Source organism: Benincasa hispida, chromosome 4 (assembly GCF_027475165.1).
Source record: "Benincasa hispida cultivar pf3 chromosome 4, pf3_genome.v1.1, whole genome shotgun sequence".
NCBI lineage: Eukaryota > Viridiplantae > Streptophyta > Magnoliopsida > Cucurbitales > Cucurbitaceae > Benincasa > Benincasa hispida.
In genome coordinates, this window is record NC_143481.1 from 69,594,668 (window position 1) to 69,738,846 (window position 144,179).

The 144,179-nt window shown below is 39.5% G+C and overlaps 1 protein-coding gene and 1 pseudogene across 4 annotated transcripts; both read left to right on the plus strand.

The window, feature by feature from the left end:
• Nucleotides 1-17,454: 17,454 nt before the first annotated feature.
• Nucleotides 17,455-101,941, plus strand: ATSAC1 (Phosphoinositide phosphatase family protein). 3 transcript variants are annotated; one of them, XR_016529042.1, is made up of 16 exons: nucleotides 17,455-17,771; nucleotides 18,106-18,310; nucleotides 18,397-18,562; nucleotides 27,992-28,214; nucleotides 37,399-37,475; nucleotides 38,441-38,628; nucleotides 47,491-47,588; nucleotides 69,344-69,477; nucleotides 69,575-69,709; nucleotides 76,116-76,500; nucleotides 76,604-76,725; nucleotides 76,895-77,005; nucleotides 90,919-91,245; nucleotides 91,374-91,562; nucleotides 100,186-100,297; nucleotides 101,428-101,941. XR_016529042.1 is itself a non-coding variant. In XM_090312699.1 (16 exons), the coding sequence occupies exons 1-16, from the start codon at nucleotides 17,646-17,648 to the stop codon at nucleotides 101,674-101,676; spliced, it is 2,751 nt and encodes a 916-aa protein (XP_090168825.1). In that variant the 5' UTR covers nucleotides 17,455-17,645; the 3' UTR covers nucleotides 101,677-101,941. The 3 variants fall into 3 exon arrangements, 2 of the variants coding, with proteins under 2 accessions (XP_090168825.1, XP_090168826.1); XM_090312699.1 differs by having other exon boundaries at nucleotides 90,919-91,131; nucleotides 100,168-100,297; XM_090312700.1 differs by having other exon boundaries at nucleotides 90,919-91,131.
• LOC150036920 (uncharacterized) lies at nucleotides 56,515-59,799 on the plus strand (annotated as a pseudogene). The gene has a single exon (XR_016529041.1). The product of XR_016529041.1 is annotated as an uncharacterized LOC150036920 (transcript).
• Nucleotides 101,942-144,179: the final 42,238 nt, after the last annotated feature.

The following is a 144,179-nucleotide window of genomic DNA, read 5'->3' on the forward strand; positions in this document are numbered from 1 at the left end:
ATCTTGTATCATCTAGTTTAGGTTTACTGTCTTTCTATGTTTTTATCGCATCTTTACTGCTTTCCTTTATTTTATTGCAATTTTTATACTTGTACAAACACACTTTTAAAGATTGAAAACCTGGTCACATGTATCATGAATGTACCGCAATAACCTAAACCAGTCCCCGTGTTCGACTTCGGATCACATCGAGAAACTTACGGTCGAATTACACTTGGTTCCATTGTAAGGAAACTTGTGACAACGCATGGCATACTACATGAACATCCATAATTAACGCATAATTAAACGTAGTATCACATCATTGTAAGCAATTTATATCATCCATCCAAACACGTTACACACCATGAGCGATTATGTGTGTCTGTAGAAAAATGAAAACAATTTTCATTTTATTCTTCAGTTACTAGGACTTAATTAAACTTCCCACTTACGCACGAATTCGGGATAAGGTTTCCCTCCTATATCTATATACTACAGACCATTTTGATTATCACTTAAGACATGATCCACTTGTATGTCACCACATACATGTTTAAGTTACATAAAGAAAACCAGGGATTTTAGTTTATTGGTTTGTGGTAAAGCAAATAAAACATCCAGATGAGCAAAAACAAGAAGTGAAGTAAATATCATATATTATACATCACAAGCATTCGTACAGACTATTTACAAACTACAGGACACGATACTTTAGGGCATCAACCCTAAAAATCTCCCACTTCTCCTAAAGCGAAGTGGGGTGTACAAAAACAAGTACAAAAAAATAAACTAGGTCATAAAAGCCCAGTACAAGAAAATCTCCCACTTGCCCTAGTCCAACCGCGAGCGGTCCCGTAGACCCATGATCTGAAGGTGACCTCAAACACTATAGTCATGAGAGCCTTCGTAAATGGGTCAATAACATTGTGCTTCGAAGCGATCTTCGTGACGATCATGTCCCCTCAATGCACTATCTCGCGGATTAGGTGATACTTCCGCTCTATGTATTTGTTGCGCCTGTAAATCCTAGGCTCCTTGGAGTTCGCAACAGCACCACTATTATCACAATAGAGAGTGATTGGCCTAGACATATCTGGAACAACTTCCAGCTCTGTCAAGAACTTCCAGAGCCAGACGGCTTCCTTAGTAGCTTCGCAAGCCGCTACATACTTCACCTCCTTAGTGGAGTCGGCGATACACCCCTGCTTAGTGCTTCGCCACACTACAGCTTCTCCGTTAAGAATAAAGATCTACATCATTCCCAATGAGTAGTATATCGTATACATAAAGCACTAAGAAAACTACTAAAGCGTTGACGATCTTCTTGTAGACACAAGGTTCATCAATGTTCTGGTCAAAGCCATATCGTTTGATCATAGTATCAAACCGAATATTCCAAGATCGACATGCCTGTTTCAGCCCATAAATGGATCAATTCAATTTGCAAACTTTTTGCTCTTGACCTTGGGCAATGAATCCCTCGGGTTGCACCATGTAAATGTTCGGTTTTATGTCCTAAAACTCGTAGTATGTAAACAATGAAGCTTATTTTGAAAATTCAATGAAGGTGTTATTAAATAGATCTATTGCTTGAATAGAAATCCAATAAACCTAAAAGTCCCTTAACTATTGGATGAGTACTTGAACTTTATGTGGAGACATAAAGGTGGATCAGGTTCGAGTAAATAGTCAAAATGATCTATAGTACATGGATAAGGTTGGGTACCTTATTCTGGTAACACTATTGGATAAAGCCTACTCTGTAGTTGTTACAAGGAGTTGTAAAGTGCTACAAATGATGTGATCCTAATTCATTCATATTGGACATAAGAAGTGGGGGTGTCCTTGTGCAAAAGATTTTGTACAAGATCGGACCACGGAATGAGTCACTCTTACTTTATAACATTGTTTACTATTTAAGACTAACTATATCAAAGCGATGACCTAGGTAACTTGATCTTAATCCTGAGCTAACTATGAACTCCTGTTTATCTAGGACTGTCCTTAGATTTGCATAGGTGAGGGTTGGCTCAACAGCGCCGACTCAATATGACTGCCATTTCAGGGGTAAGACTGGATAGATAGTTGGGGACATAGGGTGCAAGAGGGAATTCACTCCTACCCACTTTAGGGATAATAGAGAGGTTGTTCCGTTAAGTGTTGATTCTGAGGTATCCCACCCTCTCATTTGGCATAAGAGGGACTCAGTTTTGTGATTGGATCACAAAACAATTGTTCATTAAGGGATCAATGGGGACTTAAGGAACAAGAGGTAATTTCAGGGGTAAAACAGAGATTTGACCTAACCGTTATTAAGAACAACCAATGAAGAGTTAACTTACTAATCATGGTTATATCGAGTGGACATAATATATCTACAGTGAAGGGAGTTCAACTATGGGCTTTAGTGGAGTGACCCATTAATTAACGAATGAGGGTTAGATTAGTCTAATGAGCTTAGCCGATTAATCTCGGATCGTTGGAGCCCATGATCTGTAGGTCCATGAGGTCCCCCTACTAGCTCGGAAATGGATTAGCTCTAGAGTAGTGGGATAAGTTAATTTGAAATGTTCAAATTAGAATCAAACGGAATTGGTAAAAATATATTTAAATATGATTTAAGTATATGAAGATGAATTTGTGTAAAAATTAATTTAATATTGGATATTAAATTAATTAGAATTATTTAAATTGTTTAAATAATTATTTATTAATTTTATTAGAAAATTAATTTATGAAATTAATTTGTAAAATTAATAAAGTTTGATTTTAGAAATAAAATATGATTTTAAAATCAAAATGGATTTTTGAAAAATTAAAAAATTACACAAACTTTAAAAATGGGTTTTTCAATCATCTTCAACTTGCTTACAAAGAACCCACCTTCTCCTTTGGTTTACTCCAAGCATGAGCTGCATCTCATGCAGTACATCTCTTTGCATGATAGTCTGCAATATATTGAAGAGATTTGAGTGAAGAAAGCATGAGGAACCGACTGAATTTTTGCTGAAAAATTCGGATGAAGAAGGTGTTCTTTAATGGGTTCTGTTCAGTGAGCTTTCTGCATATTCCCTTTAATTTCAGCTTATTTTGAGTCCCACAACTCAATCCAGAGCACTAAGAGGATAGTAGGGAAGATCTTGTGGTGGTCTACACAAGGATTCGGAGGATTTTGCAGCTGGAAATGGAGATTTCGTTGGTTCGGCCAAGGTATGTTCATGAAACCCATTATACTTTGTTTTAGCATGTTTCTTTTCAACCAAAATTAATGAACTAGAATACTTATGGATCTTGTTTCCTTCTGCTGCGTGCTAGTGTAGATCCAACAATTGGTATCAGAGCATCTTATAAGCATTCAATTCGGATTAATTCTTGTTTGGTGAGTGTTTTGTATGAAAATATGAAACTTCTGTAATAATATGGTTTTATGAGTTTTGGCCTTTAATTTCTCTTTGATTTCCCGTTTAATGAGCTTTAATGTGTTCTTAAGAGTTTGTAATTTATTTGGAGTCATTTGAGTTGAAATTAGTTTGTAATTCGAAGAAACAAACGAAGGGGGTGAGTTGTAGATTTCAAACGATCAGCCTCTATTCATATCATCATTAAGCTTCAGTAGCTAAACGATTGTTTCGCTTCATAAGTTAGACGATATGAAGGAAAAAGCTAAACGATCATCTAGCTTTGAGCATTAATTGTTTAGGTGTTGTGCGCTAGACGATCGTCTACCTCTGGAGCTAAACGATACGTTGTTTTGCTATGCGATGGCACTACACGATCATGTAGCTTTGGGTGGGAGCTAAGCGATGAAGCGAAGAGCTATGCGACGGCACTGAGTGGTCACTTACACGATCGTTTACCTTTGTTTAGGAGCTAAGCAATGCGGCGAAGAGCTATATGATGGCATTGAGCGAATGATTACACGATCATTTACCTATGAGTGGCAGCTGAGCGATGCGTCGATTGCTATGCAATAGCACTAGGCGATCGCTTACCTCAAGCGTGCGCTAAACGATCAAGATGCGGTGTTAAACAATGGAGCTATGCGACAATGTTTGACACTAAACGATCGTGTAGCATCATCCGGCACTAGACGATGACACTATACAATAGAAAGTGAACACTATACGATCATGTAGCTTTGTTAAACGATAGGCGTTGGTTGCTAAATGATCAAGCAAACACTAAATGATCAAGCCAATTGCATGACAATGGTCGTCATTACTAAACAATCTGACTTAACAAGAGCAAGAGAAGTCGATTCGACGGGTTCTCTTGAGGTTTGGTCCAATTCAGCTTCAAATGGCTTGTGGTTGGTCCAGTTCAGTCTCTGCTGGTCCGGTTAAACGGTTCGGGTCCGGTTCAAGCGGTTTTGGAGCGGTTCGAGTGGTGTTGAAGATATCTTTTTTGTAACAGTTAGGCTATTGTTTGCTTGTTTTTGCCAAAACTAAAACCATATCTGTACATGTTTAATTATTTATGCATTGGATGTATGTTATAATTAAATAAATCTTGTATGTGCATATAGTATACCATTTAGATTTAAAATCTCACTATAGAAAGCATGCAACATGCATTGAAAGTATGTTATAATTTGTTATAATATATAGTATGCATGTTACGGTTTCTTGTATTTAATATAAGTGTTATACTAGATATTAAATGAATGTATGTTGTGGATGTTTAGCATGTCTAAAGTTTTATAAGCTGTTATAAAATTGGGTTAGACATTAAAATCCATAATGAAGAACAGCTGCATGTTCACGTAGGTTAACTACTTGTTTTAATTAGTTAAAATAGGTTGTTAAACTTGTAAATCTAGGGTTATAAACTCAACCGGTATATAATCCTGTCGAAGGTTGGGGGTATTTAAGTTGATGGTCTACAGAACACCTCATATCTGGGGATTATGGTCGAATAATTGAGCGTTGGTAACCAGTTTTATGAGTATCCGTGAGTGATGTGAAGTAATAAAAGGGTTTATCACCAAGACATCGTAGGTTTAAGTCCATTTATAAGAGTTATACATGGATAAACCACATAGACTTAGGGTTATTTTTAATTAGCCAGAAAAGAACCTAAGTATGTAGTTACCCAAACGTTAGAACACTTCAGTGATAGTGAATACCTTCTATATGATAGAGTTATTAGAAAACTTCAATAGGAGAATAATAACCTACACGGTATGTTATTCTTAACTCTCGCATCCCTAAGAGTTCACAGTTTGCATTTAAGCGATACTTCGTGTCACCCTAGAAATGACCTCCCTTCGAAAAGTATTTTTTAGCTTAAATTTAGATTCGGGTGAATAAGGGGAAGTTGTTCGATCAGAGATCAAGGGTATGATTTCAACTGCCACGTCTCCATATAGTTCACACCGTGAGATTCATATGATGCTTTGTGTCACCCTGGAAGTAACCTCCATTCGAAAAGTGTTTTGTATGAGTTAATACCAATGTGAATGGAAGAAGTAGTTCATAGTAAGTGGATGAAGGAAATGTGTCGACATATCCTGCGGTCTCCTCCATTAGTTTGGACCGTGAGATTCCTATGTTGCGCCTGCTGGTTAGCTTTAAACAACTCTTTGCTAGTCGTTTAACAACGGCTATCCCCTCGGAGGATTGTAACGTAGGATTCGGAACAACTCAAGCTCCAGAAATGGATAGGATTTCTTTGGTCATTAGTGGCCACTGACGTCTGGAAATGGCGGGTCTACACTTACAGAATTATTAATTGTTAATAATGTATGACCAAAAGCAGTACCTAAATGACTATCGAAATATGAGTTATTCTGGAGGTAGTATTTAGTCAAGAATGTCTTGATGTAGTATTGTTGCAAAAGAATAATCTTGGGTAAATTATTAAAATTGCTAAAACTTGATTGGATATTTAATTTCAAAATGACAAGTTCATTAATGCAAGTGTTGGCGTCAGATAAATTTATTGGGGATAATTATGTTAATTAGAAATCAAATTTGAACATGATACTTGTGATAGACAATTTATGGTTTTTCTTAATTGAGGACTGTCCTCCCATTCCTAGCTCTATCACAAACCGAAATGTTCAGGATGTATATGACAGATGGGTCAAGGCTAATGATATAGCCTGTGCATATATCCTTGCCAGCTTATCTGATGTGTGGACAAAAAAAGCATGAGGATATGAGTACTGCCAAAGAGATTATGGAATCTCTACAAGGGATGCCATTAAGCACGTTTACAACAGTCGCATCAAAGTGGGGACCAATGTTTGTGAACATGTCCTAGACATGATGGTCCACTTTAATATGGCAAAAGTAAACGATGGTGTCATGAACGAGAGAAGTCAAGTTGATTTTATTTTAGAATCTCTTTCGAAGAGTTTTCTACAAATTTTGAATGCATTAATGAATAAAATTTGACTACTCTACTCAATGAGCTACAGGCTTACCAGATAAGTTGAGAACAAAGGGTCTGATGCCAGAAGTAAATGTTACTACTGCCAAGAAATGAGGAATGTCCTCCAAGCCTAAAGTTACTTCCTCTTCAAAGAATAAGAGTATTCTTGTGAAGAAAGGAAAAGGGAAAGGGAAGAAGAAGCCTACTGGGTTGAAAGGCAAGAATAACGCAGCAAAGGGAAATGTTTCCATCGCAACATTGAAGGGCACTGGAGGAGACACTGCCCCAATTTCTTGTCGAGAAGAGAGCAGAGAAAAGGTAACCAGGCTAACTTGACCCTGGGACCATTTGCTCAACTCATCCAGTGGGAGAAGTTGCTACTTGTTTTTAATTGTTAAAACTTGTAAAGAACAAATTGTATATATTTTTATGATAAATGAAATATTTATTTTCAAAAATTATGTTTGTTCTAGCAACCTCTGTTGAGAATCAAATTGTTAAAAGTCATTTGTAGATATTCAGATATCTAAATGGCTAGATCAAAGTATAAAAAGTTTAAAGATTTCTAGATCTGATTGTTAACAAAGAGTTGTTGAGACAGGTCAGATGCATCTTGCTCAAAGAGTTGAGAGTACCTCAATGTAGTGGGAGGAAAGTGTGCTTCCTGGCCATTATTGAGATTAAGATGCAATCCCCTTATAGTTTTATCTAAAGCATATTGTATACTAAAATGTTTAAAATAATTTTCTCGGCTAAAGTGTTTGAGAATTACCTAGTAGGACTAGGAATACTAGATAACCTAGGGCAAGTGGGAGAAATATCGGGTAAAGAGATACCAAATGGTAAAAGATGGGTATGTGATACCCTAGTTTATTGTATTTCTCTATAAAACTCAGAAACTCAGTCTTATATATCAAATATATAAGTTACCACTAGAGTTTTAGTCCAAGTGTGAGTTTGTTGGGTTTTATGTCCTAAAACTCGTGGTATGTAAACAATGGAGCTTATTCTGAAAATTCAATAAAGGTGTTATTAAATAGATCTATTGCTTGAATAGAAATCCAATAAACCTAAAAGTCCCTTGACTATTGGATGAGTACTTGAACTTTATGTAGAGACATAAAGGTGGATCAGGTTCGAGTAAATAGTCAAAATGATCTATAGTACATGGATAAGGTTGGGTACCTTATTCTGGTAACACTATTGGATACGGCCTACTCTGTAGTTGTTACAAGGAGTTGTAAAGTGCTACAAATGATGTGATCTTACTTCGTTCATGTTGGACATGAGAAGTGGGGGTGTCCTTGTGCAAAAGAGTTTGTACAAGATCAGACCACGGAATGAGTCACTCTTACTTTATAACGTTGTTTACTGTTAAAGACTGACTATTTCAAAGCGATGACCTAGGTAACTTGACCTTAATCCTGAGCTAACTATGAACTCCTGTTTATCTGGGATTGCCCTTAGATTTGCATAGGTGAGGGTTGGCTCAACAGCGCCGGCTCAATATGATTGCCATTTCAGGGGTAAGACTGGATAGATAGCTGGGGACATAGGGTGCAAGAGGGAATTCACTCCTACCCACTTTAGAGATACTAGAGAGGTTGTTCCCTTAAGTGTTGATTCTAGGGCTTGAACAAGAGATCCCGCCCTCTCATTTGGAATGAGAGGGACTCGGTTTTGTGATTGGATCACAAAACAATTATTCATTGGGGGAGCAGTGGAGACTTAAAGAACAAGAGGTAATTTCGTGGGTAAAATAGAGATTTGACCCAACCGTAATTACGAACAACCTGTGAAGGACTGATCATGATTATATCGTGTGGACATAATATATCTACAATGAAGGGAGTTCAACTATGGGCTTTAGTGGAGTGATCCATTAATTAACGAATGGGTGTTAGATCGGTCTAATGAGTTTAGCCGATTAATCTCGGATCGTTGGAGCCCATGATCTGTAGGTCCATGAGGTCCCCCTACTAGCTCGGAAATGGATTAACTCTAGAGTAGTGTGATAAGTTAATTTGAAATGTTCAAATTAGAATCAAATGGAATTGGTAAAAATATATTTAAATATGATTTAAATATATGAAGATGAATTTGTGTAAAAATTAATTTAATATTGAATATTAAATTAATTAGAATTATTTAAATTGTTTGAATAATTATTTATTAATTTTATTAGAAAATTAATTTATGAAATTAATTTGTAAAATTAATAAAGTTTGATTTTAGAAATAAAATATGATTTTAAAATCAAAATGGATTTTTGAAAAATTAAAAAATTACACAAAACTTGAAAAATGGATTTTTCAATCATCTTCAACTTGCGTACAAAGAACCCACCTTTTTCTTTTGTTTACTCCAAGCATGAATTGCATCTCATGCAGTACATCTCTTTGCATGAGAGTCTACAATATATTGAAGAGATTAGAGTGAAGAAAGCATGAGGAACCGACTGAATTTTTGCTGAAGAATTCATATGAAGAAGGTGTTCTTCAATGGGTTCTGTTTAATCAGCTTTCTCCATATTCCCTTTGATTCCAGCTTATTTTGAGTCCCACAACTCAATCCAGAGCCCCAAGAGGATAGTAGGGAAGATCTTATGGTGGTCTACACAAGGATTCAGAGGATTTTGCAGCTGGAAATGGAGATTTCGTTGGTTCGGCCAAGGTATGTTCATGAAACCCATTATACTATATTTTAGCATGTTTTTTTTCAACAAAAATTAATGAACTAGAATGCTTATGGATCCTGTTCTCTTCCGCTGCGTGCTGGTGTAGATTCAACAAAAAATGGTTTCGTTAAGATTGCCATTTAGAAAGGTCGTCTTGATGTCCATTTGCCAGATCTCATAATTATAATAAGTTGCAATGAGCAAGAGGATGCAGATCAACTTTAACATGGCAACGGGCGATTCCCTCAACCTGGGTATAACCCTTTGCCACGAGTCAAGCCTTGAAGGTTTGCACCTTCTCATCAGCACCCCATTTGCACTTTTTGATCAATTTAATAACTATAGGTCTGACCCCATTAGGTGGATCTACAAGACCCCATACTGAGTTGAAGTACATCGACTCCATCTCGAGTCCATGGCCTTGACCCATTCATCCCTATCTAAATCCTCCATTTCCTTCTGATAAGACAACGGATCATCAACGTCGCTATCTGCTACCATAGCAAGGATTTCTTTGAAACCCAGATAGCGAACGGGCGAGTTCGCAACCCTCCCATTGTGTTGAGGTTCCCACAACTTTTAAGGTGGAACCGACCTACTAGATGAACTATCATCAACAACTCTTGCTGATGAAGAAGGCCCTTCAACAACTCTTGTTGAAGTTTCAATAGTTTCATTGAAAAGCTCACATAACACAACTTTACTACGTGGACTATGCTCCCTAATATGATCCTCCTCCAGGAAAGTAGCATTCGTGGAAATAAACACCTTATTTTCCAACGAATCATAAAAATAACCCCTCGTGTACCTTTGAGGTATCCTACAAAGAGGCATAACATCGACCGTGGTTCTAACTTCTTGGAATTTGCCTCAAGCACAGGTGTCGGGCAACCTTAAATGCAGAAGTGACGTAAACTAGCTTTACACCCGTTCCACAACTCTAGAGGTGTTCTTGCAACACTCTTGGAAGGAATACAGTTGAGTATGTATACCGCAGTCTCCACTGTGAAACCCCAAAACGAGTCCGATAAAGAAGCATAATTCATCATCCAACGAACCATGTTCAACAAGGTTCTGTTTCTCCTCTCCGCTATACCATTCTGCTGAGGCGTACCCAATGCTGAGAGTTGGGAAATGATTCCATGTTCTATAAAATAGAACTGGAACCCAAAATCCAAAAACTCTCCACCTCGATCCAATCGAAGTGTTTTAATCCGTCTATCCAATACATTTTCAACTTCAGCCTTAAACTCTTTGAACTTTTCAAAGGATTCAAACTTCCATTTCATCAAATAAACATACCCATATCTAGAGTAATCATCAGTAAAACTGATATAATACTCATAGCCACCTCAGGCTCGCACATTCAAAGGACCACAAAAGTCAGAATGTACTAACTCAAGAAGCTCTTTGGCTAGATAACCTTTTCCAGTAAAAGGTATTTTAGTCATCTTACCCTCAAAGCAAGATTCGCACACCGGTAAAGAATTCTCTTCTAACTCACTTAGAAGGCCATTCTTCACCAATCTCTAAATCCTATTGAGATTGATGCGCCCTAATCGAAGGTTCCAAAGTTGGGCATTTTCTTTTGAGAGAAATTCGTTGACGTTTAGATTAAGTTACGGCAGGTTTAAACAACTTTGTGTATTGAGGGAACTTAAGGCTAACGGTCTTAGCACTTGTAAGTTACTGTTTAGATTAGCTGTACAAAGTTCAACACCATCTTTATGAATAAACACTTTATCTACATTAAAAGAAAGTGTATATTTACATTATAATAGACACTTTACAGAAATGAGGTTCCTTTTAAGTTCAGGAACTACAATACACATTTTTTAAAACTAGAAACCTATTCTATAAAGATAATGGATGTCTCCCACTGCCACAGCTGAGATGACGTGCTCGATGCCTACTCACATCGTCATCTCACCAACCTCCAGCTACCGCCAAGATCTAATACCCTGAAAAAAAGAACAAACATGATTAGTGGCGCCCGAATCAATTATCCAGGTAGAATCATCATTCTCCACTAAACATGTTTCTAGTACAAGTAAATCATATTTACCTTTGTTTGCCTTGGCCTTAGCTTCGACGGCTTTCCTTTCCTTCAGCCATCGAGGAAAATTCCTCTTCCAGTGTCCGTCCCCATTGCAGTGGAAACATTTTCCCTTTTCAACCGTCGTGGATGCCTCCTTGGGGCGACAAGTGGCGGGTTAGCAGGCGCTTTCCCTTTCCCTTTACCACCCTTCTTCTTCTTCCCCTTTGCACAGTTAAAAGTAGAAGGTGCAAACTTTGTTCCTGAGGTCGAACCTTAATGAAACGTCTTAGAGGATGAAGCAACATTTGCCTCACCCCTTTGCCTCTCCTTACTTTTCAGTAAAGATTGGTATGTCTGCAACTCCTTGAGGAGAGTTGTAAGGGTATATTTCACTTTGTTAAAAATCACATTGCTAACAAAGTGCAGGAAGCTCTCCGGCTAAGAATGCAGGATTATGCTCACCTAACTGCCCTCACTGATACTAGACCCATTCATCTCCGCCACATTGAAGTGGATCATTTAAGCACATGTTCACAAACAGAGGTGCCTTCCTCCATTTTGGAGTTTAAGATGTATTTAAGAGCCTCGTGCTTGAATTGTTCAGACGGTTGTCCAAACATCCCCCGCAGGGACTCCATGATCTCACGTGTTGAGACCATGGGCTCATGCTTCTTAGCCAACACGTCATTAAGACTAACCAAGATATAGGCTTGGGCCTTCTTGTTTGCCCGTGTCCATCGCTCATACGCCTCCCGAACATTTCGAGCGTCGTTGGGAGCTAGAATAGGAGGACAGACCTCCGTAAGGGTAAACATGATGTCATTGATGATTAGTATCGTAGTGATTATATGTTTCCAAGTAGAATAAGTTGTCGCCAGTAAGTTTGTCGGTGCTAAGCAAAGCTATAGTGGTTGTAGCCATTTTAAAACTTGTTGCTGAAAAACGAACAAACATTTATAAGATTTTGCTAAACCACATTTTAACCAATTAATTTTAGCAAAAAAGTTTCCAAGTACCCTAAGTGTTTAAGACTTCTATTTTGCAATGATGCCCCAAAGAGGCAGGACATACGTCACCTGTAGAGTGATCAGAAGCCCCTTCACTAGGATAAGACATTCTCAACCATTTGAAAGAACCAACTCTTGGAACTGAACCTAACAGCCACCATTTATTTGGTCCAGAACTGTTAACCCTTAACAATTTCGCGTAAGCGTGACCCCTTGCTTTTGGCGTCAGAGTCTCGCCATAATGAGCCCACTGTAAATAAAGAAATGCACAAAACTGCTATCCTATAGGGGGACACTCCCAGGGTGCCTCGAGGCGATGCACAGAAACTTTATTCAATCCAACGAGGGAGACTGTGGGATATGCTGTTGCACTTCCTGCTCCCACTTACTATGAACATTCTCTCCATCCACCTTGATATTGACCTACCCAAACACCATCCTTTAGGGGGAACACTCCCAGGGTGCCACAAGGCCGAGGGTAGATCTCACAGTGTGGACTATAAGGGAGAAATGTGGAAGGTTTAAATGAAGCATCATATGCCCCAAATACCTCCTACTGAATGTTCTACCTAGAGGTTCATTAACCTAGAAAATCCAACTACTGGTTTTAGTCTAAGTCATCTTTTAAATCTACTCATAAACAACTTTTGTCTATGAAATAAACAAGTTCAAGTAGTCACATTTAAATAATTCCTGAACTTTCATGCATGCATCAAATCTATCTAATTCACCTTTCCAGGTAGGTTCCCAGGTAGGGGTGGTACATTTCCGTCAACTTAAATGCCCTAGCCTAGATAGAACCCGCCTTAGACAAAAGGTCCCTTATAGATAGATTTGCTACACTTTAACCTTTTATTAGTCAATTTAATCCTATTAAACTGATTAAAAGATTAAAGCCTAAGGGTTGCTAATCATATTAGAATCGTGATCTTAGATCTATGTCATCCAAGTTTTAAACATTTTAAAACCATGAATTAAACCTAAGTGAGCATGCATGTCTTTCTTATTACTTTTAGTTTTAATTTCTCTTTAACCTTTAGAAAGAAAAAAACAAAAACACATTGCCACATAACAAGGTATTTATAATGCTTATAAAGTAACCTACATGTTATGCTTCATGCAATGTCCGGTCATTATTATACATAACTTTTATATACATGTAATAACCAAGCAAAAATGCTTTCCATACACCTTTATACTATAATAATTATAATATAAAGATGATGCATGTCAAAGGTTTTTATGCATGCATAAATATAACTCTTATATTATATGATGCATGAGCATGCTCTTACATAATATAAATCATGCTTCTCTAAATTATAACATTTATAATAAAGAGATGATGCATGACCAATGCATAACCTAATGTGAGATTTTTCTTTATGTTCATACCATATGCCAAATAATAAACATACATCTCATGTATTAAAACCATAGATTAATGGATCGGGATGAACCAATATAAAATCAGAATGAAAAGTTCTATCTATTACATTTTTCCATCGACCAAACCAGTTCACAGGAGAACCGGGTCTTAAATCGTCAGGCAAAGCTCCATCGTTTAGTAAACGCCTCCAAGTAAATGATCGTGTAGTGCACACTAGACGATAGCGCGAAAAGCTGAACAATGGCTTAGACGACAATGAGGTTGCAAAGTCTGATCGTCTAGACGATCGCTTAACACGTGAAAAGGTAAACGATTTACCACGCCTTTACTCCGCAATCATATAGTCAGTAACTAAGTGATGAGGCTTATTGAGCTATACGATCGTCTAGTGCGTGTGCACTTTAAACGACACCCGAGCATCCGATACTCAGCGATCGTCTACCCCATCGTCTACACGAACCAACCAACGCTTGGTCGTCTTCTTCCTCGAAGAACAGCAACCCTTGCTTCGAACTTTTTCACGAATGACTCAAAATTTAAACTACCTTTGAAATTACAGACTCAATAGCAATTAATTATGCCCAAAAACGTGGGGGCCTATATAATTAATTGGAAATGTAAAGAATTTAAGAAACCAAGGTTTCATCCCAGAAAACTCCATTAATCCACACATTCACAAACGAATTAACAATTAAAAATAGAGAGTAGACATGTTGCACCCACCAAGAATGTATATGCAATTCTTTGCAGCAATGAAATTGGAATATCAGAAACCTGGCTCTGATACCAATTGAAGGAACTCTTATACAAGAATACCTATGAGCGGAAGCAAATATTTCAAATTCATTGTGATAGAATTTCCACATATACATTCAAACATACAGATATGCATTGATAACACTAAATTATTGTCATGCTTAAAAGATAAAAACAAAAGATCGAGAGAACATACCAATTGAAGACTTTTCTTCACAAAACTCATTATCTCCGTGAACGAATTCTCCCCCTCTTACTAGTCCAACAAGTAATCGCCCAGCAACACCACGATCATCTACACGAACAACAACAAACAGGGACACCACCACCACTCGGAGCCCTCAGTATTCTCAGAGTGAGAATCCAAAGGGTGGGCTTTGATGGAATTGGTAGAGGGGAGGAGGAAAGGCTATCATGTACTACGATCTAGCAAGTGGGAGAATAGCAAGACTATCGTATAATCGGGTGCTTGATAGTTTAGTGCGGGGTACACGATCGTGTAGTAAAAGCTAAGCGATCGTCTATACGATCGTTTAGTTACGCTCAAGAGCTAAGCGATCGTCTATGAAAAGTAAGCAATTGTTTAGGAAAGTACAGGCGCGAGTGTGCGATTGTTTAGTAAGTGGGCGCTATCGTATAGGCTCTCAAACACTAAGCGATAGAAGGCTTACACACCATGAGCGTTTATACATGTCTCTAGGAAAATGAAAACAATTTTCATTTTATTCTTCAATTACTAGGATTGAATTAAACCTCCCACTAACGTACAAATTCGGAGAAAACGTCGGCCAATTATCTCATAACCATCCAATTAATAAAATGATAAATATAATCATATTATATTCAACTATAGTTTTGATATCATATATCAACTATAGTGTTTTCTCTTCTACTTGATATAATATTTATATCCAATTTCCTCCAAGATAATGTATCTCATACATTTAGTCAATCATATCATATATAATTAACAAGTCCAATTATATCTTATATAATCAAACTCCCTCTTGTCAATTTGAACATTTCAAACTGACCCAAAAACTTATTCAACTTGTATCCAAGCTACCAAGGGGACCTTATGAACCTATGGCTCGAAGCTCCAAGGGTACGTGAATAGCTGACTAAACTCTTTAGCCACAAGATTCACCATCTGTTAACTATTAGGCATTCCACTAAAGACCGACAATTAAACTCATCTTACCATAGATATATTTCTGTGTCCAACGGATATAACCAATCATGAGTATGATAACCCTTCACAGATGCTACTAAGTACAATTGGGCCAATTTACCGTTTTGCCCCTATAGTTACATCTCACTCCTTAAGTACCACTGATCCCTCTAATGAATAATACAACAAAGTCAAACTATGTGTGAACACCTCTTGGGCCATAAGAAGATGTGTGGCGCCACATCGCTCAAACCCTGGAATCAGCCCTTAAGGGAGCTATCTATCTACTTACCCCTGCTTCAGGGAAGGAGTGAATTCCATCTTATGTAGCTAAGTTTCCAGCTCCTAAATTAGAAAAAATCCCCAAAAGTGGTAGGTTTGAGTCAACGGCCTGGCCACTCGCACCCATGGAAATCAAAGGGCCGCCCTCAATGGCAGGAGTTCCCAACTCACTCAAGTTTGAGGTCATGTTAAATATGGTCATCCTAGTGAAGTGAAGTCTCTGTCATGAACGGTGTTATATAACGAGGTGTAAACACTTCGTGGTCAGGTCTTATACAAACTCTTTATATAGGATGCCCCCGCTCACACCTCCCTACATGAATGATCAGGATCAAACCATCTATGACAAGTCAGTACACTTGAAACTATTCTACAAAGCAAGTTGCATCCTTAGCATTACCAAGATAAGGTTTCCCTCCTATATCCATATACTACAGACCATTTTGGTTATCACTTAAGACATGATCCACTTGTATGTCACCACATACATGCTTAAGTTACATAAAGACAACCAGGGATTTTAGTTTATTGGTTTGTGGTAAAGCAAATAAACATCAAAATGAGCAAAAACAAGAAGTGAATTAAATATCATATATTATACATCACAAGCATTCGTACAAACTGTTTGCAAACTACAAGACACGAGACTTTAGGGCATCAACCCCAACACATGCAACGAGTATTATATACTCAGCGATTGTTTATCCCCATCGTTTACATGATTGAGTAGCCAATGCAAACCAATCGAGTAAACTCTTTACTCGTTCGTTTAGCATCAACCATGCGATCGTTTAGTAAATGCTACACGATCGAGTTAGAACTTTTCTACTCGATCATTTAGCCAAATCTAAACGATTGTTTAGCCTGGGTTACACGACACGACCAACACGATCAATTCTTACAATTGATGAGGCTAGTTGAGAATGTATATGACTAAGATCAATAACTCAGTACATTCGTGGAACATGTGGTTTGTCTTCTAGTAGAAGTTTTCTAACGATATTATACAGAAACAACACAACATGCATATTCCAAATCAAAGGAGGATATATTAAAGGAGTTAGAACAAAACAAATATCACCAAAGCTTTTCTACACTTATGATCTTGAAGAAAATGGTGACATCACTGTACAACAAATTTGTTCAAAGGATAACCTGACAGACTTATTTATAAAATTATTACCGACCGTAACCTTCGAGAAATTGGTGCATAACATTGGATGCAGCGACTCAGAGGTCTCAAATGATGTTTCCATGAGAGGAAGTAAATATACTTTATTCTTTTTAGGAGTATTAGATTATATGAAATATGTAATTTTTTTCCTTCACTAGGTTTTTTTTTTCTCAATGGGTTTTTTTTCCTAGTAAGGTTTTAAGAGACATATTTCACACACACACACATATATATAATGAGTATCTAAGGAGGAGTATTATAAATATTACAAATTATGTGTAAAATAGATACCCATTCTTAGTGGCAAACGCCAAATGTCACTCACTCTACACCCCATGTATGTTACCATGTGTCTTGTAAATACTCATTTAGTATCCAAATAAACCACCTCGTACTTGTCATTTTGCCTATAAATAGAGACGTTTGATGGAACTTGTAAGATACACATCAGTGAAAATTCAAAGAAAGTGGAGAAATTTCTTGTTTTATTATATATTATTATTATATTATATTTTTTCCATATCTACGTATTGGTTGTGGGTCGTTCTATTCATCAAATTCACACCATTATATTATAAATTTATATTCGGTAAGATTTTTATAAGGTTTGAAAAGTATTTTATTTTATTCTAGGGAAAAATTGGAAAACGAAGCTCAATATTGTACAGGTACACCGAACACGAAGCATCGGCACAAACATGGTCTATGAATCCTCGAAGAAGAAGAACCAACGGTGATCAGCACCAATTCCCGAACAAATCCACTGCCATCATCCCCGCCAACCTCGAGAAATATGGGTAAGTCAGAAGGTCCCAATCCGCCTCCGCCACCCTATGCCAAAGTTCACCCCTCAAATGATCCCGACGTTGATCACAATTCATATTCTCTCGAGAAATTCAGACTTTATGAAACCAGAGCGGTAACCTCTGCACTTCCACTCTGTCTTTTTATTTAGTATTTTCTATCATTAGAAAGCACAAATGCAATTCCTTTACGGGTCTTTTTGACACAACTATGTCCCTCTTTCTCCATTTCCCAGGTCGCCTTGAGGAAATTAGTCCAAAATATAATTGATTGCCTGAGTAGTGTGTCAAAACAATAGTTTAATTTTTTTAGGTTGTTCTTCTGTATTTCTCATAACCCTGACCTTTAATTTCAGTAGAACGAGTTAAGCCATTAATTCTAACCAGCATGAAAAGCCGATTGTTCCCCGGTTTTAATTTTATTTTATTGCATCATGTTTTCCTAAGCAGAGGTATTATCTAATTGGGAGCGATCGCTACAAGAAATTCTTCCGAGTGTTGAAGATAGATCGGTCGGAACCATCAGAACTCAATATCAGTGAAGACCCGGTAGTGTATTCCCTGCAAGAAATCAGGAACCTCCGTCAGCGAATTGCTGAAGGGAATCGTGCTACAGGGGGTTTAAACCCGGTTACAAAGGCTTTCGGTATTGCAGGTTGATGTTGGTTCTGCTTTTATGTGCCAATTCAGCCTCGAATCTCTTCGCACTTTCCTAAAATTTTGTGTATTTAATGCTTGTAGGTTGTATTAAATGTTTGGAGTCATATTATTTGATTTTGGTTACCAAGCGTCGGCAAATTGGATGTATATGCGGTCATGCAATATATGGTATAGATGAAACCCAATTGATTACAGTTCCACACGTCTCAGTTCAGACTGATGTAGCACATTCTAAAACTGAGCTGAGGTAAGTCGTTGTACTTGTCTCATACTGTCTCAAGCATGTAACCTTTTCTGAATCACTTGCCTTGTCTGTTTGTTGTTTGATGTAAGAAGAATGGGGCTAGTTGGGTAATTGGGTAAAAATATAGGTTAATTCCTTTTTTACCCTACTTGTATTCAAACTCTAATAGGAGTCTTTCCCCTTATCCACAATCAAGAAAACCTTAAAAAAGAAAGGGCAGATTCTTCAAGAACGTCAAAGATGTTAGAGGTTGGTATCGCCATAGCCATACTTCGTTGAACAAGTTTATTTTATTTCTTAATTGTTTCACTTTTCTTTTTCTTTTTCTTCTTTAAAAAAACTCGATGACGAGTTTTCTTTTTGAAGAGGTAGAATGATGTAAGAAGAAGAATGAGGCTATTTGGGTAATTGTGTAAAAGTCTATGTTAATTCTCTTTTTATCCCTACTTGTATTTAAACTCTATAAATATGAGTTTCTCCCCTCATGTGTGGATAATAATGAATAATATTTCTACTCCAAGAATTTTCTGAGATTCTTAGTCTACGAATCTACATCATTGTTTCTTCAATTTGATTCAAGTTTGGTTTTCGGAAAGTTATGTCTTAGTTCTCTCAATGGAAGTCAGGAGTTGCTGCATTCATGATACTTATTTTTGTAGTTGACATGAAGAGGATGGGTTTTTTTAGAAGACATGAACTAGAAACAGATTATTTGCCTTTCTATCTCCCTTCTTCGTTGGTTTGAAGATGGTTTGGTTGAGCTTTTTCATTCTTCAGTTCAGTCCTTTTAGAAGAAAGATAGAGATAATTTTGGTCATTTAGTTTTATTAGGTTATTGGAATTTCACACTTTGTTTGGATGGTTCTTTGAATATGTTGTGTGGCCTAGCACTGGAGGAAGGTAGTTGATTCACGTTCCTCCTGGTTTTGATAAAAAAAGGTTGGCTGGTATTTTGAGAAATGATAAGAGAGTTTCTCAATAAGTTTGAAGAGATGAAGTAGTTAAAGTTCAATCCTCACTCTTGTTTGATGGAAAATGAATGGTCCTCTGAGATTTTGCATAAACGTAATTAAAAAATGAGAAGCTTTGCAGATATGGTTTGCCAACATCTTAAGCCAGGGTAGATTAGCGATCTTTTTTTTTTTTGAAAAGGAAACAAACTTTTTATTAATTCATAAAAAGAAAGTACAAGAGATGTGTACTTGAATAGGATCGATACAAGATACGGGATCAGGAGATGCACCCGGGCATCTCAACTAGGTTGACACCCCCTTAGCGTCCTCATCATATCCATAGAACTTAGACAAAGACGGAAAATATAAAGCTTACAGAACAATGAGAAAACAGAGAAAATGCCCTCTTTTTGATGGCCAAAATACAAACTAAGAGAGAAACAAGAGAATCATAAAATAAATCTAGCTACTTGAGTCTTCAAAATTGGGAAGTGTTGATCCTTCTCCTTAAACCATGTTCAAACTGGGAAGATGAATGTTTGCCAATTCAAACTTATGTCTTGAAGTGAGTAGGCTTCAAAGTGCTTTGAAAGAGAACACCATTGAGAAGCATTAAGTTTGGCGGCCTCATAGCGGAAGAACCAAGTGTGTTCTTTATCTTGAAAGATTCTTTGATTTCTTTCGAACCAAATTTCAACTAATATTGCTTTTACTGCATTGCACCAAATCAGATTTGGGGCTTTTTTGAGGATAGGACCAGTGAGCAACTGCTGAACATTCTGTTTACAAGTAAAGTCGAACACCCAACTGATGTTGAATGATTTAAAAAGGACTAACCAACAATTTCTTGCAAAGGAACAATCAAAGAACAAGTGTTGTAAGTCTTCCCCTGCTGATTTACATAAAACACATTGGTTCGGAGAAATAAAATGGGAGGGCAGCTTGTGTTGCAGAACTGATGCACTGTTTAAGGATCCAAACAGCAAGATCCAAATTGTAATGTTCACTCTTCGAGGGCTATTGGTCTTCCACAAAGCTTTTAAAAGGTGGGTGTCAATAGGTGAGGCCAAGGCAAGATGGTTAGACAATGATTTTACCGTGAATGAACCACCTGTTTCTAAAGACCAAGATCGAGAGTTAGGTCTGGAAGAAGGCTTTATGCTGGAAATCAAGGAAAGTAATGTCTGAAATTCATGTATTTCTTCTTCTTTCAAAAGTCTTCTGAAGGGTAGAGACCAAGAGAGTGATTGTGAATCCCAATGGTCCATAATAGAACCATTTTGGTTGGAAGCAACTCTAAATAAAGAGGGAAAACTGAGTTTAAGGGGTGAATTACCAGCCCAAGAGTCGTGCCAAAAAGCAAATCTACTACCATTTCCCAGTTTTAGGACAGCCAAGGCTTCTACTTTCAACCGTTGATGAGTCTGTCCGTGTTCCTATTTTTAAGAAGTCATTTTTCTAGGTTTGAAAAGAGAGTGGGGTTTTGGATTTGAAACTTGATTCCATTCTTATTGATTCTATGACAAAATTTCGGTGGACAAAATTTCAAATTCATGATTGATGAAGAATTTTCGGTGGAAATTGTTGATTCTATGCTAGCTGTTAATGGAATGTCTGAAAAATTTGAAATTCTAGAGGAAATTCCGCACGTTCTTATGTTGCATGATTAGGGAGGAATAAAGAGGTCTTTGGAGATATCAAAATAAAAAGACAGAAAATCCTTAATAGAATAGAGGAGATTGATTTGAAGGAGGTGGAGGGTCTCATGATTTCTTTCTGATAGATCAAGAATAGATTGAAATAGGAAATTTCTCCTTATTATTGATGGATCCCCTCCCTCTCGAGATATTTTGACTATTTCAGATTAGTTCTGCTATGGAGCTACGTGTTCTGTTTACGCGCTACAAGACAAGTCGAGACTCTCTTTTGAAAGTGAGATCACCACTGGATTGAAAGAGGAGAGGGACTGCCTCCGAGGGGAGTTTGCTGATGTGGTTAGGAAGGAGAACATTAGCTAGAGCCAGATGATAAAAGTGAAATGGACTAAGGAGGGGGATTGTAGCTCTGCCTTCTTCCAGGTCCTTTAATCAAGGGCAATGGGGATAGTACGCATAGTGATAAGGAGGTGGAGGAGGAGATCTTGTCAGTGTTTGCTGACTTGTATAGCCTTCTCGTCTTGCCAAAACCGTTTGTTCAAGGTATTGATGGAAAGACCAACTGAAGCCTTCAACTAGTTTTGCGGATATAGTAAGAGGTAAAAAACCCAAGGCATATCCATCATCACCACCCTTGTCTTAACATACTAGTCTGATAAATAGTTCAAAACAGAGCACCCTTCATGTTCTGGCTCTCAAAAAACAGAGCAAGGCAAAGTTTTGGACCAAAAAAAATCAAGAAGTACTTAAAGAAGATTTCAGCAACTTATGGGTAGTCTTAAGGCTATTCGAATCCAATCAATGGCCGGAAGTTTCTAAGGTAATTAAGACTTGGTCCAATTCTAATGTTATCATTAACCCTTTATCAGCAGAATATGCTCTACTTAAATTGGAAAAAGGAAATCTGGAAGTCTTAATAGAACAACCGGGAAGATGGCAAAGAGTAGGGCATTTACACCTGAAATTCGAAAGATGGAACAAATCTCTCCACAACCGACCAAGATCAATAAAAGGATATGGAGGGTGGATATCCATTAAAAACCTGCCTTTGGATTATTAGTGGAAGCAAACATTTGAAGCAATAGGTGCTTATTTTGGAGGACTAGAAGCCATTGCAATTGAAACATTAAATCTACTCAATGTGGCTGAAGCAAAGATTAAAGTCAAGAAGAATATTTGTAGTTTTCTGCCAGCAACCATAAAAATATCAGAGGAAAACAGAGGTAATATATTTCTACACTTTGGGGATATAGAGTTCTTGGATCCTCCAAGAAAAGCTAAGAGAATTCTGAATGAAAATGACTTCCACAACCCGGTTGACTTAGCTCGTTTAAACCAGGTTAAGATCGATGAAGGCTTAAACCATTCAAGTGCGGGTGAAGATTGGTCCTTTCTTGATACAGCAGTAGATCACACGAATTTTGCAAGGAATCCCCTGTTTTCAAAAGTATTGATGAATCCTCTAGATGCAAACAATGTCAGATCGTCGGAAAAGATAGGCCAGGGGACATACTTTTCGGAAAAAGGTGGAGGCAGCTTGCCGGAAAAAATGGTTGGCCAATCAGAAGTCACTCTGTCCGAAGTCCATAACCGGTTAGGTGTGAACAAGTGGAGAGAGAAGGAAGAGAATTCATTAAGAAGAGAGAAGGAAGAGAATTTAATGAGCAGTGAGGCAATAGAAACCCAAATCTCTCCTATGGGAAGCCCAACAGCCATTCCCTCGATTATGCCATCAGTCACCCATTTATTTATTACCAAAACACCTCATCTATAAGCCCTCCTAAAGTAATTATTCCGGAAAAAAGCCAAAGACCTGAGTTAGGCTGGCGGTTCAAATTCCTTGGAAGGACAGGAAATTAATTTGACTGTCTTAAACCTCTCACCTTCAGATCTACCTGGCCCCACAGTGAAAAAACTACTAGCATTTCGGGAGAAAGACCAACCACTCTGCGTGAAAACATATCCCAGCTCGACAGTAAACAAAATTTCATTTGGAAAGTCGAGGAAGTTGAAGCATCACCCTCGATTAAAAGTAAATGGCTGCTCAGATGATACCAAAGAGACACCTACATTAAAATCAGAAGAGGAAGAGCCTTCCCCTGTTCAGTTTACCTCCCCGGAAGTTGCTAATTCCTTGAAGATTTTGGAAGGAGATTCAGAGGCCCTCTATAGCCGAAGCTCTCACCTTCTCAAACCATTTCCCAAATACTTCGAAAGAAGAAGAAGCTCCACTGTTAAAACATGGTCTTTAATTGCAAATTCTGATTTGTTGGAAGATTGTTGCGCTCGGGTGCAAATCCCTCTTGACAAGTTAGAAAGGTCAGTAAATCCTCCCCTTTTTCCTTTTTCAGTCACTCCTCAGTTGGGTAAAAACTTAGATCCTTCTTTCCTTTATGTGCAAGGATCTCCTATCTTTGATTCTAGAAAGCTACCACAAGACTTTGATGAAGTCTCAATCGCTAGTGTCAGCAGTGAAGACCTAGACTTTGAGGATCATAATTTGAAATTCAAGGGCTTAGAAGATCAAGAAGATGCCATATTAAACCTGAATCTGCTTTTCCATAATGAGGAGGTACAAGATTCAGAAACTTTAATCCCTCCAACCCTTGCCGAATTACCCCAAGAGCTCAACTCTTTCTTAAATATTTGTGACATTGTCTTGGTATAATCAGATTGTCTATTGCCCTTTTGATATTGTTCTGATATAAAATTAGTAAATGAAGATCATCTCATGGAATATTAGGGGCCTTGGAGATAAAACTAAAAGATTAGTTATAAAAAAACTACTGAGGAAAATAAATTCGGATGTTGTTCTACTCCAAGAATAAAAAAAGGACAGCTTCGACCTCCCTTTCATAAAAAGCATTTGGAGTTCTAAGGAGGTGGGCTGGGCATTTTTAGATTCACAAGGAAGATCAGGGGGCATTCTTTCTTTGTGGGATGAAAGCAAGATTGTAGTTTTGGAGGTCTTCAAGGCAGAATTCTCATTAACATTAAAGTGCAGCACCATTTGTAAGAAATTATGCTGGATTTCCAATGTATATGGACCAAACAGTCCTAGTGAAAGAAGAAATTATGCTGGATGCCTAAAAAGTGATTTCAGCCATTGAAAGAATCATCAGAAACTTTTTTTGGGAAGGCTTTAAAGGGGGAAAGATAAATCATTTAACAAAGTGGGAGCTAGTCTCTAAGAAACAAGCAGATGGGGGACTCGGAATTGGAGGTTTAAAAGCTAAAAGCGTGGCCTTACTAGCCAAATGGGGTTGGAGGTTTCTAAAAGAGCAACCCTCCCTTTGGAGTCAAGTTATTTTGAGTATCCATGGTAGCAGTCAATTTGGTTGGCACACTTCTGGCAAGGTCCATTGCAGTCTTCGAAGCCCTTGGATAAATATCTCAAGATCTTGGTTGAATATTGAGAAGCTGACAGACTTTAAAATAGGGAATGGAACCAGAATTACATTTTGGCAAGACCCTTTGGCTGGATTTTTTTCAGTTAAAAGACAGATTTCCTTCCCTTTTTGGCTTAACATCACTTCCCAACAGTTCAGTATCACACTTTTGGGATTATCACACCTCCTCATGGACTCTAAACTTCAGAAGAGACCTAAAAGATGAGATTTTAGAGTTCCAATGGTTAAGCAAAAATTATCCAATAGGGAAGACACTCGCATTTGGTCCCTTGAAAAAAATGGCTCTTTCTCAGTTAAATCACTGGTTAATCACCTTTCTGAGACCACCCCAATTTCAGCCAGCCTTCACAAGATCCTTTGGAAGTCCAACAGCCATCGGAGAGTTAATATAACAGTTTGGAACCCTAAATTGTTCCTCGGTGCTGCAAAAAAAACTGCTTTGCTATTCTATCTCCCCCAATTGGTGTGTCCTTTGTAAGTCAGCTGAAGAAGACCTTCAACACTTATTCTTTGGTTGCTGTTTTGCCTTCAACTGCTGGAAAGAATTCCTTAATTGCTTCAACACTTCTTGGGTCTTTGATATTTCTTTTAGAAGCAATGTACAACAATTACTTTCAGGTCCTATCCTGAAGAAATACTCCCAATTTACTATGGATTAATGGGGTAAAAGCAGTGCTGGTTGAAATCTGGTTTGAAAGAAATCAAAGAGTGTTCAATGGGAAGGAAACTCCTTGGTTTGCTCGCTTTGAGGCGGCAAAACTCAATGCCTCTCTTTGGTGCTCCCTTTCTAATTGCTTTGAAGCCTATTCTTTGCAAGACAAGCTTAAATTGGCAGCCTTTCTTTCAAATGGAAGACTAGCCGAAGCACCGGTGATAGAGACAACAGCTCTCTTTCATTAGTATTCTTAACTATCTTAACTTCTTTGATGTAATTTAGATCTTTGTAGCTTAGTTCTTTACATCGTTCGTTTGCAAAGATTTTCCTTGTATTGTCTCATTAGACTGCTCTTCTATTAGCCTTTGATGGCTTTATCTCTATGTTGGATAGATGAGGATGCTATGGGGGTGTCAACCTAGTTGAGATGCCCGGGTGCACCTACTGATCCTTTGGTTTCTTGTTTGGTTCTTTGTATTCGCCTTTATTATCAAAGTACTTATCTCCTGTACTATTTTTATTGATTAATAAAGGCTGTTTCCTTTTCAAAAAAAAAAAGTGCTCCTGCTTCAAGGAGAATTGAGAAGTGGTCTGAACATAACCTTGCCATTCTTAATACTCTAGTATTTGCAAAAAGATCATCCCAATTATTGGTGATCAAGAATCTGTCTAGGAGTGAACAAGAAGCTGTGGGACCTTCTCTTGACCATGTAAACTGGACATTACTAAGGGGGATTTCCATTAGCTTTGCTGAATCAATGAATTTAAACTTTTTCATCCCTTTTTTTGGTCTCCCTGTTGAAAACCTTTCTTGAATCCTTCTTGTGATGTTGAAATCTCCTCCTATACACCAAGATTCGCAGCAATATCCTGAAAGTGAGTATAATTCTGACCATATATGCTTTCTTTCTTTGTAGTCAGTGGGACCATAAACATTCGAAACCCAGCTTGTTTTCTTAATTCCGACCATATATACTTTGAATTCCTTCTTGGTTTCTTGGATTAGGACCAAATATGGATTGGTTTTCTTGATGAGTCTTCTTACTGCCAATCTTTTTTAGGCATCGCCCAAGCCTCTTGTATTCCATGAAATAATTTTCATGAAGAACTCTTGGAATTAACCCAAGATCACAGGTCACAATATTCCACTATTGAAGTCAAGTTGCTGGGAATAACTTCTTTGTCCATGGGCTTAATGGAAGGGAGGATGTTACTAACCAATTTGAGATCCTCTTCTGATTGAAAGAGGTAGGGCAGATCATGTTGTTGGTCCTTACCGAAATAATCCTCTTCTTGGAGGAGTTCAGGAGCAGTGCTATCATCCTCATCACTGCTTATGCTAAGCAAAGAATCTTCATTAATTTTTGATAGCGGCTTGAAAGGGTTCAGATATAACTCGAGAAAAAGCCACACTTGAGACTCCGACTTTGAAATCATGAAAAGAGAATGAGTAAGTTTCGAGGGGAGGAGGAACTGACTTGTTGATTGGGCTGGAGGGTATTTGCACCTTAATACAACAATTTTCCAAAAGGTCTGTGTTTATCATGGAAGTCCAATCATTTCGAAAAGAGGTTTTCTTCCTTGTGAAATGTTTTTTGAAAGGTTTCAGAAGTGAATGCTTGCTTACGTTGTTTGGAAGATGACCAGAGGAAGGAGAGATTTTGGCGTCGATAGAGTCTTTTGGTAATAATAAATCATTAACTTGGAGAGGGGGAGCCGAAAAAGACTCTTGGACTTCCTTGTTGATTGATATTGAAATTACCGCGGTGGGATCCAAAGTTTCAGGGCACGAGGGGGCTGCTTCAGTCGAAAGATCTTTCTGCCTGTCCATGGCTAATGAAACGCCACTATTAGATTTTTTAGACTGTTGGAATTCCTCTGAAAAAGTGCTGTTATTCTGGCTTTTATTTGAAATAAAATGAGTTGCGGCTGGTGGAGTAACCGTAAGCATATCTGTTGGACTTCCCCTGAAAAAAGTTAAAGCATCTATTGGCTCCTCCTCGTTAATTGTACTTCCTTCTCTCTTCTTAAAGACAACTCTTCCTTCTCTCTTTTCGATTCTGATTGAAACTCAGCAGCCCTTTCTTCCGGTGGACTGACTGCTTTTTCTTCCATCTGAAAAGTCCCCTGAAACGACTTTTTTGGCAAAGAAGACCCCTGAACCTCCTTATCCGAAGTACTGTTAATTTTATCCTTCACCTGCATCATCAAAGACTTTGAAAACAGGGGATTTCTAGAGAAATTCAAATGATTGGCTGCTGTTTTTAGGAAGGACCATTCTTCAGACTCATTTGAATTCAATAACCCTTCATCGAACATAACTTGATTCATACGAGCCATATCTACTGGATTTGAGAGGTCCTTCTCATTAAAAAACTTCTTAACCTTGTCCGGAGGATCCAGAAACTCAATATCACCAAAGTGTAAAATTATACTTCCCCTGTTTTCCTTTGAAATTTCAAGGGTTGCTGGCAAAAATCCAAATAGATTCTTCTTTACTTGAATTCTAGCTTCAGCCACATTGAGAAGATATGTTTCATTAATTCGATGGTAAGTTATGTTTCCTCATCAAATTTTTTTCTCCATCTACACTGTTTTTACACACGATGACACAACTGTGTATATATGCAAACTGAAAGAGGTGGAATGTCAATTCCCCCCACCCCCTTTTTGTGCTACTGTTCTATTCCAGCTCATTGATTTAATATTGGGACCCATATAGTCAAATGAATAGTATTTGTTACTGTGTTTATTTGCAGGTATAAAAAACTTTTATCCAGTGTGGATTTGACAAAAGATTTTTTCTATAGCTATACCTATCCAATAATGCAAAGTTTGCAAAAGAATGCTATGTCAACTGCTGCAGAAGGAATGCCATATGACAACATTTTTGTCTGGAATGCTTATTTGACTCGAGCAATTCGATTGCGATGCAATAATACTGCATGGACCATAGCATTAGTTCATGGGCATTTCAAGCAGGTATGAAAATGCAACTCCTTGCTCTTAACCTCTTTTGTGTGTTGTGCAATTTCATTATCTTTAATGTAGTTAGTTTGAAGACCTATTTTTATATCGTCCCTCTCCCTCACAATTTTCTGTTATTTGTTGTATTATTTTCTTTTTTTTTTGATAACAAATTACATTGACGTAGGAAATTTGCCCAGGAGTTACAAAAAATTTCTCCAATTGATCAAAAGGTATGAAAGAGAATAAGAGCTATAGAAAGTTGTACACCTGCACCGTGTCATAGCAAGGAAAGTAATGTGTAAAAAAGTCTATAAATAGTGTTTCCCTTATCATTGGGCAGATGTTGATCGAGTTGTATGTTTGGTTGAATTTAGATCGTACTCCTTTAGTTTTATTGGATATGATGAGGGTGCTAAGGAGGTGTCAACCTAGTTGAGATGCTTGGGTGCATCTCCTGATCCTTAGGTTCCTTTGTTTCAGTATATTGTAATTTGAGCATTAGTCTCATTTCATTATCTTAATGAAGAGGCTTGTTTCCTGTTTAAAAAAAAACTGTTACTGTATTAAGAGCCCTGTGAATAATCTCCCAGAGGAAAAATTTAACCTTCTTTTGGTAAGAGTCCTTTTAAATCTCCCTGTGTAAAGGGATGGTATCGTCGGTCATGCAAATGCTCAACTCATGGGCCAGATTTTTGACGGAAAAAATACCCTTTGAATCCGTTTTCCAAAACCAACAGTCTTTGTGTGATGTAAGATGAACTCTGTTAATGCTGTCCATTAGAGTAATCCAATCTTCGACCTCTTCATCATTAAAGTTCCCCCTATATTGTAGAATCCAACCCCGTTATTCAGTCCAAGCAAGAAATTTTTATGAGTAGATAGTGCATAGAGACGAGGGAATTGGACAATGAGTATAGTTTCCCCGGTCCATTGATCAAGCCAGAATAAAGTATTAGCACCGTTCCCCACTTTAATGGAAACCCTATCATGTATAAGGTTCAGATGTAGCATAATGTCTCTCCATGGTCCTTTAAGATGGTGGGGAAGCTGTTTGGCCATGCTTTCAGTGGGGAGAACCCATATCAAGCATCGATAATCTGTCCCTAAAGGGAGTCATCTTCATGGAAGTATCTCCAAATCCATTTGGCCTAGGGGTGTTTTTGTAATTTATCATGCACCTAAGCTTTCTACTTGTCTATTTATTTGAGCAGTTTTCTTGTAATCAGTGTATCGGAATAATAATAAAAAATCAGTCATCTATCGTGGTTTGTTCTCCCTGTTCTAGGGTTTTCCACATAAAGAATCTGTGTCCCTTTTTTCTCTTTTTCATCATGGTATCAATGGTGACGAAACCCTAACCATCACTGACGAGAATCAGCCACAGTCTTCTTCAGCAACCTTTGTCGGAATCAATGGAGCTGCGAATGTCGACATTAATGCAGAGATACAGGCAGCCGTCAAAAGGTATCTCCAAACCGTGCTGCCATAGCTCCTTCAGCTGACGGCTCCAGCCGTCCAGCCGATCGAGACCAGCGTCGATCTAGACCAATCGATCGCCGCGGCACTTCTGTCAACCGACCTCGTTCCAGCCGAGTCCTCTCGCCGCTCGCAGCCAATCAATCTCGCCCAGCAGCCGACGCTCCTCTTGCTTGCAGTCGAGTCCTCCTGCTCGAACCCGATCGGTTTCGTCCAGCAGTCGATGCTCCCCCGCTTGCAACCGAGTCCTCCCACTCGAGCCAACCGGTTTTGCCCAACAGTTGCCGGCCTTGAGCCAGTTGATCGGTGTTGGTTCTCTGCAATGGCGTCGAGATGCCTCCTTCGATCAACATACTCCAGTCGCGCCAAGCAACAGTGGCGCAACTTATGACCCAAATGAGGTCCAACGTCAATTTGACCATCTTCAGGAGAAGATTGCAGATTTTGAAACAGTTCTTGGCACAAACCTGCAAACAGTCCAACTAGAGTTCTCCACTAACCTACCATTGTATTCTGAGAATCCGGTAAATTCTTTCCCTTTTTTATCCACAACAAATTTTCTGTCTGGAAACTCTGCAGGATTTATTATTGGAGAAAAGTTGAATGGCTAAAACTATTTTTCCTAGTCGCAATCAATCAGAATGGTTTTGGAAGGATGTCATAAATTCGGGTACTTGACGGGAGAGATATCGAAACTAGGGCCAGGTGACCCTCAAGAACGTATCTGGAAAGGAGAGTCTTCTTTGTTGCGATCAGTTCTGGTTAACAGCATGAAACCCTATATTGGTAAGCCGTTACTCCATGTTGCAACCGTCAGAGACATTTGGGATGTTGTACAGAAGTTATATTAAAAAAGACAGAATGCATCTCAATTATTACGCAAGAAGGCCCATGAGTGTAAACAAGGATCGATGGATGTGACATCCTATTTTAACAAATTATCCCTACTGTGGCAGGAAATGGACTTGTAACTAATAGAGTGTATGACTTCCTAGCTGGGTTGAATTCAAAGTTCGATGCTGTTCGGAGTCAGATATTGGGCCAACGTCCTATACCTTCCCTCATGAAAGTATGTTAAGAGATACGTTTAGAAAAGAACAAATTGAGTGCCATGAACAATCTAGTAATCACATCAACAGATGCTGTTGCATTTGCTACGAAGTCTTCTGGGTTTGACAGTGATAAGCAGAGTAATAGACTCCCTCCTGTCTGTTAGCACTGCAAGAAGCCTTGGCATATGAAAGATCAGTGTTGGAAGCCGCATGGGAGACCTCCAAATAGCAAATGACATCAGTCACATGACAAATCAAACCTTGGATGTGCTCTTGTGAGTGACTTGACAAGTGGAAACCTTCAGACTTAATCTCCAGCAGATGGCCAAGATAATTCGAGTGCTGTTCGAGTCAGTGCTATTGCGCAATCAGGTACGGTTTAGCCCTTTGGCTTGCTTAGTGTTCATGGTAAAAAACCCTGGATTGTTGACTCAGGAGCTACAAATCATTTAATTGGCTCATCTGACCAGTTTACTTCATACTGTCCGAGTGCTGGTAATGAAAGGATTAGGATCGCAGATGGGTCATTTGCTCCTATTGAAGGAAAATGCCATCTTTCTCCGTTTGAGGGTTTAGTGTTGCGTGATGTGTTACATGTTCCCAAGATTTCATATAATTTATTATCTGTCAGCAAAATTACAAGAGATCCGAGTTGTCAGGCTGTTTTCTCACTCGACTCTGTTTTATTTCAGGATATGAGCTCGGGGACGATGATTGGCACTGCCCAGCATGATAGGGGACTCTACTTCCTGACTGAAGATATTTCCTCTAGAGATTGTTATAGGACTAGTTTCATTTCTTTGAATTTTTCTACTTCTGAGAGTGATTTTATGTTATGACATTTCCGCCTTGGGCATCCCAATTTTTGTACATGAAATATTTGTTCCTGCATTTGTTTCGTGATATTAATATCTCTTCCTTAAACTGTGATGTGTGTATCTGGACCAAACAGAGTCGTGTCTCTTTTTACTCTCAGCCTTACAAACCATCTATTTCATTCTTATCCACAATGATGTTTGGGGTCCCTCACCAATCACCACTTCTATAGGTAAACGTTGGTTTGTCATCTTTATCGACGGCCACACTCGGCTTACTTCGGTTTTCCTTCTTACTGAGAAGTCCGAGGTATTATCTGTGTTCCAGCAATTCTATGCCATTGTGGAAATCCAGTTTAACACGAAAATCGTAATTCTATGAAGTGACAATGGGCATGAGTTTTTTAACAACTCTTTTCGGGATTTCCTTGCTTCCAAGAGAATTGTCCACCAAAGCTCTTTTGCCTACACTCCTCAGCAGAATGGGGTGGCCGAACGGAGAAATCGACATTTGGTGGAAGTCACTCATTCTCTCATGCTGTCCACCTCCCTTCTGTCCTTCTTATGGGGGGATGCTATTCTTACTGCTGCACATTTAATTAATCGCATGCGCGTGTTCTAAACTTCCACAATCCCCTTGATCGTTTTAAAGAGTCGTATCCAACCACCCGCCTTATCTCTGATGTGCCTCTCCGGGTTTTTGGTTGCGTTGTCTTTGTTCATACCCACGGGCCAAATCGCACGAAGTTTACCCCTCGTGCTTAGAAATGTGTATTTATTGGGTATCCTCCCCACCAACGTGGATATAAATGTTACCACCCACCTTCTCGAAAATATTTCGTTTCCATGGATGTTACCTTTCTTGAGGATCAGCCGTTCTTCCCTATTAGTCATCTTCAGGGGGAGAATTCTAGTGAAGAGACTAATTGGTCCACTTATTCGGTGCCCTTAGAGTTGTCTTCTGAACCTGAACCTGTCCTGTCTGTCCTTCCCACCAATCAAGTCCCGTGGATAACATACTATAGGAAGAATCTCAAGAAGGAAACAGTGCCACCTGTCGCTTCTCCGGCTCCGGTCCATGAGTTTGACCCAGCATCAGCTCCAGGTATTTGTATTCCTGCCACTAATGATATTGGTACTTGTGCTGAGACTAATACTTGCAGAGAGGGTAAAGATGAAAAAAGTGTTGACGGGGCTGCCAAGGACACCATGGGAGATGTAGAGACAGCTGAAAATAACAGTGCTGAGGAAACGACTCCAGAGAATGAAAGTGGTATGAGTAAAGATGAATGTGTGAAAGGTCCTTTAGAAGATGAACCCCAAGAGCAGACAACCAAATATGGTGAAAAACTAGACAATGTGGAGAGTAATGACGTTTCTTTTGATCTTCCCATTGCCTTGAGGAAAGGCACTAGATCATGTACAAAGTATCCTATGCACAGTTACATGATGTATAGTAACCTGTTACCCGAGTTCAAGGCTCTTACTACCAGTCTAGATACAATGATGATACCAAGTAGCATACATGTAGCAATGGAGACTCCTGAATGGAAGGCTGCAGTTATGGAAGAAATGAGGGCTTTTGAGAAAAATGAGACGTGGGATCAGGTTGTTCTCTCCGAGGGACACAAGACGGTTGGATGCAAATCGGTCTTTACCATAAAATACAAGTCTGATGGGACGATTAATACCAGGCTAGACTGGTTGCCAAAGGGTTTACTCAGACCTTTGGAATAGACTACTCTGAAACCTTCTCTCCTGTGGCCAAGCTTAATACTGTCCGGGTGTTGTTATTAGTAGCAGTGAACAAAGATTGGCCTTTTCATCAACTAGATGTAAAAAATGCGTTTCTTAATGGGGATTGGAAGAGGAAGTCTACATGAGTCCTCCTCCGAGATTCGAGAGTCAGTTTAAGCACTGGGCCTGCAGAATGAGAAAGTCGCTTTATGGGTTAAAATAGTCCTCGTGGGCTTGGTTTGACAAATTCACTACTTCTGTAAAATCCCAAGGGTATAATCAAGGGCACTCAGACCACACGTTGTTTACAAAGAAGTCAGTTTTAGGGAGAATTGCGGTCCTCATTGTTTATGTTAATGACATAGTTTTATCTGGTGATACTACTGAGATTATGAGACTAAAAAAGAAATGGCCGAGGAGTTCGAGATTAAAGACCTTGGAAAGCTGAGGTACTTTCTCGGGATGGAAGTTGCTTGATCAAAAGAGGGTATTTCAGTGTCTCAACGGACTCTTGACTTACTTAAAGAGACAGGTATGACCGGGTGTAAACCTATTGACATCCTTGTGGAATATAATGCAAAACTTATTAATATGGATGATAGAGTTCCCGTCAACAAAGAGAGATATTAGCGACTAGTTGGGAAATTAATTTACTTATCCCATACTAGACCTGATATATCTTATGTGGTGAGTGTTGTCAATCAATTTATGCAAGCTCCCTACGAGGAACATATGACGGCTGTTGAGCGTATTTTAAGATATCTGAAGACAACTCCTGGTAAGGGCTTGATGTTCAGGAAGTTTGATAAACGCTGCATTGAAGCTTACACTGATTCTGACTAGGCAGGTTTTGTTGTTGACAGAAAATCAATGTCAACGAGGGTGTGCAACTTACGATGGGGCGTGCGCATGCATGCGCCGTTCGCCAGGCGATGGCGTATGCGATGGACGCCTACCCTATGCGACCAGATGACCTTTCTACCTTCCAATACGAATTTCTTACTCCGCACTTCTCCAAATGAAATGGCAGCATATCTTTTAACTGTGTAAGAAGAATGGGGAAGACCAACAACACCTATTTTTTAACTGCTTTTATGCACAAAGTTGCTGGTTTTCGCTCTTCAATATCTTCAATTTGAGCTGGTCCTTTGGAGCAGATTTTAGCCTAAATGTGCAGCAGTTGTTGATAGGGCCGGCTGTCAAGAAATCGCACCAGATTCTGTGGGTCAATGTTGTCAAGGTTGTGTTAATTGAATTATGGTTTGAACGGAACCAAAGAGTCTTCCAAGACAAGGAAACCCCGTGGTTCTCAAGATTTGAAGCTGCCAAGTTGAAAGCCTCTCTTTGGTGCTCCCTCTCAAAATCCTTTGCAGCATACTCTAGCCGGGAAATCAGTCTAAATTGGCATTCATTCCTTTCTCCAGCTTTCTGAAGTTCTCATTGCTTTGTTTTTAGTTGTCTTTTGTTGTCTCTTGTTACGATTTTCCAGTTTCTCTCTTTATCATTTCAAGTATTGTTTCCCATTATATCGCTTAATTCAAAGGCTTTTCTAGAGTTAGGATGTGATGAGGGGTGCTAAGGGGGTGTCAACCTAGTTGAGATGCCCGGGTGCACTTGCTGATCCTTATGAATTCCTTGTAAATTGAGCATTAGTCTCACTTCATTTTCTTAATGAATAAAGAGACTTGTTTCCTTTCAAAAAAAAAAAAAGAAGAAATGGCAGCATAGGATGACCTAGTACACTCACCTATCAACACTTCTACACTGGTTTTGCTTGATTTGCACGAGTGGTTTGTGAGAGCTAAGGTCCCCCAGACGTCCTATTTATAGCTGTCCCAAAACCATCAATGCTCGACACATCTCCATCCTTGCATGTCTAGTTGCCTTCAGCATGCATGTACCAGCGCATCAACTTTGACACCTCCTTGCATGCTAGCTTAGGTGTCTTCTTCTTGACTAGGCCACCGCATAGCCTTCTTTTGAAGTGTCATTCCCACCTTTGCATGCTCTACCAAGTGCCCACCTCATCCTTGGTTTAGCCAAGGATTCACTTGGTTCAGCCACATGCCCCAATTTGCTGTCAACTCGAACTTGCTCCCTAAGCTTACCTACTCAACACATGCCACCCCTTCTTTGGCCACATAGCCTTACTTAGACGCATCCCCCACTCGGCCAACGCCTTACTTCAATGCTTCCGTTGCGACCAATGCCTAAGGTTGACGCCTAGCCCTACTTTGCACCTACCTTGTCTAGCTAACACATATCAACGCATGCTCAAGCCTCCTTGCCTAAGGTCACCTCGCTCTTTGCCGTGCGCGTCCACTTGCCCTTCTAACCTCCACATGGACTTGACTAACGCATTGCTTCAACGTAAGGGCCAACCCTTAGCGATGCCCTCACCTTCCTGCCCAACTTGCACTCATTGACCTCAAAATACTCAGGTCACCACCCATCTCATCAAAACCCTCAACACATGGCTCCCATCTTTGACCATACTTATCCACATTTTTTTTAGCATCCAAAAGTTCCATTCCCAATACTTGGAAGTGTTTTCCTCCTCCTCTAATGATCCTCAAGCTTTCTCCTTGGAATATTAGCTTATACTTGGTCTTCTTTAATATCTAAGTTTGGAAGTTTGAATACTCATGAAAAGCTTAAGTGGAAGTTCCCTAATTGGTCTCTCTCTCCTTCCATGTGCCTTCTTTGTCTTAAGGGGATGGAGACCGCACTGTGATTTTGTGTCTAGAGGTTGGAATAGTCTTCTTACCATGTTTGGGGTGGTTAGTCGTCTCCTTTAGAAGATTGACGGCTGGTTTATGGATGGCCTGAATGGTGGAAACTTTTGTGGTAAAGGAAGAATTCTATGACGATGTGCGACTCGTGCACTTCTGTGGCATTTGTGGAATGAACGGAATAGTAGGTTGTTTGATTCTTTTTGGGCTCAGGTTCAGAATACCACCTCTTGGTGGTGTACAAATTATACTAAATTATTTTGTAATCATAGCCTTCTTATGATTTTAAACAATTGGAGGACTCTTCTTGTTTGATTTTTTTTTTGCGCCGCCCCCCCTCTTGATTTAATTCAATTCTCTGTTTCTTACATACATACATACATACATACATATATATATAAAATTTGTGTGGATACACAACCGCGAATCCATTTCCTCCAAGTGTTGCCGAAACCTTTGCTTTTCAAGACAAGATCAAGAAAGTCCCAATCGACCTTATCATAGGCCTTTCCAATATCAAGTTTAACCACAAACCCCTGTTTCTTTCTGTTGGAACAGTCATTCACCACTTCATTTGCAATCAATGATGAATTGAGAATTTGTCTACCCTCCACAAAAGCAGATTGGTAATGCGTGATGGTGGGGAGGACTTTTTCGAGATTTTTGGATAAGACTCTAGCAATAACCTTGTAAAGACATGTGGTGAGACTAATTGGTAATGCGGTGAGCACAGAGCGAACTATTCTTTCGCCTTTTGTTGTAGTATCAGTATATTATTATGTTAATTCCTTTAAAAAATTTAGATGAATGGTTTATTGTTTGCTAGTTGTTAACTTGTGGTTATATTTGTTGCTGATCTATCATATTAGCTACGCCTACACTAACATTCATTTATCATATCAACTGCTTTAATTTTCATTGCTATTTTGGTACTAGTTGCTGTGTCAGATTGATTATCTCCATCAAATTTAGAATTCAAGGATACTGTTGTACAACCTATAGAACAAATCTTGTTCAAGTAAGATTTTTAGAAAAATATTTGAGGAGGTTTGGAAGTTTAGCCTCAACTAGCCACACTTCTGAAAACTTTAATCCTTTCCTTATGTTATTCCTTGCAAGGGGAGGAGCTCAATTCCATTGGTGAGCTTTGGCTTATTTTTTTTTAGAAGTTTGGTTCTTTAGTTGGGAAGGAAGAAAACTTATGGTTTTTTGTGGGTTCATTTTTTGTCATATGCTTTGGGATTTATTATTATGTTTATTTTTAAGTTTAATGTCTTTTTTATTTGTCTTGTAATTCTGATTATGCTATGTCTTTTTTTGTGTTAGAGTCCTGTTCAGTTATTAGTATGCGCATATGTCCTAATATGAATCTTAATATGTGCAGGTTAGACTATCGATCTTTGGAAGAGACTTCACTATCACTCTGATTTCTCGGCGTTCTCGACACTTTGCAGGGACACGGTATAGTTTTGCTTGAAAGTGTCATATATGTAGTTATATATTGGGATAAGAAACAAAGAGAGAACATTAGAAAACAATAGCATGACCCCAGCCAACAACCTAAAGGACTAAGGAACAGGAGTCCCTTATACACAAAAGGTAAAAGGAGCATTAAACAAAAGCATTCCAAATGGACCATGTCAAGGGTGCCTTCTTTGAATTCCTTGAATCTCCTCTGATTGACAGCTTTCTGGTTATAGGAAGAAGTCATCTCCAAATGCTCAGCTAGTTCTCTATGTAGCCGTGCCTACACACTTGGCCATTACTTCGGTCTCTTGACTGAATATAAGGAAGATTAGCCAAATCCATCGTAAGTCTAAGGCATTTAGTATACAGCCTCAAATAGTGACTTTACTTTGGTCTGGTTCCTCATGTGGTTGTAAGCAGACTCAACTTGAGGCAAAATTAAGTCCCACTACTTTGGCTTATCACCTTCCAAGCACCAAATTAAATTGCCCTAAACTCTATAGGTCACTTCCATTTGTCCGTTAGTCTGAGGGTGGCTAGTAGTGCTAAATGCAAGTTGGTATGTAACTTTTTCCACAATGTTTTTTTGGAAGTAGCTTAGGAACTTAACATCCCAATCAGACTATTGATTTTGGAATCACACGCAATTGAACAACTTCTTTATAAAGAGATTAGCAACAAAAATGGCATCTGAGGTCTTTTTGTACAAGGTTTACAACAAGTACTGTGTCATACCCACATTGAGTTTTAGGAAGACCAAGGATGAAATCCATGGACAAATTCTCCCAATGGCCTTCAGGAATTGGACGTGGAGTGTAAAAAATATGTTGACTTTAAGAGCGTAAAAAATCCCATGAAACAATTGAGGACAATATTCTTCTTGTTGGATATCTCTTATTTTGGTTGGCAGTATTAGAAATAAGTACCTTTAATGTTCGTGATTTTTTCTAAAATTACAGTTACTTAAAAAGAGGAGTGAATGATCGGGGACGAGTTGCAAATGATGTTGAAACAGAGCAGATCATTCTTGATGAAAAAGCTGGTTCATGCAGGGGAAAAATGAGTTCTGTTGTGCAGATGCGGGGTTCAATTCCTCTCTTTTGGTCTCAAGAAGCTTCTAAATTTAGCCCAAAGCCAGATATTATCTGTAAGAATATCATTATCATGATTTTTCTCATATGTATTTGGTTAAATTAAATGGCTAAACTGGGCTTGCAGTTGTTTTTCCTTTTTCTTTCGAAGAAACAAATTTCATTTGTAAGCATGTTCCACAGTCCCGACTAAGAACCTATCAAATAAAAATGATTGGTAGATACCCAAAAAATATGAAAATTTTATATACGATGAAAATGATGTTTAAACATATATATATTTTTGAAACAGACGAACTTTTCAACGAAAAGAGGTTAATGCTCGAATTAGTTTAAACATATTATCAAGAGGTTTTTAAAACTTGCATGAAGAAGAAACAAAATCTAGTTGGTGCCGAAAAACTTCAAAGTCCTACTTTATCCCAAAATTTATTCTCTTCCTCTCGAGCCAAAGAATCCAACGAAAAGCTTTCATAAATCCTTAACCTACTTTCTCTGCAAGGCCCCCTGAATTGATCCTCTACTTTATGAAGCTCCTTGGAAATCAAAAAGTCCAAGGAAAATAAACATAGTCCTTTGGATAATGGTTTTTGGATCCCTAAACTGCTCAAGTTGTTGCAAAAGAAGCTTGCCTCCCACTACCTCTCCCCCAATATGTGTGCTTTGTGTAAAAAGAACAGGAAAGACCTACAGCACCTATTTATCGACTGCTTTTATGCACAAAGCTGCTGGTTTTCGCTCTTCAATATCTTCAATTTGTGCTGGTCCTTTGGACCCAATTTTAGCCTAAATGTGCAGCAGTTGTTGATAGGGCCGGTTCTCAAGAAATCACACCAGATTTTGTGGGTCAATGCTCTGTTAAGGCTGTGTTAGCTGAATTATGGTTTGAACGGAACCAAAGAGTCTTCCAAGACAAGGAAACCCCCTGGTTCTCAAGATTTGAAGCTGCCAAGTTGAAAGCCTCTCTTTGGTGCTCCCTCTCAAGCCCCTTTGCAGCATACTCTAGTCAGGAAATCAGTCTAAATTGGCATTCATTCCTTTCTCCAGCTTTCTGAAGATCTCATTGCTTCATTTTTAGTTGTCTTTTTGTTATGATTTTCCAGTCTCTCTCTTTACATTTCAAGTTTGTATGGCTTAATTTAAAGGCTTTTCTAGAGTTAGGATGTGATGAGGGGTGCTAAGGGGGTGTCAACCTAGTTGAGATGCTTGGGTGCACCTGCTGATCCTTGTGAATTCCTTGTAAATTGAGCATTAGTCTCTCTTCATTTTCTTAATGAATAAAGAGACTTGTTTCCTTTTCAAAAAAAAAAAAAAAAGCCCAGAAGGTCTTAGATTCTTTTCTAAAAGAATGGCTAACAAGCATAAAAGATGACAGCAACTTGAATGATCTTGGAAATGATGTTTGGGACCCAAAAGAAATTAGCACAGTTTGCCAAAACCGTTAGTTTAGGAGTAGGCAATGAAATGGTAATCTTAAATTTCTTCTTCAGTTATGCTCATTAAGTACTATTTCAGTGGAAATAACAGTTTGAATATCTACTTTTGTTCCTATGTTTGGTGTTAATAGTCATAGAATTAATTCATCGTTTTTCTTTTTAAAATTTTTGATAGGAGACAATTTCATTGATGAATTGTTGTATGAAGTTACAAAAGAAGGGGGAAGAGAGATCCCTAATCCAAAGTAGTCGCAATAAACTTCTCCAATTGGACAAAATAGAGGAAAGAATAAACTTTTTTTTCTTGAAGAAAAAACTTCTCACTACAAAACGAATAAAAGTTTAGGAGAGAAACTATTAAAAAGCGAAAAAAAGAAAAGATATGGACAAGTACAACCAAATATAGATAAACTCTCAGACAACTTCGACCGACGAGCCTTCTTCAGCTACTGAAAAACAGAGGCTACTACAAAACTACCAAAGAAACCCAAAAAATGACCACCAACCAACAAAAGACCAACAAAGAGCAAACAAAAACTCATCAACAATGCACAAACTTAAAATCCGATGAAAGAAACTTTTGATGAACCAACACCAAGGAACTTGAAAAGAAATTCTCCTTACAATCTAAAACCTTCCAACATGGGAATGAAACAAAGCCCAACAAGTAATATTAAGCAGCCACCATTTCAAACTTCCAAAAACAGAGAACCAACTACCCTTTATAAAGCAACACCAAAAAAAGTACTCCCATGACCTCTAATGTAGTACCCCAATGATGCCCACCTTACAACTCACAAAAGAAGGAGAATTGCTAAAAGATCTTGAAAGATATGAGGTTAGTGGGAAAACTTACTAGATATAGCCTATTTATTGAGTATTGTGAGCCTGTATATGTCTTGTCCTACAATTGACCATTGGGCTGCATTGGAACACTCGCTGCCCTTTGTCTTTCTTCACCGATTGTTTTGTTGGAGAGCCATGGATTTCGGCGATGTGGCCTATGTAATAATCAGTAATAAAGAAGGGGTCAATCCAGACAGAAATGCCAATGGAAGAAGATGGAACTCTTGCTGGAAGGAAACCTGTTTAATTGCATTTGACCTTCAGACAAATCTCTATAAAATCCATTCTATGGAGTGTTTTCTTGGCCACTTCTATAAGACCCCTACAAGCTTCCCCAATAATGTGAAAATTCTCCATGCTCCACTTGTTGAAAGGGAGGCCTCGTACTTTGATCCATCCTCCATAAGATGGAACTACTTGATCATTGTGGAAAAAATCATGGCTCCAAGGTGAGAAAAGATGGAAAGCTCCAAGCTCCATTCTTGTTCAGAATTCTCGCAGCACAAGATAGCTTTATCTGGTTGAAAAGGTGCAGGAGACCCATATATTGTGATGTCCACTTGTATGGCTTTGGGGATTTTGTGGCATTCGTCATGGAAGTTTTTTTATTTTTTATTTTTAAATCACAATGATGTTATTTGTATAAAAGGGGCCCAATGAGGGTGAAGGTGCCAAAAAAGGTTGTGGCTGTTTAATGGTGGGTGGTTGGGTAATAAAAGCACAGTTGTTGGTATTGATGCAAGGATCCATCTCCCTTTTTTCCATGGTAGTTCTTCTTAAAGAGAGCTTCCTTGTAGGCTGGTTGTTGGTTATCATTAATGGAGCAGCTAACTTTAGAGCTTAAAAAGGTAGTGAGGTCAATGAAAGATTTCCATTCACATCTTTGTTCTCCAGCTGGAATAATGAGGCAATTATTTCCTCCATTGTAGTCGAGCTTAACAAGTTCCGTTGGAAAACCTCTTCTGCTCAATGTTTTTCAAGCCATACAATATGTTCATCAACTCTCTTTTCTTTGAACAATTTTTGGTTCAGGGGGAAAGGAGAAGGCCATTGAGTGATTCAGTTAGCTAGCGGAGGGTGCTCCAAAGGAACGAAATGGAGAAAGATTCATCTTTAGAAGTCTTTGTTAGACGAATCTGTGTGTCACGAGAAACAAGATCTATATCAATCGAGAATTTTTTTCTCTCAACAGAGATCTGCTTCAGCTGATGAGAACAATCCATGGTGAGAGAAGAAGAAAGGGTTAAGTTGATAAGGCATGGTGGGATCTGACGGGTTGGTCGGAGGGAGAGGTGAGGGGTTGGCATGAGAGGGAGAGCAAGAGAGAGGTTTTTTTGTTTTATCCCAACATATTATGAATACACAAATGTGAATGAAAATTAAATGTTCTTTTTCCTAGATTCGTGATTCAAAGACCACTAGAAATAGAATGAATAGGCAATTTAACTGTACTTTAGTTGGCTACGTGATATGTTGTCCTTCTCTAGGCAAAGAGGGAAAGAGGAACGGCCAGCAGTATGAGGCATTCTGAAAGTGCAAATCATAGGGAGATTGAGTAAGACTGCTTGGATTAGGATTGTAATTTGTTGACGGTAAAAAAAACGGTAATGGTACAAGAAGAAAAAAGGAAAAAAAGAAAAAGAAGAGGCTGGAAATTTGTGATTCTTCCTCACATTTAGTTTTTTGGTTTTAAAGAGAGACAACTTTTTTGGAAAGAAGTTGCAGATCTCTTTCAAACTCCACCACTTAAAAAGTCACCCTAGCTGCCCTCATGTAAGGTTTCCTTAATTGGGTCTCATCAAATTCCTTCTAAGTCGCCTCCCTTATTGAAGCTTGTGGTTTGGAACTCGGTAGGGCCATTCATCACCAATCAATATAATTTTGTTGGAGAATAGGAAATGCTGAAATTTATCTAATGCTCCAGAGAGGTCTTGAGGTTTTTTCATCTAAAGTTGGTGGTCTTGGTCAGGGTGGTTTTTTTTTTTTTTTTTTTGGGTAAAAGAAACAATTCATTGATAAGTATAAGGGGAGAACCCCGAGCAAATTACAATAAAGATCGCTAGTTGCTGACTAAGATAGATAAATTGAAATGAGTGAAAGGATGCTTTAATTTGGAAAAAAAATAACGGACAAATGATGCCAACTTCATGTATAGGATTTGGAAAAAAAAAAGTAGATAAAACAAGTTAAAAAAATCGAGTAGTAAAAGAATAGGTATCGTTAAAAACCCTTCCATTTCTTTCTCCCCATAAGCACCAGAGGAACGCACGAATGAAGGCCAACCAAAGCACATGCTTAGATTCACCAAAAGGATGACCCATTAATACGGAGACTAAAGCATCAGAAATATTATTAGGACAAGTGAAAGACCAACCAAAAGCTGGCAAGAGAAGATCCCAAAAGCTAGTAGCAAAAGAACAGTGGAAAAAAAGATGAATCGGCGATTCCGCATGCTTATGACACATATGACTCCAAGAGGGAAAAAGAGAAATATATGACATGCAACAATGCAAATGATCAGCTGTATTGATGGCACCCCAACTAAACTCCCAAAGAAAAATTTTAATCCTCTTGGGATATCTATCCTTCCAAATCCCTGAATAAAAATCAGTCAAAATCGAATCCATATCACCTACCAAATCAGTCATAAGAGATTTAACAGTAAAGGCCATAGAAGGATTGAGAGGTCATAACCAAGTATCAGGGGAGGAACGGAAGCAGACAGATGCCAGATTAAGGGATAATGAAACCCATTCATCAATCTCCAATTCAGTAAGATTACGATGTAAATTTAAATTCCACGTAGATGAAGAAGAAATCCAAGTATTAGCAACAGTAACCTCAGGGTATTGCACCAAACGAAAAATCCTTGGATAAGTGTTGGCAAGGACACCACAATTGAGCCAAGAGTCTTGCCAGAAAGACGTAGAGGAACCATCACAAATACGACGTCTAATCCAATTGGCAATCAGATCAGTAAAAGCACAAATGCACCTCCAAGGAGCTCTGGAAGAACTACCAAAAATAGGTAAGGGCCAAACACAATCAGTGGAACAATACTTAGCAACAATAAGTTTCCTCCATAAAGCATCATGTTCAGATAAGAATCTCCAAGTCCATTTGGCAAGAAGAGCAGAGTTTCGATGTTTAAAATTTCCAATGCCAAGACCACCCAATAAATGAGGACGTTGAGAAACCACCCAATTCACATTATGTAAGCCACCATCACCACGAGAACCTTCCTAAAAGAAATCTCTAACCAACTTATCAAGACAACCAATAACAGATGAGGGAGCCTGCAACAAAGACAAATAATAAGTTGGAAGGCTAGAGAGAGTGGCTTGAATGAGAGTGTGGCGACCCCCTTTCGATATATAAGTATACTTCCAATTGTGGAGCTTATGCTTAATTCTTTCAACCATAGGCTACCAAAACAAATAAGACTTAGAATTACCACCCAAAGGAAGCCCCAGATAAGATGTAGGCCTTGCAACCAAAAGAGCGTAACAACCAATCAAATTCAATGTTTGAAACATGAATCTCAAGAAGCTCACTCTTAGCGAGATTAATTTTGAGCCCCGATGCACATTAAAAAATGTGGACAATGTCAAACAAGTTTTGTAAAGCAGATCTATCCACGGTAGAGAACAATAAAGTGTCATCAACAAACTGTAATTGATTCATAGAAAAAGCCGAGTAACCAATAGGATGAGCAATTGTAAGACCCAACACGGAGCTGTGATCAAGGAGACAACTCAAACAGTTAGCAACAAGTATAAATAAGAAGGGAGAGAGAGGGTCGTCGTGCCTTATTCCGCGAGAGGGAATAATCTTCCCATAGGGACGACCATTAATAATGATGGAATAATTCACATTAGTTATGCAACCTCTAATCCAAGTGCACCAATGACAACCAAATCCTTGTATCTGTAGACTAGAATCAAGAAAATCCCAATCAACGGTATCAAAGGCTTTCTCAAGGTCCAGTTTTAAAATAACCCTTGCTTTATTCCTCTTGGTCCAATCATCAGTTAGCTCATTATCCATCAAAGAAGCATCAAGGATCTGTCTGTTAGTCACAAAAGCAAGTTGATTGGCAGCAATGGTGAAAGGAAGAACCCTTTTCAGACGATTTGATAAAACATGAGCAATAATCTTATGAGCACATGGAATAAGACTAATAGGTTTATAATCAGAAACAGATCTCGACAACCTTCTTAGGGATCAGACAAATATAAGTCTCATTCAGCTTCACATTAATAACCCTAGATGTACAAAAATCATTAATAACTAACATCATATCAAATTTAAGAGTAGTCCAAAAAAACTTAAAAAACTCAGCTGTAAAACCATCCGGCCCAAGAGATTTACCGACACCAAGAGAAGAAATAGCAGCAAAAACCTCATCTTCAGTAAAAGGACGCTCAAGGTCCATGGCTTGAGAAGATGAAATAGGATTCCATTCAAAAAATTAGTTGGAAGAAAGCGCTGATCCATAACTTTTGTGAAGAGGGATGAATGAAATGACAGAAATTCAGTCTCAATATCATGAGCAGTCAAAAGATTATGACCATCCCTAGAGAGAATCTCAGTAATAGAAGACTTACGATGATGGACAGCAACAATTCTGTGGAGAAATCGGGTATTTTCATCACCCTCAAGAAGCCATTTCATCTTACAACATTGCTGCCAATGAATATGGTCTTGAATGGTCAGGTTTTCAATCTGTTCACGATGTAGGCGACGCTACATAAGTTGATCAGAGCTTTATTTCTGAAACCTTTGAGAAATATCCGAACTATAAACGTGCAGTAGAGCTTTATCACCAGAAATGAGATTAATAGTGCAATGAGATGATAGATAAGATTGTAGTGAGTCTCGGATAGCCAGCCATGAATCACCAAATGTAAACCGTTAAACAACCACCATAGATTGCCAATCAGACTGCGGTAGCAAAGGAGTCGGATTTGATATTATTGTTGATCATGGAGAGTGGAGTGCTTCTCGATTGAACAATTGCTTTATAGGGTTGTGAGGTTATATTGATTGTTGTCTGGTTTAATGTTTTAGGTTTCCCAGGATAATTCGAAACCAAGGAAAAGAAAGAAAACCACCCTCTTTTGTCTTCCATTGCAGGGACAAGGATTATGGAGTGGCGGCCAGATTTCTCCAACAGGTTAAACTCAGCAAAGAAGCCATACTTGTTGCTGTGTTTCTCAAGCCAAAGAGTATCACCATCACCAATCAACTTTCTAAAGAATTTGTTGTTGCACGGATCCTTGAACAAAGAATGTAAAGAAGAGGCTAACCAGTCGAGTGATTTCCACGTGATAAAGACAGAGTGGATATTGGATTGACTTTCAACTGAAAGCTTGAAATGTTTTCCATTAACCAGGACTATCGGAGTTAGGGAGAAGAGTTTCCGATCATTATGAATAGATCGGATGATGGTAGAAGAAGGGGTATTCGATGATGAAAATTCTATGCTGCGGAGGAGAGAGGAGAGAGCATGACTTGGTGCAACAAATTCCAATAGCTGATTGCGTGTTTCATCTTATTTTTATTCTTTTTACTTAAAGTAGCTGATTCTGTCTCTGCTTGTTTATTGCGGTTAGAGATTAATTCGTGTCCCAAATTCTAGTTGGAGGAAAATGATTCAAAGCTTACATAGAGAAGTTCTTTTCTTATCTACGTCGGTTGGTTAGAATGGTTTGAGTCTTAGGGATCGGTTGCTTATCTTTGGGTTGGAGGATCAATGGCATGGGCTAGTTATTTTGGAAGGCTAAAGTTGTAGATTTGTGGCTTTTCAGCAGCTGTTTCTTGTTCATTCAAGTTCAAAGCTGGGGTTATTTATCCCCACCCTTTCTTCATTTGGCAGCAGCTGATTTTATGGAAAAAGAAGTTTTCAAAGGCCTTTGGAAGTTATTTTGTCCCAAAAGTTTCTCTCTCCTTCCATCAGGCCATTATTCTATTATTTTGTTTGAAGCTTCAGTCTATTTTCTATCTGCATTTGGTTTTCGGTGTTCCTTTGGCTTGTTCGTTTTGAAGATTCAAGATTCTTCCGTTCTTATTTATGTTCTCGTTCTATGATTTAAGTGTATTTTATATCCAAATTTCTGTTTAATTGGAAGGCTTTTATTGTTTCCGTCTTTTCTTCGTTGTAATGCATGGTTCTCTTGGGCTTATTCTTTTCAAGTTTTTTTGGCTCTTCGTTTTGTTTACTTGTCATTTGAACATTTATCTTTTTCATTTTATCAATGAAAGTCTTGTTTCCTTAAAAAAAAAAAAAAAAAAAAAAAACAAGAAACAACTTTTCATATTATCAATGAAAAGGAAATGTTCTGGCAACTAACTCCCAAGGGAGTGAGATGGACCAGGAAAGAGGCAACAAGGAGATTAAAGGGTTTTTTTTTTTTTTTTTTTTTTTTTGTCTTTTGGTTCTTTGTTTCATTTTTTCTATCTTGTTTTCTTTTTCTCCTTTTGGAGATTATCTTTTAACAATAGTCTTTTTTCAACTTCTAATTGAAAAACATCGTATCTTTTCCTAAGAGAGAGAGAGAAAAAAACTAGGAGCATTACAATTTTACAACCATAAAAGGATATTTTTCCTTATGTTTATTGTTTTTTACTTCTCAGTACAACGATATGATCCTACATATCAAGCTACAAAATTGCATTTTGAAGACCTTGCAGAGAGATATGGCAACCCAATTATTGTTCTCAATTTGATTAAGGTACATACTATGATCTTTAAGTTTTATCAAAAAGCACCAATCGTGATATATTTTGTAATTAGAAGGGAGGTTATTTTCAATTCATAAAAAAATGCTATTAGAAACAAAGTCGCCCCCCCTCAAACTAATTAAACTTTTTTCTAACGTGGGCCAATAAAATAAATTAATATACTTTTTGCTAACAAGTAATTTAAACAAAAGTTTTATTTTTGGTGATGCTACCTTTTGTTCTTTGTACTATTGTTTCTCAGGTTGTAATTTGAGCATTAATCTTATTTCATTAATTCAATGAAGAGGCTTGTTTTCTTTTCAAAAAAAGAAAAAACAACAAAAGTTTCATACCTATGCAATCACTTCAAAATGACCAATAAAGTGACAAAACAAATTAAAACATGTAATTTATTTTTCATAACAAGATTGGTAGTATAAATATGCAAAGATAAATTTAACCAACCGAAATACACAAATGTGAGCCATTAATTTCAAGAATAAATTATAGCAGTTACTTTCAGGCAAATAAAATAAAATAATAAATTAGTTGATTGGAGAAGGATAGAGAAAATGACATAAAAAATTTATAGTGGTTTGGCACAACCGGCCTACTCCACTTCCTAAGCTTCTCTTGGGTATGTCGCTCAAACTTGGTCACTTTCTATGGTTTAGGGTCAAACCACTACAACATTTTTTTTCTTCGGAAGCACGGATAGATTTGATCTTGTCTGTGGTTGAGGATCAAACCGTTACAACAACTCTTTTCCAAGATCAAGAGCAACATTTACAATTGGAGATGAAGAACAAGATGTAAAAACTCTCTCAAAGAGTGGATGAACAATTTTAAGCTCAAGACTTTGTACGAACTAGATTCTTACAAGTAAAACCATCTAATGGCTATGTAAAATACAAAATTTAAAGCTCAAAATTGCTAAAAAAATTGAAATAGCTCTCAAGAGATTGTAGCATTTTTAGGAATTTTGCATGAGAGGATTCCTCTTGCTATCTCTTATATTCTTCATGTTGGAGTTTTCAATTGAGATCATGCTTCTTTTCCTTTTGCCAACGACATTTCTTTTATGCATGTTCAAATGACTCGACAACTCGAACAACGACCACCCAACCCAAATTGTAAGGGTTAGGTTGAGTTGAATTTTTTAGGGAAAAATATTTTTGTCCCTGAGCTTTCAAGAATAGATGCGATTGGTCCTTGAGTTCAAAATTAGTCAATTTAGTTCCTGAGTTTTCAAGAATAAGTTTAAAAGGTCCTTTAACTAATAAATCAATTAAAAATAAACATAAATAGATGATATGGCAAGATGACTAGGAAAAAAAATATATTTTTAATATTTGTCACCTCTTTCTCTCTTCTTTCTCTCCTCTTTACTCTCTCTCTACTCTTGTTCTCTCTCATTCCCCTCCATCTTCTATTCTCTTCTTTAGAATTTGAGTTTGTCTGTTCAACCAACTTAGTAGCAGTATCAAGAGCATTGCACATTTGAAAATGCCCCCAAATATCAAGCGGTTCTTCAAATCAAAGGACGGAGGGCAACATGGAACTAGTTTCCTGATTAAAAGTATGAATATGTATAGTGGTTCATAAAATTAATATCTAGGTTAATTTTTCCACTAAACAAGTAAATCATATTTACTTTATCATGTTTTCTGAGTTTTCTTTTTTATGACAGTTTTGTTTACTTCCAGCATATCTAGAACATGTTTTCTAATTCTGTCGTTTATGCTGTAACAAACATTTATCGAGAATAGTGTTAGGTTCTTCTTTCCTGCAACAAATAACCTAACAAATATACAAGAGAGAAAACAAGTAGAAAACAGGGGAATGAGAGTAAGATCATTTTATTTATGAACGTTCTCCATGAAGCTTCCAACAGTCATTGAAAATAGAGAAATACACTCCCAAAATGTAGCAACACTTCCTCTTAAAAGAAACAAGATGATAGAGCAAAAATGGAAACAAAGTAACCCAGCACATTAGAGAGAGCTGGGTGGTCCTCTCCTGTAAAAGCCACTCTCAGCTTCTACCCAAAATATTCCCTGAAATTCCTTCTCTCTCCTACTGTCCTTATATAATGGTTTTGTGGTCCCTAACTGATTGTCTCACCGTCTGCCACCCTGGCTGGCCATTTCCTTTACTACCCTTGCATTTATAGGTGTAAATAATTTGAGGCTTTACAATACCTCCCCTCTCGAAATGGACCTTGTCCTCAAGGTGAAAATGAGGAAATTGTTGGTTCATGATATGGACAGCCTCCCACGTAGCTTCACTCTCAGCCAACCCCTTCCATTTTACAAGCCATTCGTTGGTTGCTAGTTTCCCATTCCATCTCACTCCTAAGACTGTCTCTGGCATGGTTTGCAGCTCGAATTCTTCTGTCAGGATTGGGGGATTTTGCTGAATTTGGTGGCCTTGTCCTAGCTTCTTTTTCAGTTGAGATATGTGAAACACATTGTGGATCGCAGCTTCGGGAGGCAAAGCCAATTTGTAAGCCACCTCTCCAATCCGTTCGAGGATTTGATATGGTCCATAGAACCGTGGTGCCAATTTCTCACTTCTTTTCCTTGCTAACGATCTATGTCTATAGGGCCATAATTCAAATAAACCTCATCCCCAATTTCAAAGTTCAATTCTCTTCAATGTTTACCCGCTTGTTTCTTCATACAATTTTGAGCTATTATCAGGTTTTCCTTTAAGGCATTAAGTGCCAAATCTCTTTCTTGTAGCTGCTGTTCTACTGAGTTATTGGTGGATTTTCTATCTCCATATGAGACTAGAGGAGGAGGAGGTCTTCCATAAACTGCTTGGTATGGGGTGGTCTTTATAGAGATGTGAAAAGTGGTGCTATACCAAAGTTCAGCCCAGGTGATCCATTTGTTCCATTTCGTAGGCTGTTCATTGCAGAAGCATCTGAGGTAGGTTTCTAGGCATCGATTTACCCTCTCTGTTTGTCCATCTGTCTGGGGATGGAAAGAGGTGCTTCTCTTTAGTTGTGTCCCCATGGTTACAAACATTTCTTTCCAGAAATTGCTTAACAATATTTTGCCCCTCAATCATCACTTTCTTCAAGCCCTCAAAAGCGGCTTGACATTCAGGAGTCCAGCTCCATTGGCTATCTTTCTTCAGCAGTTCGGTTAATGGCCCTGCTCTTCTTGAGAATCCTTCTACGAACCGCTATAGTAGTTGGCTAGTTCGAGGAAGGATCGTAGTTCGGTCACGGATGATGGTACCCTCCAGTCTCTGATCGCGGCCACCTTGCTCTCTTCCATACCAATTCGACCACACTCAATCACGTGGTCGAGGAAATTTATGCGCTCTTGGGCAAAGGAGCACTTCTCTCTCTTTACATACAACTGATTTTTTCTCAGTTTTTCGAAGACTAGTTGGAGGTGATGTCGATGGTCCTCCAGTGAGGCACTATAGACCACAATGTCATCGAGATACACTACGACGAATTTGTTGAGGTATTCGTGAAACACTTGGTTCATAAGGTACAGAAAGTTGCTAGAGCATTGGTGAGGCCAAAGGGCATCACGAGGAATTCGAAGGCTCCATATCTCGTGACACAGGTCGTCTTAGGTTCGTCTCCTTCTGCAATTCGGACCTGATAATATCCCGACCGCAGGTCCAGCTTTGAGAAATACTTAGCACCGTGAAGCCGATCAAATAAGTCGGTAATGATAGGAAGGGGATATTTGTTGCGGACTGTGAGCTTGTTCAAGGCCCGATAGTCGATGCATAACCGGAGGCTCCCATCCTTCTTCTTTTGAAACAGTACTGGGGCTCCGTAAGGGGCCTTTGCCGGTCTGATAAATCCCGCATCTAACAATTCGTCCAACTGTTTTCGGAGTTCGGCCAATTCTGGCGGGGCCATCCGATATGCATTCTTGGTGGGCGGCTTTGACCCTGGTAAGAACTCGATCTCATGGTCAATCCCCCTTCGTGGGGGTAAGGACTTGGGCAAGCTTTTAGGCATGACATCTCGATACTCTTTCAAGACAAATAGAACGTCTCGGGGGATCTCCTCTTCTGTGGTTTCAACTGACTCTATCGGGATGGCCATGAACGTGAGTTCGTTGTGGGCCAGGCCTCTTTTCAATTGGAGGACTGAGATCATTCTCACCCCATTTGGTTGCTTGATACTGGCTTGAACTACGGTGGGTGTAGATCCGATAATGACTAGACATTTGGCGAGGGGCATTGGTATAACTTTATGTTCAAGTAGGAATTCCATCCCCAATACCACGTAGAAATCATCCATCTTGACAATCACGAAGTCAATGAGGCCCTTCCAGTCTCCTAACTTCACCGGAGTTCTCTTCGCTATCCCCGTAATCGGTAGGGCTACAGAATTCACAGTTTTCATCTTCCTTGCATCTCTTTCCCAGGTTAAGTTCAGGCGGCGGGCTTCCGTTTCAGTCATGAAGTTACGGGTGGCCCTAGAGTCGACCATAGTGCTCTTGGCCGATCTTTGGTTGACCCAAGCGTCCACATACATGAGTCCCCTCTCTAGTGGCTCCGTCGCCTTTCCCATTTTCTTTTGGAGCGTAGATAAGAATTTCAATGCCCCCATCCTGAGATTCTCACTCTCTGCAGCTGGCTTGATTACTGTCTCCCCCAGTTCAACCTTGTCTTTTGAGCTAGAGGCTAATGTGGCTTAAAAAGTATTGAACGCGGTCCGATTCGGACATTCGCCCGCCCTGTGTGGCCCTCTACATATGAAACAAGATAGGGGGCGATTGTAATTGTTATGCTGTTGCGGCGACCCCCGCCAGTTGTTTTCTGATCTCGGTTAGGATGGTTTACGGTTCCCCCTGTGTTCTTGTCTCCTCCCCTAGGCCTGGGAGGACTGGAACGACTGTTTCTGTTTCCCCCATTTGAGGAAGTTGACTGTTTCCTCACATCTTGCGAGTCAGTGTTAAGGTCGTATAGCCGTTCAGCTGCTGCATAGGCAAAGGGGAGATCCTGTACTCTCTGTTCATATAATTTTGATTTTGCCCACGGTTTCAGCCCTTCGACAAAACAAAAGACCTTGTCTTTCTCGGACATATCGCGTATGTCCAACATGAGTCCTGCAAACTGTTTTACGTAGTCCCTGATGTTACCTATTTGCTTCAGCTCTCGGAGTTTTCGTTGAGCCAAGATCTCGACATTTTCAGGGAAGAACTGTGAGCGAAGTTCTTGTTTCAATCTATCCCAAGTATCAATTGTGCATCGTCCTTCCTGTATGTCTGTAAATCACGATCTCCACCACAGTTTTGCATCTTCAGCCAGATGCATCGTTGCTAGTGTGACTTTCGACTCTTTAGTCACTGTGTTCGTCGCCTTGATGTATTGCTCAAGGTCGAAGATAAAGTTTTTCAGGGCTTTTGCTTCCCGCACCTCATAGAAGGGTTTCGGTCCTGGGATTTTTATTCTGCTTACTGCCATTGCTCCCCCAGATGGGGCTTGGTTCCCTACCGGTCGGATGGTGAGATTCACCCTTGCGCTTACATCCGCTATCTCGGCTCTGACGACGTCAAGGACCGACCGAAAGTCTTCAGACAAATCGGTTACCATTTGAATTATTGCTTTTTGGGAGCCGTCCAACTCTTCGACGCGCTCCTCTATGTTGGCAACAGAACCCGATGAGCTATCGCCACGTTCAAAGTTGCCGGACCGTGCTGTTTTGGTCTCAAGGGTCTCTACCCCCATCATCAGTTCTTAGACAGGTAATCCGTCTAGGCGGCCCACTACCGCATCAATTCCATCGGCTTTCTTAGCAACTTCTTGTAGCCGAGTCTCTAGGAAACGGATACTATCCGGGACCTCTCTCAGGTAGAGCATTTGCTCTTCCATCTCTACCAGCCTGTCCACATGGGACTTGTTCAGGTTCTTCGTCGCCGACATGATCACTGATCTTTCCCTCTATGAGCCAACCTGGCTCTAATACCAACCGTCACAATCGCTCTTTCGGGAGCTTCTCTTAGCGATTGTGTGGCACTTGTTCCCGCTCACGAACAAGTCAGCCAACTCGAATACGGATTGCCGGTGGCACATCGAGTGCATCTCGCAACCTCCACCCCCGTTTTAGGGAAAACGGTTTTAGAAAACGGGTTTGGAGAAAAGGTTTTCGTAAGCAGTTTTTGTGAGTGCGAATAAAGAAAGAAAGATTGTAGTAGGCTAGAAAGCAATAAGCAACAACAACAACTTTATAGAGTACTACTCCGGGTATGGGGAAGTGATGATTAGTCTTATCTCCATATAGTGCATTCTGAACAAAAAGCCAACTGGCACCCTTGCATATGCAAAAGGGCGAGTGGTCACTTACAATGAAAATGTAAAGAAAACAAGCTAACTAAGCTAATACAATACATGATATGAAAGTATGCTAGAAGGGGGTTGGATCGGGCATGCGGCCATGGGCAACAGACCCTGGACAAGCATGATCGTGACACAATGCTCTTATAACCCTGCATGAACCTTTTATAATAACCAATGAGCCCCAAGAAACCCCTTAGCTCGGTCACGCTCTTCGATTGGGGCCATTCTCTCATTACTTTGATCTTACCATCATCGACTTCCACTCCTTATGTTGAAGTCTAGTGGCCTAAATGTTGAATCCTGGTTTGACAAAATGTGCATTTGTTCTTGTTGGCAAACAATTTATGGTCGCGAAGGATGTTGAACACTACCCCCAAATGAGTTTCATGTGTCGAGATGTTGGGGCTGTCCATCAAAATATGGTCAAAGAAGACTAAAACAAATCTATGAAGGAATGGCCGAAATACCTAGTTTATGAGAGATTGGAAGGTAGCTGGTGCGTTTTTCAGCCCAAAAGGCATCATTAAGAACTCATAATATCCTTTGTGAGTTCTGAACGCCGTCTTCTTGATATCCCCCTCACTCATTCAGATCTGATGATAGCCATACCTCAGATCGAGTTTCGAATATACAGTTGCGTCGTGTAACTTATCTAATAGCTCTTCTATTATTGGAATGGGGAATTTATCAGACACCGTGGCCCGATTCAGCTTCCGGTAGTCGACACAAAACCTCCATCCTCTGTCTTTCTTCTTAACTAACAATACAGGGCTGGAGTAGGGGCTATGGCTCGGCCGTATGATCCCTGCCTTCAACATCTCCTCAACTAGTTTCTCAATCTCTTCTTTCTGGCTATGACCATACTTGTAGGGCCTCACTTTGATGGGTTTTTGGCTTGCACAAGTCAGTATGCGGTGATCTACAGCTCTTCTTGGGGGTAGGGTTGTAGGTGCTTCAAACACGTCCTCGTTTTGTTCTAATAGAGCTTTGATCATAACTCGTAACTCTCCCTCCGTACTCTGTTTGGTCTCCTCTTCTTCCCCCTCATTTTCGAACTCAAAATTCTGGAATTGAATTAAAAATCCTTGGTCCTCCGTTTGCCATGTTTTTGTTAAGGCTTCGAATGATACTTCTTACTTGGTCAGTGATGGATCGCCGCGTAATATGACCTGTGAATTACCTGCCAAGAAAGACATGGTTGGTGAAGGCCAGTGTACTCTCATAAACCCTATTGTACACAACCATGGCATCCCCAACACCAGTTCCATTTGCCCGAGATCAATGGCAAGGAAGTCAGCCTTATGGTAAGAGCAGGAAGATTCAACTCCACGGCTTTGCATAGTCTTTCCTCTTGTATGGCCGTACCATTCCCGATCACCACATTGAAGTTCTTCTTGTCGACTCGGAGGTGCAACTCTTTTACCATTATCTGATGAACAAAGTTGTAGGTTCCTCCACAATCTATTATCTTGAGGACTTCTTTTCCCTTCAACTCCCCTTTTAGCTTCATCGTTCCTTGGGCGGACAGTCCAAACATGGACCTCAAAGCAATCTCTGCCTCGTCCTCTATGGCTTTCATTTCTTTCAACTCTTCTCCTTCCTCTTTGTCCCCGATCATTTCCTCTTCTTCGTTGGTAATGAACAGCATCAACTCATGGTTTTCCTTGACTTTGCATCTATGGCCAGGTGCGTACTTCTCATTACATCTAAAACAAAGTCCCTTGTCCAGCCGATCACGAAACTCACTATCAGATAGGCACTTCATGGGAGGATCTCTTTTCATGATGTTACCTTTCACTGGTAATGTGACAGATCTCTTTTCATGATGTTACCTTTCACTGGTAATGTGATGCGTTTTGTCGCTTGAACATCCATTATTCTCTTGCTCTTTCTTTCAGAGGTTCCCCCTTCTTTTATTTGGGCTTCTTTCTTGCCCGGCCCAACTACTCCCAGGTCTGCTAGTGCTAGTTTCAGGGCCATGTTTCTATCACTCCATGTTTCTATCACTCACCAACTGGGCTTCGCGCATACATTCTTCCAGGGTGGTTGGTTTTCGACTAATAACCTCTGCCCTGAGCGTAGGTTCCAACCCATTTATGAAGGTATCTTTGAGAACATCTTCTGCCAAGTCTGGAAGGGGGGCTGAATATGTTACAAACTTCTTTACGTAGTCTGTGTATGAGCCTTCTTGCTTTATCCTCAGCAGCCGTGTGTCACGATCATGCTTATCTAGGGCCTGTTGCCCATGGCCGCATGCCCGCTCCAACCCCTTTTTATCATGCTTTCATGTCATGTATTGTATCAGTTTAGTTAGCTTACTTTCTTTGTATTTTTGTTGTAAGTGATCGCTCGCCCTTTTTGCATATGCAAGGGTGTTAGTTGGCTTTTTGTTAAGAATGCACTATATGGGGATAAGACTAATCATCACTTCCCCATACCCGGAGTAGTACTCTATAAAGCCGTTGTTGCTCATTGCTTTCTAGTCTACTACAATCTTTCTTTCTTTACTCACATTCTCAAAAATGCTTACAAAAACTTTTTTCTCCAAACCCATTTTCTAAAACCGTTTTTCCTAAAACGGGGGTGGAGGTTGCGAGAGGCACTCAGTATGCCATTGGCGGTTCGTATTCGGGTTGGCTGACTTGTTCGTGAGCGAGAACAAGTGCCGCACAATCGCTAAGAGAAGCTTCCGAAAGGGCGATTGTGACAGTTGGTATCAGAGCCAAGTCGGCTCATAAAGGAAAAGATCAACAATCATGTCGGCGACAAAGAACTTGAATAAGTCCCATGTGGACAGACTGGTAGAGATGGAAGAGCAAATGCTCTACTTGAGAGAAGTCCTGGACAGTATCCGTTTCTTGGAGACTCGGTTGCAAGAAGTTGCCGAGAAAGCCGACGGAATTGACGCGGTAGTTGGCCACCTAGACGGGTTACCCATCAGAGAACTGATGATGAGGGTAGAGACCCTCGAGACAAAAGCTGCACGATCCGGTAGTTTTGAACGCGGTGATAGCTCATCGGGCTCTGTTGGCCACATAGAGGAGCGCGTCGAAGAGTTGGACGGCTCCCAGAAAGCAATAATTCAGATGGTAATTGATTTGTCTGAAGATTTTCGATCGACTCTTGACGTCGTTAGAGCCGAGATTGCAGATGTGAGTGCAAGTGTGAATCTCACCATCCGAGTGGTAGGGAACCAGGCCCCATCTGAGGGAGCAATGCCAGTGAGTAGAATAAAAATCCCGGAACCGAAACCCTTCTGCGCGGTGCGGGAAGCGAAGGCTCTAGAGAACTTCATCTTCGACCTTGAGCAATACTTCAAGGCGACAAACACTATAACAGAAGAATCGAAAGTCACATTAGCGACAATACATCTAGCTGAAGATGTGAAGCTGTGGTGGAGATCGCAATTTGTGGACATACGAGAGGGACGATGCACAATAGATACCTGGGATAAGTTGAAACAAGAACTTCGTTCACAGTTCTTCCTTGAGAATGTCGAGATCTTGGCTCGACGAAAACTCCGAGAGCTGAGACAAACAGGTAACATCAGGGACTACGTAAAGCAATTCGCAGGACTCATGTTGGACATCCGTGACATGTCAGAGAAAGGCAAAGTCTTCTGGTTAGTCGAAGGACTGAAACCGTGGACAAAGTCAAAGTTATATGAACAGAGAATACAAGATCTCCCCTTTGCCTATGCGGCAGCGGAACGATTATATGACCTTAGCACTGTCGTTCAAGACGTGAGGAAACAGCCAACTTCCTCAAATGGTGGGAATAGAAACAGTCGTTCCAGTCCTCCCAAACCTGGGGGAGGAGACAAGAACATCGGGGGAGACCGTAAGCCCTCCCAGCCGAAATCAGGGAACAACTGGCGGGGGCTGCCACAACAGCATAACAACTACAATTGCCCCTATCTTGTTTCATATGTAGAGGACCACACAGAACAGGCGAGTGTCCAAATCGGACTTCTTTCAATGCCTTTCAAGCCACATTGGCCTCTAGCTCAGAAGACAAGGCTGAAAAGGGCAAACCGGAAATTGAGCTGGCTGCAGAGAGTGAAAATCCCAAGATGGGGGCGTTGAAATAATTATCTGTGCTCCAAAAGAAAATGGGAAAGACGACGGAGCCATTAGAAAGGGGGCTCATGTATGTGGACGCTTGGGTCAACCAGAGATCGGCCAAGAGCACTATGGTCGACTCTGGGGCAACCCATAACTTCATCACTGAAACAGAAGCCCATCGCCTGAACTTAACCTGGAAAAGAGACGCGGGGAAGATGAAAGCTGTGAATTCTGCAGCCCTGCCGATTACGGGGATAGCAAAGAGAACACCGGTGAAGTTAGGGGACTGGAAAGGCCTTGCTAACTTCGTAATTGTCAAGATGGACGACTTTGATGTGATGTTGGGGATGGAATTCCTACTTGAACACAAAGTTATACCGATGCCCCTCGCCAAATGCTTAGTAATTGTCGGATCTACACCCACTGTGGTTCAAGCCAGTATCAAACAGCCGAACGGGATGAGAATGATCTCAGCCCTCCAACTGAAAAGAGGCCTTGCCCAAAATGAACCCACGTTTATGGCTATTTCGATTGAGTCAGTCGAGGCCGCAGAAGAGGAAATTCCCCGAGACATTCTATTTGTCTTGGAAGAGTATCGAGATGTCATGCCTGAGAGCTTGCCCAAGTCCTTGCCTCCACAAAGGGGGATTGATCATGAGATCGAGCTGCTACCGGGGGCGAAGCCACCCGCCAAGAATGCATATCGTATGGCCCTGCCAGAGTTGGCCGAACTCCGGAAGCAGTTAGATGAACTGTTAGATGCAGGGTTTATTAGACCTGCAAAGGCCCCTTACAGAGCCCCAGTATTGTTTAAAAAGAAGAAAGACGGAAGCCTTCGGTTATGCATCGACTACCGGACTTTGAACAAGCTCACAGTTCGTAATAAGTACCCCTTTCCTATCATCACAAACTTATTTGATTGGCTCCACAGTGCCAGATACTTCTCAAAACTGGACGTGCGGTCGGGGTATTATCAGGTTCGGATTGTTGAAGGAGATGAGCCCAAGAGGACCTATGTCATAAGGTATGGAGCCTTCGAATTCCTTGTGATGCCCTTTGGCCTCACCAATGCTCCGACAACCTTCTGTACTCTGATGAACCAGGTGTTTCATGAATACCTCGACAAATTTTTCGTAGTATATCTAGACGACATCGTGGTCTATAGTGTCTCGATGGAAGACCACCAATATCACCTCCAACTAGTCTTCGAAAAATTGAGAAAAAACCAGCTATATGTAAAGAGAGAGAAGTGCTCCTTTGCTCAAGAGCGCATAAACTTCCTTGGCCACGTGATTGAATGTGGTCGGATTGGCATGGAAGAGGGTAAGGTGGCCGCGATCAGGGACTGGAAGGTGTTGACATCCGTGACTGAATTACGATCCTTCCTCGGACTAGCCAACTACTATAGGCGGTTCGTAGAAGGATTCTCGAGAAAAGCAGGGCCATTGACCGAGCTATTGAAGAAAGATAACCAATGGAGTTGGATTCCCGAATGTCAAGCCGCCTTCGAGGTCTTGAAGAAAGTGATGATTGAAGGGCCGGTCCTCAGAATTGCCGACATGACCAAACCGTTTGAAGTCGAAACTGATGCTTCTGACTTTGCGTTGGGTGGTGTTCTCCTTTAAGATGGACACCCCATCGCATACGAGAGTAGGAAATTGAATGATGCAGAACGGAGGTATGCGGCTTCTGAGAAGGAGATGTTGGCAGTAGTTCATTGTTTGAGGGCCTGGAGACAGTATCTCTTAGGGGCCAAATTCTTAGTCAAGACCGACAACAGTTCCATTTGCCACTTTCAACCAGCCGAAGTTATCGTCAAAGCAGGCAAGGTGGCAGGAGTGTTTAGCAGAGTTTGATTTCCAATTTGAATCCCGCGAATTGCTTAACGTAGTCCCTGATGTTGCCTGTTTGTCTCAGCTCTCGGAGTTTTCGTCGAGCCAAGATCTCAACATTCTCAGGGAAGAACTGCGAACGAAGTTCTTGTTTCAACTTATCCTAGGTATCTATTGTGCATCGTCCCTCTTGTATGTCCGCAAATCGCGATCTCCACCACAGCTTTGCATCTTCAGCTAGATGCATTGTCGCTAATGTAACTTTCGATTCTTTTGTCACAGTGTTTGTCGCCTTGAAATATTGCTCAAGGTCGAAGATGAAGTTTTCTAGAGCCTTCTGTTACGCCCCACAAAATAGTTCTCAAAATTTCGAAAATGAGCTCATTGTCATCCGCCAAGAAGAGGCTGACAAGCTCGTGACACCCCAGGAGATTAGGGTAGGACGCCCACGCACGTCGCCTTAGGCGCACATATGCGTGCGCGCCCGCCAGAAATGGCGTGCGCAAGGCCCGCACGCTCGACTACTCGAAATCGCCTTGCCAAATCTATCTGCGCATCCGACGCCGAAGCACAAGCGCACGAACATCCCAGTGCACACGCCCTTAGGACAGGAAGGCACGCGGCAAGCCCCTCTGGGCGTGCTCACAACCTATACGCATCGGGACAAACTTGGAAGCCACGGGAAGCCTCTAGGCATGTCCGAAAACATCGGCTAGACATTTCCACACAGAAAGCTCATGGAATATCTAGAACGACCCAACATCAACACACTTGTACATACTCTAGAATACTCCGAATTGTCTAGATGAGTCTAGAATGATCTTCTATATACTTGGAAAGATGTAAAAGGGTCTAGAATAACCTAAGACATGTCTAGGACTCCTTGGAGTACCTAGAAACCTCCATGGCCGACCTTGAAAGAGCCTAGGTCGGTGGAGACAAGTATAAATAGTCCAAAGGGGCGTCTCATTTGTACACAAGCAATATAGCAGCATTCTCAAACTCCTTCACGTCCACCTACTTACGATTCCTTTCCCTTCGTTCCTTAGCCATTTTTGAACCTCTAAAAGCTTACTTGGAGTGTTATTGAAGCTCGATAATACCCAAGTGCCGCACACTTAGCCACTGAAAACAGTCAGAGCGTGACAGGTGGTATCAGAGCAACGATCTCGAACCTAGGTACCCCTTAACAACATTGCTACGCATATGGAAACAGAGGAGGTACATGTATCCCCTGCTGAACAGGTCATTGAGGGACTAGTCACCCGGGGACGAAAGGAACATCATTCCCCAACCAAGCGCTCGAAATCTAAAGGACGGCCGTGCGAGCATGGACACTCGCATTGCCGTCCTTGAGCAGTGCGAGCACACAAGGACAGGCTGCGATGGCCATGCTGGATACTGGCACCATACACAACTTCATGGATGAAAGGGAAGCCAAGAGGCTCGGCCATAGCCTCGTAAAGGAACAGGGTACCATAGAAACAGTCAACTCAGGCGCAAGGCCCATACGAGGAATAGCCAAGAACGTTACAGTAAAACTTAGAGATTGGACAGGTACGATGGACTTTACCTTGTATCCATAGATGACTTCAAGGTAGTCTTCGGATTAGCCTTTTTCAATAGCACCCTTGCATTCCTTGTTCCTTTTTCAAAATCATTGGTGATCCTGGAAGAACATAAACTTCGAGTAGTTCCTTTAAAAAGTAAAGAGAACACCACCAACATGATCTCAGCTATGCAATTTAAGCGTGGGATTACCAAAGGCCAGAGCTTTGTACTGACCGCAGCAAGAGCTCTCGGTGAAGAAGAAGAAGGTAAGGATGAGTCAGGTCAGTCCCCTATCCCTACGTGTATACAACAGATCCTTGATGAGTATTGAGATATAATGCCTGATGAACTACCAAAGAAGCTACCCCTTCGGCGAGGGGTAGACCACGAAATTGAGTTGGAACCCGGCGTTAAACCACCAGCCATGGCCCCCTACCGCATGGCACCACCGGAGCTTGAAGAATTAAAAGGACAACTCAAAGAGTTGCTCGATGCAGGGTACATCAGACCCTCAAAAGCCCCTTTCGGTGCCCTAGTACTCTTCCAATAGAAGAAAGATGGATCTTTACGACTGTGTATCGATTATCGGGCGCTCAACAAGGTCACAGTCAAGAATAAGTACCCGATACCTTTAATAGCCGATCTCTTTGATCAGCTTGGTCAATCTCGATACTTCAGCAAGATCGATCTTCAGTCAGGGTATTACCGAGTCAGAATCAAAGCAGGAGACGAAGCTAAGACCACGTGTGTGACTCGGTATGGAGCTTATGAATTCCTAGTCATGCCCTTCGGTCTGACCAATGCCCCGACTACTTTTTGCACACTAATGAACATTCTATTTCATCCATTCTTAGACAAGTTCGTAGTGGTTTACTTGGATGACATCGTAGTCTATAGCCGAACCCTTGAAGAACTTGTGCATCACTTAACTCAAGTCTTTCAAGTACTCCGAGAAAACGAACTGTACATCAAGAAGGAGAAATGCTCATTTGCACAAACGGAAGTAGAGTTCTTGGGACATTGGATCAAAGATGGGAAGCTGCGGATGGACACAGCCAAGTACGCGCAATACAGGACTGGAAACCTCCTTCTAATATTCCTGAATTGGGATCCTTCCTAGGCTTTGTGAATTACTATAGACGTTTCATCAAGGGCTACTCTCGCGGCACCCCTCACCAATCTATTAAAGAAGAATGAAACGTGGGATTGGTCGAAGGAATGCCAGAAAGCCTTTACCGAGCTCAAGGAAGCCGTTTCTCAAGAACCAGCTATGATACTACCCGATTGCTCTAAGCCCTTTGAAGTCCACACTGACGCTTCGGACTATGCTATCGGAGGAGTACTAATGCAAGACGGGCACCCAATTGCATATGAAAGCCGCAAGTTGAATGATACCGAGCGGCGATACACTGTCCAAGAAAAAGAGATGACGACTATTGTCCACTGTTTAAGGACATGGAGACATTATCTGTTAGGCAGCAAGGTTACGATAATGACAGATAATGTTGCTACTAGTTATTTTTAGACACAAAAGAAGCTGTCACCAAAGCAAGCTCGGTGGCAGGACCTCCTAGCCGAATTTAACTATAAACTTGAGTACAAACCGAGCAGGATCAATGTGGTAGCCGATGCCCTTAGTAGGAAGGCAATATTCGCCACCCTCACTAGCATGCCTACTAGTGATTTACTCGATCGTGTAAAGAAAGGTATGCAACAAGACCCTCTAGCAAGAGATCTACTCAAATTGGCGAAAGAAGGGAGAACTTGGAGGTTTTGGGAGCAGGATGGTACTCTTCTCACCCTTGGCAACCGGCTTTTGTGCCTAAATGGAGGAATTTGCGAAAAGATATCCTCAAAGAGTGCCATGACTCATTGTGGGCTGGACACCCGGGACTAGAAAGAACGCTCGCCCTTGCCCAAGACAAGTACTATTGGCCACGAATGAAGGACGACATAGAGACATACGTGAAAACCTGTCTCGCCTGCCAACAGGATAAGATAGAACAACAACAACCCGCTGGCTTACTAGAACCACTCCCCATTGCTGAGAAACCATGTGAAAGCATCATCATGGATTTTATTATGGCCCTACCTAGATGAAAGGGTTTCGGAAGCATAATGGTGGTGGTAGACAGGTTCAGTAAATACACCACCTTCATTCCCTGCTCGGCCGATGTGAAAGTCGATGAAGCAGCATGACTCTTCTTTAAGAATATTGTGAAGCTATGGGGATGCTCAAAAGCATCATCAGTGATCGAGACCCTCGCTTCACAGGAAAATTTTGGAGAGAACTATTTAGACTAATGGGAACAGACCTAAACTTCTCAACAAGCTTCCATCCCCAAAGCGATGGACAAACAGAAAGAATTAATGCACTACTCGAAACATACTTAAGGCACTATGTTAGTGCCCACCAAAAAAATTGGGCGGATCTTCTTGACATTGCCCAATTTTCTTACAACCTTCAAAGGAGCGAGTCCACCGGTAAGAGTCCATTTGAAATAGTAATGAACTACCAACCCAACACCCCGAGTGCCCTGATAACTGCCTATGAAGGACCAAACCCTTCAGCTTACAAGTTCGCCAAAGAATGGAAGGAAGAACAGAACATCACCTGAGTATACTTAGAAAAAGCTGCGACGTGAATAAAGAAATAGGCGGACAAAAAAAGACGCCCAAGGAATACCAAGAGGGAGACAAAGTAATGGTGAAATTAATACCGAATCAATTCAAGTCCCTACGAAAGGTGCACAAGGGGCTGGTTAGAAGATATGAAGGACCATTCCCCATCATCGCTCGAGTAGGGAAGGCTGCTTACTGAGTAGAATTGCCTCCCAAGCTCAAGATCCACAACGTCTTCCATGTAAGCATGTTAAAACCTTTCCATGAAGACTCCGAAGATCCCAACCGGAGCAAATCTACTCGAGCTCCAACAGCCGTAGCAACCGAGTATGTTAGAAAAGTTAAAGAAATTATGGCAGAAAGAAAAGTAAAGAAAATAGGGTTTCCCAACTACACTGAATACTTGGTCAAATGGCAAGGATTACCCGAAGGTGAAGCTAGTTGGGAGCATGAGGAACTGTTATGACAGTTCCCAGAGAAAATTGAGGAGTATAAAAGAAACACAACAAGGACATGTGCAAGCATAAGTGGGGGAGAGTGTCACGCCCCATAAAATAGTTCTCAAAATTTCGAAAATGAGCTCATTGTCATCTGCCAAGAAGAGGCTGACAAGCTCGTGACACCCTAGAAGATTAGGGCATTCATGGCTACCGATTCTCCCACATTTTCATTCTTGCTAAACTTAGCCACTAGAGCATTCATAGTCTTTCGATTGGGATAGTCGCTTGTCCAGTGAGGCCCATCACATATGAAACAAGGCTTAGGGGGTTTAGAGGACTAACCTTTATTCTAAGGCTTCTCATGCTTATTGTAGGATGTCTTCGAGTTCTTCCCATCCTTCTTATGTTGATCCTTCCTCTGATGAGGCCTATCTCCCCCACTTTTACTCGGACCAGACTTCTTCCCCTTGTTTTGGGATGAGTAGTCGACGAGTGTTTCGGCAGCGGCAATTGCATTGTCCAAGAAAAAGAGATGACGGCCATTGTCCATTGTCTAAGGACATGGAGACATTATCTGCTAGGTAGCAAGTTTACAATAATGACTGATAATATTGATACCAACTATTTCTAGACATAGAAGAAGCTGTCACCAAAGCAAGCTCGGTGGCAAGACCTTTTAGTTGAATTCGACTATAAGCTCGAATATAAGCCAGGCAAGATCAATGTAGTGGCCGATGCCCTTAGTAGGAAAGCGATGCTCGCCACTCTCACTAGCATGCCTACTAGTGATTTCCTCGATCGCATAAAGAGAGGTATGCAACAAGATCCTTTAGCTAAAGATCTACTTAAGTTGGCAAAAGAAGGAAAAACTCGGAGGTTCTGGGAGCAGAATGACACCCTTCTCACCCTCGGCAACCGTCTCTTTGTACCTAAATGGGGGAATTTGTGGAAGGATATCTTCAAGGAGTGTCATGATTCATTGTGGGCTGGACACCCGGGCTTAGAAAGAACGCTCACTCTTGCCCAAGATAAGTATTACTGGCCACGAACGAAGGATGACATAGAGACTTATGTGAGAACTTGTCTTGTTTGTCAACAAGATAAGATAGAATAGCAGCAACCTACGGGCTTACTAGAACCCCTGCCCATTACTGAAAAACCATGGGAAAGTATCACCATGGATTTTATCGTGGCCCTACCTAAATCGAAGGGGTTTGGAAGTATAATGGTGGTAGTAGATCGGTTCAGTAAATATGCCACCTTTATTCCCTGCCCGACCGATGTGAAAGTTGATGAAGCAGCACGACTCTTCTTCAAGAATATTGTGAAGCTATGGGAAATGCCCAAGAGCATCATCAGCGACTGAGACCCCCGCTTCACGGGCAAATTTCGGCGAAAACTGTTCAAACTAATGGGGACGGACTTAAACTTCTCAACAAGCTTCCATCCCCAAAGCGATGGAAAAACATAGAGAATTAATGCACTGCTCGAGACATACTTGAGGCACTATGTCAGTACCCATCAGAAAAATTGGGCCGATCTCCTTGACATTGCCCAATTCTCTTATAATCTTCAAAGGAGTGAATCCACTGGGAAAAGTCCATTTGAGATGGTAATGAACCGACAGCCCAATGCTCTGAGTGCCTTGATAGCTTCTTATGAAGGACCAAATCCTTCATCCTACAAATTTGCCAAAGAGTGGAGAGAAGAACAAGACATCACTCGAGTATATCTAGAAAAGGCCGCTTCACGCATGAAGAAATGGGCGGACAAGAAGAAGCGTCCTAAAGAATATCAAGAGAGAGATAGAGTGATGATAAAATTGATGCCAAATCAATTTGAGTCCCTACGGAAGGTGCATAAGGGGTTGGTCAGAAGGTATGAAGGACCATTTCTCGTCGTCGCTCGAGTAAGGAAAGCCGCTTATCGAGTAGAGTTGCCTCCTAACCTCAAAATTCACAGTCTTCCATGTAAGCATGTTGAAACCTTTCCATGAAGACACATAAGACCCAAGCCGAAGCAAGTCTACTCAAGCTCCGATGGCTATAGTCACTGAATATAATAAGAAGGTTGAAGAGATTATGGCGGAAAGAAGAGTAAAGGAAAGAAGGGTCCCCAACTATACCGAATATTTGGTAAAAAGGCAAGGACTATCTGAAGATGAAGCCAGTTGGGAGCATGAGGATCTGCTATGGCAGTTCCTAGAAAAAATTGAAGAATATAGAAGTGGCACAACGAGGACGTTTGCGAATATAAGTGGGGGAGAGTGTCACGCCTTGCAAAACGGTCTTAAAAATTTCGGAAATGAGCCCCTTAGCATCCACCAAGAAGGGCCCTGCACGCCCATGACACCCCATGAGATCGGGGCGGAACGCCCGCGCGCATCGCATTAAGCGCGCATATGCGTGCGTGCCATGCCAGGTGTCACGGTCATGCTTGTCTAAAGCCTGTTGCCCATGGTTGCATGTCTGATCCAATCCTCTTTTATCATATTTTCATGTCATGTATTGTACTAGTTAAGTTAGTTTGCTTTCCTTGTATTTTTGTTGTAAGTGGCCGCTTGCCCTTTTGCATATGCAAGAGTGTCAGTTGACTTTTTGTTCAGAATGCACTATATGGGGATAAGACTAATCATCACTTCCCCATACCAGGAGTAGTACGCTATAAAGCCGCCGTTGTTGCTCATTGCTTTCTAGTCTACTACAATCTTTCTCTCTCTACTCATATACTCAAAAATGCTTGTGAAAAGCTTTTTCTCCAAACCCGTTTTCTAAAACCGTTTTTCCTAAAACGGGGTTGGAGGTTGTGAGAGGCACTCGGTGTGCCATCGGCGTTCCGTATTCGGATTGGCTGATTTGTTTGTGAGCGGGAACAAGTGCCGCACAATTGCTAAGAGAAGCTTTCGAAAGTGCGATTGTGACAGTTGGTATCAGAGCCAAGTCGGCTCACAGAGGGAAAAATCAGTAAACATGTCGGCGACAAAGAACTTGAATAAGTCCCATGTGGACAGACTGGTAAAGATGGAAGAGCAAATGCTCTACATGAGAGAAGTTCCTGATAGTATTCGTTTCTTGGAGAATCGGTTGCAAGAAGTTACCGAGAAAGCCGACAGAATTGATGCGGTAGTTGGCCGCCTAGACGGGTTACCCGTCAGAGAATTGATGATGAGGGTGGAGACCCTAGAGACAAAGGCTGCCCGATCCGGTAGTTTTGAACGTGGAGATAGCTCATTGGGCTCTGTTGCCCACATAGAGGAGTGCGTCGAAGAGTTGGTTGGTTCCCAGAAAGCAATAATTCAGATGGTGATTGATTTGTCTGAAAATTTTCAATTGGCCCTTGACGTCGTCAGAGTCGAGATTGCGGATGTGAGTGCGAGGGTGAATCTCACCATCTGAGCTATAGGAAACCAGGCCCCACCTGGGAGAGTAGTCGGCAAACGATAGCGATGGGCGGCGTTGAGCAACGAAAACGGCGGTCGATGACCTAGACAAGGTCGGACAGAGAAGACAACCAACGGATGAGCGTTCAAATTGAAAAAAACGCGACCAAAAAATGCAACCAAAACACGTTCGGCAGAGATGCGACATTCGGCGGATATGCTTCAGGTGACTGATGGTGGCAATGGCGACAAAAGGTAGGGTTTTTTTAGGTTTTCAGAAAATTACCCGCCGTATGCCAATTGTAGGATCTTTACCATGGATGCTTCTAACTACCTTTTCTTCTTCAATATATTTCCAACCCACTTTGTTAAGAGAGCCATGTTTTTTTTGCCTTAAAACACCCCCCAAACCGGGGCCTCCATCGGCTTGAGATCTCGTGACTAGATCCTACCTCACCAAATAGTTGATCTTGTTACCATTGTGAGCTTCCAATAAGAAATTTCGTAATATTTTTTCTAATATCGAGATGACAGTTTCTGGCATTGAGAAAGTTTACATGTAATAAGTGGAGAGGTTGGATAACACTGATTTGTATAAGGTAGCTCTCCCTCCTCTAGACAAGTTAAATCTCCTCTATTTGTGTAGTTTGGCGTGCATTTTGCCTATTATAGGTTGCTGAAAACAGACCTGTTTAGGGTAACCACCCAATGGTAGACCAAGATAAAGAAAAGGCAGATGAATGACTACCTTGCGGCAGTGGACAGCAGCTCATTCTCATCCACATTCACACCACCTAAGCAGATTTTTCCCAATTAGTCTTCTGACTTGAACACCATTCAAATAATTCTATAGTTTGCTTTAATTTTGATAGCATATTGTTTTCAAACTTACAAAATATCAAGGTGTCGTCTGCAAATTGTAGGATGGAAACATGTGTCTTCTCTTTTCCCACCACTAACCCCTCAAAGAGCCCATTTTGATGAAGCTTATCCATGAGAACCCCCAAGACTTTGTTAACTAGAAGAAAAAGGAAAGGCGCGAGGGGATCGCCTTGCCTAATTCCCCTTCGTGCAAAAGTTCTTCCTCTTGGTCTACTATTAATGAATACTGAATAACTAGGGTTCTTGACACAACTCATAATCCACTTAATCTAGTTGTGATCATACTTTTTACCCAACAACATCTTCTCTAAAAATCCCCAATCAACGCAGTCAAAAGCTTTCTCGAGATCGAGTTTGAGAATCCAACATTTCTTTTTTTTAGCTCGATATTCCTCCACTACCTCATTAGCTATTAATTCCACGACACTATTTTCATTTTCAATCGACAATTTAAAATCACCCGAAGTGACTGAGAGAAGGGAATCAACCCAAAATTAATCCACAATCAGCAAGTATAGAATTCAAATGTGCTGGGATTTCTGTAGACGGAAAAATGTGTAGGAAGCCACAGCTTCCTAGATCCTTGACCCAAATAAGGGTTGGGCTTAGGATGTCCTACACCAATTTGAGTTTGTTTCTGGTATTATTTATTTTCCTAATGCTTGTTAAATGCAGACTGTTGAGAAAAGGCCTAGAGAAATGATGCTGAGGCGTGAATTTGCAAGTGCAGTTGGGTATTTGAACCAAATTCTTTCGGAGGAGAATCATCTTCAATTTATCCACTGGGACTTCCATAAATTTGCTAAGAGGTAATTTGTTTGTTCCAATTATAAGGAACAGTTTGTATTTTATCTGTATGCATTCTTTTATTCTGATTTAATGCTTCGGTTTCTTTGGTGATTATAGCAAGGCTGCCAACGTATTGGCTGTCTTGGGTGCTGTGGCAAGTGAAGCACTTGACTTGACTGGTTTTTACTATAGTGGTAAACCCAGTGTTATGAAGAAAAAATCAAATCAAATCAGTCGAACAAACACTTCAAGGTATGCTGTACGAACTTTTGTCAATCTGCCAAGTCTATTGTTTCCTTTTCCAAAAACAAATAATCTGCCATTGTCCTCTCTTGAGAAGGAAAGGAAACTTTTCATCCTTGAAGCATAGATACTTTACTTTGGCCGGCGTATCCATATTAGACACATAGACATTCCAACACTTGTTAACACAATGATATGTGTTAAGAGTAGTTGCACATTTGTTAAACACGTATTGAATTCTTGTTAATTATACTAAATAGATAGATAATACTATAGGAAAAAAAAAAGAGTTTTGAGTTTGAAATACTTTAAACTCATTGTCTTGTACATAAATGCATAAATTCGTTGACTTTGAATTTCCTTTGATAAAAATAATATATATTTTAGAAGGAGCATGTTTAAAGTCAAAGTCTCAATTGTTATGGTCTAATGCGGTCAAAGCAATCCTTAAGGATTTTGGTCTGAAAGAAATCAGTCTTCCAAGATAAATCATTGGCATGGATGGATCATTTTCAATTGCTAGGGGACCAATGCATCATCTTGGTGATTTCTTTCCAAGTTTTTCACACATTTTTCTACTCAAGATTTATGCTTAAATTGAAATGCTTGTCTTTCCAGCTTAGCCTATGTATTTAGAAGGATGATGTCTTAGTACTTCTTTTGTTTTTGCATACGTACTTGTTATTGTTTTTGTTGAAATTAAGGTTTTTTACTCTAGGGGCATTTCTATCTTTTTCCTTGTACCCTAGGGTTTCCCTTTTTCCTATTTAAGCTGGTAGTCACTGTGTATTATTTGTATCAATCTTCTAATAAGAATTCTTCATCCCATAGTTTTTTCTCCCTTATTAGGGTTTTCCACGTAAACTTTGTGTGTGCTAGTTTCTATCTTTACTCTGTCTTTTTCATCATGGTATCAGAGCATGGAGACGAAACCTTGGCCACCATTGAGGAAAACCCAATAGGAGAATCCTAAATCAATGGCATAGATATAGCCATTATTATCCAAAACGCTATTGACCGATATTTCCAATCTGTCCTTCCCCATCTTCAACGTGATGACCAGCCGATCATATCCGACCACTCGGTAAACGTTCTCCCGATTTCATCCGATTCACCACAGACGCAGACGATCGGCAATCCACCACAACAGGTCCACTAGGTTTCTTCTGCACCGAAAAGGTTGAAGTCGACACTACCATTCGACGCTTTCCAGGTAACGCAGCCTCCGACCGGTGCCGTTCCTCCCGTGCGGATCGATCCAGCGACTTCGTCCAGTCGATTCCAGCCAATCCCTCAAGTTGGCGCGATCCAAGGTTCCCTAGTCGACGCTGCTGTCAATGGCTCTGGAGCTAGTTCGAGCCGCAGCTTATTTCATCGGCCAAATCAGCCAGGAATGGATCCAATCAGCGGTTGTCACTTCATCAATCGGGTTCCTATGTTCCAGCCGGATGCGAATAGTAGTTTGGGATAGTCATCGCCGATCATTGGTGGGTTTGGAGGGGGAGAATCATTGTCCCATCGTCGGGACGAAGGGAGTATAATCCAAGACCAGTTTACTCAGTTACAACTACAGATTAAGCAACAGAATGAGATGTTCCAGCAGCAGATAGCTACCATTGAGGAAGCATTAGGATCGACATCCAATATCCAACCAAATCTAAACCAGAATCAACCGATTTACCTTGGAAAATCGGTAACTTCTTTCCCAGCATATTCTTCAAATTTATTCTCTGGAGCAATAGACAACTCTTCTAGCTTTATTGTAGGAGAAAAATTGAATGTGATAATTATTTCTCTTGGTCCCAATCCATTAAAATAGCCCTTGAGGGTTGTCACAAATTTGGATATCTGATAGGTGAGATACCAAAACCAATACTAGGCGATCCCCAAGAACGAATTTGGAAGGGAGAAGACTCTTTGCTGAGATCTATTCTGGTAGGGAGTATGGAATCTTAGATTGGAAAACCCCTACTATATGCAGCCACGGCTCGAGATATTTGGGAGACCGTCCAAAAACTTTACTCCAACAGACAGAACGCTTCTCGGTTATATACCTTACGTAAGCAAGTTCATGAGTGTAAGCAAGGGGCAATGGATGTTACAACATACTTCAATAAACTATCACTTTTTTGGCAAGAGATGGATTTGTGCCGTGGCATGACATGATTTGGAATTGTCCTTGTGGAGGAGTCTTGTATTATCAGTCTAAGGAAACCGACTGTGTATACGACTTTCTTGTCGGACTAAACTCTAAGTTTGATGCCGTACAAAGTCGTATATTGGGAACCCGTCCAATACCATCCTTAATGGAAGTCTGTTCTAAAGTACATCTAGAGGAAGACAGGTCTAGGGCAATGAATAATACACTTGTGATGCCGACAAATTCCACTGCTTTCAAAACCTCAAGCCCTGTCCATGATAAACAGAACAGTAAGCCGACTCCAGTATGTGAACATTGCAAGAAACCCTAGCACACGAAAGATCAGTGTTGGAAGTTGCATGGCCGTCCGCCGAATGGTAAAAGCTGACAGTCAGGTCGGGCACTGATAGGTGAATCAACAACTGGAGACACAATCTCAGAATCAGGAAAACAGTCGGCGCACTTCTGGTACAATAGGAGTAAGTGCAATCGCCCAATCAGGTACTCTTCACTCCTTTGGCCTTGTTAGCATAACTGGTAGTAAACCATGGATCTTAGATTCAGGGGCTACATACCACTTGACTGGCTCCTCCGATCAGTTTCTTTTTTATCAACCAAATGCTAGGAATGAGAGGATCGGGATTGTTGATGGGTCTTTTGCCCCTGTTGTTGGAAAAGACGGTTGTCGCCCTTTGAGGGCTTAGTTCTCCAAGATGTGTTGCATGTGCCAAAAGTCTCTTACAACCTCTTATCTGTTAGTAAAATTACAAGGGATTTGAAATGTCGTGTTATCTTCTCACCTGATGCAGTTGTTTTTCAAGATCTGAACTCGGAGATGATGATTGGCACTACCCGGCATAACAGGGGGCTCTATTTTCTCACTGAAGAAGCCTCATCTAGGATATGTGATAGGACTAGTTTACTTTCATCTCATTTTTCTGTTTCTGAAACTGACAATATGTTATGGCACTATCGCCTTGGGCACCTTAATTTCCATTATATGAATTATTTGTTTCCTTATCTTTTTCATAATGTTAATATTTCTAAGTTAAATTGCGATGTGTGTGTCCAAGCCAAACAGCTTCGTGCATCATTTAAATCTCAGCCTTATAAGCCTTCCAAACCATTCACCCTCTTCCATAGCGATGTTTGGGGGACATCCCCTGTTACTACCGCCATTGGCAAGCGGTAGTTTGTAACCTTCATTGACGATTATACTAGGTTAACCTGGGTTTTTCTTCTGACAAACAAATCCGAAGTTATATCGGTCTTTCAACAATTCTGCTACTCTATAGAAACTCAGTTCAATGCAAAAATCGCTATTCTCCATAGTGACAATGGTCGGGAATACTTTAATAATTCCTTTAGGAAGTTTTTATTCTCAAAAGGAATAGTCTATCAGAGTTCCTGTGCGTACACTCCTCAACAAAATGGAGTGGCCGAAAGGAAATACCGTCACCTAATCGAAGTTGCTCGGTCTTTTATATTGTCAACTTCTCTTCTGTCTTATTTATGGAGGGATGCTGTTCTGACAGCAACCCATCTGATAAATCGAATGTCCTCCCGGGCTCCAAAATTCCAAACCCCCTTAGATTACTTCAAAGAGTCCTACCCTAATAGCCAACTTATTTCTGATGTTCCCCTCTGGGTATTTGGGTGTATTGTGTTTGTCCATACTCATGGTCCTAACCGAACCAAGTTTACTCCTCGTGCCCAGAAATGTGTCTTTGTGGGGTATCCACTTCATCAACGTGAGTACAAGTGTTATCATCTCTCTTCCAGAAGATACTTTGTCTCAATGGATGTGACGTTCTTCGAAGATCACCCATTCTTTTCCAATGGTTCTCTTCAGGGGGAGAATACTAGTCAAGAAACCAATTGGGGTCCGAGTCTATCCGTCTTGCCTGAATCCATCCTACCTACCATACAAGTCCCATGGATCGCATACTATAGGAGGAATCTCATAAAGGAAATAGCGCCGCCTGCTACTTCTCCGGCTCCAGTCCATGAGTCAGAACAGGGGTCAGTTCCAGGTACTAGTACTCCTATCCTTGATGATGGTAATAAATTTGATAAAACTGATTCTTGTGTTGAAAATTATGAGAGCAAAGACAGGGAAGACAATGATAGCAAGTATGATTGCGCCAGAGACAATGTGACTGAGGCAGGAAGTGATGATTGTGAGACACTTGTTCCAGCAGAGAATATTGTTGAACCTGGAAAAGAAATGTCACCTATTCCAACAAAAAACACCGTTGAGAGTGGAAAAGAAATGACAGAGCATGAGACTTGTGAGCAGGAGGTTGAGTGCAGTATGAAGTCCGAGGAGAATAAAGACCGTGATGCATCTCTTGACCTTCCGATTGCCTTGAAGAAGGGTACCAGATCGTGTACGAAATATCCACTGCAGAGTTACTTGTCTTATAGCAACTTGTCTCCTGGGTTCAAGGCCTTCACTACGAGCCTAGTCCAGATTGGTTGCCAGAGGTTTTACTCAGACCTTCGAGGTTGATTATTCTGAGACTTTTTCACCAGTAGCAAAGTTGAATACAATACGGGTTCTGCTTTCGGTTGCAGTTAACAAAGACTAACCCCTTCACCAGTTTGATGTGAAGAGTGCCTCTCTTAACGGAGAGTTGGAGGAAGAAGTCTACATGAGTCCTCCTCCAGGATTTGAGAAACAGTTTAACCACCGAGTATGTAGACTAAAAAAGTCCTTGTATGGGTTAAAACAGTCCCCGAGAGCCTGGTTTGGTAGATTCACTACCTTTGTAAAGTCACAAGGGTATAGTCAGGGACACTCAGATCATACTCTCTTCACTAAGAGGTCAGTATCTGGGAAGATTGTAGTTTTGATTGTATATGTTTATGATATTGTCATTTCAGGTGATGATGCTTCAGAGATTGACCGGTTAAAGACGAAAATGGCTGAGGAATTTGAAATCAAGGACCTTGGAAAACTAAGGTACTTCCTTGGAATGGAGGTAGCTCGATCGAGAGGAGGGATTTCAATTTCCCAATGAAAATATACTCTGGACTTACTTAAGGAGACAGGTATGGCAGACTGCAAACCAATTGACACCCCTATAGAAGTGAATGCGAAATTAGGTAGTATGAGTGGAGGTGTACCAGTTAATAAAGAGAGATATCAGTGGCTTGTTGGAAAGCTAATCTACCTCTCACATACTAGACCAGACATTTCATATGCAGTTAGTGTGGTGAGTCAGTTTATGCAGTCTCCTTACGAAGAACATATGAGGGTGGTGGAGCGCATCCTGAGGTATCTGAAAACTTCTCCAAGGAGAGGCTTGATGTTTAGAAACACTAATAGACGATGCATCGAGGCATACACAGATGCAGATTGGGCAGGTTCTGTGGTAGATAGAAAGTCGACATCAGGATATTGTACCTTCGTGTGGGATAACCTTGTCACATGGAAGAGTAAGAAACAAGGGGTTGTTGCCAGAAGTAGTGTTGAAGCTGAGTACAGGGCCATGAGTCTGGAGATATGTGAAGAAATTTAGCTTGAAAAAGTTTTAAGTGATCTTGATCAAGGTCACACCGGTCCAATGAAACTCTTGTGTGATAACAAAGCCGCAATAAGCATGACAGAACAAAGCATGTGGAGATTGATCGGCATTTCATCAAGGAGAGGCTTGACAGTGGCAACATTTGTGTCCCTATGTTCCTTCCAGCCAACAGATTGCAGATGTCCTAACGAAGAGTCTGCCCAAATAGTTGTTTGACTCGTGTGTTAGCAAGTTGGGTCTAATTGATATCTACGCCCGAACTTGAGGGGGAGTGTTGAAATTAGGGTATTTTTACTCTAGGGGTATTTCTGTCTTTTTCCTTGTACTCTAGGGTTTCCCCTTTTCTATTTAAGCTGGTAGTCACTGTGTATTCTTTGTATCAGTCTTCTAATAAGTATTCTTTATCCTGTGGTTTTTTCTCCCTGATTAGGATATTTTCTATCTCTACTCTGTCTTTTCATCAATTTTCATGTATTTTGAGCATTAATCTCTTTTCATTTCTTCAATGTGTTTCCGTTCCAAAAAAGAAAAGAAGAAAAGAATAAACATGTCCATGTCCTAGATTTTTTTAAAATAACGTGTCACTGTGACCATAACCTTCCATATCCATATCATGCTCCTTACTTTCAATCACCACCAATTGGAGAGGTTTTTCTTTTTGTGTGTGTTTGTGGGGGTGGGGGTTATTTGAAGTTTGTGCATAGTTATCTTATATAGGTATGTGTATGTACTTGTCCTCTAATAGGGATGGTTCTCTTCGAGATTTGAGAGCTAGTTCAGGGGATCTTACCAGAACTGGGAGCAGTAATGAAACGCTGAGTACTGTTATTAATCGAGAGAGAGAGACTGCATCTAACCAGTATGACAAAACAAACAGTCATAGTAGCGAAGCATCACACTTTCAGAGTGGAGTTCTGCGTACAAACTGCATTGATTGTTTGGATCGAACAAATGTTGCCCAATATGCCTATGGTCTTGCAGCTTTAGGCCGCCAACTCCATGCAATGGGTTTGACAAATATGCCTAAAGTTGATCCTGATAGTAGCATTGCCGCAGCCCTTATGGATATGTATCAGAGTATGGGGGATGCACTTGCTCAACAATATGGTGGCTCCGCTGCTCACAACACTGTACTTACTGTACTTATACATGCATGGATAAGTTCATATAAAGTTATTTATACTTTGACACAACTCTCATTTCTAACTAATTACTGCTTGTTCACAAATTTAGGTGTTTCCTGAAAGGCAGGGCAAATGGAAAGCTACCACCCAATCTAGAGAGTTTCTCAAATCTATCAAACGCTATTATAGCAATACTTGCACTGACGGTGAAAAACAAGATGCAATAAATTTGTATGTTCATGGGATCTTATCTATAGATACATTTCACTTTCAGACAGAGCATGGTTTCTGAGTTTTTCATTCTCTTTTCTCAAGCTCATTCTTTGCTATTTAGAGAATAAAGTTATGATTTCTTTACTTTTTCTTGTTCTTAAACTTCTTCTCGATCATGTATTAACAGATTTTTAGGTTACTTTCAACCACAAGAAGGCAAGCCTGCTCTGTGGGAACTGGATTCTGATTATTACCTTCATGTATCAGGGCTTGGAGATGATCTTTTTCCAGATAAGTGGTATAATATCAGCATTCTTCACTATATATCCAAGGCATAATGTTGTGGATCTTTCAATTGTATATGCACCTTGTGATTCTCGTTGAAGCACTTGTTCATACAGTTCCATGGAAGCATTGATTTGTGTACTACATTCTATGCATATAGTAATTTTATGTTTCAGTCTAGTTTAGATGTATCAGCTATTATGTTTATAGCTTTCTGTTAGTTGTTAGTGTTACAGGATGTATATACTGACTGTTATTCGTGCACAAAAGGGATTGACCTTGGTTCATAACAGGGTGTAGGTTATCATATAATGAGTTGGAAGAAATTTGATTAGTACAATTTCTCACCATGAAATTCGTTTAGCAGTTACACCAGTCATGACTTTTCCAAAATCGGGCTTGGGTATTTCCAACAAATATATTTATTGGGTTACTTGATTTCTTGTTTCTATCGAACACTTCAGTGGATGAATAGGACTTTCAAATCTTCTGTGGAATGTCGGGATCATGCTACTTCAAGGGAAATTCTCTCTATTTTCTGTACCTGAGCAAACACTACTTGGAGAGGCTGTTTTAGGTGGTTCTGATGGCCATTGGGAGAGGGATATATGTTCTTTTGTCCATGATTTTTGTGGTATTCACTAATATTCCATGGTAGTTACTGTTTTTGCCGTAGCTGTTCTTCCGTTAAGAATTCAGGCATTAGGTGGGGGAGACCCTTTGCTGATGTGATTTGTCAGCCAGCCCCTCCGAAGGTTGCATTTCCCCGTGCCTCAGTGGTTAATCTTCCTCCCTCCTTGGCCAACAATTGCTGGATTAAAAAGGAAAAAGAAGTTGAATCTCGATTTAATGCTTGTTGTTTCAAGATTGCTTGCTAATTATTCTTGGATGGAGGTAAAAGAGGCTTTGGAACTTCATTTTTATTCTGCAGTCCTAATTAACGCATTCATGGATGACAAAGCTTTGGTTAGTTTTGATGAAGCCTCCCTTATCAATTGGCTGATGGAAAATGGAAGCGTTATGGGAATCTTCATTTAAAGTGGGAAGATGGTCTAATCAAAGTCATTCTAAACCAGAGTTCTGATCTAGTATTGGAGGGTGGATTCGAGTTAAAAACTTACCTCTAGCTTATTGGAAGAATTCGGTCTTTGATGCAATTGGAAAACAATTGGGTGATTTAGTTGGTATCTCTTCCAAAACCCTCAATTGTCTAGATTGTTCTTCAGCAATTGTTCAAGTTGATAGAAATTCTTGTGGTTTTATCCCAGCTTCAATGATTATTAAGGACTTCAATTAAGGGGAATACTCTATCACTTTTGAAGGTATTGTTTCTTTGAACCCCTGAAGAGAAAAGTCTGTTTGTTTTGATAAGTCTAAGGCAATTGACTTTTCGAATTCCATCGATCGTGTAAGAGTTTAATTAATGATGAAAGATGAAGAGGCATGTGTTGAAAAGTTGGGGTTGGAGACAGATATATTAATCCCCGTGAAAAAGATGGCCACGGTTTAATGATGAATGAAGCCTAACCGGTCAACAAGGAATCCCAAGAGTCCCCCATTGGATGAGAAAGAAATTAATCTTGCTGGAAGGTCCAACGGTGGGATATCTAATTTGGTTATTAATAGATTTTATGGGGATATTTCAAGAGTCCCTTCATTGCAATTGGAAATAGACAGCATTGATTCTATTGGAGAGGAGGTTTCAATTTTCAATAAAAATAGTTTTCTCTCGTTATGGAAAATTTAACTCATAATCCCATTTCGAAATATGAAAGGTCCTTTGGAAGTCCAAAAAACGATTTATGATGTGCATTTAATAGATCCTCTCTCTCCAAAAATTAGTGAGTTGTCCAGTAATTATTCTTACAATAATGGGTGCCTTTGGAAGTTCAACGGCCATGGTCCCAAGGTGAAAATTCAAGAGTCACATTGCATGAAGACATCATTAAGCTCGAAGGTTCACACGTGAAGCTTTCTTTCAATTGCAATAATGAGGATGTTAATGCTTTGACTTTTGGAAAGACTCCACCTTCTAAGGTTAACCAACCTTCACCTTCCAGGAATGAGCCATGTGATAGAATTGATGCCATGATCAAGTTCTCAACCGTGGCATTGAAGAAGAAAGAAGTTTTTTCGAATGTGCTGGAAGAAGAAAAGGCAGAGGATTCAAATTTGGTGGAAGGGGAAGGGTCAGTTTTGATGGTTTCGAATGCACCTCTTGGGAAATCGTGTGCTGTTTTTAATGGCATTCAATCTGAGCAACAATTTGTTTCTCTTGTGGAAGACAAAGCATCTAAAATAATCATTTCAGATTTGGATGGTTCAATTACTTTGGAAAAGGGTCAGCCGATTTTCTTTTACCATTGGAATGTGAAATGTCCATCCTTAATAACCAAACAAAGCACTTCAGTCTATGTTCTCCATTGTTGAGACTCCTTCAAAGACTTCTCAACCTTTTCCGTTGCATTATTCTAGGAAAGGCTTCCTCCACTTTTTATAAACAAGATAAGTTTAATCATGATTGTTTGGAAGAAGCTGTGTCTCGTGCTTTATTACCGGAATCGCAAAAAGTCTCTATAAAGCCAGCTCAACCTTCACAAGAGGTCATTTTTCATCTTTTTCTATTCCCAATTCTTAGATTTGTTTCACATGGGGCATTCCACGATGATTCAGATGATGACTCGATGGTAAGTGTTAGTAGTGAAGAACTGGATTTTAATTTGATTGAATAGAATCTTGAGACAACTCCTATAATTGAGAATTATGGGGAAGAACTTAAATGTTTGCTTCAAGTTTCAGCCGTAAAGGAGTCTAGCAAAGTAGTTCAAGCAAGGTTCTCTCCACTTTCTCCATGTTGAATCCCTTCCAAATTTTCTTCTCATTGAAGCCTACGGTTTACAACACTGTAAAGTCTCCAAATACCGTTCTCCTTTGGTTGTGTGATTGTTTCTTTATTCATTTTAAAGCTTAAAAGAATAGAAGAAGGAAAGAAAGAAAAAACAAAGCTGAAAGAACGCGAGAGATCAAACAGCTGATGAAGCTAAGATCCACCATTAGGATGGGAGACCAAAGCTCTCCAGTTGAGGTTGAGATCTGTTATACTGTAGCTATTAAAGTGTTTGGAGAGGGTACAGCAAGAAGAAGCATGACGATGGGCAGATTCAAGGTGATCTTGGCACCCAAGAGATTTATCATGAAACACCCTCTGATTTCTCTCAAACCATAAATCTGCCAATAGAGGTTTGACCGCGTTAATCCAAAGTAAACGGATGGAATTATGGAGGCTTGTTCCAACTAGAAGTTGCTGCACGTTTCCCCGGAAATCATTGCTCATTACCCATGATAGATTGAAGATGGATAGTAAATTCTCCTAGCACCAAGCTGAGTATGAGCACAAAAAGAAGAGGTGGAGAGGATCTCAGATAGAATGAAGGCACAACATGCATATAGAATGGGAGAGGGAGTTAGAGGGCAATTTGCTTTGTAAAACTGAGGCAACATTCAGCTGGCCAAATAGCATTATCTAGATGAGAATGCTAACCCTTCAAGGGCTGTTCGTCTTCCAAAGGACCGAGAAGAGACTTATCGAAAGGGGAGGAGGGGGAAAGGTGGAGTTTAAGAGAGTTGACCGTGAAAAGGGCCGAGGCTGAAATGGACCACACCCTTTTGTCAAATGCATCTGAGACTCTTCTTGCTGCAATTTTCTCAAGCAGCTCTTGAAATGCAAGCACTTCCTCATCCTTAAGTAATTGACGGATTGAGATTGACCATGAGGCCAAAAGGCTGTCCCAATGGTTAGCTACGAATTCTTTTGGAAACATGGTGATTTTGAAAAGACATGGAAACAAGATATTGAAGGGATTCACTCCTTCCCAAGGGTCTAGCCAAAACGCAATCCGACTGCCATTTCCGAGCTTGAACGTGGCCAGAGACTTAACTTTCAGCCAAGAATTCGAGATACTAACCGAAGGGCTTCTCAAGCTTCTACCACTTTTGCCTGCCATGTGCCAATTAAAGGAATCTTTACCATGTATACTTTTGATTACCTAATGTACCTCCATCCCCATTTAGCTAGGAGTGCTAGGTTCATTGTTTTGAAGCCACCCAGATCGAGGCCTCCATCAACTAAGGGTTTTTGCACCGAAACCCACTTCACCAAGTGATTTAACTTACTACCATTATGACCCTCCCAAAAGAAGTTCCTTGTTATCCTCTCCATTTTTTAAATAACTCCTTCAGGCATGAGAAAGATTGACATGTAATGAGTTGGGAGATTTGACAGGACTGACTTACATAAAGTAGCTCTACCTCTTCTTGAGAGGTTGAATCTTTTCCATTTATCCTGTTTAGCTTGAAATTTTAAGTAGGAATATTGTTATTGATGATTGAAAATGAAGATAATGGTCCCTTTACATAGACCTAAAGGGAAAGGGTTGTTACACCTAATTAACTAATTCTAAACCTAGGCCCCTTTAAATAGACCCAAAGGGGAAGGGATTTGTCACACCTAAACTATAATAAAAATTTAACAATAGAACAATTATAAAAAATGACATAGTTTGACTAAGATTCCCTTGTGAGGAAGTTCTTAAACTGCGGTCGGAGCAGTTCCGATTTCGGGGCCAGCAAGACCAACGCCTTGTGAGGAAGTATGAAGGACCAGTCGAAGTGATCGAGAAAGTCGAGAAGACCTATTATCGGGTTCAGTTGCCTTCATGGATGAAGATTCACCCTGTCATTCATGTTAGCAATCTGAAGCCCTACCATCTGGACCCCGATGATGAACAACGCAACACAGTGTCCCAACCACCATGCTTATGTTCAAACTGAAAGTCAAATTCGGCCAAGCATTCCTGCCATCGTGCTTGTTTTGATGATAACTTGGGTTGGCTGAAAAAGTGGCATATTGAACTATTGTTTGTCTTGACCACAAATTCTGCCCCTAGGAGATATTGCTGCCAGGCCCTCAGGCAATGGACAACAGCCAACATCTCTTTCTCGGAAGTGCCATACTGCTTCTCAGCGTCATTCAACTTTCGACTCTCATATGCGATTAGGTGCCCATCCTGGAGAAGGACACCTCCCAAAGCAAAGTTTGATGCATTAGTTTCAACTTCAAAGGGCTTAATACATCAGCTATCCTGAGGACCGGTCCCTCCATCATGGCTTTCTTCAAGTCTTCAAAAGTGGCTTGACACCCTGGAGTCCACCTCCAACTCGTATCTTTCTTTAGCAACTTTGTCAGGGGCCCTGCCTGTTTAGAGAACTCTTCCTCAAACCGACGATAGTAATTGGCTAGTCCGAGGAAGGATCGTAATTCAGTAATGGAGGTCAGCACCTTCCAATCTCGGATATCTGCAAGTTTCCCTTCTTCCATCCCTATTCGCCCGCATTCGATCACATGACTGAGGAAGTTGATACGTTGCTGTGCGAATGAGCACTTTTCTCTCTTTACATATAGCTGGTTCTTCCTCAATGTTTTGAATGCTAACTGTAGATGGACCTGGTGTTCCTTCATGGACGGGCTGTACACAACTATATCGTCAAGGTAGACTACCACATACTTATCTAGATATTCATGAAACACTTGGTTCATCAATGTGCAGAATGTAGTTGGGGCATTGGTGAGGCCGAAGGGCATGACCAGGAACTCAAATGACCCATATCTCATAACACAGGTGGTTTTTGGCTCATTGCCCTCTGATCTTAGGTCAAGCTTCGTAAAGTACTTGGCCTTATGGAGGCAATCGAACAAGTCAGTGATGTGGGTAGAGGGTACTTGTTCGGGACTGTGTGCTTGTTCAATGCTCTGTAGTCAATACACAACCGGAGACTTCCGTCTTTCTTCCTCTGAAACAGCACAGGGGCCCCATAGGGCGCTTTGGCGGGTTTAGTGAATCCTGCATTCAGCAGTTCATCTAATTGTTTTCTATGTTTTGCCAACTCTTGCGGCACCATGCAATATGCATTTTTAGCGGGAGGTCTGGCCCCAGGTAACAATTCAATTTCATGGTCTATCCCCCTCCGTGGAGGTGGTAGGGCTTTTGACAAACTCTCTAGCATTACGTCAACATATTTGTCTAACACATACTGGATCTCCTTGGGAACAAATTCCTTTGTGCGACACTTGTTTTCTGCTCACAAACAAGTCAACCAATTCAAACATGGATTGCTGACGGCACACTGGGTGCCTCTCGCAACCTCCACCCCTGTTTGAGAGAAAACGGTTTTAGAAAATGGATTTGGAGAAAAGGTTTTCGCAAACGATTTGAATGTATGAATAGAGAAGAGAAACATTGTAATAGGCTAAAAAGCAATAAGCAACGACTTTATAACATACTACTCCGGGTATGGGGAGTAGTATGAATTCTGAAGCCCAAATTTCCCTACTTACTGGTCTTTCTTGCTTTAGCAATCAGTCTTCCTCCACTTTCTTGATTTTCTTGATGGTTGTCGTGGGTCTCAACTTCCTTGCCTTTGTTACCCAACATCTTCTTGAACTCTCTAGTCATTTGCTCCATTACTTGGTGCATATCAGCAATGGACGCCTGCATTGCTGTGAACTTCTCATTGAGCAGATTGATCGCCAACTCAATGGCAACAAATCTTTTGTTGATCGATCATGGAGATGTGGATGCTTCCGCATTTGAGGAGGAAGGAGGGTGACGCCCTTCACCATGAGGCCCTATCACATAGAGTGCTCTGATACCAATCTTGAAGTAGACCCAAATCTTCGAGCAATCTTGAAGTAGGATTATTGTTATTGATGATTGAAAATGAAGACAATGGTCCCTTTAAATAGACCCAAAAGGAAATGGTTGTTCCACACCTAATTAACTAATTCTAAACCTAGGCCCCTTTAAATAGACCCAAAGGGGAAGAACTTTGTCACACCTAAACTAAAAAAAAAACTAAACAATAGAACAATTATAAAAAGATGACATAGATTGACTAAGATACCCCTACATCACAAAGTGAGTAATTCAAGGAGCAAACTTGTAGAAATTGCTGAACTTTGGTTTCCTTGTACTTTGAGCATTGGTTTTTTTCTTTTTTTTTTATTTATTTTATCAATGAAAGTATCATTTTCTTTTCTTTTCTTTTCTTTTTTTTTTTTTAAAAAAAAACTAAATCACCAAAAATACCAAAAGGAATACAAGGAAAAGAGAAGGACAAAGTTGGAGAAAAAATCAATCCATAACAAATGTTAAGAGTATTCAACCCAAGTTGAAAGAAAGTGAGCAATTTAAGGAAAAGATTATCCTGTAAAAGCCGCTGAACTCTTTCAAACCAAAGCTTTAGTAGAAGAATTTCAATGCCAACTAAACTTGAGAACATGCACATGGAACAGAGATACTGCAAGATTATGTAATCAAACAAAAGAATAGGGCAGGAAGTTGGAAAATGAAGAACCCAAAGGATACCACAACAGCCTTCGACTATCTTCGAAAAGAGATATTCCTTGAATGTGTAGGTTCAACCCAAAGGACTATGAGAGAAACTATTGGAAAAGAAGAGACGAAAAGAAACACAGATTTACGTGGAAACCCTAGATCAAGGAGAAAAACCACGATAGGAGAATTTTTATTCTTTTAATTTTTCTGATATACAGTACTCAATACAGGACAGGTATAAATAACCAAACAGAGAGAAACCCTAGATAGTAGATATTGAGGAAAAGACTAAAACGCCTTAGGGCTAAAACACCATTTCAACACTCCCCCTTAAGTTGGGGCATAAATATCAATGAGGCCCAACTTGCTGATACAAGTGTCAAACATCTGTCTAGGTAAGGTCTTAGTCAGAACATCCGCAATCTGTTGACTGGATGGAACATAGGGAACACAAATACTCCCATTGTCAAGTTTCTCTTTTATGAAATGTCGGTCAATCTCAACATGTTTGGTTCTGTCATGCTGAACAGGGTTATTGGCAATATTAATAGCAGCCTTGTTGTCACAGTAGAGTCTCATCGGGTCATGACTCTCTTGATGGAGATCTACTAATACCTTCTTCAACCAAATTTCCTCACAGATACCCAAGCACATAGCTCTGTATTCAGCTTCGGCACTACTTCTAGCCACGACACCCTGTTTCTTACTTCTCCATGTAACGAGATTTCCCCATACTAAAGTACAATACCCCGAGGTTGACTTCCGGTCTATAGCAGAACCGGCCCAGTCCGAGTCAGTATAGGCTTCTATACATCTTCTATCATTTGAACATTAAGCCCTTCCCAGGTGTTGATTTTAGATATCTCAGAATCCGGTTAACAGCTTCCATGTGTCTCTCATACGGGGCTTGCATAAACTGGCTTACCAAACTCACCACATATGAAATATCAGGTCTGGTATGCGAGAGATATATCAGCTTCCCTATAAGACGTTGATATCTCTCCTTGTTTACTGGTACGTCGTCTACTGAGTTTACCAGACTTTTGTTGACCTCAATTGGAGTATCTGCAGGTTTACATCCAGTCATCCCAATCTCTTGTAGAAGGTCTAACGTATATTTTCTCTGAGACACTGAGATCCCTTCCTTTGACCTTGCTACCTCCATGCCTAGGAAGTACCTCAAGGAACCAAGATCTTTAATTTCAAACTCCTCTGCCATTTTCTGTTTCAGCTTGTCAATTTCTACAGAATCATCCCCTGATAGAATAATATCGTCAACGTATACGATTAATACTGCTACTTTTCCTGATGCTGACTTCTTAGTGAGCAGGGTGCGATCTGAGTGACCTTGAATGTACCTCTGGGTTTTGACAAAGGTAGTAAACCTATCGAACCAGGCTCTAGGGGACTGTTTCAGACCATACAAAGACTTCTTTAGCTTGCACACCTGACTCCCAAACTGTGCTTCAAAACCTGGAGGAGGGGTCATATAAACCTCTTATTCCAACTCACCATTTAGAAACGCATTCTTTACATCCAACTGATATAGAGGCCAGACTGGGTTTACAGCAACAGAGAAAAGAACCCGAATTGTGTTGAGTTTTGCCACTGGCGAGAAAGTTTCTGAGTAGTCCACCCCATATGTTTGAGTGAACCCTTTCGCGACTAATCTGGCCTTATATCTGTCGAGAGTCCCATCAGATTTGTACTTGATTGTGAACACCCATTTGCACCCGACGGTTTTGTGACCTCTAGGAAGAACAACTAGATCCCATGTTTTGTTGGTTTTGAGTGCCCACATTTCTTCCATAACCGCAACTCGCTATTTAGGAATTTCCAGAGCCTTGTACACATTTCCTGGGATAGTCACAGTGTCCAGGCTAGTGGTAAAAACCTTGAATCTTGTTGACAAGCTACTGGAAGATAAAAAGCTTTTCATAGAGTACTTGGTGCATCAATTTCACTGGTCTTGTTACCTTTTTCCTCTGTATTCATCTGCTGTATATTTTCAGTCTCCTGAACATCATCTGGAGGAAATTCATTGTTCTCATCCTCCCTAATTTTGTCAAGAGTCGCTACATCGTCAATGTTCACTGTACTACTTTCAACAGAGTTATTATTTTCAAGAATATGGTTACCTTGAGTTGTCTCTGGTTCTGACTCTTGAACACTTTCCAGTGGAGCAGCAGGGGAAACTATTTCCTTTCGTAGATTCTTCCAATAGTAGGTTATCCAAGGAACTTGTTTTGTAGGAAGGACGGGATTGTCCGGAATGGGAGGGCCAGGATTAGTGTCAGGATGACCAGGAGGATTAGTGTCAGGAATTGGTTCAAGAAACAAGTCTACAGGAATGGAATAGGTGGATGACGTGTTAGTCTCTTCACTCGAAGTCTCCCCCCTGAAGAGGACTAACAGGAAAAAAAGGTTTGTCTTCTTGAAAGGTAGCATCCATGGTGACAAAGTACTTTTGAGAAGAAGGCTGATAATATTTGTAGCCCCGTTGATGTAGCGGATACCCAACAAAGACACATTGTTTAGCCCTAGGAGCGAATTTACCATGGGAACCATGATTATGAACAAACACTGTACATTCAAACACCCGAAGAGGAACATCTAGGAAAAGCTGGGTAGAAGAGAAGAATTCTTTGAAATGGGCTAAGGGAGTCTGGAACTTGAGGACACGGGAAGGCATTTGATTAATGAGATGGGCTGCAGTGAGGACAGCATCGCCCCATAGGTACGAGGGTATGGATGCAGGAATCATGAGAGCCCGAGCAACCTCAATAAGGTGACGGTTTTTTCGTTCGGCCACCCCATTTTGTTGCGGGGTATAGGCATAGGAGTTTTGATGGATGATACCTTTAGACTTTAAAAACTCACGGAGGGACTGATTAACAAACTCACGGCCATTGTCACTCCGAAGGATAGCAATTTTGGTATTGAACTGGGTTTCTCGACCGTGGTGTAGAATTGCTGAAAGACTGTAGTCACTTCAGATTTATCTGTAAGAAGGAACACTCATGTAAGACGAGTGTGATCATCTATGAAGGTGACAAACCACCGTTTACCCGACACAGTTGTGATATTTGATGGGCCCCACACATCACTATGTATCAGGTGGAAAGGTTGGGACGGTTTATAAGGCTGGGAAGTAAAAGACACCCGAGGTTGTTTTGCACGAATACAAACATCGCAAGATAAAGATGAAATATTAACATTACGAAATAAATGGGGAAATAAATACTTCATATAATGAAAATTCGGATGTCCAAGACGAAAATGCTATAACAGGAAATCAGTTTCAGAAATAGTAAGGGAAGAGAGTAAACAAGTGCTAGATAAACTCCTAGATGAAGCATCCTCTGAGAGGAAGTAGAGCCCCCTACTGTGCCGGACAGTGCTAATCGTCTTCCCCGAGCTCAGGTCCTGAAACAAAACATTATCCGGTGAGAAAACGACATTACAATTCAGGTCTCTGGTTATTTTATTGACAGATAGCAGATTATAAGATATCTTCGGCACATGTAGGACATTCTGTAAAATCAACCCTTGAATAGGAGATAAGTGACCTTTCCCAGCAACGGAAGCAAAGGACCCATCTGCAATTCGTATTCTCTCGTTTCTCGCACTTGGATCATACGAGAGAAATTGATCAGATGATCTAGTTAGGTGATCTGTTGCTCCTGAGTCAAGGATCCACGATTCATCCCCTTCGACCAAGAAACTAAAGGACTGAGAAGTACCTGATTGAGCAACATTGCTGGTTCCAACCATGCTGGACTCTACCTGGTTGGTGGCTGATGATGTACCATCCCTTGTTTCACTGACAAGGGCCCGACCGGTTTTTGATTTATCATTCGCAGACTGTCGCTTACCATTCGGTGGGTGACCGTGTAACTTCTAGCATTGATCTTTGGTGTGCCATGGTTTCTTACAGTGTTCACAGATGGGTGGGGATTTTCCGTTCTGTTTGTTGCTCTCTGGTCCCGAAGATTTGGCTCCAAACGCAACAAAATCTAAGTGGGTGTTGTTTGAGCCATTCGTAGCTCTAGTTCTGTCCTCTTCTAATCTGACCTCCGAGCATACTTCCATTAGAGACGGTATTGGTCTCTGTCCCAAAATCCGACTTCGGACACAATCAAATTTAGGGTTTAAGCCAGCCAAAAAATCGTACACCCGGTCCGCCTCCTCAGTCTTTGAGTACTGAACTCTGGCAATAGGACAATTCCACACGACCTCGCGTCACAAGTCCATTTCTTGCCATAACAGGGACAATCTATTGAAATAAGACGTTACGTCAAGAGTCCCTTGTTTGCACTCATAAATATGTTTCCTCAAGGTATAAAGATGGGAGGCATTTTGCCTTTGTGAATAGAGCTTCTGGATAGCTTCCCAAATATCCCGAGCGGAGGCGGAGTACAGAAGTGGCTTTTCGATCTGGGGTTCCATGCTGTTTATCAGAATTGAGCGAAGGAGAGAGTCCTCTCCTTTCCATATACGTTCCTGGGGATCACCGGTATTTGGTTTTGGTATTTCGCCAGTTAGATACCCAAACTTATGATGCCCCTCAAGGTCCATTCTCACCGATTGGGACCAAGAAAAGTAATTCTCACCGTTAAGTTTCTCACCAGTAGACATTTCTGCAGAGTTCCCCACAGAACCATACATAATATTTGCAATAGGTAAGTTAGAGTAAGCATTTACCGGTGTTTCTGAGCATAAAGAGAAGTCTGAATGTGGATGAAAACCAGTTGTAGGATTTGTCGTGGATCTGAGGGCAGAAATTTGCTGCTGTAAGTCGGCCAACTGCTGTTCAAAACCAACGGTTCCACTAGAATATGCCATAGGTTGGTTTTACCCATAAATCCCAGGAACAGTAGCTTCATTTTGGCTCGAGGACGGACCAAAAGAAGGGCTGGGAACTGACTGACCATACTGGTTCGGCTGGACCCGGTTCAGTTGAACCGGGTTTGGTTGAACCGGTTGGTTCGGCTGGACCGGCTGGATTGACCGAGTAACTTGGGTCATCCACGGGCGATCTGAAACATACACTAGGGCTGGCTGCTGACCTGAAAATGGAGGTTGGAGATCGCCTGTATACTGCCAGTCACGGGCGGTGGTGTCGGCCTGAGCAAAATATCCCGAGGGTGAAGGGTTTCCGTGCATCGGGGGATTCTGAGGCAGGATCTGGTGGGTGCCGATCGGGTCTGAGGAGTTTTGTTGGAGGTTGGATCGGGTCTGAGGCAGATGGGTTCCGATTGGATCTGAGGCAAATGGGTTCGAAGCAGAAGATCCATAAGGCTAACGAATTCCAGATGGGACACTCGGATCTGAGGCAGAAAATCCAGATGAGCTCGGATTTGTGCGCTGATCTGGTCTGAGAGTTCCGGTGGTCGGGTCTACAACAGTAGTCCACTGGTTATAAATTGGAGGATCAGGTCGGGTCTAGCTAGAGGTTGGATCAGACATAGATTTTAGGAGTTGAGGCATAGCGGCGTGAAAATAATGCTTAACGGCTTCTCTTATGGCTGCAACAACTTCAGCGTTCATGGATCCCTTTGTTCTAATGGAGGTTTCTGTTGGAGTCTCTAGTTTGTTCTCATCAATGACAGCCAGGGTTTCGTCGCCATGCTCTGATACCATATTGAAAAAAAAGAGACGAAAAGAAACACAGATTTACGTGGAAACCCTAGATCAGGGAGAAAAACCACGATAGGAGAATTTTTATTCTTTTAATTTTTCTGATACACAGTACTTAATACAGGACAGGTATAAATAACCAAACAGAGAGAAACCGTAGACAGTAGATATTGAGGAAAAGACTAAAACTCTTAGGGCTAAAACACCATTTCAACAGAAACAATGTGCGAAGAACGCACTTTAGACAATTGAAGAAAATTTGGATGGTATCTAAGAAGACAAAAGAGATGCACTCAATCTTCTATCATGAACACACTGTTTTTCCTCATCCCTCTAAAACAAAATATAAAGCTTCCCTAATATGATCTGCTGAAAATGGTTCCTCAAGAGCTAGGTCCAAATGATGAAGATCATATTCTTCACTACTCACACTAACGAGTCCTCACTAAAATCATAGGGGTGAGAGAGCCCGTTGGAGGAAGAATAACAAGCAACTCCTCTAGTAAATTGAGTCTTCGAACCTAGATGGAAAGAGTTGAATAACTAAAAGCCTTTGAAGAACCATGACCCCTTGAAGAGTTGTGGAGACAATTTTCCTGACATAATAGGAACTTGAGCTCGTACAAACTTCTCCTCGAAAGAGTCAGAATTATTATCTACTAAAAACTTGAAAGAGGATTGATTAACAATTTTCTGGGTATAATGCAAGCGAAAAGCCGGAACACCTCTCAAAAGGATCTAAAATCTGTTACTGTTGTTTTTGTTACCGTTAGCAAGTTATTGAATAATTGCAAGGAGTTCATTCAGAATTTTCCATTCACCAAATTTTTGTAAAAATAACTTTTGATTGTTGTCGGTCTTATTTATTTCCTTCCTAACTCTTATTTTGCAGTTCGGAAGCTGTCTCCAATTCTATTGGAGGAACGGGAATAACGCTGGAACCTATTCCAGCATGCAGAGAGGACTTTTCTAGGATGAAGTTAACATCATTTGATAAATTGATTGAACGAACTTGTGGTTCGATAAAGAATGTAAGACTTTGGTGTGAGCCTGATCAGAAACCTGGAGGTACTACAGGAAATTCCAGCATGGCACCTGATGCAGCGTAATTTTCTCATTAATCTTGAATGGTCTATTTGATCTCCCTCGTTCTTTGAGGTGCTAGATCAGGAAAGGAGGCACATTTATTGAACTTCATAAGATCGTACCTTTTGTGTTGGTATCATTTATTATTTTGACCTTTGTGTTTATTGAGTTATGAGAGCATTGCATTTTGATTAATTATACTCGGTAATGCTAGGAACAGTTATTGAAGTGGCATCGAACTAAACTGTAACTTTTATGCAGTGAAATTCAACTCAAAAGCCCGAACTGGCTGTTTGGTCAGAGGAAGTATGAAGAGAGTAGCCCTGGTTCCAAAGGTGTTTCACATGAAGCTGCAGTCTGTACAGAGGATAACATAAAAATCGATGGCTTCTATGATTTAAACAAACTTTCTTCTAGTGACAATTTCAATGATGAGGAAATCTTCCAAAGGTAAATCTTCTCTGAATACTAATATTTTACTGATATTGCTGTTATGTGCTTCAGTGTGAACAAATTGGACGACTCTCTCCTCTTATGCTGTGATCTAAAATGGCATTCATTTGGAAATAGGAAATATTTTTCATTAAGATATGAAGAAAAAGAAGTAAAGAAGAGATACAAATTAAGGACAAGAATCTTAGTAATAATTTTATAATATTTATTGCACGAGAAAGTTCTCTCTGCTCTCTACTCTCTCCTCTCTCCTCTCTCCTCTCTTCCCTCCTTTTCTTTCCGGCCACTCTCCGGTGACTTTCTCTCTTCCCTACCATCATTTCCCTCCATCGGTGATATACTACCTAAGATACCACCCTATGGAAATAGAAAGCTGTAAAGTGAATGGGTACTTTTGTATTTGGACCGAAGATGATCAGTTCTACATTGAGGATATGGAAGCTTGTAGGGTGCTGCCCCTCTCAAGGGCGCAATTGAGTTGGTTTGTGGAGTAAGCCTCAAAGCTATTAGCAAGTTCGAGTAAACTCTATTTTCTCAACAATGACAGAGGTAGTGATGGAGCCACAAGGTTGTCTAAGTTCAGGGATCTTTCTGGTTGGGTTTTGAGATTTGTTGTCTGGCCTTCAACCGGAGGTCGGTTTTTTATTCATGTCCCAGAAGGTCCTAAGCAAAAAGGTTGGCATTCTTTCATTGGTACGATTAAAAGTTTTTTTAAAGAAAAGTGAGAATTTACGTTTGTTATCTTTTTTTTTTTTTTTTTGAAAAGGAAACCAATCTTTTTATTAATGCATAGAAAGAAAGTACAAGAGATGTGTACTTGAAAGTGAACGATTCATGACTTGGGATCAGGAGACGCACTTGGGCATCTCAACTAGGTTGACACCCCCTTAGCATCCTCATCACATCCATGATAACTCAAACACATTGGAATGAAAAGATCTTACAAAAAGACTGAATACAAAGAAGAGGGTGGATCCTCCGAGAAACGTAATACAAAACAAAAGAAAAACAGGAACATAAATCTAAACTATTTGAATCTTCTTGGTTGGAGAGGAGTGACCCTTCACTTTAAAAATCAATCAATTCAGGTCGATGAAAGCTTGCCAATTTAGACAGATGCCTTGGAGAGAGTATGCTACAAAATATTTAGAACGTCTGTTATCAAAGGAGCCATTAACAGCCCCTGTTTATTCCACCAAAGCTACATCAATGCCAAATTCCCAAAACTCACATGGAACAAGTTTTGCGGATGTGGTAAAAGGAAGAGACCCCAAGTGCTATACCCCAGAATCATCAATCAAGAGTGACAACAAACAGATGCAGCCCCCAGCTCCATTCTCGTTCAAACAGAGCAAGAAGACCTTTTCGGTTCAGAAGAACTCTGATGTGTTCAAGGATGACTTTAACAACTTATGGATCATCTCGAGGCTATTTGTGTTCAATGAAGGGAAGGAGATAACAAAAGTATTGAAACAGGCCCTTCAATCGGATGTCATTATCAATCCTTTGTTTGCAGATAAAGCTTTAATCAAAGTCGACCAAGGAACTCTAGAAGAGCCGATCGAAGAGCCAGGTAAATGGCAATCAGTCGGTCCCTACCATTTACTTTTGGAAAATGGAACAAAACAAAACATGGTAGACCTTTGGTTATGAAAGGTTTTGGGGGTCGGATCTCAATAAAAAATCTCCCTTTAGACTATTGGAATAGAAGCACCTTTGAAGCTATTGGAGCTTACTTTGGAGGGCTTGAGAGTATTGCACTAGACACTCTTAATCTTACTAATTGTGTTGAGGCAAGAATTCAAGTTACTAGGAACCTGTGTGGTTTCATGCCAGTAAGGTTAGAAATAAAAGATGAGACTCGAGGCAAGATTTATTTGAATTTTGGGGATATAGAGTCTTTAGATCCTCCTTCAATAACTAAAGGTGAGTTATTTGTTTACAATTTTTCTAATCCAATAGATTTAGTCCGTTTAAATCAAGTAATGAAGGATGAAGGAATTGTAGTCGAAGATTTGAAAGCCGAATGGTTCTTTCTTGAATCCATTCAGTCCAAACCGGAGTTCTCAAGAAATACATATGTGTTTCTGAAAAAGGCTCCACAACAGTCGCATAGGAAGATGAAGAATTCTTCTTCAAAAGATGGTGCATATTTCTCTAAGGAAGACGAAGAGTCTTCCCTGTGGAGTCTACAGAAGACGGAGCGGCCACTTTTGGTTGGCGCGAATTCTCCATTGGCATTTGAATGGTCCCCTTTAAAGGGGATACAGAAAACGAAGTAGCACCCTCATGTGGTAGACACGTTCTTCTCAGAGGAAGCCGAAGAGACTTCTGTTTTAAGGAGAGAGGAAAAAGCAGACGTTTCGTCTTCCAAACGGCCCCTGTCATTGATCATTGAAAAGTCCAAATTAAATGATACCACTTCAGCACAATCTAATTGGAATTCTCAATTACCTCAAGACAATAATGACACAATTAATATTTCAGAGGCAGTAGCCATTCAACCTTTAGGCATTCAGCATTACCCTGCAAGCAAATATACCTCCCCGATAGCACAAAAGCCTCTGAAAGATATTGAAGACGATTCTACCTCGATCTCTAAGAGGTGTACGCACCTCTTCAAACCTTTCCCCAAACACTTTGCATGAAGACGAAGATCCTTCATTAAATCATGGTCCCTAATTGCAAACTCGAATCTACTTGAGGATTGTTGTGCTAGACTTCAACTTCCATATGCCAAGACTGAAAGGTTAGTAAAACTTACTTCTAAACAAACTTCTTCTAATCCTCCAATTTTCAAAGATTGAGACCCAACTTTTTCTTTCATGCAAGGCTCCTCTTTCATTGAGTCTCTCAGTCTAAGAAGACTCTCACAAGGCTTTGATGAAGCGTCAGTCGTCAGTGTCAGCAGTGAGGAATTAGAGAATGAGGACCATGATTTCAACCACAAGGTTGATGAAGATTTAGTTGGAGTCGACATGGCTTTGAATCTTCTTTTTCACAATGGTGAAGATCAGGAGATAGAGGCAATAGAAGTTACTAATCCAGCCCCCCCCCCCAACTCTTTCTGACATCCCTCAAGAACTCAACTCCTTGGTTGGAATCCTGTGATATTACCCTGGGTTAATCAGTGTTTAAGTCTCTCGCTCCTACAGAAACGTTTGATACAAGAGGCTCATATAAAGATCATCTCGTGGAATATTAGGGGCCTTGGTGATAAAACTAAAAGATTGGTTATAAAAAGATTCCTGAAAGAAATAAATCCGGATATTGTATTACTTCAAGAATCGAAAATGGATAGTTTTGACCTTCCATTGATAAAAAGTTTATGGAGCTCTAAGGATGTGGGTTGGGCTTTTGTGGAATTGCTGGGTAGGTCAGGAGGCATTTTGACATTGGGGGATGAAAGCAAATTATCAATCTCCGAGATTGTTAAGGCAGAGTTTTCTTTAACAATAAAATGGCATACCATTTGCAAGAAATTGTGTTGGGTAATAAATGTTTATGGTCCAAATAATTACAAAGAAAGAGAGATTTTGGTTTGAACTATTGTCTTTAGTTGAACAATGTGCAGACCTATGGTGCCACGGTGGGGATTTTAACTGCATTCGAAGAAGATGAGAAAGATTTCCATTGGGGAAAGCAACAAGAGAAATCAAACATTAGATTTCCATTGGGGAACTATCGAGTCCGATTGATGCTTTAGGATGCCATCCCGAGTGTCGGGATGCCATTAGCTTTCTCTCTCCTGTTTGGGCACGCTTGTTGAGCACACATGAAGATGCACCCCTTAGAGTGAGGTTCGCTAGCCTACCACGGAACATACACATTGTGGCACCTACCCACAATTTGCGAAGTCGGAGAAAAAAACACAACCCCCTTTTTCATCGGCACTACCCTTCAGTCGACTCACTGGCCACCTCATGTGGCAACGTTGCGAAGGTGCTTCTCTTGCTCTTCATGTAGCTTCTCTCTTTTTGAACTACCAGACTGTTGGTCATCTCCAACGCGCACTGGCCCCAATAACTGTGAAATCATCCCACTTAGGCATGTAGAATGACTTAAGGGACACGCTCGCTCCACATAAGGGGAGCATACTCATGGGACAACAACCCATTCTTGCGAGTTGCTTCCCAATCACTTGGCTCTGCCAGCCACGACGTCCACCCATATGGACTCTTGATGCACAAATGCACTTGACCGACGCATGTCTCCTTGACCCTGGTTCTTCTGCTTGTAACCATTAACACTATCCCTCTGGTGGTAATGGTTCTTTTGAAGGTACCCTACCTGGTACACCACCTGTACTTCATCTTATCAACGGAATAGCCCTCCACCTGCCTACGTAGGCATTGAAACTTTCAACGAGCTTGGTTCTTACTTCCTGACTGGACAAAATTCCATCAATGACGAAATCTGGCACATACTGTCTTTGATACTGACTCACATCTGCCCTGCCAAATTGACACTCTTGACATAATTGTGAAGTCTTCAATTCACCCCTTCGGGTTTCTTTCCCTCCTTCTTGTCCGACTCCACTCAAAAAGTGTGGCTCTGATACCAAATGTCATGGTCGTACTTCTCCAACCGTGCGGCACCATGATTCACCCATGATCATGGTCAGCCTTAAGGGATGCTCAAGTCCCAATTCACTTTTTGCTCGACTCTTTGAAGCTTCGTTGGACCTTAGGCGAGATTCTTTCATCTGCGTCGTATCTCTTTTCATCATCTTGGTTCCCAACAACACGTCCCCCATACTTTTACATTACTTCGGAACTTCACCGGGATGAGTTCTAACCCTTCGTTGGACCAAAACAGGCTTATAACCCTTTATCGAGGCTTACCACGTGATTTAAACATTTATTGTGACTTTTCGGGACATAACAATGCTTATCGAGCTCTATCGGCTTGCTTTGGCGCCTATCGGGCTTCTTTTGGCCTAATGGTCGCCTACCATGCTTTACCGGGCCATTACAATGTTTACCGGGACAACTCAGGCAAGTATTGAGCCAACCGGGAACTATCGAGTCCAACTGATGCTTTAGGATGCCATCTCAAGTGTCGGGATGTCATCAACTTTCTCTCTCCTGTTCGGGCACACTTATTGAGAACCACTGTCAAACGACCCATGCGCAACTATCTAAACTTATGACAAAACCCCACCTTTCGAGGTCACGACCTGGGCCCCATCTGGCCCCCATTGAGCTTGTCACTGATACCACTGATGACATGGATGCTTGTCTTTCTGCTTAATGTTCAACATGGCTTGCTTGCCCACTTATGTGGGTGATGCACCGTCCTCCTTGGTCACATCATGACACTTTTCTTGGCCCTTTGTCTTTGCCAGATGTGTCGACGCTCACGTGTCGCCACTTCACTGTCTGCACAAGTGGGTTCACAGTCAACTATCTCAAAGTTAAATTTTGACACTCTTCCCCCCACTTAAACTGTCATTGTCCTTGATGACAAACTTGGGGGTACGATCCACTTTCATTCTCATTGGATTGCAACACCTGGCTCAAGTGGTTGACATTCAAAGTCTTGCTAGGTGACCTCTTTCCTTCTCAAGTAAACTATAGGAGTTCGACTTTGTGAGACTTTAGGTTCTGAAACAATAGCAGGTATGAGATAAGTAGCTCATTTAGAGGAGGAGTTTCGGACAGGTAAAATCAGTTTCCTATGGCTCAAATTCCTCACATTCTCCCCCGACCATGGGACTTGATAAAAAGGTTGGTTTTGAGGAAGCTAACATCCATAGAAATGTGCATTTTTCTAGTCATTGGCGAATAACATTTGTATCCCTTTTGATGTGATGAATAACCTAGACAAATGCACTTGGTGGATTTTGGATCAAGTATGGATCAATGAGGAGAATGATTGTGAAGGAGGAAATCCAAAAACCCGAAGAGCTAAACTTGATGAGAAGTTTTGGAGTTGGAAATAATTTTGGAGGAAGACATCACGAGGAGATTTGAATTGGATAACTCGACTGGGCATTCGGTTTATGAGAAAGGTTACAATAAGAATGACTTCTCCTCAAAATAGATTAGGAACATATTGGCAAACATAAGAGAGCGAGTGACCTCTAGAAGGTGTCTATTTTTCCTTTCAGCAATCTCATTTTGTTGAGTGCCTACACATGAACTAGTTTGTGTCAAGACCAATTAACAAACTTCCATATCTTCGAAAAAAGCTTTGCTGCTAAAGGAATGTGGTTGACCCAGGACCATGAGAAATCCAATAAAATTAAAACCATACTAGAAAATCGATCAAACTGAAACGGATGTAGACATGGGTAAATACTTCTCATCTGGCAATTAGAGAAGAAAATTTGGATGGAATTTAAGAAGGGGATAGCAGTGCGCCTTCCACCCTTGATGCTATTAGACTCTGATTAGCAACATCTTGTACAAAAAAAATTTCACACGCTTCCCCAAATAAATCGTCTTAAGAAAGCTCAAAGGAGTTTCTGATTCTGGAGGAACGAACTCAAATCCTTCACTACTAACGCTGAAACCCGAATCCTCATCCACATTTGAAACAGTACTTACATGCTGATGTAGAGAAGCAGGATTGAAATTGCTTTTGATAAACTACGTGTTTGAACCCGAGAGTGTCAGAACTGGTTGACTGGTATTTTTTAATTTACGAGACTGCCTAATATTGCTCAAATGAGAGGCATGATTTGCGGAGCGCAGCAAAAGGGGAATGCAATCTTCCTCTAACTTGTCAGAATTACACTCCAAAAATTCAAAAGCTATCAGGGGTTTCTTTTTCGGAGTGAAATGGAAAGGAAGGGGCTTTATTAATCGACTAGCTGAATTACTAGATACCTCTTCATCCGGATTAGCTAACTTTACTAATTCATTTTCTCCGCTACTTAAGCTTTCTCATAAATAACTTCCCCACTTAAACCAAATCTATAGGCAAAGACGAATTTGGTTATGCGATTTCATCATTGGAATGGGGTAAGAGAGAAAATGGAAGAGCTACTTTATGCAAATTAATGTTATCTAATTTTCCTATTTATTATATGTCCTCTTTCTTAAAGGTTATTTCCATATTGGAACGTATTATGAAAGTTTTTTCTGAGAGGGGCATAAAGGAAGAAGAATTAACCATTTGGTTAAGTGGGACTTGGTCTCAAGATGTCAAGAAGATGGTCTTCTCAGGTTTGGAGGACTAAAAGCTAGAAATTTAGCACTTTTGGCTTAGTGGGGTTGGAGATATTTCAATGCCGAGTTGTTCAAAGCATCCATGGAAGAGGTATTTTCATTTGGCATAGGGTTGGTAATTTTGATTTGAGTTTACGAAGCCCTTGGATTGGTATATCCAAATCATGGTTACAAGTTGAAGCTGTAGCAATATTTAAACTTGGTTGCGCTAATAGAATTGCTTTTTGGCTTGATCCTTGGATTGATTTGAATTGCTCTTCAACCAAGGGGTTCCGTTTCAGATCATTGGGATGAAGCCTCTTCTTTTTGGTACATTTTCTACCGTTGGTTGCTGAAGGAGGATGAGAATATCGAATTTCAAACGTTATGAAGTATGATCTTGAAAAAAGGGGTAATTGATAGGTCGGATTGTCGTATTTGGTCTTTGGATTCTTCTGGTATTTTCTCGGTGAATTCTCTTTCCAAGCTCTTGGCTACTTCTAGTTCTTTTGATAAGTTGATTTTTAATGCCTCATGGAAGTCAGAGAGCACAAGGCGTGCTAATATCCTCATATGGATCATGATTTTTGGATCTTTGAATTGCTCTTCGGTTATTCAAAGGAAGCTTCCCTCGCACAGCTTGACACCCTCTATTTGCGCCCTTTGTATGGCTGGAAGTGAAGACCTGCACCACCTTTTCTTTGGTTTGGTTGCTGTTTTACAGATTTTGCTACTGCCGTTTGTTCTCCTTCTTTAATATAAGTTGGGTGTAACAGGGTTCAGAACCAGATTTCCTTGGATTAATGTAGTTTGTCATTACTCTAGAACTTTGGTTGGACGAAATCACTGCATCTTCCAAGGACAAGCTTCTCATAGGATTCGAGTGATTTGGATTGGCTACTTTGAAGGCTTCATGTTGGTGCCCTCTTCCAAAATTATTTGGAGTTCTATACAAGATATTTGCCTTAATTGGACGGCCTCTCTCTCTTCAACTTAATTTTGTTATTTTTGTTATTTCATAATACTTATGTTATATTGTGTTATTTTTATCTCTCTTTTTCAGAGTTTGTACCTTTGGAGCATTAGTCTCTGTCTATTATATGAATGAAAAAGTTTGTTTCTTTTGTGCACCAAAGAGTAGTTTTGCTTTTAAAGCTATGTTTAAAAAGCAGTTATAGGCAGTATAAAAGTTGATAGGTGTAGTTCATGTATCTGGAAGATAGAATCATTTATCTTATAGGAAGAATAAAACAATTCAACTTCTGTTCATTAACCACCCAACGTACTCTCTTGTCATTTATTATTGAAGATTGGACTTTTGTGCATATTACCATAATTTTCGCTCTAATCAATGCCAGATATAATCTTCAAATCAGAAATTCTCTTTATCTTTGTGTGATTGTTGAATATTTATCAGAAGTGCTTTTAGGTTATAACTAGAATGATAGTTACTTGGTGATGTCTAGGTACCTTGCAATGACATCAGTTGAAGAAGCCAATGGTTGGTATGGTGGTACTTTACTTGGTGATCAAGATGAAAGCAGTGAGATATATAAACACTATTCTGAGTTATGTGAGGTAATTGAAATCTGGTCATTCCGTACCTTTTGAAATTTGCTCAGTCTATCTTTTTTCGTCCATCTTATAATTACATAATCGAGAGAGATGCTCTTTATCAAAGTATGACAAATGTATATAAAAAAGAAGTCGCAGATGTCCTCTTTTTGCCACCTGTCTCCCTAACAATCTTGCTAATGGGAATTCTCTGAATCCCATGACTCCCCTCTCCCAAGTGGTTTATAGGTTAAGTGGTGTAAAGAGAATTTTATTAACGAGGGAAAGTGTTATTGAATACAGTAGACGGATTCTCTCTAGAGAATTAAATGCAAATAGAATCCTGAAAACATAATTAAAATGAAACTAAAATAGAAAGATTAATTTGTTAAGTTATCTCAATCCAATTACATCATATTCTCTCTTTTAAAAGAATTCATCCTCAAGTTTTAAAATAAAAAAGAAGGTAAAAAAATTATTTAAAAAAAAAAAAAAAAAAAAAAAAAAAAAAAAACTAAAGACAAAGTTCAAGCTCAAAATATAAGGGTCTATTTGGTAGACAACTCATATTTTGTTTTATGTTTTCAAATTTATTGAGTTCAGTGAATATGTGTTTGGTTGACAATCTGGATTTTGAAAATTGTTTTTCGATTCTGTGATCCCAACAATAGAAATTCTAAAAACAATTGTTTTTTATTTTTTCAGTTTAAAATGCAGAATTATATTAAAAACAATAAAAACAATAACAAATATACTTATAAACTCGATTATTTTTGTGAAATTAAAATGTAATATATCATATATTATATGATATATTACAAAATAATAATTATACCAAAAAAAATTAATATAAAACAAGTTTAGTAATTAATTAGTTACTAACTATATTCTAAATATATTTTCACACATTTAAAAAAATATATTTAATTTGAAATTTAATTTCTAAATTTGTTACCAAACATAAATATAACTTTATTTTCTTTGAATCTCTTGTTTTTAAAATTATGTTTTTAGATGACCTACTAAAGAGGTCCTAAGTTAACACATGTTTCTTGTCCGTGATTGTGTTTGTATTTGATTGTAGTTTCTGAAATATGTCGCTTTGTGATATGACACAAATGTAGAATTGATATGCTTTGGAATTTTGATCACAGGGTCCTGCCATGATGTCTTTCCAGAATGATCCTGAAAGGGAGATACACTACGCTGATCTTTTACGGATGGGAGCGATTGATGTGATTGATAATGCTTCTATTGAAGAAAACATGGAGGTGGCTTTGAAGGAGTATGATGAAATCGGTGTGGATCTTGGGATCATTCCTTCAACGTGCAAGTACTTTGCCGAAGATCCTAGTTGGCTGACTAGATGGATCATTGGAGAAGAGAAGCTGCATAGGATATAAGTTGAGAATGAACTCCTTTTGCATTACCAGTAGTTAATTTGTTTACTACATCTAATAGCTTGTCTGTATGTTCTAAACATTGGGAATAAAGATCGAGTACGAGTTATGGTGAAAATGGAGATAAAGTGAAAATGTGCTTATGTTTCTCTAGTAGGAATTGGGTCCACATAATTCTTAAATGCTATTATTGTGGCAAGCAATAAATGGAGGTAATATAGAAAATTTTCCATATTATAATAATAGAGATTGAGTTTTTTTCTACAAATGACCTTATTTGGGAGGTCCAAATGAAAAATGGTCACCGGTTGAAAAAAGCAATGGAAAGGGGCTTTGTGCTCACATCATCCATGTGTGATTTTACTGTTTTGTCCTTGAGATGTAACTCGTGCGTCTTCATCCTCGATGACTCATCATTTGATTCACGATGACTCCACTCGATCCTTGATGGATAGTCACTCGGTACCCTAATGCACAGTGTACGATCCGTCATACTTGATCATGCCACGTCATACTCGATATGTGATTACTTTATACTCGATCATTTTGAATTACTCGTGCCATCGGAGACTTGTTCTGTAGTTAATGCTTATGTACGAATATAGCAAATTGAGGAATTTCTTAACGTTGGGAGGGGAGAAAATGTGTTTGGAGAAATTGGTACAAGAAGTTGTGGATACACTTTTTAACGTCGGGAGGGGAGAAAATCCACTTCACAAAACCTGATCTTGTTGACAGAAATCAAGTTATAAAGATATTTAGATTATTTCACTATCTTGTTTCACACCTCAAGTAAACAAACGTGCTAGTTTTTTTTTTTTTCTCATATTTTGCTCACGTTTGTTTACTTTTTCGAAATTGTGTAAGACATACGAGCGTAGCAAAGAGGAGAGTGAGTGTGAGATTGTGAGTGTGCATTGAGACATGCGAGTAGCTCTCAGTGGAGCGAGGATGAGGGGAGAGAAAGCTACGAAATAGTAAGCATCGAGTTGAAATTACCGAGTATTGAGTGATGAGTGTGGGTATTGAGTAGTGGGGAGTGAGTATTTAACAGTAACCTATTTTCCTAACTGCTCACTTTTTGTATTGTTATTCTTGAAGGATGGAGAAGTATCTATTCATGCGGTATGGTGGTACATAGTATGACACAGAAGAACGCTATACTGGAGGTCGTTTGAACGGTTTGCTAGTTTTGAGTACATTGACGTATAATGAGCTGATAAATCTAGTATATGAGATCATGCAAGGTTGTTCGAAAAAGTTCAAGATTATAATGAGGGTGACATATAAAATGGATATTGATTCTCCTCTAGTATGCTTAATGGATGATGTTTATGTCCAATTTTTCCTTTCAGAGTACGATCGTACTAGACTTTAGGTATTTGTAAGTCTTGAAGAAATTCAAGAAATTCATCATGTGGCAATGTTTGATTACACAAAGAGAGAAGACCAATCTGTTGGGTTTTTTGTCCTAAAACTCGTAGTTTGTAAACTTATTCTGAAAATTCAATAAGTTATTGAATATATTGTTTTTTCGAAATCCAATAAACCTAAGTCCCTTGACTATTACATGAGTACTTGAACTTTATGTAGAGACATACAAGTGGATCAAGTTTGAGTAAATAGTCAAAATGATCTATAGTATATGAATAAGGTTGGGTGCCTTATTCTGGTAATACTGTTGGATGCAGCTTATTCTATAGTTGTTACAAAGAGTTGTAAAGTGCTACAAACGAAGTGATCCTAATTCGTTTATGTTGGGACATAAGGAGTAGGGGCATCCTGTGCAAATGAGTTTTTGTACAAGATCGAACTACGAAACTTGTCACTCTTGCTTTATAATGTTGTTTATTGTTTAAGACTAACTATTTCAAAGCGATGACCTAGTTAGCTTGACTTTAATGTTGAGCTAACTATGAACTCCTGTTTGTTTGGGATTATCCTTTGATTTGCAAACGGTGAGAGTAGACCAAATGTCTCTACTCAATAAGCTTCCCATTTTGGGGATAAAATCGGATGAATAGCTGGGGACATAGGGTGCAAGACGAAATTCACTCGTACCCGATTAGGGTTAGTAGAGAGGTTGTTCCCTTCAAATGTTGATTCTGGGTCTTGAACAAGAGGTCTCACCCTCTCATTGGCCCGAGAAGGATTCAATTTGTTTATCGGATCACAAATCAATTGTTCATTAGGGGATCGGTGGAACTTAAGAAACAAGAGGTAATTTTGGCTGTAAAATAGATATTCGACCCAACCGTTATTACGAATAACCTGTGAAGGGTTAACTTACTAATTATGGTTATATCGAGTGGACATAATATATCTACAGTGAGGGAAGTTCAGCTATGGGCTTTAGTGGAATCATTCATTAGTTAACGAATGGAGATTAGTTCGGTCTAATGAGTTTAGCCGATTAATCTCGGATCATTAGAGCGCATGATATGTAGGTTTGCGAGGTCCCCCTACTAGCTCGTAAATGGATTAGTTCTAGAATAGTGCGATAAGTTAATTTGAAGTATTCAAATTAGAATTAAATGAAATTGGAGAAATATTATTTAAATATGATTTAAATATTTGAAGATGGAATTGTGTAAAAATTAATTTAACATTTGATATTAAATTAATTAGAATTTTTTAAATTGTTTAAATAATTATTTATTAATTTTATTAAAAAAAATTAAAATTTGAAATGAATTTTATAAAATTAATAATATTTTCAATTTTATTAAAAGAATTGATTTATGAAATCAATATTTGAAAAATTGAAAAAGAAGGAAAAATTACAAAAATGGAAAATGAGCATTTTTTGACGCAATGCAACCGAAAGAATTTATCTGAAAAAATCGAGACAAGAAGTTGTTCTTCTGTTGGGTTGCTATTGTGAGTCTGTCTCCAAATTCACTTAATTCAGGCTTATTTTGAGTCCCAAACTCAATCTAGAGCACCAAGACGATAGTAGGGAAGATCTTGGGGTGGTCTACAGTAAGATTCAGAGGGGATTTGCAGCTGGTTTCAAGCTTTGAGGAAGTTCTGCAAAGGTATGTCACGAAACCCATTTATTTCTGCTGAAGCATGCTTTCATTTCCGCCAAAATTAATGAATTAGAGTGCTTATGAATCTTGGTCCCTTCCACTGCGCGATGGTATGTTCCAACACAACCCACTTGTGAAGCGGATATTAATAAGCATGATGTTTGCAAAATGACAACATCAATAATATAGCAAACGTATTGCATCCGCATGTGACAGCAGAAGAAGTTCAAATATGTATAAATGAGAATGTGATGATAGAAGAGGAAGAGGCTCGGAAAGAAAAACAGCCAATCTCAGCTGTTTTAGGGAGTAATCCTTCTATTGTAAATGAAGAACAACGAACCCAGGTTGTTTTAGAGAGTGGTCCTTCTATTGTGAATGAAGAACAACCAACTCTGATTCTGTCAAATGATTTTGGCTATTTCATTGGGAGTGTGCCTCACCAAAATTCACGTAATGTACCATCTAGTAGTACACCAGAACAAAGGACTTGATCATGCAACCACAGTCTTTTGTAAGGTTGGTGGATACCATTAAAGTAAGACTTTCTTCAGTAAGAATGACGTGAAGATGAGGTTAGCAAGGTTGGCCATTAAGAACAACTTTGAGTTGTGGGTTAAAAAATCGAACAAAAAATTGTATAGTGTTCGATATATACACCGATTTGTAAGTGGGTCGTTTGAGCAATTAAAATGGACAGATGTGATATATTCAAGATAACAACCTGCACGCCAAATCACACATGCTTGATTGAAGTATTGAATCATAATCATAGGAAAGGCAGTGTATTTGTTATTGGCCACTTAATCAAGGACAAGTTCGGCATTGGTCGAAGGTACAAACCGCACCATATTATTGAGGATATGTGGCATTAGTACGGTGTCAATATTAGTTATGACAAGACATGACGTGCGAGAGAAACCACTTTTGCTCTTGCAAGGGAGATGCCAAAGGAATCATATATCGTCTTGCATGAATATGGTGAGGCTTTAAAGATAGAAAGTCCTGGAACTGTATTTGAGATCGAGCTTAAAGAATCATAATATTTCAAATACATGTTTATAGCACTAGTTGCGAGTTTAAGAAGTTTTAAGAGTTGTGGACCTGTGATCATTGTAGATGGTACTCATCCAAAGGGTAAGTACAAGGGAACCATATTAGTTGGTGTTACAATGGATGATAATTACTAACTGTATCTACTAGTATGTGCAATTGTTGATAATGAGAATGACCAAACCCTGAAGTGGTTCATGACGAACATTAAAACAACAATTGGAGAATACCCTAACCTCTTATTCATCTCAGACCATAGACAGAGTATAACTAATGTTGTTTAGGCCGTATTCCCCAAATCTTACCACGGACTTCAAGGACGAGTTCATTAGAAAATTGTTTCACAATGCTTGCAGAGCGTATCAGGAATCAGAATTCAAGCGCTACTGGGGCCAAATAGTGAACTACAATAACAGTTCCCTTGCTAGATCTTTGGAGGATGCTAATGTTCAGAGATGGGCACAGTATTACTAATGCGAGAATCGATATGGTAACATAACCAGTAATAGTGTCGAATGCTTCAATGCTATTACCAAAAAAGCAAGAGGTTTGTTAATAACTTCGTTGCTAAAATACTTAAGAGGTTTACTTCAAGGGTAGCTTCATGAGCAGCGAACAATGTGGTATGATAGTACATCACCACATTCAAAGTATGTAGAGAAAATAATGGGTTTAGAGTGTGACAAAGCTAGGCGATACTGAGTAAATCCAATCGATTGTTATAGATTTCATGTCAAGGACGATGGATTAGACAGTATCGTCAGCCTTAACAATCGAGAATGTCGTTGCATACAATTTCAATGTTTGGAGATTCCGTGTTTGCATGTTATTTTTTCAGCTAGAGAGTGCAACATCAATCTGTTTACTGTAGGTATCGTATTCTATAGTGTTGATTCTCTAGTACTAGCATATGTGGAGTTAATAAACTCACTTTGTCATGTATCTGAATAGAAAAATCCACCAGGGTATACCGAGATAAAAATACTCTCACCAAAAAGAGTGGTATAGGTTAGTAAACAAATGGTAAACAAGACATTGTCTGCTACAGAATATGTCATATTAAAGAAATGTGGATGGTGTGTATCAGCTCCTACCCGAGCTCATCTCTGAAACCCAGAAGAAGATGTAAAGACAGTAGATACCACCCTTTTGTGATATCTATTGCCCAACTATTTAGTTCTTAGCTACAGTTACGCGTAAAATACGAATTCCATACATACAATAGTTCATTGCCCAATAAACTAACTTAACAATTTCACATAACTTGGCCTATTATTTTTACAGACTATAGTTTACTCATGATATCCAACCCTAGTTCCAGGCACATGACTAAGTAGCGTTAGGTCTTTGGTATGTGGCAGATCTTAATCTTTTGTGGCGGTTCAGGACTGATATCTGGACCTCCTCATGTGGCTACATACATTTTGAAAACATAAGCTGGCAAACTTAGAGAGTGACTTTCTCAGATAACTCATAATTCAAAACATTTTGGAAACAATAACTAACATGTGATAATACTGTAAGCATGTTACTAAACATAAGAAAACTATACTTCAAACCTGTACTCTTTCTTTTTCGGGGTAGACCAACTCCATACTCCCGGTGAATAAGGTAGAACCATACTCACACCTTTGCTTACTGTGATGGAACCAACTCAATACGCTCAGTCTTTGTGATAATGCGGAACCAACTCAATGCATAGGATTTATACTCAACTTAGAATATTAAAGTTAAGGCTAAATTAACCTTAGAATACCTTTTTTATTCCAAGGTCTTACCAACCCTAACAGGTGAGAACTAAGCTTCCTAACCAACCAATACTGTTTTGGATGCAAGGTTGCCTTTCTGCTAACAAGGTTTAGACCCCTAGCCCACCTTACCAACGCCTGGCTCTGAGGGGTCCAATGCCTGGTTAGGTGTATTGGACGCCTAGCCTCCCCTTCCTCCAGATTCTACTCTCATCTCACTTTTACCTTTTAAGTGGAAAAAGGAATTTGTGATGATAAATGAAGTTCCTCCTTCAAGGTATTTATAGGCACTCCAACTCCTCCACAACTTGACACTTAGCTTGCATGGAGGGTCTTCTTGTCTTCATCTTGAAGTGGCTAATGCATAGGCTTCTTGGAGGTGTCATCTCCAGAGCTTACATCCCTTCTTCTACTTCCATATGTAGGTCACCTTCTACTTGCATGCTGTCCTCAGGTGTCCTCCCTTAGCTTGTCCAGTGTATAGGGGTGATTTGGTGTCATCTTCATACTCTAACTTGATCCTTAGTCAGCCACCTCCTACTAGGACAGTCAACATTCCACTAGGTTAAGCCACGTACTATACTTTGCTGTCAACAAGCTAGCATCCCAAATTTTTCTTTCCAACGCATGGCCCTTGCTTTGGATGCATTGCTTCTCTTTGATGCTACTAACTTGCCTCCATACTTAGGTTGTAACACCCCCAATTCCACCCCCCTCCCCCCTATGCGTTCACTTATGCCAAAATTATCATGGCATGCGTCACATGGTAGGGTAGATTTAGGGTTTTCCCAATTGAGCTACAAGTTGAGCTCTCTTTTCCAACACTTGGACAAAAATCCACTATCCTTACTAGTCCTATGTGTTCACTTGCCTTTGCTATGTGATTGAAACTTTCACAATTCCAACTATGTCTTCAACTTAGTTTAGCATACCCAAGCTTATGCTCTTACCCCTTACATACTTGGTCTTGGTTAGCTTTCCCCTCACTATATGGACTATGCATCCACTTTTCCCCAAAACACTTAGCCAAATTTCTGCTTTGATCATACCATGCATCCACACCTATTCCCTTCACTTGGTTTTGTCAATCTCAACGCATGTTTTGTTCCACACAACCTTTTCCTCTTTCATGCATTCCCTTAACCCTAGGTACCCAAGAATGGCTCATCTATTGGGGTTGATGCCCTAAAGTCTCGTGTTCTATAGTTTGTAAATAGTTTGTACGAACGCTTGTGTTGTTAATATATGATATTTACTACAGATCTTATATTTTGCTCAGTTACTTGTTTTATTTTCTTTACCACAAACCAATAAACATAAAATCCCTGGTTATATGTATGTGACTCAAGCATGTATGTGATGACATACAAGTGGATCATGTTTTGAGTGATAACCAAAATGGTCTGTAGTATATGGATATAGGAGGGAAACCTTATCCTGATAACGTTACGGATGCGTCCCGCTTTGTGGAATGGTCACAAGTGTTGTGACTTGTCACAGATGGTCTAATCCTAATCATTCATGTTGGGGACATGCGAGTGGGGGCGTCCTAGACAAAGAGTTTGTATAAGACCTGACCACGAAGTGTTAACATCTCGTTATATAACACCATTCGTGACAGAGACTTCACTTCACTAGGATGACCATAGGTAACATGACCTCAATTCTGAGTGAGTTGGGAACTTCTGCCATTGAAGGCGGTCCTTTGATTTGTATGGGTGCGAGTGGCAAGGTCGCCAATTCAAACCTACCATTTTGGGGATTCATCTGATTTGGGAGCTAGGAACTTAGCTACACAAGATGGAATTCACTTCTTCCCCGAGGCAGGGTAAGTAGATAGATAGCTCTATTAAGGGCTGATTCCGGGGCTTGAACGATGTGGCGCCACACACCTTCTCTTGGCCCGAGAGGTGTTCACACATAGTTGAACTATGTTGTATTGTTCATTAGAGGAATCAATGGTACTTAAGGAGTGAGATGTAACTACAGGGGCAAAACGGTAATTTGGCTCAGCTGTACTTATAAGCATTTGTGAAGGATCATCGTACTCATGATTGGTTATATCCGATGGACACAAAAATATATCTGTGGTAAGAAGAGTTTAGCTGTTGGTCTTTAGTGGAATGTTTGACAATTAACGGATGGTGGATCTCGTGGCTAAAGTGTTTAGTTAGCTATTCACGGACCGTTGGAGCTTCGAGCCACAGGTCCATTAGGTCTCCTGGGTAGCTTGGATAAAGTCAAGAACCAGTGTTTGGGTTAATTTGAAATTTTCAAATTGACAAGAGGAAGTTCGATTATGTATGATATAATTGGACTGGTTAATTATACATGATATAATTGGCTAAATGTATGAGATACATTATTTCGGAGGAAATTAGATATAAATATGATTTATATCATGTAGGGGAGAAAATACTATAGTAGATATATGATATCAAACTATAGGATATAAATATGATATGATTATATTTATTAATTAAATTAATTGATTAATTATTTGATAATTAACCGATTGATCCACGTTCGGACGTGGGAAATGGGGCTGCGAAGGTTATGGTAACCGGTGGATTAAAACCATGAAAATCGTTTTCACTTCATATTTAATCGTGCATTCGTATTCGCCCGTGCCCAAAAGAATCCGTGAAAGCGATTGCGAGAGCCTATATGATAGAAGCTCATTCGTCTAAACGATCGTCTACCTCACGCATTCTCTAAACGATCGTATATATTTTTTCTAAACGATCGTTCAGTTTTTCCTAAACGATCGTATATATTTTTTCTAAACGATCGTTCAGTTTTTCCTAAACGATCATGTAGCTCTACTATACGATAAACATTTCCTAAACGATCATGTAGCTCCTTAGCGGATTTCATCTCCCACTTGCTTATCGTCTACACGGCTTCTTCTCCTCTGTCCTCTACCAAACTCACCAGAGCCCACTCTTTAGGTTTTTGATGCTGAGGATACCTGGGTTTCTCTTGTGGTGGTGTTGTCCCCGCTGCATTGTTTGTGTACGCTCTGATCGTACTGTTGCAATCGACATATTCATCGGGTGCTGGTAGATCGGTGGGAGGTGTTCCGCTGCTTTGGGTTCACACATACGAAGACAGTCTTCATTTGGTATGAACCTTTTTACTTGTGTTTTATTGTACTTTTAGCATGCTGATAATGAGTTTTATATGCATAAATGTATGTTTGGAATGTATGTCGTTTGTGTTTCGATCACTGTAAAATCGGAGCGATCTAAGCCCGCTCATGGAACTCTCAGTATGAGATCCTTTAGGTTCCACCTCAAGAGTTGAGGGAACCTCGACGTAGTGGGAGGGTTGTGAACCCACCCATTCGCTATCTGGGTTTCATGGAAATCCTTGCTATGGTAGCAGATGGTGACATTGAGGATCCATTGTCTTATAAGAAGGCAATGGAGGATGTTGACTGGGATGAATGGGTCAAGGCCATGAATCTTGAGGTGACCATTTATATGGTGCAGCCCGAGGGATTCATAGCCCAAGGCAAGAGCAAAAAGTTTGCAAACTGAATCGGTCTATTTATAGACTGAAACAAGCGTCTCGATCTTGAAACATACGGTTTGATACTGTGATCAAATTATATGGCTTTGACCAAAATGTTGATGAATCTTGTGCCTACAAGAGGATCATCAACACTTCAGTAGTCTTCTTAGTGTTATACGTAGACGATATCCTACTCATTGGGAATGATTTAGGTCTATTGACTGCAGTTAAGAATTGGCTAGCGACCCAATTTTAAATGAAAGATTTGGGAGAGGCTCAGTTTGTTCTTGGTATACAGATCTTTTGGGATCGTAAGAAAAAAATGCTAGCATTGTCTCAAGCATCATACATTGACAAGATGTTGCCAAAGTACACGATGCAGGACTCCAAGAGGGGCCTACTACTATTCAGGGAAGGAGTCACTTTGTCTATGAACATATGTCCTAAGATGCCTCAAGAGGTTGAGGAGATGAGATGGATCAATCTAAACTAGGCCATTTTAATGTTGCTGACCCGTTTATGAAGGCTCTCATGGCTACAGTGTTTGAGGGCCACCTACGGAGCATGGGAGTACAGGATTGCCCGCTGCTGCACTAACGCTTGTGTTGTTAATATATGATATTTATTTCACATCTTATAATTTGCTCAGTTACTTGTTTTATTTGCTTTATCACAAACAAATAAACATAAAATCCCTGGTTATCTGTATGTGACTCAAGCATATATGTGGTGACATACAAGTGGATCATGTCTTGACCATTCATAGTTAGAAAGGTATTTTTGCACAGCACGGTTGAATTATCAAATGATGACGGAACAAACATATTCAAAGTTAATGGGCAGCGAGTAAAAACATATCATGGAGAAGGCTAGCATCACCAAGTCAACTCCGTGGGACTAAGGAACTTTGAATAAAGAAGGAAGTAGGTGGTCCCTGCGCTATCAGACGATCGAAATTCATCAGGGACGCAAGTTTTGGGAATCATGGTATCTTCAACTTTTCTCTCTACTCTGAATTTTCATTCCACTATATCTTTTCAGCTGTTTATCTATTCTATAATCTAAAAAAAAAAATGGAGATTGCGGTAAAAGAATTTTGTTTTGTTTAAAATCATTTGACCCTCTCACTGTTTTTCTTGCAACGATCGAGGCGTAGGATTGCGGAGGTGTTACACGAAGATGCAACTTATCTTATTCCATCACTGCAATCCAAAGAAGATAGATCGCACAAAGAAGGATGCATCAACACACAATGTGGGCGACAATGCAAATTTGGGGGTTTTATTCTTCCTGAACTTTATTTCAAATTTTGCACTATCGCATCACTTTTTTATTTTAAAAGTTTTATCACCACATTCTCTTTGACTACCGCAATCATTTAATATTGATAAATTTAGTGAGTCGCCACATGAGTTCTTTGCCAATTATGATTTCAATGATGAAACACATGCTTCTATTTTTTTTTCATATATACTAGAACCAACTTAATCTTAGAAAAGTCATCTCATGAAACATTTCTAGAAGTTAGAGGTCTGCTAGCTTTCTTTCAAACTCTCTTTACGTAGCCTCCTAAGAACATCACATGACTTATTTCAATATTTTGGCAATGGGGACATTGCCACATTTTAAATTTGGGGGTGAGGTATTATTTTCAACCTTGCTTTTTTTAGCTTTACAAAAAAAAAAAAAAAAAGGAAAAAAAAAATTCTTAAGAATAACAACTCCACTGTCAACGCAATGGGAAAACCCGTGTTGATAAGAGTTAAGTTGTAAATGGCACTTACCTGTAGTTGGATGTCCGCATGACACACATGGGGGCAAGCCAAAATGAAAGTAAGTTGCTAGTATCAACACATAAATACAATGACCGCAACTCTGCTGCCAAGAAGGTATGAGTTTAGTTTGAGAAAGAGCGCATTACTCGTAGTTGGATGTCTGCATGACACACGTGGGGGCAAGCCAAAACGAAGGCAGGATACTTGGATCAGCGCAAGGTCAAAATAATTAATAATGTCAAGAAATATGCAAGGATAAAAATCATTTCACACCCTGGTGGAAAAGTTTTCTTTTTAAAATAAATCATGCGATGTCCCGGAAGTTATTAAAGTCCTTTTGAAGGTTAATCTTGTGGTCCCTAGGTCTTCCAAATATTTTCAGAGGAGACTTGAGGAAATTTTGGTGTATAGGATTGAAATGAAGTATCCTTGAGAAATCTAGGAAAAGAGAATTGCGGTCGACTTGTTAAAGGAAATCTTTAGCTTATGCTTGAGGACAAGCATTGTTTAAATTTGGGGGTGTGATAACGGGCAGAAATGCACGTTATTACAGTGCTAAGTTCTTAAATAGTGCTGGCTTGTGTTGATAAAATATGTTAGATTGTGTCCAAAAAGTATTAGGTTTATAACATTGCGGTCGCATGCGTTCATCACATAGGAACAGTTAACTTTTTGTGTTTGCATGTAGAATATGCATTGACGCAAGGCGAAAAGTGCGATCATAAGAGATCAACGGACGAGCATAGCATTACCACAAGGCTTTGTGGTGATTTATGTTCGCAAACATCTGCTCAAGAAGAATTGCCGCATAGAGTCGACGCAACTTGGTGGGCACATCTGGGTGAAAGGCATAATTAATCACGATGGGACAAAAAGCTAAAGACGATCGAATCCGAATTAAGTTGACAGCCGCTAACGATAACAAGTACATTCAGCTTTTCTGTGACAAATATTCAACGCATCAGTCAGAGAATTAAAGCCATCCCATCAGTGAAATCATAAAAGAGAAGCCGCCCTTCATCCCGAAGCTCTATAAATACCAAAGGCATCCTTCAGAAAAGGGGTTCGGTTCAGTTAGCTCAGCCCATCTTTGTTCATAGTTTTTCCTTTATCTTGAAGAAGGCGGAGCAAGAGAAGAGTAGAGACGCCGAAAGATTGCTCAGGGCAACTCGAGAGAGAACCTGGAGGCATAAAAGCAGAGAGCGGGCTGACTCTCGCGAGAGCGAGATTATCTTTTGAACACGAGTAGAAAAGACAGTGTAAAAGCCTGGGAAGCAAGATATTACTACCAGGCTCTTTATTCTCTTCTTGAAATCTTATTTTGTACTTCATCTTTATATTTATACAATGGAAGTTCTTATTCTACATCTGTTCACTCTCTTAAGCACGCATGAGTAGCTAAACTTGTTGAATGGGTTGAGAAGAACTAAGCTAACATGACCTAGGATGTTCATTGCTTGCGATTATCTTGTGTTATGCTGTACCAAACATCCCTTTAGAGCTACTAGAGAGAGAGTCTAAAGAAAGAACCTAAGACTTGAGAGAGCTAGGTTAGAATCTAGACTCGAGAGAGCAAGATTTAAACTTTATGAACAAGAGATAGGGGCTTAGAGATAAGCTCTGTTTGCCAACCTGCATCGCATGCATCCTAGAGATAGGAATGATATTATGTGGTCACCTTATTTTTGTGTGTGTCATTTTGTCATCGCATAAATAAGAATAAAGGCTTATGTTTAGGTCCTATAGACTTATCACATATATCGCATGCGTTCTAGCATTAGAAGCCGTAGAATTCGCATCGAGAGATGGTTTACTATTGTATATGTGTTGCATGATTGCATAGCATGAACGTATCATAGGAAGTGTTAACCGAAACCCTTCTCAACCTGTTCACCGCATACTCATCGTATCTTCCGTTTTATCAACTCTTTTCGAACTCCGCCACATTTGTTTATTTTCATTACTGCAATAAACAAAACCAACAACTATTTGAGTTACCGATTACCGCAAAGTCTTCTTAAAAATTGCCACCACAACCTGTTTTTCTAAGTCCCTGAGTTCGACCCTGGACTTACCAGGAAACTCAGTGGGGTTCACACTTGGATTCCACTGAGAAAACTTGAGTGCTCAACGCATTTTCATCATCGCATTTAATCCATAACTCCACCTCATAAAATAAGCATCAGTGACATATAAGTGGATCATGTCTTGAGTGATAACCAAAATGGTCTATAGTATATGGATATAGGAGGGAAACCTTATTCTGGTAATGCTACAAATGCAGTTAGCTATTCACGGACCATTGGAGCTTCGAGCCACAGGTTCATTATGTCTCCTGAGTAGCTTGGATAAAGTCGAGAATCAGTGTTTGGGTTAATTTGAAATGTTCAAATTGACAAGAGGAATTTCGATTACATATGATATAATTGGACTGGTTAATTATATATGACAATTAACGGATGGTGTATCTCTCTTGTTATTTTATTGTTCATAGCATGCCGATAATTAGTGTTTGTTTGCATAACTGTTTTTTTTAATGTATAATATGTATTTCGGTCACTGAGAGATCGGAGCAATCCGAACGTGCTCGTGAAACTCTTCGGTAAGAGATCCTTCATCATCATGTGGCCAAGAGGGTCCTAGTATGCGTCCCACTTAGGTAGTTTCCAACACTTAGCCCAATTTTACTCCTTTTAGGTCAACTCATGCCTTAAAGCATTTCCAATCCCAAAGCACACCTCAAACACTTAGTCCAATCCCTCTATTCTTCACTATGCCATGAATTCCCACTTCCACTGCATAGTTGGATACTTAACCAAAATTCTTACTTCACCTTGTTAGGTTTCAACCACAAGGTCCCAATACTTGGAATTTTTCATGGCCAATTCAACTTCCTTCCAAGCATAACTCAAACACTTAGTAAATTTTAGCTTCCATAACCTAGCCTTCTCTTCTTTTTAACTTCTTAACTTACGTGGCTACTTGGCTCAGGGTTTAATCTCAGTCAGTGTTTTACAGTGTGGCCAACCGAAACATAATAGACAAACATGCAACAAACCACTTGATAGGCCAAACGCAACAAACAGACAAGGTCGAGACTCAAGGGATCCAAACACAATCGATATCAAATAATGTATAGCATATGTTGATTTAGATTGTTTATTACTCTGCATTATAGATTGTTCATTTTGTAAAGTAAAGTAAGCATTATGATAAATACTTGATACTCGATCCACGTTACACGTTACTTGTTACTCGATCAGCGTTACACGTTACTCATATACACGATTACTCGACAATATTCGGTAAACATTAACTAAAATTAGAATACTCAATAAACGATACATGTTAAATGATAATCTATGCAAGATACATGATACTTGATGCACATTACTCGATACTCGGTGCATGGTACTCGAGACTCAATGCATGTTACTCGATCCACGATGCATGTTAATCATATAGTTGCTTAATATGGAAATATACATATAGTTGCTTGTAACCTTATAACATGGAAATATAAAAAATTAGATAAACATAATTCGCTCAAAAGAAAAATTACATTTGCTCATATAAAATTCACAAGTTCATACATTTACAAACAATGTCAAAATTTACATAGAAATACCTAATAAAAAAACTGAATTGCCCACAACTTGGCACTACTAATCTAAAATCATGCATTTTATCTTGTCGTAAGCTCTTCATACTCGATTCGGTCATAAAGTATTCAAAGAACTTAAGACAGAATATCCCACAGTCCAGTGTATCTGACTCCTATAGGAAGCCTGTATCGATACAATTCAACTTCTAAGGTCAGGTTTTGTAGTATATAAGTAGCAAAGCTATACCAGTGAAGGGAGAGTGAAGCATAGAGACCCTAGGAATGATACCAAATCACTCGGTGTGATGTACATGGGGAGTGAGTAATAAAAAAGGATGCGTTGAAGGTTCATGTCTATCACCAATATAATCTAGTGTTGCTTGTAGTTGAGTGGGCTATAGATGTAATCGACATCTACCCATCCAGACTAATGTTTAACTTCCAATCCGAGCATGTAATTGACATACATGTGCTCTTTCTTCCATACTTTAGCAGCTTCTTCACTCGTTTTCTTATATATGGTGTGGAACAAGCTATCTGGACCATATAAGTTCACATGACTCTGCAAAATAAATAACAATAGGTTAAGTGTATATCAATCATGCAAAATCGTACATTAGAATATAAATCATCTATAATACATACCAATATGCCATGTGGAAATGTCGTGAACTGATGAGCACATATCTCCGACCGGCTAATAAACATCCATCGAAGAAACATGAATAAAGAATCGAGAACCTGTAATTTGTAAGTCCAGTCAATGAGTAGAAATAGAAAATAACAAGCATACAAATGTAATAAAGGAAGTTAAGCATACAAATGTAATAAAGGAAGTTAACTTACATCATTTTCAACCTAATAATTGTCACATGTTAGCTCCCGGAACAACTCCTTCATCGTGTAATTCATCCTGAAGAGGACGCCTGTACATGGCCAGTCAGGAGCCATATCCACGCAGGGCAACTAGACCATGAACTCATTCATCATGTACTCTAGAATAGCATGATCCTACAAGATGGAATTCACTCCTACCCGCTTTAGAGATGGTAGATAGGTTGCTCCCTTAAGTATTGACTTATAGTCTTGAACAAGGGCTCCCACCCTCTCTATGACTGAGAATGACTCGATTTATTGGTAGGACTATAAATCATTTATTCGTTAGTGGATCAATAATGAAAACCTAAGGAGCAAGATGTATTACAGGGGTAAAACATTAATTTTGACCCAACTATTAATACAAATGAAGGATCGACTTACTGATTATGGTTAAATCAAGTGGACAAAAATATATCTATTGTGAGGAGAGTGCAACTACTGGGCTTTAGTTGAGTGACCCGATAGTTAACTAATGTTGGTTAATTCGGTTAAAAAAGTTTAGCCAATTAATTTCGGATCATCAGGGCCTATGATCTGTAAGTCTATTATGTCCCTACTAGCTCATAAACAGATCAAACCTTAGAATAACGTGATGAGAAAATTTGAAATGTTCAAATTCGTTTTTGATGGAATTTATAATTATGTATGATATAATTAAAACATTTAATTATTGAATTAAACGAAATTAGACGGTTGGAAAATATTTAAATATGATTTATATATTTAATATAAATAAGGATTCATATAATAAATTGGTGGTTTAATAATTTAATATTTGATATTAAATTAATTTAATTAATTAAAATTGTTTAACTAATTATGTAAAATTAAAATTAATTTCATTATTTGAATTAATTTTAAAAGTAAATTTATGAAATTTAGTATTTAATCAAAATTCATTATTAATTTTATTGTTTTTTAATTAAAGTTGGAAAAAGTGGACTTTTCCCACATATTCCACTTCAATATACACTTATTTATTCCACTTTACAAAGATGTTTTGGTGTCGATGTGATATGCATTAGAGATGCATGTTGAGGTTCTTTAAAAAGAAAATTAATTTTGATTGATTTTTTTTATCCATGCAATTTTGGTTGAATCTATGAAGAATGGTTCTGCTAAGAGTATAAGGCTGAGATTGAAAACCAATTATGTAAAAAGATTAAAACGCTTCAATTGGATTGAGATGGTGAGTATATGGACCTAGAATTCCAGAACTATTTGATAGAACATGAAATTCAGTCTCAACTCATAGCCCCTTGCACACCTTAGCAAAACGGTGTGGCAGAAAGGAGAAATAGAACCTTGTTGGACATGGTTCGTTCTATGATGAGTTACGCTTGGTTACCAAATTATTTTTGGGGATACGCAGTTGGGACTGTGGTATATATTTTGAACATGGTTCCCTCGAAAAGTGTTTCTGGAACGCCTTACGAGCTCTGAAGAGGACGTAAAAAAAATTTATGTCACTTCAGAATTTGGGTTTGTCCAGCATATGTGTTGGTGCAAAATCCTAAAAAGTTGGAACATCGTTCAAAAGTATGTCTATTTGTAGGCTACCCAAAAGAAACAAAACGTGGTTTCTTTTATGATCTGCAGGAAGATAAGGTATTTGTATCGACAAATGCAACCTTCCTAGTGGAAGACTATGTAAAGAATCATCAACCTCGCCGTAAGCTAGTAATAGAAGAAATATCCAGAGAAACAACAAATGTATTAACAAGTTGTTAGAGCAGGTCCATCAACAAGAGTTGTTGATGAAACTGGGACTTCACATCCTTCTCAAGAGTTGAGAATGCCTCGTCGTAGTGGGAGGGTTGTGCAACAACCTGTCTGGTACATGGGTTTAACTGAAGCTCAAGTCATCATACCAGATGATGGTTTAGAGGATCCATTGTCTTTTAACCAAGCAATGAATGATGTGAACAAAGAGCAATGGACTAAAGCCATGGACCTTGAAATGGAATCTATGTATTTCAAATCTGTTTGAGATCTTGATCAACCTGAAGGGGTAAAACCCATAGGTTGCAAATGGATCTATAAGAGAACGAGATCAAGCTGGTAAGGTACAGACCTACAAATCTAGAGTTGTAGCAAAAGGGTTTACCCAAAGAGAGGGGGTAGATTATGAAGAAACCTTCTCTCCAGTTGCCATGATAAAGTCTATTAGAATACTCGTCCATAGCCACATTTTATGATTAGGAAATATGGCAAATGGATGTAAAGACAACTTTTTTGAATGGCTATCTTGAAGAGAGTATCTATATGTCTCAACCAGAAGTGTTTATACAGCAGAATCAAGAGCAAAAGATTTGAGAACTTAATCGATCCATTTATGGATTGAAATAAGCTTCTAGATCCTGGAATATGAGATTTGACACTGCGATCAAATCTTATGGCTTTGAACAAAATGCTGAAGAACCCTGTGTGTACAAGAAAATCATTAACAAAATTGTTGCTTTTGATATTATATGTTGATGATATTCTACTCATTGGGAATGGGGTAGAATATCTAGCTGACGTTAAGAGATGGTTGGCTTCGCAATTCCAAATGAAATATTTGGGAGAAGCACAGTATGTTCTTAGAATCAAAATAGTTCGGAATCGCAAGAACGGAACATTAGCATTAACTCAAGCATCTTATATAGACAAGATGTTGTCTAGGTATAAAATGCAAAATTTCAAGAAATGATTATTACCTTTCAGACATGGAATTCACCTGTCTAAAGAACAAAGTCCTAACACACCTCAAAGGGTTGAGAAGATGAATCGAACTCCATATGTATCAGCTGTAGGGAGTTTAATGTATGCAATGTTGTGTACTCGTCCCGATATATACTATGCCGTAGGAATAGTCAGCAGATTTCAGTCCAATCCTGGTTTGATCATTAGATTGCTGTTAAAAACATTCTCAAGTATCTTTGGAGAACGAGAGATAATATGCTCATGTATGGTGTTAAGGATCTGATCCTTACTGGATACGCCGATTATGACTTTCAGACCGATATTGATCCGAAGAAATCAACTTCGGGGTCAGTATTCACTCTAAACGGAGGAACGGTTTTGTGGAGAAGCATCAAGCATAGTTGTATTGCTGACTCTACAATGGAAGCTGACTATGTAGCTGCAAGTGAAGCAGCAAAAGAAGTAGTATGACTCAGAAAATTCAGATCTGGAAGTGGTTCCTAATATGCACCTGTCTGTCACTCTCTGTTGTGACAACAGTGGAGCAGTTGCAAATTCAAAGAAACCACGAAACCATAAAAGAGGAAAGCATATCAAGCGAAAGTACCATCTCATCAGGGAGATTGTACACAGAGGAGACATAATCGTCACCCAGATTTCTTCACAAGAAAACTTAGCCGATCCATTTACAAAGGCCCTCTCGACTAAAGTATTCGAGGGTCACCTAGTAGGACTAGGACTACGAGTTTTGTATCACTAGGGCAAGTGGGAGAATTTATGGGTATTGTAATACCCTAGTTTATTGTATTTGTACATTTTATTCTCTCCATGTAAACTCAACATTGTATATATTTGTATATATTGATCCACTGGAGTTTTAGTCCAAGTGGGAGTATTGTTGGGCTTTATGTCCTAAAACTCGTAGTTTGTAAAATGATAAATATTTTCTATAATCAATAGACTTATTATTGATTTTATAAATTGTATGAAAGTCTAAATCCAATAAACTAAGACCCATGACTATGACATGAGTACTTTAACTTTATGTGGAGACATAAGAGTGGATCAGGTTCGAGTAAATAGTCAAAATGATCTATAGTACATGAATAAGGTTGCGTACCTTATTCTGGTAACATTATTGGATGGGGCCTACTCTGTAGTTGTTACAAAGAGTTGTAAAGTGCTACATACGAAGTGATCCTAATTCGTCATGTTATGACATGAGGAGTGGGGGCATCTTATGCAATGAGTTTGCATAAGATCGGACCAAGAAATAAGTCACTCTTACTTTATAACGCTGTTTACTGTATAAGACTGACTATTTTACCTAGATAACCTAGGTAACTCGATCTTAATCCTGAGCTAACTATGAATTTTTGTTTATTTGGGATTATCCTTAGATTTTCATAGGTGAGGGTTGGCTCAACAACGTCGGTTCAATAAGCCTCCCATTTTAGGGGCAAGACCTAATAGATAGCTGGGGACATAGGGTGCAAGACGGAGTTCATGTCTACCCGGTTTAGGGATAGGAGAAAGGTTGTTCTCTCAAATACTGAATCTAGGTCTTGAACAAGGGGCCCCACCCTCTCACTGGGCTGAGAGAGTTTGGTTTAGTGATTGGATCACAAACCAGTTGTTAATTAGAGGATCAGTAAGAACTTGAGGAATAAGACGTAATCTCGGGGGTAAAACAGATATTTGACCTAACCGTTATTACAAACAACCTTTGAAGAGTCGACTTTTTGATTATGGTTAAATCATGTGGACATAATATATCTACAGTGAGGGGAGTGCAACTATGGGCTTTAGTGGAGTGACCCATTAGTTAAGGAATGGGGATTAATTTGGTCTAATGAGTTTAGCCAATTAATCTCGGATCGTTGGAGCCCATGATCTATAGGTCAATGAGGTCCCTCTACTAGCTCGTAATGGACTAGCTCTAGAGTAGCATGATAAGTTGATTTGAAACGTTCAAAATAGAATTAAGGGAATTAGTAATTATATGAGATATAATTACATGTTTAATTTGAGAATTGAACGGAATAGGAGAATTTATATTTAAATATATAAAGATGGATATGTGTAAAAATTAATTTAATATTTGATATTAAATTAATTAGTTTTATGTAAAAATTAATTTTATAAAATTAAAATTTTTCAGTTTTAAAATCAAAATTGATTTTAAAAAATCAAGTTTTGATTTTGAGATAAAATTGGAGAATTGGAAAAAACAATACACAAATGGAAAAACAAGTTTTTCCATTATTCATCTTCTTCATGCTCACACATTTTCCATTTCCTCTTCTACATTAACTCCCAGCATGAGCTGCAACTCCTACAACTCTCTTTCTTGCATGATGATCTACAATATATTGAAGAGATTGGAGTCAATTTGAGGCATACAATCAAGAGACAATTTTAGAGAAAATTCATTCTGAAGAAAGTATTCTTCAACAAGATTGTTGTTGTGAGTAATAGTAGGGAAGATCAAGTAGTGGTCTACAAGCTATTGGAGAGAAGATTAGCTGGAGATTGGAGTTATAGAAGAGTTCTTCAAAGGTTATTTTGAAACCCTATTTCTGTTATTTTGAACTTGCGTGTTTCTTTACTAAAATTAATGGAATTAGTGAGCTTAAGATTCTACTTGCTTCTGCTTGTTGATTGTCAACACCAACATATCCTACTCAAACCCTAAACTCAAGACGGTCCAAAATATAAAAAATATGACAATCGAAATGAAAAGAATTTGAGCACAAGCCAAACATGCAAGATATGAAAACCAAAATGAAAACTGTATCGGTCAAGTATCGAGGAACATGCAAGTGCATATCGAGGAACATGATACCAAAATATCAACAAAGAAAGAGATAAATGATGCCAAAATATAAACCAAGAGAAGAATGTTACCTAATGTAGAGAGAATTGAGAGAGTTTCAAGTTAAGAGGTGCAGTCGTCGAGGGATATAAAATCAGAAGACGAGAGAGAATAGTCTCACAAATGAGTTGAAGTGGTGAAATAATGGACTTCAAACGGGCTAAGAATTCAAAAAGTTTAAAAGGATCGAGTATAAAGTAATCGTGTTTTGAGTATGATGTGGCTATGATCGAGTATGCACGTGTCGATTGTCATTGTATCGAGTGGCGATGCATCGGGGTATCGAGTGAGAGCCATCAAGGATAAAATTCCTTGGTAGTGGCAAACACGTGGGGTGCATCTCAAGGGCAAAATGGTAAAAGCACACGTGAATGGCGAAAACAGAAGGCTACTTTCCATTACTTTTTCAACATGTGGTCATTTTTCATTTGTGCATTCCAAATGAGACCATTCGTACAAAAAAAACTCTTAGAAATTTTATTAAGATATAGTTACTTGATAAATGTGCGAACTTCAATAGCATTTACTATTGAACTTGAGTTCTTTACCCCAACTATTTTGCCTTTTATTGGTGGGTCAAACAGGCTCTTAATGTTACAAAATCGATCGTCCTCATTAAAATCACTACTACAATCACCACATTCGTAAAGCAGATTGAACTAGTAGTAGTTGATCATCCAAGTACCTTGTAATGTGCCCATCTCCTCCACTTGTTGCCGCCATTCTCCTTCGAGAGCGCTTGTGTTTGGAGCGAAATAGGTTTCGTTAATTTTATCTTCCCAAAACCAATGAAATTTATAAAAGTCTAACTACAAGTAGAACTAACACATAGTAATAGTGGAAGTAAGAAGTTGATCCCAAGAGAACCGCTATTAATTGACCTAAGAATAGACTACTTGAATTGCAAAATGCAAAAGAATAAATGAGGGAGATTTTTGTTTTAAGAACTAAAAACTAACTAATGAAAAAAAAAAGAAACAAGGATTGATATAGGAAATTTATTGATGAGAGAAATAAGAGAGATTGTGAGATAAGATTCAGTTGAAATGGAATCTTGGAGATTTTATGTAAACTAGGCAATTCTATCATTGACTTAACAAAGAATCATGTAATTAGGTTATTCAATAGTTCATTAAGATAAATTCCTAATGCCCTAATTAGCTAATTTCACGATTAACCCTAATCTTGGTCTTAATTGCTTCCTAAAGATATTTCACAATTAATCCCTAAATTACATTAAACTCATGGGTTTTCTTAACTATTCCAATCTTGAAATCAAAAGATTGAAAATTCAAGATTAATTGCATGAATGTTCTAAATTAATAGATTATTTAAAGAAAAGTGGAAAAGAAGTCCACATTTTCTATCAAGACTACTCATTCTTGCAACTATAATTACAATTTTGTTATAGAACTATGTAATTTTTTGCATACAAAAATTGATTAATCTTGAGTCGTCAAATTCAATCCTAATCAATTTTATTCTAAGTTTCATCAAGAACATTCAAAAGAAAGTAATTACATGAAAGAAAATTCAAGAAAATGCCAATCTACATAATTCCCCAAGAAAAAGAATTACCTACTCATGGATGATGAAATTCTTCAAGCAATCCAATGATAGTTGCATATTGATACAAAGTCTGAATACAAATCGATCGAATCTCACAGAAAATTACAAGAATCGCTCTTGGAAATCAAAGTCTCTCTCTAAAAAAATGGATTTCTCTTCTCTTTCTAAGTTTCTCTCTCTAGAATGAGTTTCTCCTTTACGAAAAGTGATCTAATCTAAAAAATGATATATCCTCTTCGTTTTGCTGAAGAACTGAACTTCTTTATACCAGCAGAAAAACGTCATGAGGTGCGAGGATGAATCGCGACAAAATCCGGAAAAAAGAATGAACACATCAAGTTTTCTATAGTTTAAAAGGCGAGTTTTTTTGTTTCATACTCGATCCTCGATGCATGATGATGCAATGCTCATTGCTCGACACTGGATGTCCTTTACTTGATAGCTCATACTTGATGGAAAATGAATAAAAAGAAACTCGATGACTCGATAGTTGAATACTTGATGATAATTGCTAGTACTTGATGGCTCGATAGTTGATTACTCGATAGCTCTTATTCGATGGTATTTGATAGTATTATGCTAAATACTCAATGCTCGATAGCTCAATAGCCTTACTCAATGGTATTATGGTGTTTACTCGATTCTCTTCAATTTGTTGATTTTCTTGGTCATTTTGGATCTTTTTGGCCCGATTTTCTTGTAATGACTCCTAAATGCCTCGGAGACCGATTTACCTACAAAATTAGAATTTAAAGCAAATAATCAAAACAATTTTGGAAAAATTAACATAGAAAATATACATCCTTTAAAAACCTAATAAAACACCCCCAACTTAGTTCTTGGTCGTCCTGAACAAGTCTAAACTAAAAATATGCATAAATTAAAGAAAAATTGGATTGTTTATTCAAAGTTTCATTCTTTTATTCAAAATTGACAAATTCAAGTTGGTACATTTTCATCTTCAAATGATCTATACATTCAAGTTTTTTGTACACAATGAATTGATTCTCATCTCTTGTCTCAACAATCGAGGAAGTAAGGATATAAGCAAGCATTTAGAAATTCAAAGTTTTGCTAACAAAAGGTTGAAGCTTATTTTGAAAAGAAAAAGGTCTTTTTCTTGCAAAATCATAAAAGAAAAAACTACCTAGTTTTAGTTTACTTAAAGGCCTAAACTAATAGAAAGGAGACATTCAACTTTCAATTCCTCTTCGCCCTACACTGGCCCCGTTATTGGTCTATGATATACCTAACTTTCATTGGATAGAGGCAATTCTAATAGAAGGGTGCCTTTTTTTTCTAAACTCACACACACAAAAATGTAATTGGCATTTTTTTTTTTACTTAGAGGGATAGCTTTCACACTTGTATCGCCAGGAACCTAACACTCTTTTCTCGCGGGCCCTAACAATAACACAATGAAGCTAGCTCTTTTCATCTCTACCCATGCACACACACACACTAGTATTTTGTTATGTCAATTCACAAGCTTGCTTCTTTTTTTTTTTTTTTTTTTTGTGCTAGCAAATTTTTATACACTAGATCCTTTTTATTCCTCTAAGTCTAGACTTGCCTCTAAAACAAGTTGGTTGTTCTTTGACCAAAGTTTTTCCTATCGGGGTAACAAGGAAAATTAAGTAGATATAACATTTCAAAGAGTTTAAAGGTTTTATAACACTTAAGAAGGATTGGAGTTGATGTCAACTTCTCCTTAAGTGTGTCAAAAGCTTCCTTGCATTCTTTATTGAAATCGAATACGATATCTTTTTGAAGAAGGCTTGATAGGGGGAGTGCACTTTTTGAAAAGTCCTTGATGAACCTCCTTTAGAACCCTATACTACCAAGAAAAGAGCGTACTTTCCTAATAATTTCAGGATAGGGAAGGTTATCTATGACATTTATCTTAGCCTTATCAACTTCTATGCCCTTAGATGATACAAGGTGTCCTAACACTATTCCATGAGAAGCCGTAAAGTGACATTTTTCATAATTGAAAACCAAATTGGTTTCGATGCATCTTTTCAAGATCAAACTCAAATTGTGAAAACAATCTTTGAAAGAACTACCATACACAGTGAAGTTGTCCATGAAAATTTCTATGCATTTTTCTACATAATCAGAGAATATGCTCATCATGCATCTTTGAAACGTACCTAGGGTGTTACACAACCCAAATGGCAATCTTCTAAATGTATAGGTACTATAAGTGCAAGTAAAAGTAGTCTTTTCTTGGTCTTTCTGTGCTATAGGTATTTGATAAAATCCAGAAAACCCATCAAAAAACAAAAATATGGCCTCTCGGCTAACCGGTCAACCATTTGATCAATAAAAGGTATAGGAAAATGATCTTTTTTTTGTCTTATCTTGTTGAATTTCCTGAAGTCTATACACATTCTCCAACCGTTATGCACTCTCATGGGGATCATCTCACCTTTTTCATCTTTCACAATGGTCATGTCGGTCTTCTTCGGTACCACGTGTATTGGACTTACCCATTGACTGTATGGGACTGGGTAAATTATATCAGCTTCAAGTAGCTTAAGGAATTCTTTATGAACAATTTCCTTCATGGTTGGATTTAGCCTTCTTTGAGGTTGAACGGTTGCCTTAGCTCCATCCTCTAGAAAAATTCTATGCATGCAAAGGGAAGGGCTTATCCCCTTAATATCTTTTAAAGTCCAACCAATCACTTTCTTGTGGTCCTTCAATGTTTCTACTAGTGAACTTTCCTGAAAAGATGTGAGTTCTCTAGATATGATCATAGGAAAGGCTTTTTCTTCTCCTAGGAAAATATACTTGAGGTGAGAAGGAAGAGCCTTAAGCTCAATTTCTTGTACTTAAGATTCCACAACATCATCATTAGAGGGGTTATCATTCAAATCAAAATCATTTGAAGTAAAGAAAGAGTCAATCAAAAAGTCATCATCGTCAAGGTCAATGGAGGGAGCAACCAAACAATCCAAATTTTCATCAATTGAAAAAAACAATTCATAAAAAACGTTGCATGTATCTATTGAACAAAGAGATAGATATTCTTCAGGGAATTTAATGGCATCATAAATGTTGAAAGATTTTACCTCTCCATAAAATTCTACTGATAAAGACCCTTTATCTACATCAATTCTCATCTTTGCAATTTTCATGATGGGTCTACCAAGTAGAATGTTAGAAGAAGAAGTAGAGTATGGTTCATTCATTTTTAAAATGTAAAAATAAATAGGAAAGATTAATTCTCCAACTCTCAACAAAACATCTTCTATAATGCCTAGGGGTTGAATATATGACCTATCCGCTAGTTGTTTGCAAACATTCTTTTTTTATAGGCCATTCAATTGGAGATCTCCATAGATATGAAAAGGCATGACATTTATTGATGCACCTAGGTCTAACATGGCATGAGTGATAATTCGATCTCCTATTTTGCATAGTAAGGTAAACATTCCTGGATCTTTTTTAGGCATATCTTTTTTTAGCAAAGCATAAACATTCTTACTAATAGTTATTCTCTCCTCTTCCTTCCCTTTTTTTTCTTAGTACACGATTCCTTTGAAAAATTAGCATACCTAGGAATTTGTTGAATAGCATAAAGCAAAGGGATATAAATCTGTACCTTTTTTAACATCTCGACAAGTTCTAGGTTCGTATTTTCTACCTTAGGTCTTGCTAAGGGAATGGTGCCTTGGGTACATACGGCTCTACCTTAGGAGGAGAGTAATCACATACCTTGGGAAAAATAGGAGTCTATTTTGGCTCACTTATTTTGCTCTCTTGTTCTTTCATTACCTTTTCTTACTTCTTGGGAGGAGGTTGAACCGAGTTTGCATCTTGAGAGGAAGAGGGGATTTCCTTACCGTTTCATAGAGTGATTGCGCTTACATTTGCATGCTCCGGTTGAGTAGGAAGCTTTTTGGATGATTTACTCTTAAGCTTGCTTACCACAGTTACAAGTTGTGTGATTTGTGTGCCCATGTTTTGAGAAGCCTTGTTTAGTCTCTTGTTGAAAGGATTTTGTGTCTTGTTGAAGTTGTTTGGTTTCTTGATGAAGTTGAATGTTGTCCTTTTGCAAATTATGGAGTTCCTGTTGAAATTTTAATGAATGGTCATCAAGGGATTTCACTACATCTTCTAGAGACATACCTAAGGAGCTTGAAGAAGCTGATGGGTTCCATTCTCAAATTTCCCTTGAGATCCCCACTTGAAATTAGGATGATCTTTCCATCCTTGGTTATAAATTTGTCCATGGGGGTCATATTTTCTCTGAAATCCACCAATGGCATTAACTTGGGCTTATGGGCAAGCTTCGAAAGTGTGCCCGACTAATCCACATGCCCCACACGGTTTGACTTGAGGAAGACTTCCTTGTGCTACCTAAGTAAAAAGAGAAACTAGATTAGATACTTGTGTCCTAAGCTCACTTACTTCACTAGATTAAACAACAGAGTTATAAAGAGTCCTTATCCCAAAATTCTGGGAGTTCTCCACCATGGTTGATATGAGGGCTCGCTTCGGTCGGTGTTTTTTCTGCTAGAGCTCCACCGGTGCCTACATCTATATTGCTTCTCTCGAACGGGAGTAAACCTGAATAGAAATATTGTATTAGATATTGCTCAGAAATTTGATGGTGTGGAAAAAATGAACATAACTGTTTGTATCTTTCCCAATATTCATACAAAGAGTCTCCTACACTTTGTTTTGTTCCATATATCTCTTTTCTTATGTTATGAGCTTTAGATGCCGGAAAGAATTTTCTAAAAATTTCTTTTTTAACCTGCTCCATGTAGTAATAGAACCCACCGGTAGGTAGTATAGCCAATCCTTAGCCATATCCTTCAAGGAGAAGGGGAAGGCTTTAAGGTTTAGTTGCTCTTGTGTCACTCCATGCGAATGCATTGTAAACCCCGTACTCCATTTTCCTACATAAGTGAGTAATAGGCATACTAAGAAAAGACTAAGGATATGTTAAAGTAAAGTTATGAAAGGAAGTAAAGAAAGTAGGAAGATGGAGGAATAAAATTCTAACTAATGAAAAAACCTAGTCTTGGGAGAGTTTTGGATAGTTTAACAAGTGAAAATTTTGGCTAAGTATAGGCCTAGGCATTGGCGGCATTGGTTTGGAAGAATGGGCATTGGTTTTGCCTTGGAGGTTAGGCAAACCATAAAATGGCTAAGTGTTGGTAGTGTAGCCTATGCATTAGCCTTGTGCTGGCCATTGGAGACAAGCTTTCATTCATTAGTCTTGCTTTTAGAGGTTAGATGAGCTCTTGTGAAGGCCAAGTGTGGTCGAGTATGGAGAAAGCTAGGCCTTGGAGTTATGCACGTCAAGGTGGTCTTGTTGAGCACTTGCAACCCTATGCATTGACAAGGCATGTGGCAGCCAAGGGGCTTGCAAGGTTAGTGAGCATGTGGGCAAGGAATGTTGGGCGTAGGTGTAAACCCCGTACTCCATTTTTCCTACATAAGTGAGTAACAAGCGTGTTAAGTAAAATTATGAAAGAAGATAAAGAAAGTAGGCAGATGGAGGAAGAAAATTCTAAGTGTTAGAAATACTTAGTCAAGGGTGAGTTTTAGATAATATAACAAGTGAAAATTGGCTAAGTATGGAAGCAAAGTGTAGGCATGCATTGATGGAGAAGTGTGTGTGTAGCAACCAAGGCTTGTAGAGGTTAAGTGTTGAAGGCAAGGGTAAACTATGTGTTGGTACTAAGGATGAACCCATGGGTTGAAAGGCATGATGCGTTGATAAGGCTTGCGGCAGCCTCAAGTATGTGCGAACAAAGGCGTTGGACGATCGTGTAGCAGATGAGCGGTACTATATGTCATACCTCGTCCCAGACTACTCTCTAAGCCTAGGAAAGGACATGACTGTAGCAGTTATCAACCATTTTGTTGACACTTACTACCTAATAACTCTTGCGGAAATAACTCTGATACCAATGTGCAAACTTATATACAGTGGATGCCTCTTAGGCCAAATTTATTAAGTTTAGAAGCACAACATATTTAGAGTGATTACATTACTAGTTTCACAAGTCCCGATGCCCAAAACCTTAGTCCCTATATGAACAACTGTAACATGTGTACAATATTTACAGTAACCACCTACAGACGGGTTACAATATTTTTGTCCTTTAGTGGCAAAGCAAATGTAGAGCTATCTCCTGAGGATTTGACCGCTACCTGAGGGAAAGGAAAACATTTGAAAATGGGGTGAGCTTGCTAGCCCAGTGAGTGACTTAAGAAAGAAAACTGATTCTCATGCAAAAGTCTCAATAAAGAGATTAAACTGAAATATAAACTTCTATAGTAAACTTGTACTGTAGTATAAACATTTTCAAGCATAAAGCATCTAAAGTAGTTTTTATCAGAAAACATTAAAACTGTTCCTTAGTTGAGAATAACCCTGCTATGGTTAAATCCTAACATCATCTGCTAGTCAAGAGAGAACCCTTTTGCTCAATCTCTAACTTTAACTACCTACGTGCACGTGGCCATACTAAGTACCGTCATACCTAAGGTACTTCTGCTCAGATACCTTCTCTAAACTTGTCCTTCAGTATCTAGCTGCTCGAATACTTTCTCAAATGTCCTTTGGTATCGCGTTGGTCGGATACCTTCTCAAATATCCTTTGGTATCACGTTTCAAGTAAAACTAGTCATAAAATGACTTTCTCTTTAAAGCATGTAAAGCATAATGCATAGAAAACATTTTTTTAAAGATTCTAATGCATGCTTGGTGTATTTAAATACACATAAATAATTTTTCAATAAACTTTCATACATGGCATGCGTTTAAAACATCACTCATGGTTTGCTTGGAAACCACTTTGTAAAACTAACTGGCATGAGAATAATCTTTATTTAAAACATGGTTTCTTCTAAACATTGTAAATATTTAGTCAAATATTTTAGTCACTCACCTTGGTCGTTTAGGAACCTTTCTCTCTAGAAGTTCCTTGGTTACCTTGGGCTCATTTTTGAACCCTAAGATCTAGATTAAATTTAAAGCTCAGATTTCTCATAGTTCGAGGCCTTATCTTGAGATACTTTCTTCTGTAAACATACTCTACAATGTCTCAGGAAGCTTACCTTAAAATCTTAGCTCAGAACTCTTTGTGGTTTGTCCGAAATCTTCAAATGCTCAAGATTGGCCCAAGCTTACCTGACAACTTGACTCTTCTGACTTTTCCTCACTTTCCAGCATGATTCCTTGGAGCTTCTTCTTCGGCAGCCCTACCCTGAAAACTAGACTCGCAAAAATTTCAGGTGGCTTTGGAATCACTCCAAACCCACGAGATGGTGGGAGAACTTCTCGTCCCAAGTTGATGTTATTTCCAAACTTCACTGTCCAACTACGTCTCCTCTTGAAGCTTTATGACCGACACATAGATTTGCTATCAACGCATGCGTTCTTACATCAACACATAGTTTCCTCACAATCAGCCTTCATACACCCTTCTTAATGTTCTTTGAGTTATGATGTGAATAGAAGTCCTTGGTCCTATTTATAGGCATCTAAAATGTCTCCAAGGTCGACACGTCCTACTTTGCCGCATGTCCAAGTGTCTTTTCCTCACACTATCAACACAACCTTCAAGTCACCACAATCTAAGGTGTCTTCCTCTTCATTAGCCAACACAAAATGCTTAAATTTGCATGTCTTCTTGTGTATCCACCTCATTTTCTTAAGACCTAATATTTCTTCCTAATATGTGTTCATCTAACCACGAATGCATCCATCTAATTGCCGCAACATACCTATGTCCAGACACCACCAATTGGCGCATGAGTCCATTCAATCTTACCTTGTGCATCTAATTGATGCAACTTGGTCACATATGCTAGATGCTCGCAAGGCTCACCTTTGGCCGCATATCCTTCTCTTTCACATGGCTTACCTTCGCCCTATGCGCTCAAATAGGATAATGACCAACACTCTTTCAATGCATACTATTAGCCTTGTCCTATGCACCCACATGCCCTCGGATGTCCAATGCATAGCACATCACCAACGCATAACATGCCACACCCCGCACCAGATTACCCTCCTAACCTGGACGGCATGGTGACTGTAGTAGTTACCAACCCTTTTACTGGCTCTTACTACCTATCTTACCTGCTAAGTAATATTCAAACCCTAAATACATACATATTAACTCAGAAATTAACACATTTACATTACAGGATTTCGTAGCATCATTTATACATGGATATTACAACCTAGTGAGCCTCATCAAGAGTACTAGTCACTAGACAGACACATGTGTACTAACTAATACAGGTCTTCAATTACGCTTCTTTCAACCTGTTTTGTTGAGTGGCAGAGCAGCAGCAGAATAGTCCTTTAGGAACTGACTGCTACCTAAAAAAGAAAAACATTCGAAAACGTGAGCTAGAAGCCCAGTGAGTGACTTAATAAAAATATAAATCTCATGCTTAAAACCGAAAGCTTGAGAACATAATACTGAAACTAGAGTATACCAAGCAAACGTGTACATAAAACCTTTAAACCACCATTAACATCATTATTCCTCAGTTGAGAACGAGCATACATCGTTCTAACTCCCAACGTCTGTTATCGGCTAAGAGACCCATACCTCGGCCTCTCATTCAGACCTGTCTACATGCTCATGGAGTTTTCTATGTACCGTCAACACCGTAGGTACATTTATTATGATTCCTTCCTTACCTTTGGTATCCGGCTCACTCAAGTTATCAAGTTCTCAAAAAGCATTTAAAGAATAGTTCTCATATATTACATAGAAAACTCTTTAGGATACCTTCCCTACCTTCAGTATCCCTTTCAATATATTTGGGAATACTAATGCATGTACTTTGAAAATCTTAGGTATTTAAAGCATAGTACATCAAGCTCCATATGACCTTAGCTTTAACCCTAACACATGCTTCATACTTTGCGAAATAAGTTGGCTTAAATCATGTTGAACTAGATTGTAAAACTATTAGCATGCGTTAGATATGGAAAACATACTTGGAAAACTCATACATTAGTAACATCATGCATTGATAAACATTCATAAGCATTAGCATTTCCAAATTATCCTTCTAGCCTAGAAGAAAATATGACTACCGTTATCCTTAGTTGAGAGTGAACTATTAGATCTAACCCTCAATGCCAACCTTAGTCGGGGAGAACCCTTTTGCTCAATCCCTCGACGTCGTATTACCTACGTGCATGTGGTTATAATTGAGTAACGTCATACCTTAGGTACTTGACTAGGATACCTTCTCATTGTCCTTTAGTACCTTTAGGACACCTTCTCATTGTCCTTCAGTATCCGTCATATAACTAGTCATAAACATTTAGTTGAAAGGATACCTTCTCATTGTCCTTCAGTATCCGTCATATAACTAGTCATAAACCTTTAGTTGAAAGGATACCTTCTCATTTTCCTTCAGTATCCGTCATATAACTAGTCATAAACCTTTAGTTGAACACTAAGGCTTAGTGCTCAAATCATCATACTAGTTCATCCATCATACTGGTTCATCATAAAAATGGAGTGACTTAAACATACTGATAGTGTTTGGACAAGATAACATATCTAAATCATGTCAATTCCATGGAAAACATGCTTTACTTAGCATGAGAAACAGTTTCACAGATATGTTGCTTGGCACATCATTTAAACACTTAGCATGAGAAATATCTTCAAAGAGATCATAGTTTCTAAATCATTAAAACAGTAAGTCATCATATTGTCACTCACAGCTTGTTGGCCTCTTAACAGATTATACGCCTCTTCTAGATCCTCTTGGCCTGAAAGGACATAATTCCCGGTTAAACTACTTAGAATTCTTAGTAAAATACCTTAATTATTTCATTTATTAAAGGAACTTTCTTCAACAAAGATAGCTTTACTGGCGAGATCTCCATGAGCGAGGACAGTGAGATCCTCTAGAGCGATATCAACGAGATCCTCTAGAGTGATACCAACGAGATTCTCTAGAGCGAGATCAGTGAGATCCTCTAGAGCAATAATAGTGAGATCCTCTAGAGCGAGATCAGTGATACCAGCGATACTAGCCATACTTAGCCTAATTTCTAGCGAGATTCCCTTCTAGAACGAGATCCTCATCACAAATTAGCGAGATTTTCTTCATTAGCGAGATCCTCATCACAAAATCTTGCTATAATCTCCACGGTGAGCTGTTTGCTTGTTCTTCCCAAGAGTTGTTTGCTTATGCACAGATTCTCTATTACAACTTTAAAAATTCATAACTCAAAATCCAGACCTCTTTTGAAGAAACTTCCTTCTACAAACATGTTTAGAATTGATTAGCAACATTAAATTAAAATTTAAGCTCAAAATTCCTCGTCGTTTAATCTGGAGATTCAAAACTTCATCGTTGGCCCCAATTCAAACAGCTGCCTACTTGTTCAACAATTTTCAGTTCAAGCTTCAAAATTATATAACTAGATTTCCAAGCCTCATCTTTAAAGGTTTCATTCTACAAAGTTATTCATAACTGAGTTAACAATATTACCTCAAATTTTTAGCTCAAAATGCTTCGTAATTCGTCTTGAAGCTTCTATTCTTCACTGATGGCCCAGATTCACCTAAGAAACGAACTCTTCATCTTTATTTTGCCCCTCCGGCCTTATTCCGGTGAGTTTTCCTTTCAACAGCTAGCCACAGAAAATAGACACACAGAGCTTTCGAATTCCACTAGAATTACACAAATAGCCTAAGTAGTTTGTCCAAACCGACCCAATGAATTCGACCTTCTTGCTTATATTACCGCCCAAAATCCAGCATGAACCCTCTTTGTGCCACCTGGCCCACTATTGGTGACGAAGGCTAGGATTTAGCAAAACTCCTTTTTCTAACTTCACTCACAATATTGCTTCAGCACTACACCTTATTAGATGGCATGGTCTCATTCATATGCTTATTATGCATTCCATCATCAAGCATGACCTTCCTTAGCCTAGCCGAGTTTTGTCCTACTTTTTCACTTAGCTACCCAAGAGCCTATTTCTTCTTGCTTCCTTCTTCTACCCTTCCTAAGGCATGGCTTCATTTAGCTCATTAGAAGACATCACATTAATTATTCTTACTTGAAGTAATTAGGGTTTGGGTTTTACATAACAACCTTATGTACTGCAAGCCTTAGCAACGCAAGACGTTTCACCATGTGTCCACCATGGCTTGTCTCATCACCGCAAAGCTCATCGTCTAGTACTGCTGCCGCATAGCACCATTGCATACTGTTGCCTCATAGCACCATCGAATAGCGTTGCCGCATAGCACCAGTCTACTGTACGGCTCTTGCTTATCGTGTGGTGCTGACACCCATCGCCTAGTGAAGCACGGCTATCGTCTAGTGCACACGCCCATCGCGTAGTGCCATCGCCCTGCGTCATCGTCTAATGTTGATGTCGATCGTGCAGTGCCAACGCCTCATCGTCTAACGCTATCGTCTAGTGCTATCGTTTAGCGCTATCGCCTAGCTTCCACGCTTATCGTCTAGCGCTTACACTGATCGTATAGTACTTTATCTATCATATAGCCTGATCGTCTAGCACCCACCTACATGATCGCCATCGTGTAGCTCCCCGCTTTGCTACACGATCGTCCAGCGCCCGCCTATCTCATCGTGTTGTGCTGCTCACTTACTATACGATTGACCAACGGCCATGCCCGTGCAAACTTGAGGCTGCCGCATGCTTGGCTAACCTCTCAAGACATTGGTTGCCGCATGCGTTTCTCTTGGCACACTTTGGCATCCTTCAACGTCCAAATAACTCTAAATGAGCAAGACCAATGCATGGAACAACACTTAGTCAATTTTCTAGCTTCCAACACATGGGTTACACTTAGCCAATTTTCCAAGCTTTACCCAAGAGTCAAGCTTTCAAATTCACACTTTTCTTCTAATTTTTCACCCTTTTCTCTACAATTACACATTAATTTCCACATCAACCTACTCATCACACTGGTCTCGGTAGGGAACATACTCAATTAGAGAAATTAGAGCTCGGGGTTCACACTATAAGATTGGGTATGCAATCGTCTAGTAAGTGAATGGCACTACACGATGTTGTAAGCCATCATGTAGGCAGGGACTGGGCGATTGTGTAGTAATTGCACGGAGGTAAACGATGCTCACAGTAGCTAAGCGATAGGCTATGGGCGAGATCGTTAAGAGCGAGATCGTTTTCTAAATGATTGAGCTAGACGATAGGCGCTGGGTGCTAGACAATACGACGGATCTTGCTAAACGATAGTGCTATACTTGGACGATAGCATTAAGCGATGGGGTGTTGGCACTGCACGATCAGCATCAGTGCTAGACGATGAGCTAAACGAAAAGTGCTAGACAATAGACGTTGAATGCTAGACGATAGACGTTGAATGCTAGGCGATAGACGATGGAGTATGCGATGCACGCTAAATTTATATTATGAGGCGAAGGCCTAATGTGGGTTATGAAGGAAGGGAAGGAAAAATAAATTAATTAAAGAAACTCATTAATAGGAATTGGCCGGAAGCACTAAGTGCTGGATGAGGTGGCAGTTTAACACTTGAACAGGGGAGGCGGAAGGAAGTATAAAAGGGAGAGGAACTTCGGAAGAGGAAGATTAAGCAGGCAACTCACCATAGTGAGCAAGAGTGAGCGAGAGATAAGAGAATGAGCGAGAGTGAGCGAGAGATAAGAAAATGAGCAAGAGCGAGAGTGAGTAAAGGAAGAGAAGGATCTCGCTAAGGATGCAAATCTCGCTGAAAAGTTACAAATCTCGCTAGAAAGTTACAAATGTCGTTGGAAGTGGTAAGTCTCGCTGATGAGGATGATCTCGCTCATGATGATCATCTTACTAGTAATGGTGTTTTGTTGGTGAAAGTTTCATTAGTAAGCGTGCTACCTGAAGCATTTTGCTAAGAATTCTAAGGAATCTAACCGAGGATTATGTCTTTTCAAGTCAAGAAGAGCTAAGAGAGGCATATAAATCGTTTAAGAGCCCCGACGAGCTGTGAGTGACTAATGTTTCTAAATGATAAAGTTTATACTTTGCATAGTTATTCTCATGCTAAGTTCTATGTGATTGCAAGCAACTTATTTCTATGATTGAAAGCATGACCAACACATGATGTTTACTAATGTATGAGTTTTCCAAGTATGTTTTCCATGTCTAACGCATGGTAATGGTTTTTACAAGCTAGTTCAACACGATTTAAGACAACTTATTTTACAAAGTATGAAGCATGCGTTAGGATTATAGCTAAGGTTGAATGAAGCTTGAGGTACTATGTTTTAAATACCTAAGGTTCTCAAAGTATATGCATTGGTATTCCTAAACACAATGAAAAATGATACTGAAGGTAGGGAAGGTATCCTAAAGAGATTTCTATGCTATATTTGAAAGCTATTCTTTTTAATACTCTTCGAGAACTTGATAGCTTAAGTGAGCCGGATACTGAAGGTAAGGAAGGTATCTGATTAAATGTACCTAAGGTGTTGACGGTACTTAGAAAACTCCATGTGCACGTAGCTATCTGAATGAGAGGCCAAAGTATGGGTCTCCTAGGCCATATACCAGCAAAGGGAGGCCGAAGTATGGGTCTCTTGGCCGGTAATAGACGTTGGGAGCTAAAGCGATGTATGGTCATTCTCAACTAGGGAATATGATGTTTAATGATGTTTAAGAGTAGTTATCAATGTTTATGTTTAGAGGAAGTTGCTTGAGATGCCCATCGGTATATTTAAAGAGATCGAAGTAGGGGTCTCATCTGGCCATGGCTTGGCATTGGGAATTAGAGCGATGAATGTTCATTCTCAACTAAGATTCAGGTTTCAGATACAATGGTTTTAAAAGTTTTATGTATTTGTTTGCTTAGCATATTTTAGTTCCAGTATTATGTTTTCGAGCTTTCAGTTTAAGTATGAGATTTATGTTTTTATTAAGTCACTCACTGGTCTTCTAGCTCATGTTTTCAAATGTTTTCCTTCCAGGTAGCAATCAGTTCCTAAAAGACTTATTTGCTGCTGCTCTGCCACTCAATGAAACAGGTTGAAGGAAGCATAATTGAATACCTGTATTAGTTAGTACACATGTGTCTGTCTAGTGACTAGTATTCAAGATGGGCTCACTAAGTTGTAATATTCATGTATGAACAATGTTGCGAAACCCTGTAATGTAAATGTGTTAAGTTCTGAGTTAATATGTTCGTATATTGATGATACATACATATTCAGGGTTTGAACAATATTTAACGGGTTAGATAGGCAGTAAATGCCAGCAAAAAGGTTGGTAACTGTTGCAGTCACCATTCCATCTAGGTTAAGAGGGTAATCTAGAGCGAGGTGTGACAAGTTTGTATCAGAGCAAAAGATTTTGGGAAGAAAGGGGAAAAGTTTATATATATAAGTCTGAGTTCTGAGTCCTTAGCATGTGTACTACCTAAGTAAAAGGAAGATGTCAAGTAAAAGTGGCAAGCAGAGCAGGCAGACAGAAAACGGGAACCCTGACCCTACCTTTAGAAGTTTCGATATTCGAGGGAATCCAGATTTTAATGAATGGAAAGGTAAAGACCCATGAATCAGGAAATGACTTCAGTCGGGGAGTCGAGGATTCCGCAGACAGGAACAGATCCTCAGTTAGAGGACATAATATTTAATAGGATTGCCAAGAGGTTGGCGGAAAATGTCGAATTCATTCTGGGGGATTCGGAAAGGAAGTACGGTATTGAGAAAGACCTACTAGGTATTGATAAAGGACAGAGAGCTACAAGTCAGCATAGTGTAGGAAGGAAGAAGCCAAGACTTGTGGTCAGTATGGGTGATAGATCAAGGTTTTGGCATCCTATCGAGCTAGTAGCTAGTACGGGTAAGAAACCCTTATGTACAAATTGGGGTAAGCATCATCGAGGGACATGTTACAAAGGGAAAAACGTATGTTTCCAGTGCGGACAGGCAGAACACTTCAAGAAGAAATGCCCCAGCTAGGTCGAGGAGTTCGGACAGAACACAAAATGACTTAACAGATGGTAGATCAGCCTAGTGGCTTAGGAGCCCAAGGAAGGGATTCAAGAGAAGAAAAATGAGAAAGGGAACAGGATGACCTCAGCGACAGGGTAGGTTTTACGAAGTGACCCACCAGGAGGCAGAGGAGTCTCCTGATGTTGTGAATGGTAAAGTAACTTTATGTACCAGTATGTTTATGAAATAGTTGCTTATGGTGCTATACCTTTATTTTTATCTAGCATGTTGCATTGTTTGTAAGAAAGATTGTAGAGAGCATGTCCCTAAGTGGTTATTATTATGCTGTGGAGAGGTTGTAATAGTATAAGAGTTTTACAGGCTCTGGGGTAGTTATTGATAATTATAGTTTATGAAGTGATTCCGTTATATTTCCTGGAATTGATGTCACTCTAGAACATAGATTTCTCGAATAATTATTACGACCGTATGGATTTTTTTTAAGAATAGATAATGTTCAAGAGATTTGGTAGGCAAGAGATAGTATTTGTAGGAAGCAAAAGAGTACTTTTAGGAAGCTTAATATCAGCAGTGGAGGCTAGAAAGCTGCTAAGTAAAAGATGTGAAGCCTATTTAGCCCATGTGGCAAGTTGTGGTACCTAAAAAACTTAAGGAGTTCAAAGTTCAATTGCCGGAACAAGTACCCATCGCCTCGTATAGATGATCTCTTTGACCAGTTAGAGGGGGGCACGATTTTCTCTAAGATAGATTTGAGACCAAGTTGTATTTCTTGGTCACATGGTTCCAGCAGCAGTAGTGAGTATGGATCCATAAAAGACTGAATCTATAGTGAATTGGGAAAGACCCACCAATGTATCTGAAGTACATCTTTGATTGGAAGGAACTAAACCTGCAGCAAAGAAGTGGGTTGAATTGATCAAAGACTATAACTGCTCAATTGAGTACCACCTTGGTAAGGCAAATGTTGTAGCTGATGCATTGAGCAGAAAATCCTTGGGATCCAAAGTAGTTCTTGGATCAGTATCAAGAATGTTACTCCAGGAGTTTAGAAGTTCTAGGGCCACTCTATCAGTAGGTCAGTCAAGAGAATTGATTGCTACATTTCAGGTAAGACCTACATTGATGGAGGATCTCAAGCATGAATAGTTGAAGGATCCTGATCTTCAGAAGCTTGCAGAAGAAGTAAGCAAGGGAGTAAGAACTGATTTTTAGTTAGGAGTAGATGGAATGTTAGTAAAGGAAGGAGAAATGTGTGTGCCTAACGTGTTGCAGCTTAAGCAAGCTATTATAGAATAGGCGCACAGTTCTGCTTACTCCATGCATCCAAGAAACACCAAGATGTATAGAACCTTGAAGAGATCATAGTGGTGGCCTACAATGAAGAAAGGCATAGCTTAGTAGATAGACCGATGTTTGATTTCTCAACAAGTGAAACTTGAAGGGCAGAGGCCGGCAGGATTACTCAATCCACTACCAGTATCTGAGTGGAAGTTAGGAGTCACGCAGTTAAACATAGACTTTCACTAGGAATAGAATGTGTACCAGGTTTGCTCAAAGGTTGGTGGCAAACGTGAAGTATATTCTAGTGAATTCAAGGAAAATGGTGTAATCTAGAGGAAGTCCTCGTTAGATTAATCCTAAGAGGAGGGAAAAGATGAGCAATAGTGAGCTCGAAATGTACCAGGGGTACGTTGAGTATAAAAATAAGTAACAAAATGGTCAGCAAAAGAGAAAAAGGAAAAGGTCCAGATCTGCTGATGTTCTAGGTAATAGCTCGAAGTTTGAATTGTGACTGCGCTAGGGACTAGTACAGTTAAGAAACCCTTATGTATACAGTATAGTAAGCCATAGTTAGGAAATGTTATAGTAGAAAAAATATCTTCTCTCAAGTATGGATAGAAAGGACATCCTAAGAAGAGTGCCCTCAGCTAACAAGTAATTCAAAGGTATGAAAACTGGAAAATAATGTTCCAGTAGTATTGCTAGGAAATAGAAAAGGACCACCCTAGTAATAAATGAATACTATGACTCAGTGGAGACTGGAAGAGTCACAAGAGGATGTAACAAATACAGTGAACTATTATGACCAAGTTGTTCATACACACTGGTATTATTTAATATGGACAAAGTTAATATCAAAGAAGCGCAGCGGAAGCGTAGTAAAAGAGAAAGAAAGAAAGAGGAAAGAAAAGAAGAAGGTTGTAAAGTTTACGATCAAAAGATGTGGTGAAACTCTAGTTATAAGTAAGTTTGAGCAAATTTCGAGGATGAAATTTCTTTAAGGGGGAGGTAACTGTAAACCTCGTACTCCATTTTTCCTACATAAGCGAGTAACGAGCATGTTAAGTAAAATTATGAAAGGAGGTAAAGAAAGTAGGCAGATGGAAGAAGAAAATTCTAAGTGTTAGAAATACTTAGTCAAGGGTGAGTTTTAGATAATATAACAAGTGAAAATTGGCTAAGTATGAAAGCAAAGGGTAGGCATGCATTGATGGAGAAGTGTGGACGCATGGGGTTGCGTGTGTAGCAACCAAGGCTTGTAGAGGTTAAGTGTTGAAGGCAAGGGTAAACTATGCATTGGTACTAAGGATGAACGCATGGGTTGAAAGGCATGATGCGTCTCAAGTGTGTGCGAGCAAAGGCATTGGAAGATCGTGTAGCAGATGAGCGACACTATACGATTGGGTATACGATCGTCTAGTAAGTGAATGGCACTACACGATGGGGTAGGCGATCGTGTAGGCGAGCGTAAGGCGATCATGTAGTAATTGCGTGGAGGTAAACAATGCTCGCAGTAGCTAAGCAATAGGCTATGTGCGAGATCGTTGAGAGCGAGATCAGTGAGATCACTGAGAGCGAGATCAGCGAGATCGTTGAGAACGAGATCGTTTGCTAAACGATTGAGCTAGACGATATGTGTTGGGTGATAGATGATAAAAATGATCTTGCTAAACAGTAGAGCCATACGTTGGACGATAGCATTAAGCGATGGGGCGTTGGCACTGCATGATCAGCATCAGCGCTAGACGATGAGCTGCATGACAAGCGCTAGACGATAGACGTTGAATGCTAGATGATAGACGATGGAGTATGCGATGCACACTAAATTTATATTATGAGGCGAAGGCCTAATGTGGGTTATGAAGGAAGGGAAGGAAAAATAAATTAATTGAAGAAACTCACTAATGGGAATTGGCCGAAAGTACTAAGTGCTAGATGAGGTGGAAGTTTAACCCTTGAACAGGGGAGGTTGAAGGAAGTATAAAAGGGAGAGGAACTTCGGAACCTCGATTTTGGAAAATGACTTGAGAAAATTAAGTAAGTTCGGTGTTGTTTGAAAGCTGGGAGAATCTAGTTGTTGAGGTTATTTTTCCGGAGAAATATCTCACACAGAGAATAGCAAAAAGTGAAGAATTGGCAAAAGGGGTAGATTCTCGGATTAATCAACGCCGGAAGTGAAGATTGGAAGCTCCAAGCCAAATTACAAGGCATTTGGGGCCGATATTTTAAGGTAAGAAAGTTAACTCAATTCTAAATAAGTTTATAGAAGAAATTTTCTTAAAAAGAGTTCTATATTTTGAGTTATGAATTTTTGAAGTTCGAACAAGAAATCGGTGCATAAGCAAGTAGCTGCTTGGGAAGATTAAGCAGGTAGCTCACCATTGTGAGCGAGAGTGAGCAAGAGATGAGAGAATGAGCGAGAGTGAGCGAGAGATAAGAAAATGAGCGAGAGCGAGAGTGAGTAAAGGAAGAGAAGGATCTCGCTAAGGATGCAAATCTCGTTAAAAAGTTACAAATCTCGCTTGAAGTCGTAAGTCTCGTTGATGAGGATGATCTAGCTCATGATGATCATCTTACTAGTAATGGTGTTTTGTTGGTGAAAGTTTCATTAGTAAGCGAGCTACCTGAAGCATTTTGCTAAGAATTCTAAGGAATCTAACCGGGGATTATGTTCTTTCAGGCCAAGAAGAGCTAGGAGAGGCATATAAACCGTTTAAGAGCCCCGACGAGCTATGAGTGACTAATGTTTCTAAATGATAAAGTTTATACTTTGCATAGTTGTTCTCATGCTAAGTTTTATGTGATTGCAAGCAACATATTTCTATGATTGAAAGCATGACCAATGCATGATGTTTACTAATGTTTGAGTTTTCCAAGTATATTTTTCATGTCTAACGCATTCTAATGGTTTTTACAAGCTAGTTCAACACGATTTAAGCCAACTTATTTTACAAAGTATGAAGCATTTGTTAGGATTATAGCTAAGGTTGAATGAACCTTGAGGTACTATGTTTTAAATAACCAAGGTTGTCAAAGTATATGCGTTGCTATTTCTAAACACAATAAAAAAAGGATACTGAAGGTAGGGAAGGTATCCTAAAGAGATTTCTATGCTATATTTGAAAGCTATACCTTTTAATGCTCTTTGAGAACTTGATAGCTTAAGTGAGCCAGATACTGAAGGTAAGGAAGGAATCTAAGTAAATGTACCTAAGGTGTTGAGGATACTTAGAAAACTCCACGTGCACGTAGGTAGTTCTGATTGAGAGGCTGAAGTATGGGTCTCCTAGACCATATACCAGCAAAGGGAGGCCGAAGTATGGGTCTCTTGGCCAGTAACAGACGTTGGGAGCTAAAGCGATGTATGCTCGTTCTCAACTGGGGAATAATGATAGTTAATGGTGTTTAAGAGTAGTTATCAATGTTTATGTTTAGAAGAAGTTGCTTGAGATGCCCATCGGTATATTTAAAGAGATCAAAGTAGGGGTCTCATCTGGTCATGGCTTGGCGTTGGGAATTAGAGCAATG

Bases quoted from the DNA above. Each gene is read 5' to 3' on its own strand.
- ATSAC1 (XM_090312699.1), top strand. From the start codon at position 17,646: ATGGGTAAGTCAGAAGGTCCCAATCCGCCTCCGCCACCCTATGCCAAA. The intron at 47,589-69,343 runs GTACATACTATG...TGTTAAATGCAG, and splicing joins TTGTTCTCAATTTGATTAAG to ACTGTTGAGAAAAGGCCTAG. The intron at 77,006-90,918 runs GTATAATATCAG...CTTATTTTGCAG, and splicing joins GATCTTTTTCCAGATAAGTG to TTCGGAAGCTGTCTCCAATT.